This window comes from Vicia villosa, linkage group LG3 (assembly GCF_029867415.1).
Source record: "Vicia villosa cultivar HV-30 ecotype Madison, WI linkage group LG3, Vvil1.0, whole genome shotgun sequence".
NCBI lineage: Eukaryota > Viridiplantae > Streptophyta > Magnoliopsida > Fabales > Fabaceae > Vicia > Vicia villosa.
The window spans coordinates 134,019,117-134,163,295 of NC_081182.1; the positions used below are offsets into that span (position 1 = coordinate 134,019,117).

General features: G+C 36.7%; 2 protein-coding genes, 1 long non-coding RNA gene and 1 pseudogene across 4 annotated transcripts; 1 reads left to right on the plus strand and 3 right to left on the minus strand.

Annotated features, from left to right (window-relative positions):
• Positions 1-60,143: 60,143 nt before the first annotated feature.
• LOC131659003 (uncharacterized) lies at positions 60,144-61,859 on the minus strand. Its single transcript, XM_058928249.1, has 2 exons — positions 61,633-61,859; positions 60,144-61,518 (listed from the first exon to the last, which is right to left on the minus strand). The coding sequence occupies exons 1-2, from the start codon at positions 61,857-61,859 to the stop codon at positions 60,144-60,146; spliced, it is 1,602 nt and encodes a 533-aa protein (XP_058784232.1).
• Positions 61,860-86,618: 24,759 nt separating this feature from the next.
• Positions 86,619-87,682, plus strand: LOC131656692 (glycolate oxidase 2-like; annotated as a pseudogene).
• A 6,176-nt stretch (positions 87,683-93,858) lies between these two features.
• Positions 93,859-95,811, minus strand: LOC131659004 (protein MAIN-LIKE 2-like). Its single transcript, XM_058928250.1, has 2 exons — positions 94,138-95,811; positions 93,859-93,942 (listed from the first exon to the last, which is right to left on the minus strand). The coding sequence occupies exons 1-2, from the start codon at positions 95,809-95,811 to the stop codon at positions 93,859-93,861; spliced, it is 1,758 nt and encodes a 585-aa protein (XP_058784233.1).
• Positions 95,812-98,511: 2,700 nt separating this feature from the next.
• On the minus strand, positions 98,512-101,529 carry LOC131656693 (uncharacterized). 2 transcript variants are annotated; one of them, XR_009300249.1, is made up of 3 exons: positions 101,197-101,529; positions 99,715-100,817; positions 98,512-99,058 (listed from the first exon to the last, which is right to left on the minus strand). It is a non-coding gene; the product is annotated as an uncharacterized LOC131656693 (long non-coding RNA). The 2 variants fall into 2 exon arrangements; XR_009300250.1 differs by lacking the exon at positions 98,512-99,058 and having other exon boundaries at positions 99,471-100,012; positions 100,217-100,817.
• Between the last annotated feature and the right edge of the window lie 42,650 nt (positions 101,530-144,179).

Consider the following 144,179-nt stretch of genomic DNA (forward strand, 5'->3'; position numbering starts at 1 on the left):
CAATGGTTTTCCACTTAGTTCGCGACTAAGTCTTCTAGAGTATCCTGATCACAACCTGATCACTCCAGGAACAAATGCTTAGACCCAAGCTAAGACTTTCTTAGAGTATCCTGACCACCACGTGATCACTCTAATTACAACTGCTTAGACACAAGCTAAGACTTCCTAGAGTATCCTGATCAACACTTGATCACTCTAGTTACTTACAAATTAATGTAATCAATTCTAAGAGTATTACAAATGCTTCTGAAAAGCTATAATCACAACAATGATATTTCTCTTAAAGTTTAAGCTTAATCTCACTAATATATTACAGCAGCAATGTAGTGAGCTTTGATGAAGATGAAGTTTCTGAGCTTTGAGTTTGAACAGCGTTTCAGCAAGTTAATTGTTAGCAAATATATATAGGCGTTTGAGAAGATGACCGTTGGGCGCATTTAATGCTTTGCGTATTCCGTACAGCATTGCATTTAATGTTTCACGCTTTTGTCAACTACCTCGAGCCTTGTTCACGCTGTGTCTACTGACGTTGCCTTTAATAGCTTCCAACGTTCCTTTTGTCAGTCAGCGTAGCCTGCCACTTGTACTTTCTTCTAATATGATGTTTGTGAATAAAATATTTGAATATCATCAGAGTCAAACAGCTTGGTGCATAGCATCTTCTTGTCTTCTGACCTTGAAGTGCTTCTGAGCGTGATACCATGAGAACTTCAGTGCTTCTGCTTCTGATCTCAAGTTCTTCTGATGCTTCCATAGACCCATGTTCTGATTCTGCCTTGACCATCTTCCGATGTCTTGCCAGACCATGTTTTGATGTTGCATGCTGAACCTTCTGAGATAAAGCTTCTGAGCGCTGATTTGTGCATACTCTTTATATATTTCCTGAAATGGAAATTGCAATGTATTAGAGTACCACATTATTTCACACAAAATTCATATCCTTGTTATCATCAAAACTAAGAATATTGATTAGAACAAATCTTGTTCTAACAATCTCCCCCTTTTTGATGATGACAAAAACATATATAAATGATATGAATTTGCGATCAGAAAGAGCAGACGGCTAAAGACAAATTACACAGCTATAGCATAAGCATGTGAATATGTCTCCCCCTGAGATTAACAATCTCCCCCTGAGATTAACAATCTCCCCCTGAGATGAATAATCTCCCCCTGAAATAAATACTCGAAGAACTTTAATAATAAAAGACTTCCCTGATTATTTCAGTAGAGACGATCACATAAGCTTCTGTCTTCTGATAATTCATAGCTTCTAAAGACAAATTACACAGCTATAGCATAAGCATGTGAATATGTCTCCCCCTGAGATTAACAATCTCCCCCTGAGATTAACAATCTCCCCCTGAGATGAATAATCTCCCCCTGAAATAAATACTCGAAGAACTTTAATAATAAAAGACTTCCCTGATTATTTCGGTAGAGACGATCACATAAGCTTCCGTCTTCTGATAATTCATAGCTTCTGAATTCTGCTTCCATTGGACAGCTTCAGAACTTGAATTTCTTTAGATCCCTAGAACACTCACAGCTTCTGATTCCTGCTTCCATTTAGGACAGCTTCAGAACTTGAATTTCTTTGATCTTCAGAACATTCACAGCTTCTGATTCATGCTTCCATTTAGGACAGCTTCAGAACTTGAATTTCTTTGATCTTCAGAACATTCACAGCTTCTGATTCATGCTTCCATTTAGGACAGCTTCAGAACTTGAGTTTTCTGGATCTTTTAGAACATTCACAGCTTCTGATTTCTGCTTCCCTCGGATAGCTTCAGAGCTTTGAATTTCTTCTTACATTACTTCATGCTAGATTGTATCAGAACATTGTTGAATGTACCAGAGCATCATCAGAGCATCTCTACATCCTGAAATGTTACAGAACAAAACTAAACGACAAAAGTCAGCACGAATGAGTTAGAACATAAAATGTGTATCAGAACACAAAATATGTATCAGAGCCATATAAGCCATATAGAATATATCAGATCCAATAGACAATGTATCAGAGCAAATAGACAATGATTTGGATCATATTCTATTATCAGAATTTCTGATCATTCTTCCTTCTTGCTTCTGATTCTGAAGCTTCCTAGCACTCAGCTTGCTTCAAGAATCCAAGAGCTATTTCTGATCATTCTTCCTTCTTGCTTCTGATTCTGAAGCTTCCTAGCACTCAGCTTGCTTCAAGAATCCAAGAGCTATTTCTGATCATTTTGTTGCTTCTTATGTTGATCTTGAATCTTTGATTCCTGCAACAACACAACTTAAAAACATAGAACTTTGCAAGTTCTGTTAGTAAATGTGGAGCCTTTTTACTCGGTAACTGATAATATTAATCAGATCATTTATCATATATTTTCTCCCCCTTTTTGTCATAACATCAAAAAGCATAAAAGATTCAGATGTAAAGCAAGAGACAAAAGGAAAGAAACATAAATAACTTTTCATTGATTTCAACAAGAAGGATTACAAAAGGTGTATGCAGAAAACAGATGCAACAAGGAAAGAAAACTACAAAGACCAAAGGACTAAGACCCTAGCCTACGCAAAATCCGCGCCAGAACATCATGAATCCCGTCAGTGCTTGTAGCTTGCCTTGTCATGAAAGAGCGAAACTCAGCATTGGCTGCTTCTTGCGCGTCCAAACGAGAAGCCAGCATAGCTTGATTCTGATGAAGAGCTTCCAAGGTCTCCATCAGAGCTGAGGTTTCACTAGAAGAAGAGGGTCATAGTAGATTTTAACTCTTTTTGGTTTGATTTCTGGTTCATCAGTTGCCTTTCTCTTTTGTTTTCGATCAGTTTCTTGATTTCCAGAGCTTGACGATGGATTCATGATGAAGTTGCAGATATTGAAAACTGCTAGGGTTTATGATATGAATGCAAAGAGAGAGAACGAAAAAGAAACTGAATGCAAGGTGAGAGAAATATAAGAGGGAAAAGAAACGTTTGAAGAGTATAAAAAGAAAACTGAAAAAGAGTAAATGATGGATAGCATTTAATGTTACGTGACGTGAGGAGAGATAATAATGACAAAAGACGAGATTTGCACAGATACCTAAGTAGACGTCCCCTCAACTGCACGCACGCTTGTCCAGAAATAGTGAACACGTGTTTACCATCTGGATAGCCAGTTACAGCTGTTTTGCTTTTAAAGAGATTCTGAATCAACTTAGACAATGAAACGTTAGTAATAACTGAATCACAATTTCTAATTGATTTCAATCAGAACTTCTTAAAAAAATCCAATTTCATTTCAGAAGATACTCATACATAAGATCTTCTCATCTTCTCATCCTGGGCATAAATCCATACTGATATTCTTCAGAATGAACTTAAACCTATCTTCAGCAAGGGGTTTTGTAAAGATATCAGCCCATTGATGGTCTGTATCCACAAAGTTTAAAGATATAACACCCTTCTGAACATAGTCCCTTATGAAATGATGTTTAATCTCAATATGTTTAGCTTTTGAATGTAAAATAGGATTCTTAGATAAACATATAGCAGAAGTATTATCACAGAAAATAGGAATGTTACACTCATATATCTGATAATCTTCCAGCTGACTTCTCATCCAGAGCATTTGTGTGCTACAACCAGCAGCAGCAACATATTCTGCTTCTGTTGTTGAGAGGGTAATAGTAGCTTGCTTCTTGCTGTACCATGAGATCAGATGACTTCCAAGAAATTGACATCTTCCAGAAGTGCTCTTTCTTTCTATTCTATCTCCAGCATAGTCAGCATCACAGAATCCTACTAAGTTGTAGTCTTTAGATCTTCTGTAAACTAAACCAACATTAGTAGTACCTTTCAGATACCTTAGAATTCTTTTAACCACTGTTAAATGAGATTCTCTTTGATCTGATTGGAATCGAGCATACAAACAAACACTAAAGAGAATGTCAGGTCTAGAAGCAGTTAGATATAGAAGAGATCCAATCATACCTCTGTACAACTTCTGATCTACCTTCTTACTTACCTCATCCTTACCCAGTACACATGTTGGATGCATAGGAGTTTTGGCTTCTTTGCTTTCAGAAAGATTAAACTTCTTCAGAAGTTCTTTCACATACTTCGTTTGATGAACATAGGTTCCATCGGAAGTTTGGTTGATTTGAATCCCAAGGAAATACTTGAGTTCTCCCATCATGCTCATTTCAAATTCAGCCTGCATAGACTCAGCAAACTCCTTTCCAAGTGTAGCATTAGATGTTCCAAAGATAATATCATCAACATATATTTGACAAATTAAAATATCCCTTTTAAATGTTTTACAAAAGAGAGTAGTGTCCACTTTTCCTCTAGTGAAATCATTTTCCAGAAGGAAAGAACTCAAACGTTCATACCAAGCTCTGGGAGCTTGTTTCAATCCGTATAATGATTTCTTTAATTTGAAAACATGATTGGGAGACATGGAGTCTTCAAAACCAGGAGGTTGGTGAACAAAAACTTCTTCATCTATATAACCATTTAAGAAGGCACTCTTGACATCCATCTGATAAAGAGTGATGTTGTGTTGAGTGGCAAAAGAAATTAATAGACGAATAGATTCTAACTTGGCCACTGGTGCAAAGGTTTCTGTATAATCAATCCCTTCTTGCTGACTATAACCCTGAGCAACCAGTCTGGCTTTGTTTCTTACCACTTCACCTTTCTCACTTAGCTTGTTTCTAAAAACCCACTTAGTACCGATGATGTTAAATCCTTTTGGTCTAGGAACCAAGTCCCATACATCATTCCTTGTAAACTGATTTAGTTCTTCTTGCATGGCAATTATCCAGTCTGGATCTTCTAGAGCTTGATCAACAGAAGTTGGCTCGATCAAAGAAACAAGACCTAATTGACATTCTGCATTGTTCTTAAGGAATGCCCTTGTTCTGATGGGATCATCTTTCTTTCCAAGGATCACATCTTCTGAATGAGCTGAGGCAAGTCTAGGTGATCTTCTGATAGTTGGTTCTTCAGAAATCCTAAGATTCTCTAAAGATGCAGCAACTTGATCTTCTGATCCATTGCTTCTGAGACTGCCAGCTTCTGCAGCTTTGCTTCTTGATTCTTCAACTTCTGATATATCAATATCAAAATCTGCAAAATTCTCAAACTGCTTTGGTTTTTCAAGACCAAGCTTATCATCAAACCTGATATTGATTGATTCTTCTACAATCAATGTTTCAGTATTGTATACTCTGTAGCCTTTAGAGCGTTCAGAATATCCAAGAAGGAAACATTTTTGTGCTTTGGAATCAAACTTACCAAGATGATCTTTAGTATTCAGAATAAAACATACACATCCAAAAGGATGGAAATATGAAATGTTGGGCTTTCTGTTCTTCCACAATTCATGAGGAGTCTTATTTAGAATAGGTCTTATAGAGATTCTATTCTGAATATAACACGCAGTGTTTATTGCTTCTGCCCAGAAATGCTTAGCCATATTGGTTTCATTGATCATGGTTCTGGCCATTTCTTGCAGAGTCCTATTCTTTCGCTCTACAACTCCATTTTGTTGTGGAGTTCTAGGACAAGAGAAATCATGGGCAATACCATTTTCTTTGAAGAACTCCTCAAAGAATTTGTTCTCAAATTCACCACCATGATCACTTCTGACCTTTATGATTTTGCACTCCTTCTCAGATTGGATCTGAGTGCAGAATTCAAAGAACACTGAATGAGACTCATCCTTGTGTTTCAAGAACTTTACCCATGTCCAGCGGCTATAATCATCAACAATGACTAATCCATATTTCTTCCCTCTGACAGATGCTGTTTTGACTGGGCCAAACAGATCAATGTGCAAGAGTTCTAACGGCCTTGAGGTAGAAACAACATTCTTAGACTTGAATGCAGGTCTGGAGAACTTGCCCTTCTGACACGCTTCACAAAGAGCATCTGATTTGTATTTCAGATTTGGGAGTCCTCTGACCAGATTTAGTTTGTTAATCTGAGAAATCTTTCTCAAACTAGCATGTCCTAATCTTCTGTGCCAGACCCATTGCTCCTCAGAAACAGACATAAGACAAGTCACCTTCTGCTTCTCAAGATCAGAAAGATCAATCTTATAAATGTTGTTCTTCCTCTTGCCTGTAAATAGGATTGAGCCATCCTTCTGACTTACAGCCTTGCAAGACTTTTGATTAAAGGTTATGTCATAACCATTGTCACTCAATTGACTTATGGACAATGAGCTAATCCATCTACTAGAAGAACATTAGAAATAGAAGGAGTTACCAGACTTTATAGATCCTGAGCCAATAATTTTGCCCTTCTGATCTCCTCCGAATTTCACTTCTCCAGCAGATTTAAGCACCAGGTCTTGGAACATAGACCTTCTTCCTGTCATGTGTCGCGAGCATCCAGAGTCCAGGTACCATGACATGTTGTGCTTTTCCTTCTTTGCAGCCAAGGATATCTACAACAGAAATTATCTTCTCCTTAGGTACCCACAATTTCTTGGGTCCTTTCTTGTTAGTTCTCCTCAAGTTCTGATTGAACTTGGGTTTAGCAAAATATTTAACAGGAGGAACAACATGATATTCTTTAGGTTTGTCAGCATGATATTTCTTAGGATGTGTCACAAGCTTCTTGGTGTGAACAGTGTTAAACTTCTGTGCATGTGAAGTGAGCCTAATATCATGTGCATGGCCATATTTGAACTGATCATACAATGGCTTATATGTGATCTTCATATCATCAATAGGTTCAAATTTATGTGAGGATCACCCTCATAGCCAAAACCAAACCTTTTGTTTCCAGAAACACCATATATCATAGAAGCAAGATGACTTCTGCCAATACTTCTAGATAAGAACTTTCTGAAGCTCGAGTCATATTCTTTCAGAATATGATTTATGCTAGGAATGGATTTTTCTGTTTCAGAAGGAGATCCACTATCTTTGGATAGATTTAAAACTTTTTCCTTCAGTTCAGAATTTTCCAGTTCCAGCTTCTTAGTTTCAAATTCAAACTGCTTTTTCAGCTTTTTGTATTTGATACTGAGATGAGCCTTGAGTTCCAGAAGTTCTGTTAAACTGGAAACTAACTCTTCTCTAGATAGTTCAGAAAATACCTCTTCAGAATCTGATTCTGATGTAGATTTTGATCCATCATCTTCTGTAACCATCAGCGCAAAGTTGGCTTGCTCTCCTTCAGAGTCTGATTCTGATTCTGATTCAGAATCATCCCATGTTGCCATAAGACCTTTCTTCTTATGAAACTTCTTCTTGGGATTCTCCTTCTGAAGTTTTGGACACTCGTTCTTGTAATGTCCAGGCTCATTGCACTCATAGCAGACAGCCTTCTTCTTGTCAGATCTTCTGTCACCAGAAGATTCTCCTCGTTCAAATCTCTTTGAACTTCTGAAGCCTCTGAACTTCCTTTGCTTGCTCTTCCAGAGTTGGTTTACCCTTCTGGAGATCATGGACAGTTCATCTTCTTCTTCAGATTCTGATTCTTCAGGATCTTCTTCTCTAGCCTGAAAAGCGTTAGTGCATTTTTTAACATTAGATTTTAATGCAATAGACTTACCTTTCTTCTGAGGCTCGTTTGCGTCCAGCTCTATTTCATGGCTTCTCAAGGCACTGATAAGCTCTTCCAAAGAAACTTCATTCAGATTCTTGGCAATCTTGAATGCTGTTACCATTGGACCCCATCTTCTGGGTAAGCTTCTGATAATCTTCTTTACATGATCAGCCTTGGTGTAGCCTTTATCCAGAACTCTCAATCCAGCAGTTAGAGTTTGAGATCTTGAGAACATCTTCTCAATATCTTCATCATCCTCCATCTTGAAGGCTTCATATTTCTGGATTAGAGCAAGAGCTTTAGTCTCCTTGACTTGAGCATTTCCTTCATGAGTCATTTTCAAGGACTCATATATGTCATGGGCCGTTTCCCTGTTAGATATCTTCTCATACTCAGCATGAGAGATAGCATTCAGCAAAACAGTCCTGCATTTGTGATGATTTTTGAAATCTTTCTTTTGATCATCAGTCATTTCGCTTCTCGTGAGCCTTACACCAGTAGCTTTAACAGGATGTTTGTAACCATCCAACAGAAGATCCCATAGATCAGCATCCAGACCAAGAAAGTAACTTTCTAATTTATCTTTCCAATACTCAAAGTTTTCACCATCGAATATTGGTGGTCTAGTATAACCATTGTTACCGTTGTATTGCTCAGCAGAGCCAGATGTAGATGCAGTTGGATTTGTATGAACTTCACCAGCCATCTTTTACTGAAGCGTTTTTCTCTTCCTGAATCTTTTCTAAACACGGTTAAGTGCTTGCACCTTAGAACCGGCGCTCTGATGCCAATTGAAGGATAGAAAAACACTTAGAAAGGGGGGTTTGAATAAGTGTAGTCTAAAAACTTGAACGATAAAAACAATATGCACAGTTATTTTTATCCTGGTTCGTTGTTAACTAAACTACTCCAGTCCACCCCCACGGAGTGATTTACCTCACCTGAGGATTTAATCCACTAATCGCAACAGATTACAATGGTTTTCCACTTAGTCCGCGACTAAGTCTTCTAGAGTATCCTGATCACAACCTGATCACTCCAGGAACAAATGCTTAGACACAAGCTAAGACTTTCTTAGAGTATCCTGACCACCACGTGATCACTCTAATTACAACTGCTTAGACACAAGCTAAGACTTCCTAGAGTATCCTGATCAACACTTGATCACTCTAGTTACTTACAAATTAATGTAATCAATTCTAAGAGTATTACAAATGCTTCTGAAAAGCTATAATCACAACAGTGATATTTCTCTTAAAGTTTAAGCTTAATCTCACTAATATATTACAGCAGCAATGTAGTGAGCTTTGATGAAGATGAAGTTTCTGAGCTTTGAGTTTGAACAGCGTTTCAGCAAGTTAATTCTTAGCAAATCGTCAACCTTGCTTCTCATCAGAACTTCATATATATAGGCGTTTGAGAAGATGACCGTTGGGCGCATTTAATGCTTTGTGTATTCCGTACAGCATTGCATTTAATGTTTCACGCTTTTGTCAACTACCTCGAGCCTTGTTCACGCTGTGTCTACTGACGTTGCCTTTAATAGCTTCCAACGTTCCTTTTGTCAGTCAGCGTAGCCTGCCACTTGTACTTTCTTCTGATATGATGTTTGTGAATAAAATATTTGAATATCATCAGAGTCAAACAGCTTGGTGCATAGCATCTTCTTGTCTTCTGACCTTGAAGTGCTTCTGAGCGTGATACCATGAGAACTTCAGTGCTTCTGCTTCTGATCTCAAGTTCTTCTGATGCTTCCATAGACCCATGTTCTGATTCTGCCTTGACCATCTTCTGATGTCTTGCCAGACCATGTTCTGATGTTGCATGCTGAACCTTCTGAGACAAAGCTTCTGAGCGCTGATTTGTGCATACTCTTTATATATTTCCTGAAATGGAAATTGCAATGTATTAGAGTACCACATTATTTCACACAAAATTCATATCCTTGTTATCATCAAAACTAAGAATATTGATCAGAACAAATCTTGTTCTAACATCAACATCTCCATCGGTCTTCATGACTCATTTTTATCTCGTTGTCAACCTCGGTTTTCCAGAGCGTATAGCATCAAGCCACGGATTTAAGCCTCCTCCATAATCATCCACCTCAACCCGGATCTTCATCATCATCACATCGTGGCAAGGAGGAGCATAGCTTTGTAGAACTCTCTTCTGGAATCAAGAATTGAACAAGTAAGTGGTTCTATAAACTTCTCAGCATTAGCCACCATGGGATAGGTCATGAAGCATTTGTGTTGCATATTTACACATTCTTTTCATGCTTGGTAATTGGATCTGTTTTGCTCGAATAACTTGCTGTTTGAACGTTAAGATCTCTCGGTTGAGCTTCGTGAATGATTTGAATCACGTTGTTGTGTTTAGTTTGGTTTTTAATGGGAGTTCTTCAAGTTAGGGCTTTAGGAATCCACTTAGTTAGAATGATAGAGGAAGTATCACAGAAAACCAAGGTCATATTTGGTTTCTCCATGCGAAACCGAGTCAGGCGGTGGTTAATTCGTTAATTTCTGGGAGTTTAGAGTTTTTCCGGTGGTGGTGGTGCCGAGGAAGATGACCGGAGCTCAGCTCCGGCGTCTGCATTCCAGTCTCACAAATCTTATTCCATTTGCTGAGGTGTCGCGTGACCATTGGTTTGTTCCCCAAGGATTTGGCCTATTTTGTTTTTATCTCCATCATTAGCTACTGACGTGGCATGCTTTAATTGGTTCAGGTTTTGTTTTGTTTGTTAGTCATTTAAGTGAGCTTGCCCAATTGATGCCATAGTTCACTCAATGTCACGTTACATTTAAATTCATATGTTGAAATAATAAAAACAAGTGAGATAAATGTTGAGTATTGGAAATGAGATGAAAAATAAAATGGTTTGTGGACGATGGGGCCTTTGCGCGCTTTGGGCCTTGATAACTTTCTGAAATCGCACCCTTGTTTCACTAAAGCACCACCACATGCTTGGACTGGGCCTTAGCGCCCTTGCTATTCCCACACTCATGTTTTGGGTCCGGTTTTGCTTGTAACTAATTCCTGTTCATAGTAAAACTGCTGATTGCACCCTGTGCTGGTAATAAAAATAAATAAAAATAGTTTTCTTTTATACTCTTTTGCTTGTTAATTGATGGTTTTTTGCCTAAATAATAAAATGATAAAAAATACAAAAGTGTTTGTGAATATTCTCTTTTTTAGTTTAGATTTTATTTTCTTATATTTTGTGAATATTTTCATATTTTGAGAAATGTCTAAAATACTCCTAGTTGTTAAAGTTGACTTTAGTCAACTTAAACAACCTTCCTCGTAGTTAATTCCCTTTAGATTTTAGTTTGGATTTTAAATAGGAATTAGAGTAACAATTAGGCTAGAAAGTAGGTTAGTCCCCCTTGTTCATTCTTTTTCCTTCTCAACATTAAAACATTAACAAATAAAGATGTGAATCACATTAAGAAAGTGATAGAGAAATGAGTGGGATTCATTCCCTAATTTGTTTCTCAATCATTTAGTGGCATAGAAATGAGTGGGATTTATTCCCTAATCTATTTCTCGGTCACTACTTAATGGGAGAGAAATGAGTGGGATTCACTCCCTAATCTGTTTCTCGAACATTAATTAATGGGATAGAAATGAGTGCGATTCATTCCCTAATCTGTTTCTTGAATATTATATAATGGGATAGAAGTGAGTGGGATTCATTCCCTAATCTGCTCCTCGATCATTATACATTTTTATGTGATTCTAATCGCAAAGTAAATTCCCTTAAAAAACACTCAACCAAAAATACTTAAAACGCTTAATAAAGGCTCGAATTAAAACAAAGTGACGAAGTGGTGCGAAACCTTGTATTGGGTTTTGTTCATCATGTAGTTACATAAAAAACACAAACCCAAGTTCATTCTGCTGCTTAAGAACATGTTAAGTCCTTTCCAAAATTAGGCGTATTAGTCTCCAAAGGTCGAGCATCGTGGATTGTGACCTTAACCGCTGTTCAACTAAAAAACACAAAAACAAATGGAAATTATGGAGCCGAACTACGGTCGCTCTGATTCCTGAAAAGGATACGTAGGCATTGGGTCGCGGGGCCTAAGCGAGCACACTTGTAAATAATTCCTTCTTTTCCCCGTATTTCTTTTGCATTCATTCACATCTAGGTTTAGACATAGATACACCCTTTAGATAGAAACAAACATAGGTGGATACCATCGAGTACGATGGGCGTGAGGGGTGCTAGCAACTTCCCATTGCGTAACCGACTCCCGTACCTTGATTCTCTGGTCGCAAGACCTTGTCCTTATTCGAGTTAGGTTTTCTGATATTCCTTTCCCTTGATGGGATAAATATATTAGTGGCGACTCTGATCCATTTTTCGCGGTAGCGACAGCTGGCGACTCTGCTGGGGATGTTGCTAGACCTGTGCTGGTCCATTCTTAGCGAGTCGATCCTAGCCTTTGTTTGTTTGTTTATTGGGTGTTTCTTTGTTTGCTTATGTGCTTACATCCTGTATATATGTGTTTGCATATCATGTTTATTTCTTGCTTGCATATCATGTTTACTTTCCACATGCATCTGGACTATATTATGGGTCCCCGTGGGGACCACATATTTTCTTTGTTTGCAGGTTGGGTGGGATGTTTTATGAGGTAAAAGGCCCAATACCCAGGCCAGAGTTGACACATAGGATACCTAGGATAGAGTGGATAGTCATGACGCCAACAGAATGTCAGGTTCTGTTGATTGCGATCATGAGACCCGCGACCAGCCGAGGTTCAAATGAGATACCATTGTTGGCATGTATTTGCAACAATGATGGTATTTCGGGAGAACTGTTAACGCTGGAGACCTTTTGACCTACCCTGACCTAGATTCACCTGTGAGTGGGGAGGGATATACATGACAGGTACCGTTGGTGACTATTCTGTTCTGATGGTGACTATTGTTCTTATGGTTATGTGGTACCTATGTCGGACCTTTGATCTCATGACATCTGACCTATATCAGTTATTCAGAGGATTGTACAGTGGTTACTCGGATTATATGGACCTTGGTCCCATGCTTTTGCATTTCATAACATCATCACTTTATCCACTTCATTTGTGGGGGATTCTAAAGTCTATTTCCAAAAAAAAAAAAGTAGAAAAATAGAAAATATGGAAAAGAAAAAAGAAAAAAGATACTATATGCAAAAATAAAATAAAATAAAAGAGAAACAAAAGTTGATGAAAAGACTTTAGGATCCCTTAGAAATGAAACATGCATTCATACTATCATGCATTTCATAGTTCTCTCAGAAGCCTATGGGGGCCCTTTCTATTCAGATTCTGACTTCAACAACAAATTGATTTCTCACCGCTATGTGCTCGAAAGTTAATGATAGAAAAACACCGTGAGGACATGAATAAGATGAGGACATAAATGGGGACTAATGTGAATCAGTGTATGGAGGCTATTCAAGCTTTTTCTCTTTGACAAGAAGAATTGAGACAAGTTCCTTAGAGGCCAAATGACAATGTTAATCTCACCCATGAGAAGGTCTTACGAGGTAGAATGTTTGAAGTACTGTTGAGATTCCTATTAATGTTAAAGAGGGATCCCATCATGAGAACAATTTGGAAATTGAAGTCTTCAAGTTTCCGATCATTGAAATAACAAAAAGATTCTACCTCTTGAAGACAAGGTTGAAAGCCATAAAAGATTGTGACTCCGTTGATTTAGACATTGTTGAACTGTGCCTAGTGCTTGATGTCAAAAGCTGCAAAGGTCATTTATTCTCTCTCTGGATAGTTTGGACATGCAAGCCAAAGTGGTAATCATCTCTTGTACATATGTGGAAGTTGCTTGGGGCTCCCGACCGAGGGATAAGCAAGACGTATTCTGGTCTTGAGCACTGCACCATTTGCATTGCTCGAATCCCTAAAGCACTACAAATTCTTGTGCAACTTCATCAGAATATGTTGCCATGTGGTAATCAAGAGTGTTCTGCAGATGCATTTCTCGTTCTCAAGTCACTGCTTCATATCATGGGTCATCTCTTCCCGGAATTTCTTCTCAGTAGCCTTTGCTCAACAACAGTGAAAGAAAGAATATGAGAAACAAACTGATGTAATTCTAATGCCTTGTGCCCGATTACTTCCCTGGTGGTTAGAATCTCAGTTGGTTAAGATTTGTGTTTTGGGTCTTTCTTACCACATATAGTTCTACTGATTTTGATGATCATACTAGCTTCTTCCATTTATGATGGTGATTACAGTTCTAGCATCTATATTTGGGGCTCCCGACCGAGGGATAAGCAAGACATTGTCTATCTTGAGTATTGCATCATTTGCATTGCTCGAATCCCTAAAGTAAGGCAAAAATGCACCACTCTTGTACGCCTTTGTTGGAATATTCTTCTGGGAAGTAATCTAAAGGGTGTGGAAGGAACATATGATAATTCTAAGTGGCTACCATGCTGGGGTACCTAGCCATTCAACTGAAGGTGGTAGGACATTCAAAGGCAGAATTCAAGTCCTCGTTGATTTCAGAACGATCATATTCACTCCAAGAGGTTTATGCTTATATTGAAGTCTCAATGGGGTATCAAAACTGCAAAAGGCATTCGAGAGCAATAAGTCCATACGGAGTCAAGTCTCCTCAAAAATGGCATTCATTTAAGATCTTTATTGCATTCTCATTGGTAACATTTCATTGCTTGTTTAAGCATTGCTAGCATGTAAAAACTTGTTAATTTTCGAATGAAAATCATAATACATTGTTTATGTTTGTCTTGAAGTAATCCATTCGTTTTCACTCAAAAAAAAAGGTTTTTGGCATTACGATACCAACTTTATTAATCTCTTGCTTAGGCAATGAGCGGAGGGAGAATGATGACAAAAAAACGCAAAATCCCTAATTGTGTGTTTTTGAATAAAACCCTACTGAGGATGTACAGGCATTGTTTCAAATACCCAAACACCGGAGATATAAGGGAGATAGTCCCTCGTTAACCCCTTTGAGCCTTGAAGTAGGAGTTTCTTTTCTGATCAGAAAAAACCCTTATTTTTAACCCTGGGGCAGGGTAGTGTTCATTTAACTTGATCAAGTGTTCAAAACTCACCAAATGATATACATTTAAGGATACAACAATGGTTATCCTTCAAAAGGTTGAGGAAAGTCAAAACCGTGATGGTTATCCTTCACCTACCAAAAGGACAAAAGATGAAGATGCCACAATGGTAATCCTTCATCAATCATAGAATGAGGCAGTCGCAATCACTTCCAACGAATCAAAGACAATGCAAGTTCACACGACTTGTTCAAAAAAAAAAGAGAGCAAAAAAAAAGTAAAAAAATGAAAAAAAAGAAGAAAAAATATATAGCAATAAAAAGAAAATGATGGTGAAAGTAAAGCAAGAACAAGGTCGTGTGACAATGAATCAGAAGAATAAAAGGTGAGCGACTGCCATGTCCGAAAAACCTCATTGATTCCTCAACCGTTTCAAAATTCCTTGTGAGGGATGGACACTCATGTTGAGTTAACTGAACTTAGGAGCGGAGAACATCATGAAGGGGGTGGGAACCAAATAATTTTGAGCCTAAAATCCTTTGTTTCTGAAACATAAACCTGGCCAAGTTACAACCCTTAAAAGTCCTAATTGAAATAGGGTTTATTTTGGAGACGCACTCCATTGAGATAGCGTTTAACTGACTCCCAATGAGGCGTAACACATATCTATGTTGGTATTGTATGCCCGCTTTACATTTCATTCACAAGAGGTGGCCACCTCATTGCATAAAAAGTTTTTAAACTTCAAGACTAGCATAGGCTTTGCATTAGAATTATCATTCTCATAATTAACATTCTCTTGCATACAAAACATTTGCTTAAACATCAAGGAAGTTTCCGTGATGAGAATCAGCAAAGAGATTAATCATGTCAAAGTAAAGAGACTTGAGAACTTCGTAGAGTAAAAAGCAATCACTTCAGAGACTGATATCAAGGGGCATGTTGCCTGAAGACTCCATTGAGCATAATCAGTTGATACCTTCTTTGATTGGTTACCCTGAGGGGAGAAGTCTGAATACTCTGTTGAGTAGATGCATTTTGATTAAGTACCCTAAGGGGAAGAGTTTGAAGACTCCATTGGGCGCGATAAAGTTGCTTCCATAGTTTGGTTGACCTCAAAGGAAGTAAACTTGAGGATTCTGATAAGATGTACATAATCAGGGGCATTCATGACGAGGAATCTCTCTCGTGAGTTCAACCAATCTGGGGCAATCAAATCGAGGTTTGACATCTCAAATTCAATCAATTTGGGTCAATCAAGTCGAGGAATCTCTCTCTTGATTCCGACCAATCTGAAGTAGTGATGTCGAGCCACATCTCTCAAAGCTTAGTCAATCTGAGGCCGTTACGTCGAGATTCGACAAATCTCTTCAAGGATCTGTTGATCAAGAGAAAGAGTATTTCAAATAATTGAATATGCTGGGGCAGAATTTTCTCAAATAATTGTGGTGTAAGGATTCTTTCGAGGCAAATGTCTTCGTAAATCAGATATCTTCACAAGTCGGGCAGCCTAGGGCATACTCTTTTGGTTTGTATTAAAGAAACTGTCATTCACCTGTAAGGCGCGGTTAGCCATCACATAGTGGAGAAGTGTCACAATGCTTTTCCCCAGCAAGTTACTCTCTCCCCAAGCATAGGAGTTTATTTCTTCTGGGAGTTAGTTCCATTCTTCAAGCATAGGAGTTTATTTCTCCTAGAAAAGTTTCTCCCCGAGCATAGGAGTTTATTTCTCCTGAGAATTCTTTCTCTCCCCAAATAGGAGTTTATTTCTCCTCGGAGTTGTTCCACTCATCCCATAAAGAGTTCCTTATCCAGGTTCTCATCCCCAACATGGTGAGTCGAGGGAATCTCCTCAAGCTGGAAACTCTCCAAGCAATGGCACATGGTGAGAAGTCAGAAGTATTCTTCAATTCAACGAAGAAGTGTATCTTGCAAGTTAAAGTCCAATGTTCATTGGCATCTCCACAGAGTTCTTAACACTAAGGGGATTCTCCCTGGTGTTTACCTCTCCCGAGGTCAGAGACGAATCCCAATCGACAAGCCAACGAGATATTCTCTAAAGGGCCCTCGTTATCTCTGCATATAGTAATCATTGCATTCACATTGCATCTACAAAAACGCGTAGCATTTCCATAAATATGGAGCATTACGCCATGAAAAAATCAAACAGCCATCAATGCATAAGCCAAGTTTGTATGTACTCCAAGGGCACAAAGTAATATATCCCTAGAAGAAGTCTCACTTTCTCTCTCCAAGTGGATTGGATACAAAGTCTTTCTTCGTCAAGATCATTGTCTCTATGGTTATTTCCCTTTTGCTGAGTTCAATCGTTTGGATAACCCATACTTTGTGTGTGGCAATTCGAATGGTTGTCACTCTTGTAGAATTACACCCCGCCTTTTGGCCTGAGGGAACCATGTAGTTCTTATGTTCCGTAAATAACAAAACCTCTTCCAAAGACCAGTGTTTACTGGAATCATCTAATAGAGTCTGGTCGTCACCAGTCCTCTCTTTGTATTCACTTTTTGTGAGTCCCCTTACTGCCCTTTGAATAAGGGATATCTCTTGCTTCTTGCAAGTTTGCCTTGGTTATTTTCCCGTATGCTACGTGCAAATTAGAATGCGAATGAGGGTGGGGCATTCAGCCCATCTCATTTTTCAATCATTTGGGTAATCATACTTGGTGTGTGGCAACTCGAATGAATGCCACTCTTGAAGAGTACACCCCGACTTTTGGCCCGAGGGATCCATGTAACTTTTATGCTTCGCAAGCATCAACATCTCCGTGAATGTTCAGTGGTTACTGTCATCCGCGTGTCGAGTCTAGTCGTTACTAGTCTTGTTTTGGTTATTTTCCCGCATGCCGCGTGCATAATAGAGTGCGAATGAGGATGGGCATTCAACCCATCTCATTTTTCAATCATTTGAAATCTATACTATGTGTGTGGCAATTCGAATGATTGCCACCCTTGAAGGGTTACACCCCGCCTTTGGTCTGAGGGATCCATGTAATTCTCATGCTTCGCAAGCATCAATACCTTCTTGAAGGCCCAATGTTTACTGGCATCCCCTGATTGATTCTAGTTGTCACTAGCCTTTCTTTCAGTCAAGCCCAATGGTTATTGGCATCGCTTTCAAAGCCCAATGTTTATTGGCATCGCTTTCAAATTCAGTGTTCATAAACATCCTCATAGTGTCTAGTCATTACTAGTCCTCCTCAATAAAGTCCAATGATTATTGGCATACCTTTTCAGATCTGGAGCCACGCTACGGTTGTGTCTCTTTTTCAAAGTCTAACTAAGGTTAGCAATCTTGTTCAAAGTCTAACTAAGGTTAGCAATCTTTTCCAAAGTCTAACTAAGGTTAGCAATCTTTTTCAAAGTCTAACTAAGGTTAGCAATCTTTTTCAAAGTCTAACTAAGGTTAGCAATCTTTTCCAAAGTCTAACTAAGGTTAGCAATCTTTTTCAAAGTCTAACTAAGGTTAGCAATCTTTTTCAAAGTCTAACTAAGGTTAGCAATCTTTTTCAAAGTCTAACTAAGGTTAGCAATCTTTTTCAAAGTCTAACTAAGGTTAGCAATCTTTTCAAAGTCTAACTAAGGTTAGCAATTTGGTAGAGTCGTCTACGGATGGTTTCTTCCTTGTGGAGCCACGCTACGGTTGTGTCTTCATTTTCAAAGTCTAACTAAGGTTAGCAATTTGGTAGAGTCGTCTACGGATGGTTTCTTCCTTGTGGAGCCACGCTACGGTTGTGTCTTCTTTTTCAAAGTCTAACTAAGGTTAGCAATTTGGTAGAGTCGTCTACGGATGGTTTCTTCCTTGTGGAGTCACGCTACGCTTGTGTCTTCATTTTCAAAGTCTAACTAAGGTTAGCAATTTGGTAGAGTCGTCTACGGATGGTTTCTTCCTTGTGGAGTCACGCTACGGTTGTGTCTTCTTTTTCAAAGTTTAACTAAGGTTAGCAGTTTGGTAGAGTCGTCTACGGATGGTTTCTTCCTTGTGGAGCCACGCTACGGTTGTGTCTTCATTTTCAAAGTCTAACTAAGGTTAGCAGTTTGGTAGAGTCGTCTACGGATGGTTTCTTCCTTGTGGAGTCACGCTACGGTTGTGTCTTCTTTTTCAAAGTCTAACTAAGGTTAGAGATCTATTTAAGATCCACCTTCAGCTGGTATCTCTTGATAACATTCAACATTCTTTGCTGTACCACAGAATGCAAATTTTGATGGTACTTTTGGGTATTCAATCCACTTACACCTCTCATGTCCAGAACTTGTGTCGTTCGTACATTCATGTCCAAGAAGATTGAATAGGGGCAGATGTTACACCCCAAAATTTGCCCATTTATTTATACCCAATTGGCTTTCATACCATATTCTTATGCATACCTCATATAGGCCATTCACTTAATACATCCATCCATATCATTGGTATCGTTCGAGAAAATTGATAAAAAGGAGCTAAGGCTGAGAAAAATCTTGATTAAGAAGGATCAGATCTGAGAGTTTTTATAAAGGATCATCTTCATTGACATACTCTTAAAATCAGGGTTTCATCATCTCCAAGTCAAAGCTTTGATTAAAAGATACAATCCTCAAGTTCATCAGGCTTTCCAAGTTAGGGTTTTGACTAAAGTCAACCCTGTTGACTTTTCGGTCAACATTTAATCAGAAGATGACTTTTGAGTATGAAAATATAAGTGCTTGGAGGAAATGCTTACTAGATTTTATCAGTTGAAGATTGATTGGAAATTGGATCGGAAAATGATTAATCGGGAGAATTCGTGTGAATTGGAAAAATCAGAAAAAAGGATTTTTTGGTCAAAGTCAACTGTCAAATGTTGACTTTTGGTGGAAAAATCGGTCAAAGAAAAGTCAACAAAATAAAATAAAATCAAGAAATTGTCAAAGTTGCCATTTTTGGAAGCTATGCTAAAAAAGGAAAGTTCTCACACTTAGAAAATATTTTTGACATTTTTTGGCATGATGATCAGTCAACTTCAAGCATACTTTTCACCTAGATCCAGGATTCAATTTAAAACAAGATCAACAACAAAGTTGTTTATTTCATATGAATCTACAACTTTGTAGTTGGAGGTTTTCTCGTTTGAATTCTAGATAAAGAGATATGGATGAGAGAAGTTGGGTGTTCATAGTTGTTGAAACCAAGGTTGCATGGCAGATTTCCAGGTCATGACCAGGCATTGTATCAAACATGTGGCGTTCCAAATTCCAGCTTGATTTTAGAGATATACACATGTGTTATGGATGGAATCTTGGTATGTATCCCTTCCTCTCCATGTGCTCTTTCAATTGGAGTCAAAATCATGGAAATTGAGCAAGTATTGAACAAATTAGAGAGATTCAAAGTCATGTCTTGACAAAGCCATGCGTTGACATAGGTGTGAGTCAAAATTCTGGGCACGCATGAGGCATTTCATCGAACATGTTGTCGCTACCGCGAAAATTAACAGAGTCGCCACTAACATATTTATCCTGAAAAGGAAGGGAATGCCAGCAAACCACAAAACAAAACAACGGTCTCACGACCAGAGAAGAGGGTAAGGGAGTCGGTTACGCGAGGGGAAGGTATTAGCACCCCTCGCGCCCATCGTACTCGATGGTATCCACGCTTGTGTCTAAATCTATGGGTGTGTAAGCAAACTACGCTAATCTGGACTAAAATGAATGCAAAATGTAGGGAAAAGAAAGGATTGTGCTCGCACGGGCCCTACCCCGCTGCCTACGTATCTGTTTTGCAGAATCAGAGCTACCGTAGCTCGGCTAACTAATTTCTGTTTGTTTTGTGTTTTTTAGGTGAACGAGTTACATTCACACTCCGCTGCTCGACCTTTGGAGACTTGTGCTTGGGAATGGAGCGGAAATAACAAGTTCTTAAGAAAAGAAAATCAAAGAGTGTGGTTTGTGTTTTAAAAGATGCATGAGGAAAACCTAAGCTAAGGGGGAAAGCTTGCTACCTAATGTTATCATACAAAGGGTATCAGTCTAAACTAAACTAATCAACCTACGAGGGAAAAGGGAAGCAAACAATGAGCACACAAACGAGCATCCGCTCGTAAAGCAAACAAACCAACGGTACTGACCGAGTGGTAGAAAAGCGGTCCCGCCATAGCCAAGGGGAGCAGCTCAACCCAAGTCAACCAAGCATTAGACCTCGCGAAAATGATCGGGCCATAGACAAGAGGGCGGACCCCTCTCAGCAACCAAGCCGTCACGGATCGTAAAGGAAAACGGTGCGTGCGTACACCGAGCATCAACGTCGAGCAACGCGAGCTATAAGAAAGGCGGGGGTCCGGCTGCATGAACCCTTTTCCTGACATACTCGATAACAAGATCTTGTGCTGGTTCGGAAGCGAGCAACGCGAGGCGTGCGCATACCAAACGGACTCGATGAGACTAGGCGGGGGTTGATTACGAACCCTTGACCGCATGCCTTCCATGAGGACTTAACGGAGTGCCATATAGGACTTATTACACCGTGACTCCCTGCCGCAAAGCACAAATGTAAACACACCAACAAAAACAGAGCCTCTTTCGAGGGCTTGGCCAGATGCATGTCTAAGTCCTACTTCTCATGTTATAGGATGATGCGAGAAAGCGATAGAGTGCAAGAGAAATAAAATGAAACGGGAGACAATACCGAACGGATAGCAAATCCGCAATGAGCTAGCAAGCGTAAGCAGAGAAGCTGTTGCACCCCAAAATTTGCCCATCTAATTATTCTTAGTTGGCTTACATATCTCATTCATTTGCATTTTTAGGTCATCAATAAAATCACGCATTCGTAAATAATTTGAAGTGAGATTGAGGATCTTGGGTGTAAGGACTCCTTTACGGCTCTTAATAATTATTCACATGCGGAACAAGATATGTTGAGTCATTCTCCGACTCTATTTTTCTAATTCTATCTCTCACCAATTCAAGGGGTTCCTACAACCGATTGAGGTACAAGAAATGATTCATGGTTTGTGCAGTAAAACGATAATGAATTCATTTATTTTGGGTGTAGCAAACCAATGTCTTATGCATATCAAGTTTGTTTCAAGTACAAGGTATTATGAATATTATGAATTTGAGATTCAATTAGGACACGAGTGTTAAACTTGGATTAAATTAATATGGAATACAAGTTTGATTCAAAGGACTTCATTCAAGATTCATACGGATGAAATTTGTGATACAAGAAGGAATACCATCACTCCTTACAAATTAAAGCATACAAGGGCATTACATGAAAATGGAGGATTTACAAGGAAATATACAAAAACATTAACTGTTGACCATGGCAGACCTATCCCATTTCAGCCTCATTGTTGTTATTCATTCAATGGAAAATTCCAATTTGACTTCAGGATAATTGTCTAGTGCACCGTTGCAGCCTTGCATTCGAAATACCATACACAATCCAGACAGCCCTGCAAAGAAAAAGCTTCACAAATCAAAACCAATTCAAAATCAATAAGCAGCAGCCTTGCATATTAAATAGTCCCAACCAATACAACACACTATTTTCCCTGCTAACAATCAGCTCTAACTAAGCCTAACCAGCATCCTACTAACATATTCTCACAGTGAACTAACTTTGAGAAATCCCTAACCATGACCTAACTACTTCCTCTAACAGTTAACAACCACTGATAGTTATATAACCATCAACCAGTCATAACCGTTTTACTAAACTTACTAACAGTTTCCAACTAAAATAGCCACTAGTTACCTTGCAGCCACTTTGAACCGAGAGAAGTTTAACTAACTTATAACCTTATAACAGAAAACTAACTTTGAGACATCTCTAACTACCCCTAACTAACATCAAACAGAATTGTAACAACCCCTAACCGATTCAGTTATGAATAACTACCTGAACCAATTCATAACTACCTAACAGAATTATCTAACAGATTGATAACAGAAAAATCAGTGAGGGACTAACCGTGAGTACCTCTATATAAGACCATCTTCTTCATTCTTCAAAGGTCTTCACCATTTTCCACACCTCTTCACTTCATCACCATCTTCACTTCACTCCATCATCTTCACAACCTTCACACACTCTTCAATTCTCACTCTCTCTGGATTCATTCATCAGCACCATCTTTAGTTCACAATTCCTCAATCTCTCTTCACTTTCACTCATCATCATTCACCACTCCACCATTTTAAATATCTCCTCAATCTCTCTTCACGCTCTCCCCCACCACTTTATCAGCTTCAGATTCCTCAGAACCATTCATCATTTTCTTCACTTCACCTTCACTTCATCCATTCATCCTCAACAAATTCACACCTTCATCACTCTCAGCTCTAACCTTCTTCCTCCACCTTCATTGATCCATCACCATAGAAAAGCATAACCGAATTCAACTCCCCACTCTGCAAATCTTCATCATCATCACTCCTCCACTACTTCATTCATCTTCATTCAATCTCCACACTCACACTTCAATTCTATCGCTCAGCTTCGTCTTTATACCACCAATCGCGATCAACATACTCAGGAGAATTCTCCCTCTATTCAGATTAAAGATACATATCAGAATCGGCAAGAACTCTCATCCATAACCATTTCAGCAAGAAAATTGCACAAGACAACTCACCTGGAAACTATCGATTCTCCCTGCAAGATTCTTCGTATCTCCATCATCTTCAATAAGCTTCTGCATAGGCACGCGTCATTTTCGTGTTTCTGATCCGTTTTCAACCATAACAAGCATCGATTCACAACAGCAACACGCATCAGAATCGTATCTTCATAGCCAGTTCATCTTCGATTTAGCTTCACGACAGAGCTTTAACCTGAAGCGCAACAACATTCCTCATCATCATCGCGAATCGTGAACGAAGAGAAGAAGAAGAACGCGAAGACGCGAGAAGCGGAGAGGTCGAGAAGGAAGAAATTTGTCGCGGACGGAGAAGATATGAGGGTGAAAGCTAATCGGAGACTTGAGTTTAGAAATGAGAAGTGAGGCCGCTCCGGTTTGGTTCACGTCGGCGAGCAAATAGCCTTCGTCGGAGAAAGACCGCCGTCGCCGCTGAAGGAGGAGAAGGAGATCTCATTCAAAGAATCCGAAAGGTCGCAATTACGAAACCCTAATCCCCAATCTTTCCTTTTTCTTTTTATTTTAATTAATTTGTTTTATTAAATTCTGATAACAATAATAATGGATCAAATAATACTTCCTGGGCCTGTACTGAATTGCTAGGTCACACCCCCTCATTAGGCCCGTAATACCGTTTTTTGGCTAAGTAAATCTGACAAAAAATACCCACTTTGGGCCTGTACCAGTAGGCCTGCGCCTTGCTTGCTCTTCACACCATATATTTCAGTTTACACCCCCTGTTTCCATTAATATTTTTAGGTTCTATTAGTTTTTTTGCCATTTCTTTTTAGTGAATAAAAGCTAATTTTTTCCTATGAATTTTGAGCCTTTAATATAATTTTTGACATATAAAAATAATCACAAAAACATTAGTTTTAGGCTATTTGCTTTTAGTCTTTTACTTGTAATTCAATTTCTCCCATAAAAATCAATATAAAAAATAGTAGTATTTTATTTCATTTTGTACTATATTTTTGACTTGCTACTTCATGCTTGTGTATAATTTTGTGCCAATGTATCCTTACTCAATCTTATGACTTATAATCGTGACTTTACTTTCATGTTCCTTTATCCTAACCTTAGGTAGAAACCATGATAACATTAGGTAGAAATTCCCTTCATACTTAGGCTAGTTTTCATTTTAGGCTAGTTTTCCTTTTCCTTTTCAACTTTAAAACATTAATAAAGGACGACGCGAATCATGCTAATGCCTTTTTTTAGTGTGAAAGAAATGATTGGGGCGTAGGCCCCGATGTATGTTCTTTCCCACTTAGCGGAAGAGAAATGATTGAGGCGTAGGCCTCGGTGTATTTCTCAACCGTTATTTAGAGAAACGATTGTGGCGTAGGCCTCGATGTGCATTCTCTAATTATTCAAAAACTGTATTTCATTTAGAGAAACGATTGTGGCGTAGGCCTCGATGTGCATTCTCTAAATATTCAAAAACTCTCTTTTATGGCATGATTCAAGTCACAAATTAATTTCCCTTAAAAGACACCTAACCAAAAACACTTCAAAATATCTAATAAAGGCTCAGAGCTAAGCAAAGTGAGGAAGTGATGCGATGCCTTGTAGTAGGTTTTCGTCCATCATGGAATCACAAATAAAAGACACAAACCAATCTCTTTTTCTCTCTTGCCTCCGAGGCACTTCTTTCTCTCGCCTACATGGCATTCTTTCTCCTAATAGGATACGTTACTTCCGCTCCTTTCCCAGCTTAAGACTCCAGAGGTCGAGCAGCGGAGTGCGAATGTAACTGTTCAACTAAAAAACACAAAAACAAACAAAAATTAAAGAGCCGAACTACGGCGCTCTGATTCCTGAAAAGGATACGTAGGCATTGGGTCGCGGGGCCTAAGCGAGCACAACTATTTAAAAACCTTTTTTCCCCGTGTTTTCTTTTTTTCATTTGCATGTTTTCCCTTAGTAATTAAGCTTTAGATTTATACACCCTTAGAATAGAACAAACATAGGTGGATACCATCGAGTACGATGGGCGTGAGGGGTGTTAGTACCTTCCCCTTGCGTAACCGACTCCCGTACCCTATCTCTGGTCGAAAGACCTCTTTCTTATCCTTTCTTTATTCCAGGTTTTCTGATATTCCTTTCCCGCTTTGGGATAAATATATTGGTGGCGACTCTGTTCATTTTCGCGAGCGTGCGACAGCTGGCGACTCTGCTGGGGAAAAAATGAACAGAGTCGCCAGCTGTCGCACGCTCGCGAAATGTGAACAGAGTCGCCACCAATATATTTATCCCAAAGAGGGAAGGAATATCGAAAGACCTTTTCTTATCCTTTCTTTATTCTAGGTTTTCCGATATTCCTTCCCTCTTTGGGATAAATATATTGGTGGCGACTCTGTTCACATTTCGCGAGCGTGCGACAGAAGAAACTTCACGTAATCTAACATCCATCAAAGCCAGGAGTCCAGCATAAGCATCAAAGCGATGCGGTGTGAAAATAAATCACAACCGCTATGTGGTGCGTATCAAACACAACCACATAAGCAACCTGCAAGAGAACACAAGCCAGACAATACAGGAATATACATCTCAATGAATGAGAGACCAGATGAATCGCATCGAAATAGTTCGTGTCCCACAAATAAAGTGGAACACAACACAAGTCAAGTCGCACCGGAAGCGAGTTCGTGTCCCATAAATAAAGTGGAACACGAAGCAATCGTAGGCCCTCTCGAAGTACCTCGCACATCTCAACAATCAAATTAGTAATAACAAGGAAGCATGCATCGACCATAGAAAATAAGAGAAATTAAATTCTAAGTAAATCCTAAACAAAAATCTAGCAAGATTAAATTGTTTTTATGACATTTTTATCTAAGAATTAGAATAAAACTATGTAACAAAGCATCAAATTCTAACAAGAAAATATTACATGTTTTTTATTACTTAGAACAAGTATAGAAAACAAAAATCTAATTCTAACTAGAAAAGAATACATATTTTTATTCATTTCTTTATCATGCAAAAGTCTAACAAATGTCAATGGTTTATCATACTAAAAGAGATAGAAAATAAACTAGTAAAAAAACTAAGTCTAAAGAATATAAAATCATGTACATAGGGAGGTTTAAATGCTGGAAATATGGTGTAAACAGAAAATAGGGCGCAGGGCCCAGGCTAGTGGCCCAAACAGTTTTTTGTTCAAGGTTTTCTGCAAAAAAAACATGGTGTTGGGCTCATGAGGGGGTGCAGCGATGGATTTCATGTGGGAGGCCCATGGAGATTCATCAGATTTTGACATCAGATTTTATTAATTTCAATTAGTGCTAATTAGTGCTAATCAATCTATTACACGTTCAGATTCTCAATTAACTATCCATTAGACAACAATTATATTCAATTAAGATAAAGGATTAATACAAAAGAGAATTAGGGTTAACATTTGGGGCTAATCACCTTCTCACGTGAAGCTCAGATTTCCTTCTCCTTCCTCACTCGCGAAATCACGCAAACGGCGGTGATCTTCTCCTCCGATCAACCTTCCTCCGCCTCCATGAACCAGCGGCGCCGGACATCTCTCTTTCTCTTACCGTTCTCTCGTCTCGTCTTCGATTTGCTCTTCGCGTTTCGATGTTCGCGATGACGTCGTCTCGCTCATCCTGCGACAGATGCACGGTGAAGATGCTGAGATTATTACATTGATGATGAAGATCGTAGGTTGAAGATTTTCGTGGTTCTGTTCTAATGTCGCGGATGTTGCTGAATCGATAAGAATTGGAATCGCAAGGTTATGGTGTTGATGCTGAATCTTGAAGCGGTGTCGCGGCTAAAGTCGAATGGAGAATGATTCAATGAGGATGCGAAGTCGAAGATCTTCAGTGGAGGCTTGATGCGTGGAGATGCGGTTTTGGTTGTGGATGAAGGTTTGTTACCGATTTCTCCGTTCTTCGGTTTTCTGTTATAGATTTTCTGTTATAGTTTTCTTATAGAGGTTTGAAGATTGAACCGTGAAGGAGAGAAAGAAGATGCGATGTTGTTGAAGATGTTGATTCAAAGACGATGATGAACGTGCCGCATGATTCAGAATCTGGTGAAGATTGATTGATGAAGGTGAGTTATCAGTGAATTGGTGAAAGCTTTTCTCAGTTGTTGTGAAGGTTTTTTGAATTGTTTTCTTTGTGTATGAATTGCAGGGAGAGTGAGAAATTGAATCGAGAGTATGGTGATGAAGATGATGAAGAACTGTGATGAAGAACTGTGATGAAGATTTCGGTGGTTGATGAGAAATGGATTAAGAGTTTTTTTGTTATGAGGTGGTTGGGATTGAAGAGAGGAATATGAACATTCCCTGAGAGTGATGAATCGGGAGTGAGTTCAAGATTGCTTCCAAAAGTTTGCTCCCGTTAATTTTCAAGGTGAGCTCTCTTCTCTTTTCAATTCTCTTTTTCTATTATCGATTCTGTTGTGTGTTTCTTGTTGCGAGTCTTCTCTCTTGAAATTCTGTTATGCCGTTAAAGTTTTTGTGAACCGGTCTTTTTTATTGCGTTTCAGTTTGGATGCTAATCGTTTCACTCGGTTTTCCTTGCACCGATTATTACTTCGGTTTATTTTCTATGCAGGATTTTTGTGCCGATTTGATTTAACCATTCCTCCTTGTTTTTGCGTGGCTGCAGGCTTGAGTGTTAACGTTGAATCTGGTAATGAAACAAGCTCGTGGAATTCAGCATAGAAGCATTGCATTGATGAAATTCTAGACTTTCAGAAGTAGGAGCCCCCTGTATTTTTTTGTATGATTTTTTTTTATTGATTTGTAATGGGCTGGGCCTTGTAGACATGTAATGTATTGGACTTGAACTTATAATTTCCTTTGAATGAATGAATGGACTTTGAATTGAAATATGGATCTAACGTTGTGAGCCTTGTAGCAAACCTTATGAACAACTCAATAATTTTGCAACTTTAAAAACTTTATACAATCTTGAACAAAATTCGAAGTTATGGAAACACCCGAATCAACTTCAAATTCAATTGTCTTGCATTCTTAATGAGCTCCTAACTCAATCTCAAATTAACTCACATTATAAGCAACAAGTCATAAGCAACGGAGGGACCATACAATTGTCTTGATCGCCACTTTATTTCTTTATGCCATGATCCGCATTCAAACTCTAATCCGACATAACAATAACATCTTAAGGAATTCTTGAAGAAGATAGGCATTGAAGCACAAAAGAATATCTTGACATGGAATCCAATGAATCTCAGTTGAATTAGCGATTGCGCACACCATGTACAATGGAACTCTTTATTATTTTTCTTGATTTTCGAACGACGAAATAAACGCCATCCATAACTTATAGCACAGACAAAGAGGGCAAATTTTGGGGTGCAACAGCTGCCCCTATTCAAACTTCTTGAACCTGACGAGTGAGAAACGAAAGTTTCGAACCGTTGAGGTGGAAGGAGATTGAATATCAGAATGAACTCGAAAATTTGCGCTCTTGATCAATAGAAGATTCCAACTTGCAGTAAGAAGGAATGTACCACCCCGCAAGCAGGGAGAAAAAACTTCAATTGACCTGGATAATTAAATATGCTCCAACTGTGCGATAAGAAGGAACGGGCACCCACAGGCAGGGGAAACACTTCAAATGATCTGGGCATCAAGAGAAGGAACATCTCGAATGATCTGAGTATCAGACGTAGCAGATGTCTCCGAACATGCATCGGGATAGATGTCTTAAGTCGATCTGGGAATCGAGGGAGATACATCGGTTGAATCAGACATCAACGGGTAATAGGTATCTCTGATCTGGGAATCATGATCTGGGAATCAGGGCAGACATCTCTTCTGATGCAATTAAATCATCAGGTAGATATTCCTACTAATCTGGGAATTAGTGGCTAGCTCCTTCGTAAGACCACGGGGATCCGGAGGCGGTTCCTTCAACTGAACTGGTAATCAGGATAGGAACAATATCTCTTCCGAACTGTGTACGCCGGGAAAAGAATGCCTTTAAACTGATCTGGACATGATGCCAGAAAATAAGTAGGACAATCTTCATCTGAATGAAAAAGTCAATCAGGCAAACATCTCCATCTGATCTGATGATATCAGTGGCTTGCTCCTTCGGAAGATCTTGGGAGATCCGGAGGCGGTTCCTTCAACTAATCTGAATCTGAATATTAGGATAGGAACAGATGTTTCTTCCGAACTGTGTACGCCGGGTAAAGAAAACGTCCTCAACTGATAGTAAGGTATCAGGACTGGGCAAACGAGTTTCTTCTTCTGAACGAACTAAATCGTCAGGGAGTAGATATTTCCAACTGATCTGATGTATCAGAGGGCTTGCTCCTTCGGAAGATCTTGGGAGATCCGGAGGCGGTTCCTTCAACTGAAAGTCTGATTTATCAGGAATAGGAACAAATATCTTCCACCGATCTGGGGGCATCGGGAATAGGAATGTCTTTGAACTGATCTGAGCTGTGCCAGAAAATAAGTAGAACAATCCTCTTCTGATTCAAAACATCAGGATGACCGCCTGTAATGACTAGGTGAATATTGCTCTCTAGGGAGCATTTGAATCTGGATAACTTTCCTGCAGAAAGAAACAACAGATATGATATGATTTATGCATGATGCATGTATGGATATGTATGGAATAACGCTCCCGAGAAGGAAGACACTATACGCTTCTGAGAATACAATGCAAATGATGCATGATTCGGACGCTGCTTAGGGAAACAACGGGAGAGCACTGAATTGTTGAAGAAGTCCTGGAGAGAATATGGAACTCTGCGGGAAGGACAAGATGAGTGACCAGGAGTCACAAACTGCGAGCTGGCAAAGATGGATCAGAACTCTGTTGGAGATGATCAACTCTAGACGCGAGCTCTAACTGGGGAATAAATCCTGCTTGGGGATAAGAAAATCCCGACTGACTGCTTGGGGAATACCCTGGAAACTTCATAGGAGAAGCAAATTCTCGACACTCTGGGGATGAGGAGATAAGAGCAAGTCGTGAAGACAACTCAGATGGGGAGTGACCAACTTGCTGATGTAGGACGCATTCCGCTGGGGAAATCCTTGAAGGACACAGATTCTGTTGAGGATGCACGTGAATCTTTGCTGAGGAAAGAATTCAGTGGGGAAGATGAATACTTCTACATAGCGATCCACTGGGGAGATGAGAGATCCGCTGGGGATAAGGGACTTGGCATAAGAACCTCTTGTTAAGACAACTCCACTGGGGAATGAGATAAATCTCCTGGGGAAAACAGGTCAATCTGTTGGGGAGAGAAAACCTCTACTGGGGAGAACCAGTAATTCGGGCAAGAAACCTCATTAAGAGCTTGCTGGGGAATCAGATACCATTCAATCATGATTCAATTGGGGAGAAGACATTCCACCGGGAATAAGGCTTCTGAAGCACGAAAATCTCGTTGAAATGTGCTTTGCTGAGGATATGAGAATCTTGGAACAAAGAAAGTCTCATCCAGATATACCCAGCTGGGGAATGAGAGTCTTCCATTAGAATGCACTCAGCTGGGGAGAGAGAAACTCTCATGGTTAGGTCCGCCAATATGTTGATACGAAGCGCTTGCGATGACGTACCTGCGAACAAACAAATGAATATGCCCCAGGATATAGCATGATATCTTTCATAGGACCTCCTCACATGGCAGAGAACGGTAATGCTCACCCAGAATGGGCAAATGCAAGAGCAAACAGATTGTCAGACAACTGAGCTTTGAAACTTTCCAAACAAGCAATGGATTCAATGAGCTGATAGGCAAGCAATGATTAGAACACCAAACAAGTATCGGCCGGAGCATCAAACAGGCATTAGTTCTTCAAGGGAACGCCACCAAGAAGTGGGATTAATGGGTCAAGCAAGTGTTGACTTCAAAGGGACCAAACAGACATTGGCTTTCATAGTGTTCTGCATATTCGTATTGATTGTAATGATGCCAATCAAGCATTGGACTTTCAGCTTCTGACTGCTGAGGATGACGACCCTGACGGTTCTCAAGCTCATAACTTGTTTAGCTCACACCCGAACTTTAAACTGAACACCTCCTGATGAGGAAAGAATGCCACTGCATAGTGCTTTGCCCCGGCCTGTAAGGACTTTGAAGAGATTCGTCTCGTAAGGACTTTCTAATATCTGTTCATATCAAACTGACTTGCCCCAATATCAAGAATTTTGGCACCATGCCCCTGCCTGACCTGTATTGTAGGTAGCTTCAGCTACACTTGGGTGAAAGCCCCTGATTGCTTAGCATTTTGAGAGATTCTTCGAATCTTGACCTGATTGCCTCAGATTGATTGAGAACTTGCTCGACAAAGTATTCAAACGCCTTTGTGCCCCTGAGGGTGATGGAACTTTGAATTATGACTGCCTCTGCTCAACGGAGTTCTGAAGACAACTTGTCCTTCAGGAGGATAAAACTGTTCATCTGAAGTTCATGATAGAAACTTTCTTGATGTTAAGAACTTGTTCATATGCAAAGAATGTTTATTATGAGAAATATAATTCTAATGCAAAGAGTATGTTTGTCTTGAAGTTTAAAGAAACTTTTTGAAAGGATGTCGTAACATCGATTTTTTATGAAAGAAAGATGGTGTGATACCAACTCAAGCGCTTAGCGGATCTTCTAGGAGTCAGCTTACCGTATTCTCATGTATAGCTTGCTTTCGAATTAACCCTGCTTCAATTAGGACTTTTCAGGGTTGTAACGTGGCTAGGTTCGCGGTTTTTAGAAAAAAAAGATTTTAGGCTCAAATTATTTGGTGCCCACCCCCTTCGTGATGTTCTCCAGTCCTAAGTTCAATTAACTTGACACGAGCATTCATCTTTCAAGAGGAAATTGGGATGGTTGAGGAGTCAAAGAGGTCTTCTGGACACAGCAATCACTTCACCTTTCTTGATCCCCTGATTTAACATCACACGACTTCGTTCTTTTGATGAGGATCTTTTTTTTTTGTAATCCTTGTTTTGCTTTCACTTTTTTTTTGTTTTGTTTCCCTAACTTTTGCCTGGACAAATTCTTTCGAATTTTGATTTGGATGTCCAGCGGGATGCCCTAATTTTTGCCTAAGTCACATGCTTTCAACTTGTTGACTTAGCGGGCTTTTCCTTTTTTTTTCTCTTCATTCCTTTTTCTCTTTTTTTTTGAACAAGTCGTGTGATCCGGAATCTCTGATTTGTTAGAAGTGATTGTGACTGCCTGAGTCTTTGATTGATGAAGAATTACCATTGTGGTATCGTCATATTTTGACCTCATGGTGTGAGGGATAAACACAGCGGTTTGGATGTTGGTCTCGACCTCCTGATGTGAGGGATAAATTTGATGTCTCGACCTCCTGGGGTGAGGGATAACCGTTGTGGATTTGACTTTCCTCAACCTTTTGAAAGATAGCCATTGTCGTATCTTTAGATGGGTGTTCCTGATGAATTTTGAATGCTCAATCAGGTCAACTGAATACTACCCTGTCCCTAGGTTAAAATAAGGGTTTTTTTGTATAGAAAAGAAACTCCTACTTCGAAGGCTCAGAGGGGTTATCGAGGGTTTCACTCCCTTATATCTCCAGTGTTTGGGAATTTGAAACAATGCCTGTACATCATCAACAGGGTTCTACTCGAAAGCATACCATTTGAGTTTCTTGGTATTATGTTCATCATCCTCCCTTCGGAGTTATCATGCTTTGTGTAGCTAGAGTTAAGTATCACAAAAAGCATAAAACAACATATAAGAGCAAAAGCGAATGGATTTTTCAAGACAAACATATCCAATGCATTATGATTATAGTTCAAAAACAAATAAGTTTTGCATGCAACAGTAATGAACAAAACAAGAAAGCTTAAACATGAACATGCATGATGAATTCATAATTGCCAACGTTGAGGAGATCCTCTCCGTATGGACTTATTGCTTCAGAATATCCGCTAAGTCAAATGAGAACTTTAATTCTGGCCTTCAGGTGCGAATGTGATAGCATTTGCATCAATCAGGTCTTGAACCTTGTCTTTGAATGACTTACAGTCTTCAATCAGATAACCAACTTCCCCAGAGTGGAAAACACACCAGGCGTTGCATATGTTCCAACAGAACACTTCAGATTACTTCCTGGAAGAAGATTATGGCGAGGCCATACAGAAGTTGCAAGTGTCCAGCTTTAGGGATTTGAGTTGTGCCAGTGGTGCACAAACTCAAGATACAAGGTGTCTTGCTTATCCCTCGGTTGGGAGCCCCAAATATAGCGACTAGAGTTTGTGAATGCTTTAGGGATTTGAGCTGCCAATGATGCAAACTCAAGAACACGGAGTCTTGCTTATCCCTCGGTCGGGAGCCCTAAATATAGCTGCTGAAACAGAAAACACCATCATGAATGGAGGAAACTTGTATTATTATCAGTGAACAAAAACAACCTCTGACGCCTGGTCATCAAATTCACTACTTGGAATACACAACAGTTGTTGGGAAGGAAGCCTCTGGCAATACCAATCACAAGTGATTCTCATGAGTTACTCCTCGAGGAAGAACAAACATTCTACTTGCAGCAGATGAAATGGGATTGACCGGGGGAAACCATTATGAATAACTCAACCATCTCTTCATCAAGCAGTTCTGGATTCCTTGTACCTCAACACCTTGTAAGACTTGACATTATGATCAGGTGCCCCCAAATGGAAAACACCGAGTATTGTCATCGGAATCAAGAGAGCTATCTGTGGTGAGAAACACCCAAAGAATGAATCTTAACCAACTGAAATTCCAACAAGCAAGGAAGTAACTCGAATTCAAGGCATTGAGATCACAACAGCTTGTTTCTCATATTCTTTATGTCTCTGTTGACAAGCAAATGATACTGACAAGCAAACTCCAAGAGAGGAGGAGGTGACTCGGGATATGAAGCAGAACCTTGAGAATGAGAGGCGTCTTTGCAGAACACTTTTGATTATTGCTTGGCAGAAGATTCTGACGACGTCACACGGAATTTGTCAGTGCTTTAGGGATTCGAGCAATGCAAATGGTGCAATGCTCAAGATAGACAATGTCTTGCTTATCCCTCGTGCGGGAGCCCCAAGCAACTTAAAAGACTTGTAGATACTAACATCACGACCAGGTGCCCCAAGATAGAATTTACACCTAGTGTCATTGTCATCAAGCAAAGAATTCATAGACATCCACACAGTATAGAGCTTAACCAGTTGCAAATAAAGCAAGCATGGAAGCAAATGAGCATAAGACACGTCTTCAAAAAGAACCTCAACTGAGTTTTCCTCTTGATCACCCCACAAAGTTGTTTCATGACTGATCTTTGAGCACACAGTAAGAAAGTCAAGTCTCTGAGTATGGTGAGAGTACCAAGTCTGGATAAGAGATCCTCGGTCTTGAATACCTGTTATGCATGGAATATATGAGATGCATGATATGAATGCAATGCCATGTTCATTCGATTTCCAAGGAATCCTCATGTTTTTATTTTTGATAAGCAAGTAAAAGATGGAAGAGCTCGATACGAGGCTTAAAGATATGATTCCTTGGAAATGGAAGGAACACGTATGCTAGTACGCTAGTTATTTTTGTACATCATTTTTTTGTAAAGTAGATATGCAATGATGCAAGGTGGTGGGACTTGTTGCCGCCCACCAGGCATTCTGCACTGCCGGTAACACACATAGTACAAAGCCAAAGGTTCGGCCCCAAATGATATACCACACGGAACATAGAATGTCAATCCACGGAACCAAAGCCCATAGTCAATAACACACTGTAATAGAACACAGATTACCACCCGAACAAGAACCATAGTACCCCACGAACAGGAACCAATAGTAACCCACGAACAAGAACAGCGGTAACCCACGAACGAGAACAGCGGTAACCCACGAACAAGAACAGCGGTCACCAACAATATACCTGTTATATAATCATTGATTCCCGCCCCACTCACGGGTAAAATCTAGGCCAAGGTAAGGTCATGAAACGCAGTATACGGTCCGCCCGAAGGTAAGCATCATCACAGCGCGTAAGCGGGTGACGATAATACCTCCGTTTGAAACCACTACTCTGCTCGTGGTCACATAATCTATCCCGAGACGTACACCTCGAGACAAACCATGCTCCCACTCTATCCTAGGGTTCCTATGGTTCACACATAGCCTGGGTATTGGGCCTTTTACCTCTTGAAACACCCACCCAACAGACAGAGATCCAGCCAGTCCAGAATATGATGCAGAAAAGTAAAAGCGCACATAGAATGCAATGCAAACAGATAAATATGCAAAGCAGTAAAAACACCCAATGATAAACACACAAGCGCTAGGATCGACTCGCTGAGTCCGGACCAGCAACAGGTCGAGACGTCCCCAGCAGAGTCGCCAGCTGTCGCTACCGCGAAAATTAACAGAGTCGCCACTAACATATTTATCCTGAAAAGGAAGGGAATGCCAGCAAACCACAAAACAAAACAACGGTCTCACGACCAGAGAAGAGGGTAAGGGAATCGGTTACGCGAGGGGAAGGTATTAGCACCCCTCGCGCCCATCGTACTCGATGGTATCCACGCTTGTGTCTAAATCTATGGGTGTGTAAGCAAACTACGCTAATCTGGACTAAAATGAATGCAAAATGTAGGGAAAAGAAAGGATTGTGCTCGCACGGGCCCTACCCCGCTGCCTACGTATCTGTTTTGCAGAATCAGAGCTACCGTAGCTCGGCTAACTAATTTCTGTTTGTTTTGTGTTTTTTAGGTGAACGAGTTACATTCACACTCCGCTGCTCGACCTTTGGAGACTTGTGCTTGGGAATGGAGCGGAAATAACAAGTTCTTAAGAAAAGAAAATCAAAGAGTGTGGTTTGTGTTTTAAAAGATGCATGAGGAAAACCTAAGCTAAGGGGGAAAGCTTGCTACCTAATGTTATCATACAAAGGGTATCAGTCTAAACTAAACTAATCAACCTACGAGGGAAAAGGGAAGCAAACAATGAGCACACAAACGAGCATCCGCTCGTAAAGCAAACAAACCAACGGTACTGACCGAGTGGTAGAAAAGCGGTCCCGCCATAGCCAAGGGGAGCAGCTCAACCCAAGTCAACCAAGCATTAGACCTCGCGAAAATGATCGGGCCATAGACAAGAGGGCGGACCCCTCTCAGCAACCAAGCCGTCACGGATCGTAAAGGAAAACGGTGCGTGCGTACACCGAGCATCAACGTCGAGCAACGCGAGCTATAAGAAAGGCGGGGGTCCGGCTGCATGAACCCTTTTCCTGACATACTCGATAACAAGATCTTGTGCTGGTTCGGAAGCGAGCAACGCGAGGCGTGCGCATACCAAACGGACTCGATGAGACTAGGCGGGGGTTGATTACGAACCCTTGACCGCATGCCTTCCATGAGGACTTAACGGAGTGCCATATAGGACTTATTACACCGTGACTCCCTGCCGCAAAGCACAAATGTAAACACACCAACAAAAACAGAGCCTCTTTCGAGGGCTTGGCCAGATGCATGTCTAAGTCCTACTTCTCATGTTATAGGATGATGCGAGAAAGCGATAGAGTGCAAGAGAAATAAAATGAAACGGGAGACAATACCGAACGGATAGCAAATCCGCAATGAGCTAGCAAGCGTAAGCAGAGAAGAAACTTCACGTAATCTAACATCCATCAAAGCCAGGAGTCCAGCATAAGCATCAAAGCGATGCGGTGTGAAAATAAATCACAACCGCTATGTGGTGCGTATCAAACACAACCACATAAGCAACCTGCAAGAGAACACAAGCCAGACAATACAGGAATATACATCTCAATGAATGAGAGACCAGATGAATCGCATCGAAATAGTTCGTGTCCCACAAATAAAGTGGAACACAACACAAGTCAAGTCGCACCGGAAGCGAGTTCGTGTCCCATAAATAAAGTGGAACACGAAGCAATCGAAGGCCCTCTCGAAGTACCTCGCACATCTCAACAATCAAATTAGTAATAACAAGGAAGCATGCATCGACCATAGAAAATAAGAGAAATTAAATTCTAAGTAAATCCTAAACAAAAATCTAGCAAGATTAAATTGTTTTTATGACATTTTTATCTAAGAATTAGAATAAAACTATGTAACAAAGCATCAAATTCTAACAAGAAAATATTACATGTTTTTTATTACTTAGAACAAGTATAGAAAACAAAAATCTAATTCTAACTAGAAAAGAATACATATTTTTATTCATTTCTTTATCATGCAAAAGTCTAACAAATGTCAATGGTTTATCATACTAAAAGAGATAGAAAATAAACTAGTAAAAAAACTAAGTCTAAAAAATATAAAATCATGTACATAGGGAGGTTTAAATGCTGGAAATATGGTGTAAACAGAAAATAGGGCGCAGGGCCCAGGCTAGTGGCCCAAACAATTTTTTGTTCAAGGTTTTCTGCAAAAAAAAACATGGTGTTGGGCTCATGAGGGGGTGCAGCGATGGATTTCATGTGGGAGGCCCATGGAGATTCATCAGATTTTGACATCAGATTTTATTAATTTCAATTAGTGCTAATTAGTGCTAATCAATCTATTACACGTTCAGATTCTCAATTAACTATCCATTAGACAACAATTATATTCAATTAAGATAAAGGATTAATACAAAAGAGAATTAGGGTTAACATTTGGGGCTAATCACCTTCTCACGTGAAGCTCAGATTTCCTTCTCCTTCCTCACTCGCGAAATCACGCAAACGGCGGTGATCTTCTCCTCCGATCAACCTTCCTCCGCCTCCATGAACCAGCGGCGCCGGACATCTCTCTTTCTCTTACCGTTCTCTCGTCTCGTCTTCGATTTGCTCTTCGCGTTTCGATGTTCGCGATGACGTCGTCTCGCTCATCCTGCGACAGATGCACGGTGAAGATGCTGAGATTATTACATTGATGATGAAGATCGTAGGTTGAAGATTTTCGTGGTTCTGTTCTAATGTCGCGGATGTTGCCGAATCGATAAGAATTGGAATCGCAAGGTTATGGTGTTGATGCTGAATCTTGAAGCGGTGTCGCGGCTAAAGTCGAATGGAGAATGATTCAATGAGGATGCGAAGTCGAAGATCTTCAGTGGAGGCTTGATGCGTGGAGATGCGGTTTTGGTTGTGGATGAAGGTTTGTTACCGATTTCTCCGTTCTTCGGTTTTCTGTTATAGATTTTCTGTTATAGTTTTCTTATAGAGGTTTGAAGATTGAACCGTGAAGGAGAGAAAGAAGATGCGATGTTGTTGAAGATGTTGATTCAAAGACGATGATGAACATGCAGCATGATTCAGAATCTGGTGAAGATTGATTGATGAAGGTGAGTTATCAGTGAATTGGTGAAAGCTTTTCTCAGTTGTTGTGAAGGTTTTTTGAATTGTTTTCTTTGTGTATGAATTGCAGGGAGAGTGAGAAATTGAATCGAGAGTATGGTGATGAAGATGATGAAGAACTGTGATGAAGATTTCGGTGGTTGATGAGAAATGGATTAAGAGTTTTTTTGTTATGAGGTGGTTGGGATTGAAGAGAGGAATATGAACATTCCCTGAGAGTGATGAATCGGGAGTGAGTTCAAGATTGCTTCCAAAAGTTTGCTCCCGTTTATTTTCAAGGTGAGCTCTCTTCTCTTTTCAATTCTCTTTTTCTATTATCGATTCTGTTGTGTGTTTCTTGTTGCGAGTCTTCTCTCTTGAAATTCTGTTATGCCGTTAAAGTTTTTGTGAACCGGTCTTTTTTATTGCGTTTCAGTTTGGATGCTAATCGTTTCACTCGGTTTTCCTTGCACCGATTATTACTTCGGTTTATTTTCTATGCAGGATTTTTGTGCCGATTTGATTTAACCATTCCTCCTTGTTTTTGCGTGGCTGCAGGCTTGAGTGTTAACGTTGAATCTGGTAATGAAACAAGCTCGTGGAATTCAGCATAGAAGCATTGCATTGATGAAATTCTAGACTTTCAGAAGTAGGAGCCCCCTGTATTTTTTTGTATGATTTTTTTTTATTGATTTGTAATGGGCTGGGCCTTGTAGACATGTAATGTATTGGACTTGAACTTATAATTTCCTTTGAATGAATGAATGGACTTTGAATTGAAATATGGATCTAACGTTGTGAGCCTTGTAGCAAACCTTATGAACAACTCAATAATTTTGCAACTTTAAAAACTTTATACAATCTTGAACAAAATTCGAAGTTATGGAAACACCCGAATCAACTTCAAATTCAATTGTCTTGCATTCTTAATGAGCTCCTAACTCAATCTCAAATTAACTCACATTATAAGCAACAAGTCATAAGCAACGGAGGGACCATACAATTGTCTTGATCGCCACTTTATTTCTTTATGCCATGATCCGCATTCAAACTCTAATCCGACATAACAATAACATCTTAAGGAATTCTTGAAGAAGATAGGCATTGAAGCACAAAAGAATATCTTGACATGGAATCCAATGAATCTCAGTTGAATTAGCGATTGCGCACACCATGTACAATGGAACTCTTTATTATTTTTCTTGATTTTCGAACGACGAAATAAACGCCATCCATAACTTATAGCACAGACAAAGAGGGCAAATTTTGGGGTGCAACACATGTAACGTGCTATTTTCAAGGCCAATTATAGAGGAGTGTGTGCCTATAATTGAATCAAATCCAGTGTCAACCATTTCTACTCCATCCCTTCTTTTGTTTGATACTAGTCTCATGACCTTTCATCAAGTATGGAGGGAGATATGATGCATCAAAGTGAGGCGTTTGGAAACGGACTTAGCCATAGCATCAGTGGGTAAATCCGTGCGAGGGCCAGGCAGTGGTGGTATGCAATGTTTCCAAATGATTTTAATCAACTTGCAGTCATAGTTTCAAGATTTCCCAAACATCAAACCTCTTCTATCCCATACCACCTTCAAAATGAGCATGAAGTTGAGTCAATTGGAACACCATGGCCGAAGATGTGAACAAGCAAAGTTAACACATTGGATATTTTTATTCTTGGCATAAGGAAAGAGATAATTCGTGCAGCTGGGCATAGGTGTAGTAAAGAGTATCAATTACAAGTCCCACTCCACACTCACACCATAAACACACCTTACACCATCACTATATAATCCAAAAACCCTTCACAAAGTGAGGACACACGATTCATTTCCTTCACACTCATTCCCTGCACTCTCTGTTTTCTCTCATCTTCATCACTCCTTCATCTATCAACTTCCATAACTACCTAACAAACTTTCATAACAAACTCTTACAACTTCCAAAACTCCATAACAGATCCTCCACGCTTTCATTCTCCCACTCCATTTTCTCAGTTTTCAACTCACCACACTCTCCCTTCATTCTCTCCTCTCACTCACCTTCTCCACTCTCTATCTTCTTCTTCTCACTCTCCAACATCCATAACAGAATGTAACAAACTCCTAACAACTAATAACCACCTTCATCAACCTCTAACTAACCACCATAACAACTTTCTCCGATCAAACCACCATCACACTCAACAAGACTCTATCTTCAACCACCACTAACCACCGTCCGCAACTACTCTATCTTCCATAATCACTATCAACCTTCATCAAGCTTCAACAATCACCACGCCATCAACATCTCCATCGGTCTTCATGACTCATTTTTATCTCGTTGTCAACCTCGGTTTTCCAGAGCGTATAGCATCAAGCCACGGATTTAAGCCTCCTCCATAATCATCCACCTCAACCCGGATCTTCATCATCATCACATCGTGGCAAGGAGGAGCATAGCTTTGTAGAACTCTCTTCTGGAATCAAGAATTGAACAAGTAAGTGGTTCTATAAACTTCTCAGCATTAGCCACCATGGGATAGGTCATGAAGCATTTGTGTTGCATATTTACACATTCTTTTCATGCTTGGTAATTGGATCAGTTTTGCTCGAATAACTTGCTGTTTGAACGTTAAGATCGCTCGGTTGAGCTTCGTGAATGATTTGAATCACGTTGTTGTGTTTAGTTTGGTTTTTAATGGGAGTTCTTCAAGTTAGGGCTTTAGGAATCCACTTAGTTAGAATGATAGAGGAAGTATCACTGAAAACCAAGGTCATATTTGGTTTCTCCATGCGAAACCGAGTTAGGCGGTGGTTAAGTCGTTAATTTCTTGGAGTTTAGAGTTTTTCCGGTGGTGGTGATGCCGAGGAAGATGACCGGAGCTCAGCTCCGGCGTCTGCATTCCAGTCTCACAAATCTTATTCCATTTGCTGAGGTGTCGCGTGACCATTGGTTTGTTCCCCAAGGATTTGGCCTATTTTATTTTTATCTCCATCATTAGCTACTGACGTGGCATGCTTTAATTGGTTCAGGTTTTGTTTTGTTTGTTAGTCATTTAAGTGAGCTTGCCCAATTGATGCCATAGTTCACTCAATGTCACGTTACATTTAAATTCATATTTTGAAATAATAAAAACAAGTGAGATAAATGTTGAGTATTGGAAATGAGATGAAAAATAAAATGGTTTGTGGACGATGGGGCCTTTGCGCGCTTTGGGCCTTGATAACTTTCTGAAATCGCACCCTTGTTTCACTAAAGCACCACCACATGCTTGGACTGGGCCTTAGCGCCCTTTCTATTCCCACACTCATGTTTTGGGTCCGGTTTTTCTTGTAACTAATTCCTGTTCATAGTAAAACTGCTGATTGCACCCTGTGCTGGTAATAAAAATAAATAAAAATAGTTTTCTCTTATACTCTTTTGCTTGTTAATTGATTTTTTTTGCCTAAATAATAAAATGATAAAAAATACAAAAGTGTTTGTGAATATTCTCTTTTTTAGTTTAGATTTTATTTTCTTATATTTTGTGAATATTTTCATATTTTGAGAAATGTCTAAAATACCCCTAGTTGTTAAATTTGACTTTAGTCAACTTAAACAACCTTCCTCGTAGTTAATTCCCTTTAGATTTTAGTTTGGATTTTAAATAGGAATTAGAGTAACAATTAGGCTAGAAATTAGGTTAGTCCCCCTTGTTCATTCTTTTTACTTCTCAACATTAAAACATTAACAAATAAAGATGCGAATCACATTAAGAAAGTGATAGAGAAATGAGTGGGATTCATTCCCTAATCTGTTTCTCAATCACTTAGTGGCATAGAAATGAGTGGGATTTATTCCCTAATCTGTTTCTCGGTCACTACTTAATGGGAGATAAATGAGTGGGATTCATTCCCTAATCTGTTTCTCGAACATTAATTAATGGGATAGAAATGAGTTGGATTCATTCCCTAATCTATTTCTTGAACATTATATAATGGGATAGAAGTGAGTGGGATTCATTCCCTAATCTGCTCCTCGATCATTATATATTTTTATGTGATTCTAATCGCAAAGTAAATTCCCTTAAAAAACACTCAACCAAAAATACTTAAAACACTTAATAAAGGCTCGAATTAAAACAAAGTGACGAAGTGGTGCGAAACCTTGTATTGGGTTTTGTTCATCATGTAGTTACATAAAAAACACAAACCCAAGTTCATTCTGCTGCTTAAGAACATGTTAAGTCCTTTCCAAAATTAGGCGTATAAGTCTCCAAAGGTCGAGCATCGTGGATTGTGACCTTAACCGCTGTTCAACTAAAAAACACAAAAAAAAATGGAAATTATGGAGCCGAACTACGGTCGCTCTGATTCCTGAAAAGGATACGTAGGCATTGAGTCGCGGGGCCTAAGCAAGCACACTTATAAATAATTCCTTCTTTTCCCCGTATTTCTTTTGCATTCATTCGCATCTAGGTTTATACATAGATACACCCTTTAGATAGAAACAAACATAGGTGGATACCATCGAGTACGATGGGCGTGAGGGGTGCTAGCACCTTCCCCTTGCGTAACCGACTCCCGTACCTTGATTCTCTGGTCGCAAGACCTTGTCCTTATTCGAGTTAGGTTTTCTGATATTCCTTTCCCTTGATGGGATAAATATATTAGTGGCGACTCTGATCCATTTTTCGCGGTAGCGACACACAACATTAGCTTCATTCTTTCCATGATATGGCTTCTTCATAGTACCAGAGGAGGTACCCACCTGAATCTTCCCGCTTCGAATACCACTCTCAACATGTTCTCCAGTCAGTATGAGTTCGGTGAAACCAGATGATGAACTACCCAGCAGGTGACTATAGAATAGACCAGACAGCGTACCTATGAACATATCAACCAATTCTCTGTCAGCCAAAGGGGGCTAAACTTTGCCAGCCAAGTCTCTCCATTTCTGAGCGTACTCCTTGAAACTTCCTTTCGGCCCCATAGTCATGCTTTGCAATTGTGTGCGAGTCGGTGCAAGATCAACATTGTATTGGTATTGCTTGTAGAAAGCAACAGCCAAGTCTTCCCATGTATGAATGTTGGCACCCTCCAATTGATAGTACCACTCAAGTTGGATTACAGATAAGCTCTCTTGGAAGAAATGGATCCACAGCTTCTTGTCAACAGTATGAGGCTGAATCTTCCTCACATAGGATTTCAAGTGCAGTTTAGGACAAGAGACTCCGTCATACTTAGCAAAGGTTGGAGTCTTGAACTTCGGAGGGATAACAACTCCAGAGATGAGTCCTTGTTTCTCAAAATCCAACCCAGGTACCTTCTGGATCTCCATAGCCTTCATACGTTCCACCAGTTGCTTATACTTCTCTTCAGGATATTCCTCCTCATAGTAATAGTCCTCTTCTTCCTCATCTTGCTTAGCAGAACCTATATTTCTCTTTGCATCAGTCTTGATGCTAGAATCATCCTCCTGTTCATTGTCTTCGAGGATTTTAACTTCTTTGGCCTTTTTGAGAGGGCCACTGAATCTTCTTCCCATGTTGAAGACACCTACCGGCTTCTTGGTCTTCTTCTCCTTCTTAGTTAGAAGGGATTTCAGCTCCTCTTGCCCCTTGGACAGGTTCAGGATCAAAGCTTGAAACTCAGCATTCTGGACCTGAAGGTTCTTGACTGATTGCTCGAGATCAATTTCTTTGCTGAAATAAACAGCGGAAAGATGAGAGACCTGTTTATAGAAGCCTGTCATGCAATGTTTATGAATGATATGCGAGTGCAGATGCAATGTTTTCAAGGAACTAAAAGGGATTTTAACACATATTGAAACAAAAGAAAAAAAATCATAAGTAATCAAATCGCGAAATCATAAGGTCATAATTCATTAGTTACATCAAAGTAAAAATGTGAAAAAAAGTAAATAAAAATCTAAATTCTGAGGCCTTTGTCTTCTTGACGGCGCTTCCTCTTCAGAACTCTGACTTCTTCCTTATGTGTCTTGATCATTTCTTCTCGTTCCTGAACAAGCCTGGAAATATCTTGTTCCCATGAGTTGATCTGATCTGGGGAAACAAAATCTTCAATCTTCCATTTACAGGAAAAATAGTCAAGTAGAACCTCTCGCTTTTTAGCATCTGCGACCAACACTTCTTTTTCAGCTTCAACTTCTTGTAAGCGTCTCTCAAAGTCATCCCTTTCTCTCTTCAATTGGTTGACAGTTGCAACAAGGTCTTCATTTGGAGAAGGAACATACGGTTCAAACACAACAAAAACAGCAGGAGGGGTGACTCTTGGGACTGTGGGCGTATCTGATCGGTCACCATTTCTACTTAATTTTGTCATAAATTCGGCATAAGATCGTCATACTTAGTAACACTTTGTAGTTATTTTTAAGTGTTTTTCTTTGAATCATCTAGTTCTAGTTATTTTGTGTGCATTTTGTTTTTGTGCCATTTATCTTTGTCTATTAGGTGCTTTTGATCTCTCTACTTGGTGGTTGTAGGTTAATTCTGGATCAAATGGAAATTGCACAAGTGTTGGTGTAAAAGAAGCTGAAAATCGTGACAAGCGTGTAGTATTTTGATCATAACTGGAGCTTCGTAACTCGGAATGACGCGGTTCCGGTGGCACAATTTTGCTAACGAAAAGGGCTACAACTTTGATGTTGAAGTCAAATCCAAATTATAAAGTCAGAGGCCGACACGGTCAGACCGTGTCAGATGACACGGCCGTGTCCAACCTGCTGAAGAATTCTCCCCAAAAGTGGCAAAAGCTAACACGGCCGTGTCAGCCTGTGCGGACAGAAATTCTGTATTTTTTTATGTTGTGATACTTTTAAAGTCCCGGGGGCATTTTTGGTATTCTGGCTGGGATCTGAAAACCTAGAGAAGTTAAAAGTGATTTGAGAGACAAGGGGAAGGCACTTTTTGGGCATCATACGATAGAAAACACCAGAGGAGAGAAGATAGCTTCATCAAGGGTTCCGGAGACGGAGAGATTCAACGGTGGATACCATTGAAGATCAAAGTTCCCAACTATCTTTGTAATGTCTAAATTCTTTACTATGTCTTTCTTGAATATTATGAGAGGCTAAACCCCCCAATGCTAGGGGGTGGTCCTGATTTGGTTTTTGTAATAACGATGAATTTGTGATTTCGTCAATACATTGGTTTATGTTATTCAGTTAAATTATGCAATGTTCTTAATATTTTCTTTATCGGCCAAATAAGGATTAATCTACGGCTAACAATACAAGACTGTAGTTGTTAGGGTTTGTGCATAATTTGATTATAGTAGATATCACCTAGGACTAGGGATACCCTATAATTACCACATAATCTTGATTATATAAAAGCTTGGTTTCAATTTAGGTTCCTAAGGACTTAGGATTTAGGTTGGAAGACCAAAGGTTCTCTCACTAAGGACTTAGGAGAAAATACCCTAAAGATGTGGTAACTGAATGTTATGAACTTGTTGAAGAGATCTTAATTCTGAGTGTTGCATGCCAAATCAACCACTCACCCTAGCATCTCATATATTTGATAACAAAAATCAATTTATTTTCTCATTAATTTTTCTGTGCAAGGATTTAATCCACCAAAACCAAAACATTAGTTTTTGTTCAATTGAATTATACTTTAGAAATCTGTATTTCCTACGCAGTCCTTGAGATCGACATTCGGGGAATTTCCCCTATTATTACTACAGAGGCAAAAATAGTACACTTGCTATTTTACCGATCAAGTTTTTGGCGCCGTTGCCGGGGACTGCCAAAATACAGATTTTTAACTTAAGTTCAATTGAAATTTTGTTGCTCTGCGACTAAAATTTTATTTTCTGCACTTTTTATTTTATTTTTTCTTTCTAATTATTATATTTGTCTAATCTATGTATGCGAGGTAAGGCCTCAACTGAATTAATTTTTGACGCAGAAATTGAAAGAACTTTGCACGCAAGGTGTAGACAAGCTCGGTCGGCTAAGCGGGAATCTGAAGAAGAAATTGTTACAGTTCATTCAGGTTTAGGTTCTGAAAGTGAAGAAGAAGTCATGGGTGAAAATCCTCCTCCTCCTGAGAGGCTCCTTGGTGACTACGGTGTTGCAAATACACCGGGGGGAAGACAAACAATTGTAAACCAACCGGTAAATGCTGCCAACTTTCAACTGCACCCAAGCACCATTAATCAGCTTGAAAGAAAACCTTTCACCGGAAAGGTTAACGAAGACGCAAACAAGCATCTGCAGAGATTTTTGACCATGAGAACCACAGAAGAAGCAAAGAGGCTTAGGATGTTTCCTTTCACTCTAGCGGAAGAGGCAGAAGAGTGGTTCTATTCTCTACCAGCGGATAGTATCAAATCGTGGGAAGAGATGGAAAAGGCTTTCCTGAATGAATATTTTCCAGCGTCAGTCTTTTTACGAAAAAGGTATGAAATTCTGAACTTCAAGCAAAAGGAGGGTGAGTCTTTGGGCGATGCCTATAAAAGGTTCAAGAGGACTCTAGTGGCATGTCCAACACACAATATGGACAAAACTGAACAGATGCAAATGTTTGTCAACGGGCTCAGAATCAAGACAAAGTAGTTTATCGATACAGCAGCTGGAGGCTCAACAAATTTCACAACAGCCTCTGGTATCATCAAGATCATTGAAGCAATAGCTGCAAATGAGCATTTGGATTTGTATGACAGGTATGCGAGCAAACCTAAAGGAGTCATTGATCTGAAGTTAGACACCAACAAAATTTGGGTTGAAGATGATATAGCTGCAGAGGTAGAAAAGAGATTAAAGGCTATGAATATAGGTACTCAACAGGTTGCTCAAGTCCAACACGCTCAACCTGTAATCTGTGAAATTTGTAATGGCCCTCACCAAACTGTGTATTGTGTTGCTACTCCCAAGCAAATTGAAGAAATCAAGTTCTTAAGGCAAAACAATCTGTATTCTAACACCTATAATCCAGGGTGGAAGAATCATCCCAACTTCTCTTGGAAAGATCAACAACAAAATCCTCAAAAGGCAGAGTGGGAAGTAGCTATTGAGAGATTGGCTGGACAATGCTCTCAATTTCAAGAGGAAACCAGAAACAACCACAGGAACACCACAGCTTCGATCAAAAATCTGGAAGTTCAAGTGGGTCAAATAGCACAACATCTCACTCTACAGGCACAAGGTACCTTTCCGAGTTCAACTGTGAAAAATCCAAAAGACGAACAGAAGATTAATGTTGTTACTACAAGGAGTAAGAAAGTGGCAGAATCAGAAAAAGAAAAAGAGGAAATGGATGATCCCTTGGTGATTGAGGTAGATTTGGAGATAAGAGAGAATGTGAAAGAGCCCGAAATTGTGATACCACCGGTTAAGCAACTTGAAGAGAAAAATAATAAAAATGTTAAACCGGCAATCAAGCTACCTTTTCCTTCTAGAGTGACAAAGAAGAATTCAACAGAAGAGGATTTTGAGAAGTTTGCAGCTTTGTTTAAAAAGTTAGAAGTCAATCTCCCCTTCTTTGAAGCACTTGAGCACATGTCATTGTATAAGAAATTTATGAAGGAGGTGATTGCTAAAAAGAGACCCGTGGGAGGAGAACCAGAAATTGCAACTGAAAAATATGGTGTAGTCTCGCCAGCAAGGAAGATCCCCATCAAGAAGAAAGATCCTGGAGCAGTGGCGATACCATGCACAATCAAGAACAGAATGTTTAAAAAAGGTACTCATTGATTCTGGTTCTAGTGTGAGTTTAATGCCACTATCTATCTTCAAAAAGCTTGAATTGGGAAAGATAAGCGAAAGTGAGACAAAATTAAAGTTCGCTGATCACACCATCAAGAAATCATATGGGGTAGCTGAAGATGTACTGGTGGAGATTGATAAGTTTGTATTACCTGTTGACTTCCACATCATGGACATTCCTGAAGATGAAGAAACTCCTATCCTTCTTGGGAGACCCTTTTTGTTAACAAGTCGTTGCAACTTTGACATTGAGAAAGGGACACTAACGGTGAAATCATTTGATGAAAAAATAACCTTGATGATGTTAGAAGTCAAGAAACAAAGTGCAGGTGTACATGATCAAGCTTCTGTTGGTATGATCGAAAGTGAGGGAGAAGACAAAAGTCCTAAACATCTCCAAGAAAAAGTTTCAAGCATAGCCTCTAGGGTGGAACCAAATTATGTAACTATCAAAAGTCCTAAGAAGGCTAAGGAAGTCAAGAAGAAGGTGGAAGAGAAAGAGCAAGGCGAGAAGAAGAATGTGGGAAGTGAATTGAAGAGAAAAGTTGTCCATGCTTTTCATCTTCATGAGTTCGTGGTTGCGGAAGTGGCAAGCAACAAGGTTTGGAAAAGGAAATACCCTCCATAATAAAGGGTAATGGACCGTCGAGCCATGCGACGTTAAACGAAGCGCTCCGTGGGAGGCAACCCACGGTTTTAATAATTAATTTCTCTATTTGTTTTTTATTTTCAAGAAATAAAAGAGGGCATCTCTAGTGAAAGCTCGGAAGTGATCATTGGAGTGCAATACCCTCTGTAAGTAACCTCTCCAAGGCTTGTTTTAAAACATTGAGGCCAATGTTTAGTTCAAGTGTGGGAGGGGTTTGTTGCATTTGCTTTTAGTTGTTTTCCATTTTTGTTTTTGTTTGTGTGTTGTGTTGACATTGTGTTATAAATTTAGTGATGGATGCCGAATGAATGATGAATGGTAGTTAGTGGATGAAAGGTGCAACCTGAACTTAATCTCTCGAGGTACTTTGGAAGTGGACATATCTGAAAGTGTCGGACGCAACTTGAAGAACTGGACTGAGAAGGTAAGTGGTGAAATCGAGCCGGAAAGGAAAGTCACATGACATAAAGGGTGTGTTGAAGTTGCAAACTTAGCCTACATGGTGAGGAACATAAAAAGCCAAACACATGTAAAGATCATCATGAGAGTGAAATCAGGTATGACTTTATCTCTCTAATTTTGCGTTTCTCCTACCGACACAGTACAAATATGAAATCACACACTGAGGCACTTGTTTGTTCGCCCCAGAGCCTTTCCGTCCTTCATTTTTTTTTAGCCCTCGTTAAACCCGTTGAGCTATTCCCCCTTGTTTGTTTCAACCCACGCAGGTCATACTTAACCATAATTCTATCATCTTTGTTTGGCACTTGTGTAATTCGTGTTTCTTTTGAATTTGTGTGAAATTGTAAGTTTGGGGTGGTGATTAAGAAAATAAAGGGCAAGTGTGATATGAAAAAAAAAGAAAAGAAAAGTGTGTAAAGCACAAGAAAACAAAAAGAAAAAAAAATAGTTTGAAACACTTGCCTAAAAAGATTTGAAAGACTCGAACGATGTTGATTACCCGGTAATTAGGTAAAAAGGAGAGTCTAAGAAGAAACCCCCTCACACAAAACCGAACACAAAGACAAGAAAAATAACATAAGTGCTAGTTCATAAACCATTTGCATATCAATCTCTTGTTTATCCTTCCTTCTACCTCAGACCCGTTACAACCTAAAAAGTCCTCAAAAGTGTGTGAATTCTTTTTGTGTAGTGAAAGTAGGATGTATGCAAAGTCAAGGGTTGATATTGCATATCGTGATGTTGAGCAAAAAGCACTCTAACCCCGAGAGACAATGTGAGAAGTGTTAAAAGTTTGCAGGTGAAATACACTCTGTTGTGAAGTGTGATGGACAACAAGGTTCGATAAACCCAAAAACTTAATCAAAAAAGAGAAGTAAGTTGCGAAAGACATCGACTATGTTGTGGAAAAGAAAAGTTAAGGAGACCTCGGTTTGATCTCTTGCATCACTTGAGGACAAGCAATGAGATAAGTTTGGGGTTGTGATTGGTCACCATTTCTACTTAATTTCGTCATAAATTCGGCATAAGATTGTCATACTTGGTAACACTTTGTGATTGTTTTTAAGTGTTTTTCTTTGATTCATCTAGTTCTAGTTATTTTGTGTGCATTTTGTTTTTGTGCCATTTATCTTTGTCTATTAGGTGCTTTTGATCTCTCTACTTGGTGGTTGTAGGTTAATTCTGGATCAAATGGAAATTGCACAAGTGTTGGTGTAAAAGAAGCTGAAAATCGTGACAAGCGTGTAGTATTTTGATCATAACTGGAGCTTCGTAACTCGGAATGACGCGGTTCCGGTGGCAAAATTTTGCTAACGAAAAGGGCTACAACTTTGATGTTGAAGTCAAATCCAAATTATGAAGTCAGAGGCCGACACGGTGAGACCGTGTCAGATGACACGGCCGTGTCCAACCTGCTGAAGAATTCTCCCCAAAAGTGGCAGAAGCTGACACGGTCAGCCCGTGTCAGGTGACACGGTCGTGTCAGCCTGTGCGGACAGAAATTCTGTATTTTTTTATGTTGTGATACTTTTAAAGTCCCGGGGGCATTGTTGGTATTCTGGCTGGGATCTGAATACCTAGAGAAGTTAAAAGTGATTTGAGAGACAAGGGGAAGGCACTTTTTGGGCATCATACGATAGAAAACACCAGAGGAGAGAAGATAGCTTCATCAAGGGTTTTGGAGACGGAGAGATTCAATGGTGGACACCATTGAAGATCAAAGTTCCCAATTATCTTTGTAATGTCTAAATTCTTTACTATGTATTTCTTGAATATTATGAGAGGCTAAACCCCCAATGCTAGGGGGTGGTCCTGATTTGGTTTTTGTAATAACGATGAATTTGTGATTTCATCAATACATTGGTTTATGTTATTCAGTTAAATTATGCAATGTTCTTAATATTTTCTTTATCGGTCAAATAAGGATTAATCTACGGCTAACAATACAAGACTGTAGTTGTTAGGGTTTGTGCATAATTTGATTATAGTAGATATCACCTAGGACTAGGGATACCCTATAATTACCACATAATCTTGATTATATAAAAGCTTGGTTTCAATTTAGGTTCCTAAGGACTTAGGATTTAGGTTGGAAGACCAAAGGTTTTCTCACTAAGGACTTAGGAGAAAACACCCTAAAGATGTGGTAACTGAATGTTATGAACTTGTTGAAGAGATCTTAATTCTGAGTGTTGCATGCCAAATCAACCACTCACCCTAGCATCTCATATATTTGATAACAAAAATCAATTTATTTTCTCATTAATTTTTCTGTGCAAGGATTTAATCCACCAAAACCAAAACATTAGTTTTTGTTCAATTGAATTATACTTTAGAAATCTGTATTTCCTACGCAGTCCTTGAGATCGACATTCGGGGAATTTCCCCTATTATTACTACAGAGGCAAAAATGGTACACTTGCTTTTTATCGATCAGTATCAGATGGGTATGGTATCCCAAACTCAACAACTCGATCATCAGTCCATTGGAAATATGGGTCCAACAGAATGTAGTTTCTCCTTCCTAGGTCTTTTGCACCAACTTTCTTTACTTCTAACCAGGATTTAATGAAGAGATTCTTCTTCTTACTCTTATCCAAATTATAGTCAAAGTGTTCGGCACTGAGATATATGGAGGTGGCTTGTCCTTCAAGGCGAAACCAAACTGATGTCGGGCCAGAACGGGCTTGTAAGTTACTCCCCCACGAGTGCGAAGAAGAGGTACATTTGGAAATTCTTCTCAATGATCAAACAACAAAGTGCTCTCAAACTTCTTTTGGCACAAAATGATGTCGTCAAAGGAAAGCTTCATGATTCTCTGAGACCAAGTTAGAACCTCTTCATTCCTTATTACTGATCGAGGTAAGTGCGAAATAAACCACTTATGCAGAAGAAGGGCACATCCAAGAACACACCCTTGTCTCTTTGATACACGAAGATGTATAGAATGGACCAAATCACCGAGTAAGGTGGGAATAGGATTTTTGCTCAAGAAGATCTTAATGGCGACTACATTGACAATCTTGTCACAGCGATGAAACAACACTAATCCATAAATTAGTAAGATGAGAACACTCTCCAAAGAATCCATACTTAAGGACTTAGCCAAGATCTCGGCCTTCGCGTATAGAAAGTCAACAGGTAATCCCGAATACTCTCCCTTACTAATCCAAACCTTCTTAATCTCTACTCTTGGTAGATGTAGGGCAGCAGCAATGTCTTCCAACTTAGTGTGGTGTCGTTTTTTTACCTCCCTGTTTCAGTTGGTAGGACGGCACGCTAAACCCTTCACGCGAAATTTGGAAGGAGGGAAGCGCCCTTGTGGGATGAATTTTATTTCAGTTCTTCCTACGATTGCACACAAACTTTTTAATTATCCTACGAGGAGGAAGGGGAAAAAGATCTCAAATAAACCCTAGGAGTTTGCTAAGTGTGGGGATTCACCTAGACTAGAAATTCTGGAGTCCGGGAGGTCGGCTATACATAGGGAAGGTTTTAAACACCCTACATATTCGTAGTACTCTACGGAAACCTTCTCTGTGTCTATGTGTTTGTGTTTGTTGCTTGATTGGGAAAGTTTCTCCTTTGTGTTAGGAGAGAGAATTGAATTGAATTGAAAGACAGGCTGTTTTTGGTTTTTTAATTAGCTCGCTGAGATTCCTTGTGAATCTCATGCCTACATATCCCTAATGGAAGTTAGAGCTTTTTGTAGTTCGGGGAACTAATTAGGGAAATTAATTGTTTTTGGTGCCTTGCTTGAAGCTCAAGGTTGAAGCTTGAATTAAATATCTGTTTACAATAAAGAGACATGAAGTCATCTTTATAGAGAGGTATTTCTACTATTCCACCACAAACATCTAAAGTGACAGAAAAGCTGAACTTGTTTCATTAAGAGAGGGACCTTACTTGGATGTACAAGTATACCAGTCACATGTCTCTTAAATGAAAGAAAGACTCTCAACCAAATTAGGGAAAGTTACACAAGCCTGGGGTTACGCCAGAGCATGTCTTTCAAAATCCTAAATGGGAGAATGTTTAAAATTAAAATGTAAATGTTTGTTTGTTTGTTTGAATATGGTGAGATACGAGAAATATCTCTCTATACAGATAAACTATGTCTATCTACCGTATGAAAGATTTGATTTTTAGTTGGCTTGTATGAGGCCCAATCCTGAGGCTATTTAAAGGTTTTTTATTGACTCTGGGAGATGACTCCACTGGGAATTGACTTTGAACTGAATGATTTGTGTTATGTATGAAGCTCAGAATTGAGGCTGACTCTAGCTGGAGAGTGTTTATTTTGTTTTTGATTGAAAGGTTTATTTAGTGTTCTGTACAAAGCCCAGAATTGAGGCTGACTCTACCTAGGATGACTCTATTTTATGTGCCTTGTACAAAGCCCAAGGTTGTGGCTGACTGTCTAGGGAAAAGATCCTGAAGGTTAGGAATCTTTTGACACAGGAAATGATGTTTATCTGCCTTGTACAAAGCCCAAGGTTGTGGCTACTTGATGGGGAAAGACTCACTGGGGGGACTCTATTATCTTCCTTGTACAAAGCCCAAGGTTGTGGCTGACTTTGGATAGGGAAATACCTATGAGTAGGGTTTTGACTCTAAAGGGAGTATCTGCCTTGTACAAAGCCCAATGTTGAGGCTGACTCTTAAATGGGGAAAGATCTACCAATGTGGGATCTTTTGACTCAGAGGGGACTACTCTATTGAGGATTACTCTATTATTTAGAGACTAAAGGTTGACCCTTCTGGGGATTGTGCTTTTGTTAAACAGAAAATGATAAACGAAAGACTCAGGTTTGAAGATTGACTCTACTGGGGAATTTGTTTGAGTGATTGACCTAGACTCTATTGGAGAGTTTTGAAGTTTTGAAAAATGATTTTGGAAGCTAACCCTTTCCAGAAATTTGGATTTGAAGGAATGACTTTGGAGGCTAACCCTTTCCAGGGGGTTTTGTTAAAATGGAGGAATGATGTGGAAGCTAACCCTTTCCAGGGATTTTGGATTTTAAAAGGAGTGTTTTTGGAGGCTAACCCTTTCCAGGGAATTTGGATTTTAAAAGGAGTGTTTTTGGAGGCTAACCCTTTCTAGGGAATTTGGATTTTAAAAGGAGTGGTTTTGGAGGCTAACCCTTTCTAGGGATTTTGGATTTTAAAAGGAGTGTTTTTGGAGGCTAACCCTTTCCAGGGATTTTGGATTTAATGAATGATTGGGTAGCACTCCATTGATATGAAAGGATGAAAGGATTGATTGAGACTTCTTGTTTAAAGCCCAAGATTAAGGCTGACTCTGATTGAGGATAGACAGATAGAACCTAGACTCTGCTAAGGAGGAAAATTATTGAAGATTGAGAATAAAGGTGACAGAGACTGTCCATGTCTCTGATTCCAAAAGGTGAACTTAACATTGAGGTTAAGACATTCTTAGCTTGTTTAAAGTCTAGTTTGAAGAATAGAGGAAACTCACCAGGGTAGGCTAAAAGGTGACTAAAGACTTGTTCCTGTAACGCCCCAGACTGCTTTCGGAATGATTGACTGACCCCACAAACCAACACGGGTCTTTTCAGCATGCTTTGACCTTACTCACACGCTTTCCAGGAAACTTCCCAGAAGGTCACCCATCCCTAAATTGCTCCAAGTCAAGCACACTTATCTATGGAGTTCTTATGGGACGGACTACCGAAAAGAAGATGCATCTTCTTCCATTCATTGCAAATTAGGCAACGGCAAAAAGATCAAGTTCTGGTTGTTCAAATGCTTAAGGACTACTCCATTATGTTTTCAATTCCCAACCCTGTTCAAAGCTGCATAAAAAAAAAAGGGTGTTTGTTTTTGAGTTGGGTGAGTGGCGCGGTCTCCTCTGGTGGTGGGAATTATTGGTTCCTGATCCAGAGGTCTCTGGGGAAGTTTCAATATAGTTGGCTGAATTATCATCCATTTTGCGTTGTGTTAATCCGATCCGAGATTCTGCAGACTATTTTGTGTGGTGGCCTGCAAGCAATGTTTTTTCGGTTAAATTTAACTATATGATTCTTATGGACTGGACTTGCGTTGTCTTGATTACCCAATCGAAGCTCACAGGTTGAGGAGCATTCAAAAGATTTGGAAGACGAATTTACCGAGCAGAGTGAAAGCCTTTTGTTGGAAGCTTCTCCACAACCAAATACCTACAAAACAACAGTTAGCAAAGCGTGACATTATTCGCAGTATTCACAATCTTGTTTGCCCCTTTTGTTGTAGAAACCCTATTTCTTAGTTTTGATAGGAAAACTTCCTATCAATTGGTGCTTCCATTTTCGATCTCACTTTCGCTTAAACTTCATGACGATATTGTTGTTTGATGGTGAAGAAGATGCATATTGGTGGATTGTATGTTTGGAGAAATTTTTCAAGGAGCATAAAACACCTAAGTCATTGAAGGTTTTAAAAGCTGTTGGAGCATTGAGAGGCTCTGCTTTCACATGGTGGATATGGTGGTCTCGTGTTCATCGCAGGTATAGTTGGGATACATTTACAACAGCATTGTTATGGCGTTTTAAACCTGAATGGAGAGAAATTTTACCAATTTCGGATGAGGAAGAGGACCTGATTGAAGAGTCATCATCCTTAATGGAGAAAAGTGCTACGGTAGATGTAGATTGCTCAATAGAAGAGGATGAAAATCCAAATCTGGAATCTATGAAATACACCATGAAAAGTTCAATTCTTGAAGATTTTATTGTTGAACAAGTCTCTCCTATTTCTGCTGACCTAAAGGTTACGAAGATTCCATCCACTCTGAAGTTCAAACAGATTGATGTTTCACACTATGCTGAAATCATTAATCCTATCTCTGTTACAATTCCCATGGCGTAACCTTTTTCCAACAATTTGGATACTCACGATGTTGCAGATTTCATGATTCCACCAAACTCTCTCGATCCTACTTTTGAGACGCACACTTTCATCATGTCTCCATCATCAGCAGTATTAGAGAGTCAAGAATCACAAGATCAACATCCGGCGCCGGTGCCATTTTCACCGCCTAAACCACCAGATTTGCAGCCACCGACGATACATCATCTTCTTCTATTTTTACGACATACTTCAAAGTCACATGATGCTGGTCTATCGACGAAAGAACCACCACTACAAGGTACCTCTGACAGTGATGAACACCTTTTTTCCGAGATTTTTTTTTGCATCCTGGTTTTCGATCCCGGCGGTAACGAACACCTCTTTTCCGTCGTCTACTTCACTTCATCACTTCATATCCTCTTCTGCACTTTCTATAAATACTATGTCAACAAAATGAATTGAGCTCATGAAAATGGAAATGGAAATTATATGATTTTAGAGAAGAAGAAAACAAAAGGAAAAAGAATGGAGAAAAAAATCATGAAAATAGAAAAGAAGAAAGAAAAAAATAAAAGAGGAAAGGAAAAATATTTTGATGGATCAGGACCATATCACACGCAAGATAATTGTGTGTCATTGATTTCATTAGCATCTTTTGTGGAGAGAATATCCACCATTGGATTATCATGCAAGAAGCACAATCCATGTCTTGTTTAATTATCCAATTACATACCGACACATGGGTCCATTTATTCCAAAAGTAACGGCCACTAGTCTGCCAAGTTCTTTGGATCTATCTACAGCCACTACTCCCTTTCAATTTTCATGCTCATGGTTTTTTCAATATCATATGACAATTTTTTTAAACAAAAAGTTGTTGCCACGTGCTTCTGTGTATTGCCATCACTTTTTTCCTTTTTTTTTTTTCTTTCTCACAAAACTCCAAAATTCTCCAACTCTTCATCTCAACCACTCATTCATTTGTGAGGACTTCTTTGGTTTTTTTTTTTTCAAAAAAGAAAAAAGATTTGATCATTCCTCCCAACAATTATTTTTTTACAACCTTGAGGACAGGGTTATTCTTTAAGGGGTGAGTAATGATAGGAGGTGCAATTAGATATTTTAATTAGTATTATAATTATGTTAGTTGTATTTTATTTTGAATGTTGTTGAATTGGGCTTTTAGTAGTGTTTGAGCCTTTAAGTTTATTATCATTAGAAGCACTATATATTGTAGTCTCTTTGAGACATTAGGTATCAAGAATCAAATGAAAATGTCTTTTATTTTCCTTTATTTTACTTAGTCAATTTTAATGTTCTTCCCCTTTTAGTGTAGAAACCCTAATTCTTAGTTTTGATAGGAAAACTTCCTATCAGTAAGACCAGCTCTGATATTTGGAGTCAAGAGAGCTCTTGGCTTGGTTTTGTCTGTGTGGGTTTGGTCCAGATTCGGTTTGCAATCACTTATTATTGTTTTGCGACATGGCTAAACCAATTTTAGCTGAGAAGATTGCAGTCTGTTTCTAGGGTCTTGTTTGTTGGGTGCTTCGCCTGAGTTAGAAATTTGATTTTATTTAAAGGGAGTGTTTTAGCAAACTTGAAGATTCTCGTTATTATTAAAAGAATCGGGTGGTAGTAGGGGTGTTCAAAAATATGGTTAACTGAATTGTATACTGGAATTGAATTGTATTGGACCATAAAAAAACTGAACCACTTAAATGGTTAATGAACTGAACCATTTAATTTAAACAATTCAAATTCAGTTTAAAATTGGTTCAGAACCAGTTTCTTTTTATAAACTGGTTTAAATATATAAATTAGATTTTCATAAAATAATTAAAAAATTCTAAAAAATAAAAAATACTAATTTTGTAAAAATAATTAAAAAATAATTTTAAATACAAAAAATAATTTCGCTGAAAGCAAAAATAAAAATTTTAGGAAAAAATATATTCTAAAAATATTTATTTTTTATATAAAATTTTAAATTTCATATGAAATTAAAAAAATTAATTTTAAAAGAGTTCAAATTAAAAACTTGATTTAAACTATTCTAAACGCTTTTAATCAAAATCATATTTTTCAAAATTTCAACAAAATCATAAAAATAAATAAATAGAATTTTTCAATCTTTTTTAATTAATTTATAAATCCAGTATATAACTTTTTGAATTTCGTTATACCACATTTTAAGCTACAGTAGCAAGGTCATTTAAGGAGAGAATACTAGAATTTTCTAGTCAAATACAATTTGATAGGATTTCAATCAAATAAAAAGTTACACCTCAATATATAAGCTAAATATATAAGCAATTGAAATTACATTTCTTCACCCAAGAGAAAAAAAAGTGAGTATTCAACATTTTGTAAGTTCGAAAGTCGTCAATTCTTAATAGTTTCTCTTCTGTTTAGTTTTTTCTTTGTGACATTAATTCGGTATTATATATATATATATATATATATATATATATATATATATATATATATATATATATATATATATATATATATATATATATATATATATATATATATATATATATATATATATATATATATATATATATATATATATATATATATATATATATATAATATAAAATCAAATTCTGAAAATGTCATTTTAAAATAAATCAGTTTTAAAATTGGTTTATAAATACACTTGGTTCTAAAATCATTTGATATAATAAAACCCTTTTATAAAAGTAAATTGGTTCTGAACCGGTTATAAGTTGAATTGAAATTGGTTTAATAATTAACTGATTTTTTATTGAAATGGTTTTTGAAAACTGAACCAAACCATTATTGTGGTTCAGTGCGGTTGTTCATGAACCATGAACACCCCTAAGTGGTATCAAGTTAAACTCAAAAGGTCCTTAAATCACTCATGGTCATGGCGGAGTGAGATTCAAAATAGGATTGTTGCTTTTAGTTTTCTATTAGTTCTTATGCATTGCTTGCAGAGCTTTTGCTTTGTCCTCTTTGTATTCGGATTGATCCCTTATATTCCTTCTTAATGCAATTTTGCTTATAAAAAAATAAACTTTATATATTCTTATTACTTATTGAAATTTAACTTTTATTTTAAGAGAAAAAATGATATGCTCTGTCAACCAATTACAACCATGTATTCAATTAAAACACAATTTAAATTTTAAAAAACTAAAATGACATGACAATTGTAAGAATTTTAATTGAATGTATGTGTAAAGTTTATTTACAAGGTCGGTGCACTACCTTTACACTCTTATTTTAATTATTTATAAAATAATATTTATGAATGGTTGTGATGCATTGACTGTGTAAAGAATTTTACACTGACAGTGCATAATAATTAATCTCTTATTTATATAATGGAAAGTTTTAATGACTTAGATTCCACGTTAAAAGTTTAGCATCCTTAATATTTAAATTGGTTATCTATTTAAATTACACAGTTTTAAAAAAAAAAAAAAACATATTATTCCGCTTTTAAAGAGATAATTTATTTGATTATTTCCAACAGAAAAAAAAAAAGAAGCTTCCACCATAAGATTTATCACATTTGATTAGAACAGGAAAAAAAAAACTCAGGTGGAACCATAATATTCCAGCTTAAGAGATTTATTCTTCCTAGCAAACTTTGCAAGGTTTACTTTAAAGGGAAGATGATTAAAGAAAGCACCGTGTAATAAGACTTGCATCTTCTCTGAATTTTTAAACCTGGAAAAACGAACAAAGCCTGAGCTTTTGCTTCGATTTATCAAGTTTAGATGGAACAAAAACATCTTCGACACATCCACACCTGTTGAAAATTTTCCGTAGAATCATTCAGCACCTTCATACAATTACTACTAAATGAAAACAACTTTCACATTCACAGTTTGCATCATACAAAGTGGATAAGCAATAAACTGTTGTAAACTACTATTACACAAAATTAGGAAAAACAAGTTGGTTCTATATTCCAGCAAAAAAGTATTGTATTTTTGTTACAGCCCAATCAATGAGTACTATGGCCTACGGCCAAATCTTGCTTCTTTAAGCTCACATATCACTTTTTCAAGCTTTTCAATCCTCTTTTCAAGATCAAATTCTATATCTAATGTAATAGGATTAACACATTCCTCTTTTTCACCATTTCTATCACAATATTGACTGTTAATTTCACTCACATTTGATGATGTAAAGGCACCAAATTCTTGACTAGATAAAGCCTTTCCATTTTCAACTACTTCATCATAAGAACTTAATAGTTCATAAACTAACAAATGATCTTCTTCATCAGAACTTGATATTTCATAAACTAACAAATCATCCTCTTTATCAAAACCTTCCCTTTCATGTTTCTCAACCTTCACTCTCTTGTTATCTCTTTCCTTATTTGATTTCGATTGCTTCCACCAATCATAGTATCTAGAAGTAACACCAGGCTTGCTAGAGCACAATTGAATGATCAAATCAATATCCACCAATGCTATTGGCTGGCTATAACTCACCCAAGGATCTTTATTACAAAAAGCAACAATATCGGGAATGTCTTGATCCATACCAAACTGCATAGCGACCCGATGTGGTAAGTACTTCTCACTACATCCCATACCAACCAACTCACAGGCCCTCAAACACATCCCAAACGAATGTAGCTCTTCTTCTAAATAAGGATTATAACATTTCCACATATCTTTTTCATTATAAACTTTAACACATGGTGAATTCTCGTATGGTTGCCACAAAAAACCATTTCCAAATCCTGCACAATCCAATTCCTTTTTCAAGTTTTTATTTTTAAATACTTTAACACCACCCCATCTAGCCACCTCTGGTAAACCATGGCCTATTGTATAACGGCGTGGTTTAAGAGCTAAAAACCTCTCTAAAGCCCATACTTGAACCAATTGAAAAGGAGAACAAATAGTTACTCTTAAACTCTTCATAGTTGTTGTGGTATTTTTTGTAATGACGCTATTAAGTAAACTCAAATCTCTATAAATACTAGCTAAAACAGCAGGTGCAAGGGCTATTCTATTTCCATGAGCTAATTGTATTGCAATAGGAACAACACTTTTCAAAATAGTATCATATGAATCTGCAGGAAAAACAAACCTTGATAACCAATAAACCAAAAAAGCTGCATGCTCCACTTTGCTTTCACTCTCCATGAAATACATCATCCATGCCCTCTGATATACTTTTTTAGATTTAGACTTATTAAACATTCTTCTTGCTTCCATTAACTCCTCTTCTGCTTTTACTTGCTCACTGTTCATAATAGGGTTAGAAACAGAAGAGCCCAAAAGAGAGTAACCAAAACAAACCTTTGTGTCTTCCAATGTTATGGTTGATTCTCCCCATGGGAAAACAAATGTATTAGTCTTGGAGCACCATCTATTGACAAGTTCAAGAATCAACTGATCATCCCTTTTGATTTCATATGTAGAAGCTTTGATTGCATGTTATATTCCAGTTTGTATCCATAAATATTCGAACTTTGGTTGTAACTTTATGACCCATTTTTTCCATTCTTCTGTGGGGGGTCTCCATCCATTATATCTTATTTCTAGTGGCAGCTTTGTGCTAGTTTCAGAAGAAATAGAAATATTGGGTGGAAGAACACGAGATTCTTGGATGGAAGGTTTCAGAAAATATCCAACTCTAAGAGTTTTGTTTCTACTGGATGATGGTGAAACGATGAGTTCTTCTCTGGCTTCTATCATGTTGTCATCCATTTTTTGTTCTTCTCTGGCTTCTCTGGCTTTAAAAGGACCCAAGAAATGATGTTTTGCTTTTGCCTATTTTTTTTTTTAAATGAAGCTTATATTGAAAGAAAGAAAATTGTTACAAAACGATAGGGGGGACATAAACCGAAACCCTATCAAGAGGAAACGAACCTAAAGAATGGCAAACCAAGCCGATTAGCGGAAGTTGAAGAGTCGAGGTTTAAATATATCCATATCTATAGAATAATCTATTAAAATAGCACTGAATATGACTTTGGCAATACACCATTTTTCATTTAATAACTTTTTTTATTATTTCAAAAAGTTAATATTATTAGTACATTTTTTTTCTAAATTATCATTTATTCAATTTTTAATTATTCATTTATTAATTTTTAATTATTAATCACTATGTTTTTGAATTATTAATTTAAATACTTAATGTATTAGATTTTAATCTACAAGGAAGACTACTCATTTCTACTAAAAGTACAAGCTACTAAGAAATGGCAATTTAAATCAACACAAAACAAGGTAAGTAGTTTCATTTTTTGTTGTTAATTATTATTATTATTATTATTATTATTATTATTATTATTATTATTATTATTATTATTATTATTATTATTATTTATAAAATATAGATATTTAATTATTGGTTACAAAGAAAAGACAATTAAACAAAAAATAATTTAATTAATAATTTAAATATTTAATGTATAAAATTTTAATGTATAAAAAGACTAGGGGTGGCAATGAATCGAACCAACTTGAAAATAGTTTGGAACTCGGTTCGACAATTGAATCGTTGAATTAGGTTTATTAACTAAATGAGCTGAATATGTACTAAAAACTAAGTTCGTTAACTAAATGAGCTGCACTTGAATTATACATAGTTCGATTCGTTAGGTTCAAGAGTTAACTCGATTATATATGAGATATACTATATTATTTCAATAGTAGATTTAATGATTTGCTCCAAATCTTAGACCTATATATTTTTTTAGTCTAACGATTTTATTTGATAATTTATATTCTCAAGTGAGAAAAGTATTTCAAAAAAAAATTATACAAATAAAATGAATATTGTATAAATTCCAATCTTATAACTTCTATTTTATTTTTATTTTTTTATTTTAAAAAATTTAAATTTAAAATGTCAAATATATAAAAATAATAGATTTTAAAAAATAACTTTTAAGTTCGTGAAACTAACGAGTTGAACCTAACGAGCTAAACTGGGTTGTTCTTGAAATTCTAACGAGTCGAGTTTGAGTTGAAAACAAAATTCGCGATGAACTCAAATCGATATTTGAGTTGAACTAACTCTTAACGAGTCGAGTCGAGCTGAAGCGAGTTCGACTCGACTCATTTTCAACCCTAAGGAAGACTGTTAATTTCTAAAAAAAATAAAAGTAAAAAGTGGCAATTTAAGTTGACACAACAAAACGTAAGTTGTTTCATTTATTTTTGTTAATTGTTAATTATTATTATTAGGATTAAATATGTTTTTGGTCCTCATATATATTCTAAAATTTATTTTTAATCCTTCAAAAAAATTTCTTTCAAAATCTACCCCAAAATTTTCCATCCATGATCTCTGACGTTAAGAGATAATAACGGAGTCTGATGTGGTAGTCCACATGGATAAAATATATATAGTTTTAATTTTAATTTGATTAAAAAATAAAAATTTTACTGTGGCTTTTCAAATGTGTTATATAATTTCAAAATTCACTTTATCAACTCTATTTTTTTTAGAAAACTCTCGAATGTCTACTAATGATCATCGTCTCTCTCGCTTGCACTCCATTGAAGACGTTTAAAGCTCCGTTGAAGACGTTGAATAAGTCATTGATTTTGGTGTGCGAAAGTATCACGTTTTTGGGTTTCGTACAAAGATTACATTGTATGAAATTTGTAGTCCCAAGATTAAGATAAGTTAGTAAATGTTTATTCCTTTTTGTGTTTTTTCAAATTGTTTATGGTACCCTTTGTTTATGTTTCTTCCATTTTTATCTGACATAGTTATAGGGTTTTGCAGTAAGTGTAGACCACCGTTAAAATTGACGTGTTGACTGTAATTTACTAGGGTTTTGCATTGTCTGTGATCCATTTCTTAGTTGTAATGCCAAATTTACCCTGTTTCATATCTTTAATGTACAAGACAGGGTTATTTAAGGTTATATTTTACACAAAGGGCTCTTATGTAAAAGAACCAAAATTAAGGTATGAAGGTGGGGATTTTTATGCATTCAGTGGACAAGACATTAATTTCTGGTGATTCTTTGAAGATCGTGATCTAATTAAGGGGATGAACTCTATGTTTACTCTTGATGAATTGAAAATATGGTGGAAACATGAAGAGGGTTGTTTGGAAAAAGATCTGAAACCATTTAGAAATGGTGTGGATGCATCATTGTTAGTCGATTTTGTTGAGAACAATAATTGTGAAGTTAAGATTATATCGATCCCAAATCATCTATAGGGGAGTTTACTTATATGGAGAGGTTTAGAGAGAAACAAAAGGGACATGAAAGTGGTGAGGACAGTGAATCAAGTGAAGACTCTATGAATGGCATACACTTTAAAGACGGTGAAGAAGAGAGAATGCATGTGTTAGGTCCATGATTTTATGATTGACAAAATTTTGCTAAAACATGGTGCTTGAAAGATGTTAAGCAAGATGTCATAACATCTTAAACTTATGATATAGCTGAGGACGAGCTTCTATTAAAAATCAGATGTCTTGACAAATGTCGTGACATTCTGTACCAGAACATTAGTATAGGCTGGTTTAAATCTTGACAGATTTGATTTGATTTTTTAATATCTCTTTTGGGTGTATCTAAATGATTTACACAAGTCAATAAGATTTAATCTGGAAAAAGTGAATCAAATCTCCATCAAAATTAAAGTTTCTAAAATTGGATGATTGAGACAATTTAGGAAACTTGAAGATTTGTTCCAAGATTCAACAAGATTATTCTGCAGATTTGTTGCAACTCTCAGTGTGTGGATCAAGTAACGTTTTTCGAAGCCCATTGACTCCTGAAGAATATTTAAAGAGAACCATAGACTGATAAGTGCAAAATCGTAGTTATTTCTGTATATAGTTTTACGGCACTTATCGTCTCTTTTTCCTCAACTTATGCGTGAACGCGTACATTTTTATTATATTTGTATATATTACATATTATTTGCGTTTTTTATTCATCTATGTACTGTTTGATAGTTTTCTATTCATTTTGTAGGTATTGATGCATTGGAGCATGAGTAATAAAGTGTCGAAGACACCGCTAGCGCGTAATTTCGAGTGATTCATCAGTGGATAAGGCTCAAAATAAGGATGATAAAAATCATCAATTTGGTTGTCATTTATTCATTGTTAGACAGAGCATGGGATATGTTTTCCAACGCTTCGAATCGGGTGCAAATTGGAGTTACGGTTCTCAAGTTATTACCAAAATAAGATTTCATTTTTCTGTTGAGCGCGCTAAGAGGGCTTGACCGCGCTAAGCATAGTCAGGGAGAATTTCAGACAAGTTTGGCAGAAGAGGGCCCGCTTAACGCGGATTTTGGCACTAAGCGCAGTCTGGGCGATTTGGAAAGTCATTAAATAGGAAAAATCACATTTTTAGGTTATGCTTTGGGGGTTTTTTATTCTCAATTCATCACCAACCATTTTTTTGATAGATTAGCTTAGAAAACAACTATGGAGTTTGCATTTGGTTGATTGGAGGTGGATTGATCATCGATCAGAGCTAACAAACCGGGAGATTTTTGGTTCATTTCTAATCTTCTTTGTGTATTCTCTATTTGTTGGGTTTTCTGTATGTATTTACTTTGAACTCATGTATATTTGTCGCCCATGGCGTCATGTAAATCTTGCTTTACAAATCTTTCTTAATTGTTGTCTTAGATTTTTGCACTGTGGTAGGAATTTGGGTTGTTGTAGAGATAAACTTCTTGAATCCTTATCTAGGATGATTATCTGTTAGTTTCTGAAATCTAGAGGTAGATTTAGAGCTAACAATCTATATGGGTGTCGAGGCTTAATACTTTCGTAATGGTTGTGTCGGTTGAGAGATCGTCGATACAATTGATATGGATGTCTGTTGTATTGTTGAGGTTGGCTGAGAGATCATCGCCGAGATGATATAATAGTTCTCTCTACTTTGGGTTAGAAATGACTTAGGGTGTGAGCGATGTTGGGTGACATTGACGAGTATTGTAGGTTGAGTATAACTGATTGATAAGTTTAAGTTTGTGATAAGTAAATTGTATGCAATGCTTGATAAGTCTTATCTTTCCGAAGAATGAATTCTTTTTTGTGTTAATATTTACTTTTCCGTTTTCATATTTCAATTCATTCAAACCAAGCTCGAAACTGTAGAAACCGTTGAACGGCATTCTAACGACCATCTTTGTGGAAACGATAATTCCCGGATAAATATTTCCAAAATTTTTGTTGCTTGCCCTATACCGCTTCAACATAGACCTAATGTAAACGAACTTTCACATAATTGTAAAATTAGGGGAAGGTTAGAAGTCTTACATTTTGAGATTCTCTTGTGTTGTAAGTCACCCACATATCTTTTGATATTGTGTGGTAGACTAATTGTTACTTGACTGTTTGACAAGTTGTTGTTCTCACTCTTTAAGCTTTTAAGCATAGAGTTAAGTATTATTCTTGATTGGAGCTTTCAAGCAAGATTAAGTATTGTTCTTAGTTGAAACTGTGAAGCAAGACTAAGTATTTTTCTCTTGAAGTGTGATCTTCTTTTATCACGGGTTTGTGATTAGTTTTGTCACTATGTTTGTGACTTGTTTTGAAACAGTAACTGAGATTGGGACTGTTTGTTTATCATTGTGGTGATTGGAAGTGAGATGCCGATTTCTCATATCAAGATGTTGATTTCATGGTAGAAGTTGCACTGGGTAGTGATTATGAGAGAAGTTGTAAACTGAGACTAATTAAGCTTTGAACTAGTACTGTTAATAGTGGATTTCCTTCTTGGCTTGGTAGCTCCTATATTAGGTATTGTTGCACTTAATTGGGTTAACAATTCTCTATGTTATTTACCATTAATCTATGTCTACATAATTACAGGCAAGTGTATTTTATCCTATTCTGTCATGTCTGTTCACATATGTTGTCACATTTGTCTTGACATCAAGTTCTGATGTTGGGACATCAGTAGTGACATATATTGCATGTGCCAGAAATTTTAACATGATTATGATGAAGACCTTGATGAAGGGTTTAACTTAGGAGGGGTGAAGGTGAGTTTAGAAGGGAGGATGTTGATAGTGTTGATGATTATGTATCATGATAACTTGTCATAATTTATGAACTCTGTTATGTATAATATATTTTGAAGGATTTTCACCTTATGTACTTTGTTATGTATTATCATAAAATCAAATTGATGTACTATTTTGTGTACCTTGTTTGGATATATGAAAACATCTATGTTTCGTTTAATTGTTATTTGGTTTTAGTATCATGAAAGGTTCCAAATTAAGCCAAACTAAGGAAATACAAAGTAGTTTATAAAGACTACTACTATGCCAAAATTTTGGACAGGCCCAAAATGTTACTATGCCAAATTTCCAAAAATCCATATGTTACTATGCCAAAATGTTGATCATTGTTTAACAGAATACCGACATTTCATTAACACAACAAAACCAATACATAGGTTTTCATAAAACTACATTTCATCAACAATTACATTTCAAAACTAAATACACATTAAACATCAGGGAAACTAAAAAAAAACATTTTCAATTTTCCAGAAAATTCTTCTGCTTTCAGTTTGGTCTTCAGATTCTTGCTCTTCTTTTAGGTATCCTCATACATTTATTTCAAATATCCCATAGTTTCCATAACTTCCAAATCTAAGTTTAAAATGCTCCCATCTTCATTCTCAATTTTTTATCCAATGTCTCATCACTCTTCCAAAAGGGACATCTCCAAAAACAACCTTCCTTTATTTGGTTCCTTCTTGCATTGGTACAAAACCATACGACTATGGCATTCACATAAATGTCTAGTTCGAGATTTTATTGAAGAAGATGAAATACCTTTTAAAAGGAGCCATTGAAACGATTTGGGTTTAGCGCTGTTGAAAAGACATGGATTTCTGCAAAAACGGTGAAGGAAATAAGAAAATGTTATGTTAGGGTAAAATTGGGGAAATACAACATATTTATCCACTTATTTTAAAAACCACAGTAAAAATATCATTTTTTAAAATTAGATTCAAATAAAAAACAATTAATATTTTATCCATATGGATTGCCACATCAGACTCATTAGTCTAACTTAACGTGAGAGACAAATCATATGGATGTAAAATTTTTGGGAGACAATTCATTGAAAGAATTTTTTTGAGACACTAAATATAAACTTTGAAATATTTATGAGAACCCTAAACACATTTAACTCTTATTATTATTATAAATATTATTATTATTATTATTATTATTATTATTATTTTTATTAATTTATAAATATATTAAATTAAAAATAATGATTTCGCAAAAGGAAAAAGAACTAAATAAAATAAGAGAAAAAGGGATATTCACTGACATTGTAAAATATGTCAACCAATCACAACCATGTATCTAATTAAAACACAATTTTAATTTAAAAAAACTAATATGATATGACAAATGTAAGAATTTTGATTGGTTGTATGTGTAAAGTTAATTTACAGTGTCAGTGCATTACCTTTAAACACATAAAATAATTTAAATATTTAATGTATAAACTTTTTTTTGGTCGCTGATATTAAAAATAGGTTGGACATCAGGAAGTTTCAACAATAATAATGTTTATAATAAAATTGGATTAAATATGTTAGGGGTCCCTATAAATATGTGACTCTGGATTTTTAGTCCTTTTAAAAAAAAAAATCAATGAATGATCCTCACAAACTTTTCAGTCTTCTTCAATGAATGGTCCTTAAAATATATGACCTTGAAGACTGACGCGGCACACCATGTGAAAGACAGTTAGACAAAAATCTAAAAATATTTAAAATTGCAGAAATTTTAAACCTCCTCTAAGCTAATAAAAAGACCAAAAATCTTGATTATGAACTTTTGTTAAACACCTTGCAAATGTTCAATATTTTTCGATTCAATGTTGCAACAAACTCTGACAATAATTTCACAAAGAACATGACCCAAAAACATCACCCTCGCCCTCAACTCAGGGCAAATCCACCCCTAGAATTCAACTCTGATTTTACTCCTATTCTCTCAAATCATTGAAACTCTCGTGAACCCTAAATCTAAAAAAACAAAATTAAATGATGAGGAAGACGAATTAGAGGGGACAAACATAGGGGTTTTACTCAGCAGGGCTCAAAGATGTTAGAACAAGATTTGTTCTGATCAATATTCTTAGTTTTGATGATAACAAGCATATGAATTTTGTATGAGATAATGTGGTACTCTAATACTATGCAATTTCCATTTCAGGAATTATATAAAGAGTATGCACAAAATCAGCGCAAGAAGCACTGACTCAGAAGGTTCAGCATGCAACATCAGAACATGGTCTGGCAAGACATCAGAAGATGGTCAAGCAGAATCAGAACATGGGTCTATGGAAGCATCAGAAGAACTTGAGATCAGAAGCAGAAGCACTGAAGTTCTCATGGTATCACGCTCAGAAGCACTCCAAGGTCAGAAGACAAGAAGATGCTCTGCACCAAGCTGTTTGACTCTGATGACATTCAAACGTTGTTTACACAAACATCAGATCAAAAGCAAGTACTAGACTGGCAGGCTACGCTGACTGACAAAATGAACGTTAGAAGCTATTAAAGGCAACGTCAGTAGACACAGCGAAAACAAGGCTCGAGGTAGTTGACAAAAGAGTGAAACATTAAATGCAATGCTTTACGGAATACGCAAAACATTAAATGCTCCCAACGGTCATCTTTTCAAGTGCCTATAAATATGAAGTTCTGATGAGAAGCTAAATACAACACTTGCGCATTATACAGAAACGCTGTCGAATTCAAAAGCTCTCAAACTTCATCATCAAGCTCACTACATTGCTGTTGTAATATCTTAGTGAGATTTAAGCTTAAACTTAAGAGAAAATCACAGTTGTGATAATAGCTTTGTGAGAAGCATTGTAACTCTTAAAAGAATTTGTTTACATTAAGTTGTAAGAACTAGAGTGATCAGGTTGTTGATCAGTATACTCTAGCAAGTCTTAGAAGTTGTCTAAGCAGTTTGTTCCTAGAGTGATCAGGTTGTGATCAGGATACTCTAGAAGACTTAGCAGTTGTCTAAGTGGAAAACCATTGTAATCAAGTGTGATTAGTGGATTAAATCCTCAGGTGAGGTAAATCACTCCAAGGGGGTGGACTGGAGTAGTTTAGTTAACAACGAACCAGGATAAAAATCATTGTGCAAATTGTTTTTATCTTACAAGTTTTAAAGCTACACTTATTCAAACCCCCCCCCCCCCTTTCTAAGTGTTTTTCTATCCTTCAAAAGATTCATTGAAACCTTCTGTTTTTTCAATTTCCTTGGTTTTTTCATGTGTGTCGTTGCCGTATCGAAGAGCCTCCCCGCCTTATGTAGAATAGGAACGAGAGGATCGCATCGTCAACACCAACATCAAAAGATAAGTGATTTTAATGCTTTGCAATAATTGATCAGAGTTTTATTTCAAAATGTTCTTAAAATAAAATATGATTTGATACATTTTTGTCTACAAAGTAATTAGGACTGGTGTTTGGAAAAATGGAATTTGAAATTGATTTATTGTACTTGAATGTTCACTCTCATTATGTTATGTACTTCTATTTCATGGCTGCAATTTCATTAATATGGAGTTAGTTCTGTTTTAAAGCTTTTAAGGGAAAGAAGTCGTGAAGATATAGAGTTTGATCAATGAAAGTGTTAAAATTAATGTGTTGTAACCACCACTATTACTGAGCATTATGAAAGAAGTGTAACCATCACATTATAATGATTGTCTTTATGTTAGAATTGTATCATTAAGATTGAGAGAACCAAAGAGTCCTCATCTTAATTATCATCTTATTATCTTCTAAAGTCAGTTTTGATTCAAGCCTATATAAAGGCTTTGTAATGTTAAGAAATATATAGCAGTTGGTGGTGAATTCAATAAAATAGCAGATTTAAAGCATATCTTCTACCAGTGGAAGTATAGTGAAAAAAGTGTCAAAAACCAGTTTTCCTCTGCAGAATTCTGCAACAATATAATTTATAACATACCACCTCTAGAATACCACCAACAGAGTGGTATCAGAGCTGCAGATCCTTGCAGCCCCAACAAAAACAACAAAAGTTATGTCTTTTACAAACAACCCTTCCGCAACTTACAGCAATGTCAAAGTTCCTCTATTTGAAGGAGAGAACTATGATTTTTGGGCAGTTAAAATGGAGACTCTATTCACATCTTTGGATGTTCTAGAGTACGTCAAAACCGGATATGAAGAACCGGCACCAACGGAGGCTGAAAAATCAAAAGAAAAAGCTGAAGAATCAAGCCAACGGCTTGAAGAGTTGAAGAAGAAGAAGATCACAGATGCTGGAGTTCTCGGAATGATTCAAAGAGGAGTCTCTCTATCCATTTTCCCAAGGATTATGAGAGCTAAAACATCGAAAGAAGCCTGGAGTATCCTACAACAAGAGTTCGAAGGAGACTCAAAGGTGCGAACGGTGAAGCTTCAATCTCTCAAGAGAGATTATGAAAATGAAAGAATGAAGGAGAACGAGAGCCTGAATGAGTACTTCAACAGAATCTCGGAGTTGGTGAATCAGATGAAGTCACATGGTGATATGATAGATGATCGCAGAATTGTTGACAAAATTCTGATCAGTTTGACAGCAAGATTTGACCCAATGGTGGGTGTGATAGAAGAAACCAAGGATCTATCAACCTTAACTGTTCAAGGGTTGATGGGGTCTTTGAGATCCTACGAGCAAAGGATGTTACGACATTCTGAAAAATCAATTGAGAGTGCCTTTCAATCTAAACTCAACATTCAGTCCAACAATGGTGAAAATAAGCCCCAAATACAAACTAGAGGTGAGTCTTCTAGAGGTGGCAGATTTGGAAGAGGCAGAGGCAGAGGTCGAAACTCACGTGGCAGATCTGGAAGAGGCGCAAATGGCGGAAGATGGAATGAAGCATCAAACAAATGGTGCAAAATTTGTAACAGCGGCACTCATGACGAGAAGGAGTGTTGGAACAAAGGCAAACCGCAATGTCACAATTGCAAGAGATTCGGGCACCTTCAAAAGGATTGTCGTCTTGCAAATCAGCAACATGCTTCGTACGCAGAAGGAGAATCTGATGAAGGAAATTTGTTTTTTGCTTGTCAAAAAGCATTGCATGAAGAAGGTAAAAATGTTTGGTATTTGGACAGCAGCTGTAGCAACCATATGACCGGACAGAAGGAAGCATTTATAAATATTGATTCTTCATTTGCCTCAAAAGTTAAATTGGGCAATGGAGAACATGTCGAAGTGAAAGGGAAAGGAAGCATTGGAGTCACCACAAAGCAAGGAAGCAAAGTCATACATGTAGCGGTAAAAATGTGACTCGACGCGTTTTCACGCATTCGAAGTACAACAGAGTCGCCACCGAACTTTATTTATTCCAAGAAGGAAAGGGGAAATATCGATAAAACCCACAGATTAAAAGAAAACGGATAAGATGGTCATCGCAACCAAATTTGGGTTCGGGAGTCGGTTAAGCAAGGGGAAGGTATTAGCACCCCTCACCTCCATCGTACTCGATGGGACCCATTTAGTTAATCTTGTGATTAATTGTTAGCTTATACCTACTTGCGTTATTTATTAGGTTGGAAAGAAGGAAGAAACAAAAAAAAAGATTTTTTATTATTGTGCTCGCCAAGACATTTGTATCTTGTGCCTACGTATTCCCTAGTGCAATGGGAAAGTCAGAGCAATCGTAGTTCGGGGTAAGAACCACGAAATGTGTGTTGGTTGATTTTAGCGAGAGGTACTTGATCGCTTTCAAATGGAAATACTACGCGCACATGGATGTGATATCACTACAAGAATGGATGACTAAATCAAGATAAAGACATGATTTTGGCCATCACCGCATTCGAGTGGAAGATGTTCGATCTTCACATGTGGAAGTATGTTCGTATTGAAAATTGGATAAGTGTCTCGTTTTATGAAAAAAAGTTTTAAAATTAAAAGGTTTGAATAAATTTGAAGTTTGTTTGTTAAGAGAAATCAAACATTTAAACAAAGGCTTAACGGCCATCGCCTAAATGCTTGAAAGAGAAAATTGTACAAGTACGTACAACCTCCTCGTAGGTGATGAAGATGATTTGATGAGTTGAAAGACATTTAATTGGATCCAAGTATTTAAACAAAAGCTTAACGGCCATCGCTTAAGATACTTGAAAGAGTGTTTGTTAAATTGATTTTTATAAAGTCTTTAATGGAGTTTAAACATTCGAACAATGGCTTAACGGCCATCGCCTAAATGTTTAAAGAACAAATTGTACAAGTACGTACAAACTCTTCTTTCCATTATAGATAAAATGATTTGAATGTTAAAAGAAAAGCGTTTTTTTGTAAAAAAGGGTGAATTAAATCGAGTTTGAAAGAGTCTTTAATGGAGTTAAAACATCCAAACAAAGGCTTAACGGCCATCGCCTAAATGTTTAAGAACAATTTGTATAGGTACGTACAAACCCTTCTTCTCCAATTAAAACTCAAAACTCGATTCGATTAAAAAAGCTATTTTTGTACCATTTTGAATATTTTGGAAGAAATTTTATATGTACAAAAGAAAATATATTTTTGTCTTTTAGTAAATATAGTAAATAAAATAAATAAATAAATATATTTTTTCGTGATTTTTATATAAAAAGAAGTCTAATAATAAAATGCTAATTGTTAGTTATGTATCTGATGATAAAAAAAAAAGATAATAAAAATAAAGAAATGGTTCATGGGGGAATGTGTGAAACCCGGACAAAGGGGTGAAGCCCAAGCAAAACCAAAAAAACTGAATAGAAACAAAATAAAATAAAAAAGATAAAAAGGCTGGACCGGGCCGGGTTAGTGTAACCCGGATCCACCCTTTAATTCTATCAACACAAAAAAAAACCTAAAACAACCATGAGGCAACAGCGCCTCTTTTAGCAAATCGTGAAAAAAAAATTTCTCTTCTCTCATGAAATCTCTCGCCTACCTCTCAGCTTCCTCTCGTTCACTCACGGTCTCTCATCGCTCTCGATCTCGCTCGACTTTCGCAACAACGACAACAAAACTCAAGCATGAAAACAAGCTCACTCCCGTCGAAATCCCTAAAGCCCCATTCTCATTGGTTCGATTCAGTTTCAGATTTCAACAATTCAAACAATGAAAGAAAATACGAAAACAAGCATAAACAACAATGGAATCGAAGAGACTAAAGGCTACCACGAAGAAATTTGATTCAAAACCAGGTATGCTACTGTGTTCCTCTTTGATTCTGCTTCTTCTCCTTCTTTTTCGTTCTGTTGCTTCGTTTGTGTGCTGATGTGTTACAATGTATGTTTCAGGGAGGTGAAGTTCCGTGTGTTTGTTGGTGAGGCTGTAGGTTTGAGTTTATGTTAGTTGAACGTGAAGGCTTGTGGGTAATGGCCGTTTGTCAAGGTCTGTGAAGGTTTTGGTAAAAGTTTAATGGCCTGAAGGTTATGAGTTGTGTATGAGGGATTTGAAGAGAGGTTTTGAAGGTGTTTGAAGTGCAGAGGTTTTTGTGGCCGATTTTTGTGATATTTTGTTTTTTTGGGCAGAAGTGTGATGTCGCCTCTAGGGTTTTTTTCGGCCTCATGTTTTCTTGTGCTATCAATCTCTGTTTATATAAGCTGATATTAGGGTTTTCAATCAGAATTGGGGGGGGAAATTTGGAGAGTTTTGAACAAATGAGGTAACTTGTTTTGTGCTTTTTGATGCAGGTTATTTGTATGGTTGAATTGGTGAAAAAATTGGCTGTATTTGCAGGTTTGTCTTGGAGCAAAAAGTGGATGCAGAGCATTTGGAGTGTAGTTTGGATAATGATAGAGCAAAAAAACATGGCATGAGGTGTGGCAGAGAGAAAATGCAGCGTGGGAGAGAGAATGAAGAAGAGCATTTTTGTTTGACTTTTCTGTACTATTTTTTTTTGTGTAAAGTGGGCTTCTAACCAAATGGGCCTAGACTAATAAAAAAACTCTCTTTTTTGTTATATACTCTTTGATTATTAAATAAAAATCTAAACCTAAAATAAAATAATAACAAAAATTAATCTACAATTATCTAAACAAATTTATATTTTATTTAAAATGATGATGATAAAAAAACTAAAATCTATGGAATCTAAAATAAAAATTCGAAAAATAATAACTCGAATAAAAATATGCAAAGATGTGGAAATGCGGGCTATTTTTATCGACTTTATCAAAAGTCTGTTTTTTTCAGAATATGCAACGATGCGATGTTTAAATGATGAATATACATGAAATAAAATGGGACAAGCCAATGATGAATGAAATATGCGGGTCAAAAATTGGGGTGCGACAGATGCCCCTATTTAAGTTTCTTCTATCGAAGATGTGAAGAGACTTAAATACAAAGTACACAATTTTTGTCCTAAGATCGCCGCGACAATGCTTATGACATTAATGCAATGGACACTTTTTGAATGCAATATGATATGAGACACTCTGAATTCTGTGGGGAATAAAATTTGAAACATGCAATCACATCAAAGGTAATCAGGAGTAAAACTTGAATGAAATAGGAGAGGAAAGCCAAGCAACATTGACGATTAGGGTAAAGCGTGATTGAACTTCGAGAGGAGGATAAAATCATGATCGAGACTGTATTAAATGATAATCAAGGTAAAACATGATTGGAGAATATCAAAGGACAATCAAGGTAAAACATGATCGAAGAATACCGAAGGACAATCAAGGTAAAACATGATCGAAGAACACCAAAGGACAATCAATTAAAAACATGATCGAAGAATACCGAAGGACAATCAAGGTAAAACATGATTGAAGAACATCAAAGGACAATCAAGGTAAAACATGATCAGGCTTTTGGGAAGGAAATATTAGTGACATTCAAGATAAAGCATGGATGAGACAACATCGAAGAATATCAAGATAAAACATGACTGAAGAACATCAAGATAAAACATGACTGAAGAGCATCAAGATAAAACATGACTGAAGAACTAAAAGATAAACAGGACTGAAGAACATCAAGATAAAACATGACTGAAGACAACCAAGATAAAACATGACTGACCCAAGTATTAGGTGGAAATCAAGATAAAACATGATCGAAGACAACCAAGATAAAACATGACTGACTTAAGTATTAGGTGGGAATCAAGATAAAACATGACTGAAGACAACCAAGATAAAACATGACTGAATCAAATATTGAAGGAGAATCAAGATAAAACATGATCGAACCAACGAAGGCAATCGAGATAAAACATGATAAAAAAAATATCAAGATAAAACATGATTGAAGAATATCAAGATAAAACATGATTGAAGCAACAAAGGCAATCGGGGTAAAACATGATTGGACTTTGAAAAGAAAATATTAGAGACATTCAAGATAAAACATGATTGAAACAACACCAAAGACAAACAAGATAAAACAGGATTGGACTTCGAGAAGAAAATATCAGGGACACTCAAGGTAAAAAATGAATGAAGAGAAGTTTGACAAATGCCAAGTAAGTTAGATTTAGACCACAAGGTAAGATGTTAAAAAATAACAAGACGTGAGATAGTTCGCATGAATATGTATGATAATGATTCTTTCAATGCATGATATATGAATGCAATGCAAAGCAATTGGTTATGATAACCGAGGTAGACTCTTTTGTGAGGGTAGATTGGAATTCTGAATCCTCAACACAAGAACATTGCCAATTCTGTTATGTCACATTGATGATCCTTTTGAGAAGGACTGATTAAACTGCTTGGGGATTGTTGAAGAAGAATGCCCCTGACTGACTGATTGTTAACTGATCCCTGCTTCAGTTCTTGGAATGAGTATCGGGAACACATGCCCCAGTATAAATCTTGAACGACAGGATCTTGAAGTAACGTGCCCCTGATAGGATCACTGATCAAGTTTCTAGACTGTTTGAACTTCCCAAAAGATGAGTACTTGCAAATAAAATATTCATTCAAAATGGTAATTTTAATGCAACGCTCAAAGCATATTTTGAAATCAAAGTCATTTAGGAATGATATTATTGATGTAAAGCAAATGAATTCTAGAAATTTAAAGTGATGGATAAAGCAAAAGGTATGGTAAAACAAACGAATTGCAAAGATCTTTAGGAGTCAGGTTAACGCAACCTTGTAGTAGTATGCTTTCAAAGTAAACCTGGCTTCAATTAGGTCTTTTGAAGGTTGTAACGTGGCTTGGTTCACGGTTTTAGAAACAAAGGATATAGGCTCAAAATTATTTGTACCCACCCCATTCTTCGTGATGATCTTCAATCCTACGCTCAATTAATTCAAATTATGCATTCAGGTTCCAAGAGGCTTTTGGAATTGCACCTATGATGACTCGGAAGTCAAGGGAATCTTTGAAATGGCAGTCACTTCTTCCTTTTGATAGTCACAACTCTTTATTGTTTTTTAGGATTTTATTGACTTTTTTTTTTGATATCCCTAACTTTTGCCTGAACTGTTTTCATTTGAAATTACGGTCAGCAGGATGCCCCAATTTTGCCTAAGTCTCCTTTGTAGGTTTTGACTTAGCGGGCTTTTTCTTTGACATTTTTGTTTATATATTGGAAAAATAGTTACTGCCTTGATAATGATTAACGATAACCATCTTGGTCACTTTTGATTGAAACCCTTATTGGAAGGTGTACTTAATGATTCTTTTGAAATTGAATGCACAAATAAGCTAATTGAGAACTACCCTGCCCCAGGTTAAAATTGCGGGTTTTTTCGTTTAAAAAGAAACTCCAACTTCGAAGGCTCAGAGGGGTTGACAAGGGATTAACTTCCTTATTTCTCCAGTGTTTAGAGATTGAAACAATGCCTGTACATCATCAGCAAAGTCTTATTTGAAAGCATACAAATCAACAACTTTGGTATTTTGTTGTCATCATCCTCCCTCCAATCTTTGCATAAAACACAAGTTTTGATAAAGAGAGTGAACAAGAGATATATATTTTGATTTGTTTTTTTTTTCTTTTGAAAGATAAAGCGTAAAGAAGCACACAATGGATTGAATCAAAAACACGCAATGCTCATTTCACTAAAATTAACAATTAAGAACAAACAGAATTCAAATGCAGTACACAAGATAAAACAAGGAAATTGCAAACAGAAGGAAACTAGGCCTAGTGACTAATCAGTGACGAGGAGGAGCTATCCTGTCTGAAACACTCGACTTTAGGGGAAGCAACTTGTCATTCTCAGTCTTCAGCCACTTTTGTCATGTTCGGGCAAAGGATTGTTGACAACATTGGGATTGATGTCTTTGAAAGTGAGCATCTTCGTTCGAACCAACTCTTGAACTCTTTCTTTCAGAGGGAAACATCTTTCCAGATCATGGCCTGCCGCACCTTGATGAAAAGGGCAATGAAGATCAGATCTGAAACCTTCAGGGAGAGGATTTCGAGGCGGCGGCATAGATCTTGTTGTAATCAACCCTTTGTGGACCAAAGCGGGATACAACTCAGTATAAGTCATGGGAATAGGATCAAATTCAATCCTATTACGAGTCTGATTCGGGTTAACAGCTTGAGGTCGAGGAACTTGAACTTGTGGAGCCTTGGTCACAGGAGCAACTGTAACTACAATTGGTTGATCATAGTTATTAGTCCTTTGACGAGGTCTTCTTCCTTCATCACTCACAGCATTTGTTTCTCCTTCTTTTTTCTTGTAGAAGTTTCCAAAAGACTTCCTTGCCCCATTAGAAGATTCAGCAGCATTGGCAATTTTGCCATTCTTAATTCCTTCTTCTAGCCTTTGACCAATAGTCACCAAGTCAGTAAAGTTTGAGGACATACTTCCAATCATCTTCTCCCAATAGAAGGGTGAAAGAGTATCCATGAACATTCCAGTTAATTCCTTTTCAACCAAAGGAGGTTCCACTTGAGAAGCTAGCTCTCTCCAACGTTGAGCATACTCCTTGAAGGACTCTCTTTCTTTTTGAGACATGTGTTGCAATTGACGGCGATCAGGAGCCATGTCTAGATTATACTTGTACTGTTTCATGAAAGCATCAGTCAGATCTTGAAAGCAATGGATACGACTCTTCTCCAGTCCCATATACCATTTCAAGGAAGCACCAGTCAAGCTATCCTGAAAGCAGTGAATCAGCAATTTGTCGTTCTTGGTATAAGCAGCCATCTTACGGTAGTACATGGTCAAATGACTTCTTGGACAAGTGTACCCTTTGTACTTTTCAAACTCAGGAGTTTTGAACTTGGCAGGTATGACCAGGTCGGAAACCAAACACATGTTCTCAGCAGCAACCCCAAAGTAATCAGCGCCTTCCATAGCTCTTAGCCTTTTCTCCAGGATTTGATATTGTTCTTTGACTTCATCAATATCACCAGCTTCTTTTTGGCTTTCACTTTGATGGTCTCCAGGCTGGTATTCAAAGAGAGGATTCCCATAAGCGGTCTGGGCAGCAGTGTGCACAATTGGCTGAGACTCAGTCATGATCGGAGCTTGGAACATTGGTCGTGAAGTTTGACCCAACATAGCAGCAGTAGCGTGAGGCGGAGAATAATTTGGAGGTAAACCAAACTCAGGCCAAGTAGTGGCGGGCCTCTGAACAGGAATAGGGTCTTCAACATCATCGGTGATTTCTTGAATGACAGTCCTTTGAGGTGGTTCTCCTCTAGCAATCAGAACTTGCAACATTTCAGTGAGCTTAGTCATTCCTGACTTCAAATCTTCAATCTCCATTCTGACTTCAGCATTGTGTTGCTCTTGATCTGCCATTCTTCTTCTAACGTTGGCTCTAGTCTCGTAATCGTGTGGAGGAACCAGCTTGACGGTTAACAGAAGACTGTTGAAGATGAATACAGACGGTATGAGTTGACAACTCGAATGAATATGGATGCATGTATGTCATGAATGATTAATATGTAATGGATTTCAAATCATATGGAACAGAAATATTCTGATTTCTTAGCACAAAGTGGCACACAATAGGATAGTTCTAAGGTTTTTTCGACAAGGTTCTAGACACAGTTCTTAGAGTTACAGGCTACTTTTGAAAACATGATCATCTAGCAAATAACTTCCCATCCAACCTCGTTTTCAAAAGAAGCCTATTCTGAGTGCGGTTTTCGCACTTACCCACAGTAATAGTTACGTTACGCAAGATGGGTGCGAAACCACCATTTCCTAAAAAGTCATGGTTTAAGGGTTTTTCTAAAGGTCCCTAGAGTTAGCGATTCAAATTGAAAACATCATCGCTCAAGTAAATAACTTACTTAACCAAAGACATCTTCTAAAAGGACCTACTCTAGGCGGGGTATTAGTATCTCCCACTTGACACTACGTCAAGCAAGTTTAATACTAACCCACCATCTTATCTTATGTGTTTCTTGAGCTCGGGTGTAGAGCTTTGTCCATAAAGTGCCAATAATCAAAATATTCCAACCATACAATAAGAAATCAAATAATAAAGGAAATAAATAAGCAAGTAAATAAAGCTAACAATAATACAAGAAAAACTAAACTAGGGTTGACTCTCTTAGGTAATCCCCAGCAGAGTCGCCACTTTCTGTAGCGGTAAAAATGTGACTCGACGCGTTTTCACGCATTCGAAGTACAACAGAGTCGCCACCGAACTTTATTTATTCCAAGAAGGAAAGGGGAAATATCGATAAAACCCACGGATTAAAAGAAAACGGATAAGATGGTCATCGCAACCAAATTTGGGTTCGGGAGTCGGTTAAGCAAGGGGAAGGTATTAGCACCCCTCACCTCCATCGTACTCGATGAGACCCATTTAGTTAATCTTGTGATTAATTGTTAGCTTATACCTACTTGCGTTATTTATTAGGTTGGAAAGAAGGAAGAAACAAAAAAAAAGATTTTTTATTATTGTGCTCGCCAAAACATTTGTATCTTGTGCCTACGTATTCCCTAGTGCAATGGGAAAGTCAGAGCAATCGTAGTTCGGGGTAAGAACCACGAAATGTGTGTTGGTTGATTTTAGCGAGAGGTACTTGATCGCTTTCAAATGGAAATACTACGCGCACATGGATGTGATATCACTACAAGAATGGATGACTAAATCAAGATAAAGACATGATTTTGGCCATCATCGCATTCGAGTGGAAGATGTTCGATCTTCACATGTGGAAGTATGTTCGTATTGAAAATTGGATAAGTGTCTCGTTTTATGAAAAAAAGTTTTAAAATTAAAAGGTTTGAATAAATTTGAAGTTTGTTTGTTAAGAGAAATCAAACATTTAAACAAAGGCTTAACGGCCATCGCCTAAATGCTTGAAAGAGAAAATTGTACAAGTACGTACAACCTCCTCGTAGGTGATGAAGATGATTTGATGAGTTGAAAGACATTTAATTGGATCCAAGTATTTAAACAAAAGCTTAACGGCCATCGCTTAAGATACTTGAAAGAGTGTTTGTTAAATTGATTTTTATAAAGTCTTTAATGGAGTTTAAACATTCGAACAATGGCTTAACGGCCATCGCCTAAATGTTTAAAGAACAAATTGTACAAGTACGTACAAACTCTTCTTTCCATTATAGATAAAATGATTTGAATGTTAAAAGAAAAGCGTTTTTTTGTAAAAAAGGGTGAATTAAATCGAGTTTGAAAGAGTCTTTAATGGAGTTAAAACATCCAAACAAAGGCTTAACGGCCATCGCCTAAATGTTTAAGAACAATTTGTATAGGTACGTACAAACCCTTCTTCTCCAATTAAAACTCAAAACTCGATTCGATTAAAAAAGCTATTTTTGTACCATTTTGAATATTTTGGAAGAAATTTTATATGTACAAAAGAAAATATATTTTTGTCTTTTAGTAAATATAGTAAATAAAATAAATAAATAAATATATTTTTTCGTGATTTTTATATAAAAAGAAGTCTAATAATAAAATGCTAATTGTTAGTTTTGTATCAGATGATAAAAAAAAAAGATAATAAAAATAAAGAAATGGTTCATGGGGGGATGTGTGAAACCCGGACAAAGGGGTGAAGCCCAAGCAAAACCAAAAAAACTGAATAGAAACAAAATAAAATAAAAAAGATAAAAAGGCTGGACCGGGCCGGGTTAGTGTAACCCGGATCCACCCTTTAATTCTATCAACACAAAAAAAAACCTAAAACAACCATGAGGCAACAGCGCCTCTTTTAGCAAATCGTGAAAAAAAAATTTCTCTTCTCTCATGAAATCTCTCGCCTACCTCTCAGCTTCCTCTCGTTCACTCACGGTCTCTCATCGCTCTCGATCTCGCTCGACTTTCGCAACAACGACAACAAAACTCAAGCATGAAAACAAGCTCACTCCCGTCGAAATCCCTAAAGCCCCATTCTCATTGGTTCGATTCAGTTTCAGATTTCAACAATTCAAACAATGAAAGAAAATACGAAAACAAGCATAAACAACAATGGAATCGAAGAGACTAAAGGCTACCACGAAGAAATTTGATTCAAAACCAGGTATGCTACTGTGTTCCTCTTTGATTCTGCTTCTTCTCCTTCTTTTTCGTTCTGTTGCTTCGTTTGTGTGCTGATGTGTTACAATGTATGTTTCAGGGAGGTGAAGTTCCGTGTGTTTGTTGGTGAGGCTGTAGGTTTGAGTTTATGTTAGTTGAACGTGAAGGCTTGTGGGTAATGGCAGTTTGTCAAGGTCTGTGAAGGTTTTGGTAAAAGTTTAATGGCCTTAAGGTTATGAGTTGTGTATGAGGGATTTGAAGAGAGGTTTTGAAGGTGTTTGAAGTGCAGAGGTTTTTGTGGCCGATTTTTGTGATATTTTGTTTTTTTGGGCAGAAGTGTGATGTCGCCTCTAGGGTTTTTTTCGGCCTCCTGTTTTCTTGTGCTATCAATCTCTGTTTATATAAGCTGATATTAGGGTTTTCAATCAGAATTGGGGGGGGGGGGAAATTTGGAGAGTTTTGAACAAATGAGGTAACTTGTTTTGTGCTTTTTGATGCAGGTTATTTGTATGGTTGAATTGGTGAAAAAATTGGCTGTATTTGCAGGTTTGTCTTGGAGCAAAAAGTGGATGCAGAGCATTTGGAGTGTAGTTTGGATAATGATAGAGCAAAAAAACATGGCATGAGGTGTGGCAGAGAGAAAATGCAGCGTGGGAGAGAGAATGAAGAAGAGCATTTTTGTTTGACTTTTCTGTACTATTTTTTTGTGTGTAAAGTGGGCTTCTAACCAAATGGGCCTAGACTAATAAAAAAACTCTCTTTTTTGTTATATACTCTTTGATTATTAAATAAAAATCTAAACCTAAAATAAAATAATAACAAAAATTAATCTACAATTATCTAAACAAATTTATATTTTATTTAAAATGATGATGATAAAAAAACTAAAATCTATGGAATCTAAAATAAAAATTCGAAAAATAATAACTCGAATAAAAATATGCAAAGATGTGGAAATGCGGGCTATTTTTATCGACTTTATCAAAAGTCTGTTTTTTTCAGAATATGCAACGATGCGATGTTTAAATGATGAATATACATGAAATAAAATGGGACAAGCCAATGATGAATGAAATATGCGGGTCAAAAATTGGGGTGCGACAATACATGACACGCTTTATGTGCCAGAATTAGATGAAAATTTGCTTAGCATTGGACAACTTCTGGAGCACGGCTATTCTCTAAACTTTGAGAATAGAGAGTGCAGAATTTTTGACTCAGAAAGAAGAAGTGTTGCTGTTGTGAAGATGACTAGCAACAGGAGTTTTCCACTATCTTTCAACTATGAGAAAAATGTAAGCATGATGGCCAGAGAAGAGAATGACTCGTGTGTATGGCACAGGAGACTTGGGCATTTGAATTATGAAAGTCTCAAGTTACTTTATCAAAAGAAGATGGTGTATGGGCTACCAAGAATCGAAGAAAAATCTGGTGTGTGTGAAGGATGTGTCCTAGGCAAACACCACCGGCAACCATTTCCAAAAGAAAGTGCATGGAGAGCCAAACAAGTGTTGGAACTTGTACACACAGATGTGTGTGGTCCTATGAATACTTTGTCTCATGGCAAAAATAGGTACTTTATCTTGTTTATTGACGACTTTACCCGCATGACTTGGGTATATTTCATGAGACAAAAATCTGAAGCGTTTGTAATCTTTAAGAAGTTTAAAGCATTAGTTGAAAAACAAAGTGGCCGATTTATAAAAATGCTGAGAAGTGATCGAGGGAAGGAGTACACCTCAAATGAATTTGACAAATTTTGTGAAGATGAAGGTGTTGAAAGACAGCTCACTGTTGGCTATACACCTCAGCAAAATGGTGTATCTGAAAGAAAGAACCAAACTGTGATGGAGATGGCGAAATCTATGCTACTTGAGAAAGGTTTACCTAAAACCTTTTGGCCCGAGGCCGTTAACACTGCTGTGTATTTGATGAACAGGTGTCCAACAAAGGCAGTGTGGAAAAAGACTCCATTTGAAGCTTGGAGTGGAAGAACACCGTCGGTGAACCATCTTAAAATTTTTGGATGTGTTTGTTATGCTCAAATTCCCAAACAAAAGAGGACAAAGCTGGAAGAAACAAGTGAAAGATGTGTTTTTATTGGCTATAGTTCCATGTCAAAGGGCTATAGACTTTACAACTTGAAGACAAACAAGGTGATCATTAGTCGGGATGTTGTATTTGATGAGAATGCTTCTTGGAATTGGGAAGAAGACAAAATGAAGGAGAAAACAGTCCCTGCAATCATATTACAACAACAAAATTCAGCACCTGAGAATGAGCAACCAGCTCCATGTACACCAAGTTCCTCATCCTCTCCAAGTTCACCAAGTTCAAGTTCATCATCTCCCAGCTCAACTCCAATAAAATTGAAGGATTTGAGTGATATTTATGCAAGATGCAATTATTGTGTGGTGGAACCAGAAAATTTTGATGAAGCAATCAAAGAAGATATCGGAGAAAAGCAAGAAGAAAGTCTGTTGCTTCACTGTGACAATAAATCAGCAATAGCCATGGCGAAGAATCCTGTTTTCCACAGTCGAACAAGACATATTAATATAAAGCACCACTTCATTCAAAGTGTGATCGAAGATGGTGATGTGCAGTTAGTGTTCTGCAATTCAGAAGAACAGCTTGCAGACATTTTTACCAAAGCACTACCAAGAGGAAGATTTCAACAACTTAGAGAAGCAATGGGAGTTAAAGAGCAACACATTAAGGGGGAGTGTTAAAATTAATGTGTTGTAACCACCACTATTACTGAGCATTATGAAAGAAGTGTAACCATCACATTATAATGATTGTCTTTATGTTAGAATTGTATCATTAAGATTGAGAGAACCAAAGAGTCCTCGTCTTAATTATCATCTTATTATCTTCTAAAGTCAGTTTTGATTCAAGCCTATATAAAGGCTTTGTAATGTTAAGAAATATATAGCAGTTGGTGGTGAATTCAATAAAATAGCAGATTTAAAGCATATCTTCTACCAGTGGAAGTATAGTGAAAAAAGTGTCAAAAACCAGTTTTCCTCTGCAGAATTCTGCAACACTATAATTTATAACATACCACCTCTAGAATACCACCAACAGAAAGAAATAAAATAAAATAAAATAAATAAGTTATTTTAGTCCAGATTTGAACCCAAATTCTCTCAATCATTTCTTCGCTAATGATACCCATGAACCACTTAGATTCAAAAGAATAGATAATAAACATAACCTGTTATTCAATTGAGTTATTATGAAAGTTGAATTAATGTATTTAATAACCATGAAAAATGGATGAAGGAATACAGGTGGAGGGGAATATTGACTTGTTATTCCAATTTTTTGTGGTTTGCTATTGTTGTAGGACCTGAGTTTGTAAATCAAGGATTTGTTTCCCTGTGTGTTTGGCAGAATGTGGGTAATCATCTCAATTTTAACACTGTTATTGTGAACTTTGTGAATTGGAGTTTTAATGTTTAATAGGACATTTGCTATAATAACATAAACATGCTCATCCATGCTCTCTCTTAAGTTGATTTTGATTCAAATACATTAAGTTTAATTCTAAGATGGGGTATGTGTTACACCAAGGTTTTGCAATTGGTTTGTTGCCTTATCATGTGAAATGGTTGATATAACTATTTCTATCTTTGTAATTCAAGTATGATGCACATAACTAGAAAGGTGGAGAATGAAAAAAGATGGACTATGTGCACATAACTAAAATGGTTGATATAACTATTTCTATCTTTGATATAAATATTTTTGTTTTTTCTTGGGTTAGTTTGGCAGAGGTTTAAAACCCCCGCAATTTCAAAAGTTTTAGATTCTTGCCAAGCTATCTTCCACGTGGCGTGCCACGTCAGCCTCCGTTAGTGGAAACTAACGGGAGGAATGGGGACGGAAAAGTTTATGAGGACCATTCATTGAAGAAAATTTTTAGAGGGATTAAAATTGCAGGTTGCATATTTATAGGGATTAAAAACGTATTTAACCCTACAAAATTTAACATATCTCAACATAGTTTAATCGATAAACCTTATGTTCTGGTACAGATTTACAATGCCGCCACACCTTGTATTGAAAAACTTTGTAGGATTGAATCTTGGAAAGCTGGATAAGATTTGTTTGGAAATCACATTGCTTTTTAAACTACTAATCATCTCACTTTTTCCATTTTGCAGACTAATAATTCCGTCCAGCGTCTTATATTGCTAGTCAAATTGACCGCTCACTCAACTGGAAGGCAACTTGTATCTTTCACAATAGAGTAGCTAAGAGGAGGAAGGGGGTTCCACATAGAGCTCCAATGGGTGGAAGCTTGTTGTAGAATTAAGGTCTTTGTTGTTTGCCTTGAGAAGGTTGTGAAAGCAGCATTAGGAAAAATCCCGTTTTTTCTGGACGGAAGATTCGTAGTGGGACAGATGTTTTTTAAGCACTAGCTCTCGGAGCATCTGGTGTATTTGTAAGTATATGATTCTTTTACAACCATGATAGTAAAATTATAACTTCAGCTAGATATATAAAATTATACATATGGCATTTTTTCTATACTGAAGCATATTCCATCATTTAGATTTTTTACCAAGTTGCACAATGAAACATATGAATTAAGTATAAATCTAGCCCCACATACATTGCTTGTATTTATATATATTTATCCTTGATCTTGTACTATATCAGATTGAAAGACCTGTGGTGTTCTCATTGGCGGCTGATGGCGAAGCTGGTGTAAGGAAAATGCTTCAGATACTTTGTGATGAGTTCGAACTAACTATGGTGCTACGTGGTTGTCGTTCACTCAACGAGATAACCCACAACCATGTTGTCACCGAGCGGGACCTCCCGAGAATAGCTCCTAGGCTATGAAATGACAGAACTATGCAATGAGGTGTCATTGAAATAGTTTAGGATTCTGTTTTAATAAGTTGTGAGAGATTGGGATAGGAAAGAATGTAACAACATTATTTGGAGTGTTTTGGGTTCCTACCAGCTTCTTGTGAGCACTGTTTTGTATTGCAAACCAATATTGGAAGAAAAGTATGTTTCTTGCAACTTCACAAATACACTCTTAGATAGACAGATACTGTAATGTATGCTGAAAAGCACCAAGTGATTTTATCAAACAAGAGAAGCGCCATTTGTATGCTAAGGCCGACTTGTTTTGAGAAGAGAAACTATTCAAATTAACAAAGTGGTGCTATGAATGCTCTTCAAGCATATACAATATGGGAAATAAGAAAATGGTTTTACAAAAATGTATGATCATAGGATATGACAGAACAGAGAAGATAAATCTCAAATTACTCATAAACTAGATGTACTCAATTGGATCTTCCTCAGATTGTGTATGACTTTAAAAATCAACAGCAGTAAAACCAGAAACAATAAGACAGGAAAATGCAGTAGAAAGTAACATCATTGTCATAAGTTCGATAAAGAGAATTTAAAACAAAATAGAGTTTTAAGAAGATGACTGTGGTGGTGCTTGTAGATTCGTTAGAAAACTAGTGAGTAGTTGCCTCAACTTTTCATCTCTCTTCTCCTTCAAAGCCATTAACTGTAACATCTCTTCCTGTTGTCTTGCAAGACGCGCAAGTTTCTTTCGAATCTTCAAGTTTTGCTCTTTTAACGAAACCATAACTTCATCATCTCTTGCTTTTTCTCGGACGATTTCTTTAGCTTCTACACGAGCAGCCATATCAGGCTGAAACTGAAGATGTTGTGCAACAGTTACTTCATTGGATGAAGAGACTTTTTTTCTGATAGAAAAGCTTTGGCTTTGGCTTTGGCTTTCACCTTGTGTCTCATAAGGAACATCAGCATACAAATCTTCAACCTTCCTAGTTTTAGTTTTTGAACCATCATAACAAAACTTTCCAAAAATAAGAGTGTCAACAAGATTGGGAGGAAAACCTGGCGGAACACCCATATCATTACCACTTCTGTTGGATTTTCCTACATGAGTTCTATGTTTTCTTGAACTTACACTTCTCTTCCGCTGCACAATTTTCTTAACAAAATCGTCGTCCCCCAGTACGGACTGCTTCCACCACTTTGCATAACGGGCAGTAACATATGCCTCAAAAAACCTTGAAGGAAAATTCAAATTCTTATCGGATATGGGCCTGTAGTAGTTTTTCCAAGCAATCTCTTTAGTCTCATTGAATCTAGGCACATAACTTGGAACATCTTGATCCATTCCAAATTGCATAGCAACTCTATGTGGAAGATACTGCTCTATGGAGTAAAATCCAACCAGCTCAGAAACTCTCATGCATATCACAAATGAGAGCATTTGCCTATCCACCAAAACTTTCTTAAATGGTACCAAAATTTCATCATTTGGATAAAACATTCCACACTTATCAGCATATTTAACATATGGACGCCAAAGAAAATCATCGATAGCCGAGTCTATTGCCAACCTGATATTGTCTATTTTAGGAGCGTCAACCCTATGCCACCTAAACAATAAAGGCTCTCCGTGATTGATCATCATGGTTTGTGGCTGTGGTTGTAAATTTTTGAATCTCTCCCAAACCCAAATTTGAACCAAGTAAAAGGGTGATTCAAAAGTAATTTCCAAGGGAAATCTATCACTACCAACAGGATGTTTTGACAGATCAACAATTGTTTTCTTATACAAACTTAAATCCTTATATATACTAGCCAAAACAGCGGGAGCCAAAGCAATGGGGTTCCCTCTAGCAAGATGAATAGAAATAGGAAACAAACAACTTCTTACCAACCATCTTTTATGTGGAAAAACAAAAATTGACAACCAAGTAGCAAGGAATGCTTCATGTTCAATTTCACTACCTTTATCAATGAAAATATCCATCCATATTGATGTTCTAGCTATACCTTGTTTAGTCTTGTTAAGCTCCCGTCGTGCAAGGATGAGCTTCTCTTCAACCTCTTTCATTTTTTGGTCTTCAAGTGAAATGAAAACAGGATCGCCAAGAATAGGGTAACCCCCTAAAACCATAACATCCTCCAAAGTGATAGTTGCTTCACCAAAGGGAAACACAAACGTATTTGTCTCACAGCACCATTTTTCAACAAGCCCATAAAGCAAGTTTTGATTTTTGTTTATGCGGCACTTGGTGCTCATTATAGCTTCAAAGATGCCAACTTTTTTCCACAGTGATTCATATTTGAGCTTAAGCTGATCAACCCACCTAAACCATTTCAGTTGTGGATGACGCCACCCGTGAAAATGGATTGTCAAAGGATATTCTAATGGTACAGAAACAGAAGAAGAAGATGATGAAAATGGGTTAAACTTAGAAGGAGGTTGTTCATGAATGGAATTAGAAATGGGTTTGAGAAAATGGGCTATTCTGAAAGTTGGTTTACTATCGGCAGTAGGTGATGATAGCATGAAATCTTGTCTGGCCTCCATGATAGTATCGTCGGATGGTTCTTCATCCATCATGGGTATGTATCAATGGCACTATTCTTCAAATAGTAGCATTTTGTGGAACTTCACAAAAGCAATGTTGTACATGAATGAAGGAAAGAATGGGAAATGCGTGCAGGAAAGCCAAATTACCTTTTGCTGCTCGTAACTGATTTCTGTACCAAAACAAATAAAGGGCAAAATTTGAATTTTTTATGAATGGGTGATGTTGTATTTTGTCGTTTCTATTCACGTCCACTTTGTCAAATTTTAAGGTGAAAACTACAAACTTTTCACATTTATCCTTCAAAATATATACCAAGTTCTTTTTTTAATATTTTCCAATACCCCTATGTTTTAATTAGGCTTAATTGGTCTCGTGGCCCAATAAATGATTTAGAAATTAAAGATAGTACACTGTCGGTGTAAATTAGTTTTACACCATCATCAAATAGAATTATGACAATATGCTATGTCATATCAATTTCTTTAAATTAAAAGTCTGACTTGGTTGAATACACTTCCATGATTGGTTGATAGTGTAAAAATATTTTACACTGTCGGTGCATACTCTTTTTTCTCAATGATTTATTTAGAATAAGATGATGTTCTAAAATAAATGATTTGTTTCAATTTTCAATACTCTTTTTTAATTCTACCATTTAATTAAGCGAGCAATGATGAGCCCACCCTTGCTCATTAACCACTTCAAGTGAGCAATGAATGATATAGTGACGAGCAAAACAGTAAAGTGAGGGAGACTCACCTGAATCGAAGGAAATGTTGCGGGGACTATTTTTTGTGTGACAGGTTTTGTGTAAGGTTAGGCCAAGTGTTTTCAAGAATAATTTTGGCAAGTAATGAAGAAAAATAGGGGAAAGGATACTCTACAATACATGTTTACTTTGGCATAATTAGAATTAAGAGGAAATAGCTACTGAGAAAATAGCTACTTTGACATGTTTACTATAATTACTGCATTGTGACAGGTTGGATTTATATAGTTTTCTTGAACTTTAACCGGTCAACAAATAAAGCTGCAGGGATGAAATCTAAAGATGGCGATGTTGAGTAGGATCTTTCACGGTGGGGATTGAAAATTATGTGAACAAAACATGAAGATTGAAAATTATGCCCGCTGCTATGATTAATTGTAGAATTTGACCAGTTTGGATCGTTAACTATAGATGAATAAGAAATTGTGTCAGTATAAGGACCTCTTCAACTTTTCACAAAACATGAATTGTCGGTATAATTTTTACTATATCTTCATAAACAACTTTATGGCTAGGATATAATGTCTTTAAGTTCATATCTCTTAGATAGTTACATTTAGATTTACAGTTGCTTCACATATTTTGCAGGTTTCTTCAAGGACCAGAAACAGACTAGGCAATTGTCAGTAGGATTAGAGATGCTATCAGAGATCAAAGGAAATCACAATTCAGTTGATCAATTATAAAGTAATCTAACACCCTATGCAAGATCAATTATACCAATTCCGGAATTTGTTTCACTTGCACCCTATGCGTGACCAAAAGGTGATTGTAATTCTCTATTATTCTTCTAGGAAACCATTAATTTGCATCATGAAAAATTAACAATTTTGTGTGTAGTGTGAACTTCAATACTTCATTGGTGTTCAACTAGATTGGTTGCAGGACTGGCGTAATTAGGCTGCTTTTATGATTCTTATTTCTTAGTTTAAGGAGGTTAGGATCAGGAGTTTGTCTGAAAGCCTCGATGGTATTCCTGCTTCCCTAAAATGTGATTGAAGAGCTAGATGAGAAAAAGAAAGAGGCTTAAGCCTAAATAGTTCCTGCATTAAGGGACATTATTCACTGGCCATCATCTGGCAGTTTAAAATTTTAGACAATTGGTTCTTAACAATGTCATTCATGGATTATTCTATTTTTATCTCAAAACCTGATGAGCTAATTTATGAATGTTCAAATGCTGTGATTCAAAGATGCTTAAAAGATTACACAAATTATTCATTTTTAAATTATTCTTTGAGACAATATATGGAAAACATTTTTTTGTGTGATATCCTAATTATGCTGGTTGTTATGAATATATTTGTTATGAGTTGCAATTCTTAACAGTATTAATCCATCTCTCTATTTTATTTCAGGACTACCTACTTTTATGCTTCAAAAGGTTGCTGCTAAGTCTAGAGATTTGAGGTCAGTTATGGAAAATTGAGATGTGTGACTTCTGAAATAAATTGTTTGAATCAAATTTGGGTCGATAAGATAATATGAGTGTTGCTACAAATTTGAATAATGTTGCTACAAATTTTAGTTGTGGGGAGGTTGTTTCTGAGTGTTTCCTAATAAAGTTCTCTGAGTATTTTATATTAACTTTGATTTCATGAGTATTTTATTAAAATGTGTACTACTACTGCTTCTATTACATTTTGCAGTGCTGAGGAATCATATTTTTCATATTTTGATATGTTGCTTTTGTCTAAGATCCCCGAGAGGAAGCCCTTCAAGCATGGTATATGGATGATAGCAAGTACTTCTTGAATTGATGGTTTTTTACTCTCTACATATTACTTCTCGAATTGGATGGTTTTTTACTCTCTACATAGTTGTACTGCTGTGGGGGCATTCTGTGTGCCTTAGTTTAATTCATTGTAGTGGTAATTAAGAGTCTGAATGCATAAATGTAATGGTAAAAATATGTAGTTGAAATATGGTCCGAATGTATTCTTCTCATCGAACAAAAACAAATAAAAAATTCTCAATCTTAATTTCATTACAAATAAAATAAATCATTCAGTATTACTAACTACACAATTAAGAGTTGAAATATGTTCTTTTAGAAATCATAACCAATAATATTACACAAATTTTTTTTTACGGTGTGTTTATACGATAGAGATATTATTATATATTAATAAATTTTTATTTTTATGAAATTATTTATCTGTTTATTTTAAGGTTAAATAAGTTTTTGCACGGGTTTTTAAGAGAATTGCCTTCGCACGGGTTTTTAAAAACTTATACACGGTCCACACCAGTAACCGTGCACACACACGAGTAACACACTAGATTCGCGTGAACGCACCCAGGTGACAAATGTGCGTATCATACCCGTACCCGTGCAAAAACACGGGTAATACATCAATACCGTGTGAACGCACGGGTAACACACCGGTATCATAAAAAACGCACGGGTTACCATGTTAAGATCTGTGTAAACACAAGGTAACACACCAGTATTGTGTGAACACACGGGTAATCTGGCTAAAATCCTTTTGAATGCACGGGTTAATATATTATTTTTTACAATTAATGAAAATTAAAATAAACATTTTAAAAATAATGTATGAATCCAAACACGTTAAAAATATTTTGTTTTTTAATTACTTATGTATCTATTTTTTTCAATTATTTTTAATTAAATGCGATACAATACTTTTAACATTATATATGATTACTTGAAATATATATTATTGATGTCTTTCTTTTTTAAATCACTGTCTTTCAACAACGATTTAGTTTTGCTTTTCAACATTAAAATATATATATGCTTTTAATTTTACATGTAATATTTTTCCATTTAAAATTAAATATAAAATATATCTGCTGTACCCTATCCAGCCGAAACCAATACCCGTGCGAACGCACGGATATCTTACTAGTTTAATTTAATACTTCAATGAAAAATCTTTTACAATCACCACATATATTCAAAAACTCATAAAACTTCAGTCACCATTAATTTACATCAACTTCAAAGAATAGTAATAACTAGTCTTTGATCTCATGAATGAAGGAGTACTTAAATTCTGCTACTTCATTAATTAATAAGAAATTGAAATGCTTTATGATGAACAAATTTTTCATTAATGCAAAACCATAATAAAATATTACTATAATCAACATATCAAGTCTTAATTACATCAAACTCACTAACTTCATTCACTTCCATGTTTCTATAATCTTTCAGCACCTTCATACTGATTACATACTACAAAATGAAAACAACTATCACATTGGCAGCTCGAATAAGCTATAAATTGTTGTAAACCAACCAAACAAGTATTGTTGTTTTGTTACAATCCAACCAAACAGTACTATGCAGTAAATTGCTGTGGACTATTACACAAAATTAGTAACAAGAAGTATTCTTGTTTTGTTACAGACCAACTAAGGAGCATTATACCTTATTTCCAAATCTTGCTTCTTTAAGCTTAGACATCACTCTTTCAAGTTTCTCAATCCTGTTTTCAAGATCAAATTCCTTGTCTATTGTAAAATGATTAACACTTTCCTCTTTTTCACCATTTTTATCACAACATTGACTATTAATTTCAGCCTCATCACCCACAGTTGATGATGTAAAATCACCAAATTCATTACTAGACAAAGCCTTACCATTTTCAACTACTTCACTATCAGAACTTGATAGTTCATAAATCGACACATGATCCTTATCAGAACCTTCTATTCGATGTTTCTCAACCTTTACTCTCTTGTTATCTCTTTCTTCGCTTGATTTCGATTGCTTCCACCAATCATAGTATCTAGAAGTAACACCAGGTTTGCTAGAGCACAACTGAATGATCAAATCGATATCCACCAATGCCACTGGCTGGCTATAACTCACCCAAGAATCCTTCTCACAAAAAGCAACATTCCCGGGAATGTCTTGATCCATACCAAACTGCATAGCGACACGATGAGGAAAGTACTTCTCTTTACATCCCATCCCAACCAACTCACATGCCCTCAAACACCGACCACGCGACACTATTTCTTCTGCTAAACCAGGATTATCACACTTCCACATATCTTTTTCATTACAAACCTCAACAAATGGTGAATTCTCATACGGTTGCCACAGAAAACCATTTCCAAATCCAGCAATATCCAAGTCCTTTTTCCAGTATTTACTTTTCAATACTTTAACTCCACCCCATCTAGCCACCTTTGGTAAACCATGCCCTATGATATAAGGACGAGGTTTAAGTGCTAAGAATCTCTCTAAAGCCCAAATTTGAACCAATTGAAAAGGAGACCAAATAGTTACTCCCAAACTCTTCATGCTTGTTGTCACATTTTTCGTAACGACGCTATTAAGTAAACTCAAATCTCTATAAACACTAGCTAAAACAGCAGGTGCAAGAGCTATTCTATTTCCATGAGCTAAATGTATTGCAACAGGAACAACACTTTTCAGAATAATCTCATAAGCATCTGCTGGAAAAACAAACCTTGATAACCAATAAACCAGAAAAGCTTCATGTTCCACTTTACTTTCAGTCTCCATAAAATACATCATCCATGCCCTTTGAGTCACTTTTTTAGCTTTAGTACTGTTAAACATTCTTCTTGCTTCCATTAACTCCTCTTCCACTTTTACCTGATCACTGTTCACAAGAGGGTTAGAAACAGAACAACCCAAAAGAGAGTAACCAAAACAAACCTTTGTGTCTTCCAATGTTATAGTTGATTCTCCCCATGGAAAAACAAATGTACTTGTCTCGGAACACCATCTATTGACAAGCTCAAGAATCAAGTCATCATCCCTTTTGATTTCATATGTAGAAGCTTTGATTGCTTGGTATATTCCAGCTTGAATCCATAAATATTCGAACTTCGGTTGTAACTTCTTGACCCATTTTTTCCATTCTTCTGTGGGTGGTCTCCATCCATTGTACCTTATTTCTAGCGGCAACTTTGTGGTAGTTTCAGAGGAAATAGAAACTTTGGGTGGAAGGAAATGAGAGTGTTGGATGGAAGGTTTGAGAAAATATGCAGTTCTTAGAGTTTGGTTTACATTGGATGAAGGCGAAAGCATGAGTTCTTCTCTAGCTTCTATGATTGTGTCATCCATTTTTGAAGTGTAGAGGAGACAACAATTGAAGTTTTTCTGATGAATGAAGTGAAAGATGAAGAGACGGAATATAAATATATCATTTATTTAGTTCATGCAATACTTTTTGATTTTTAATCATCTTGTAAGAATTAGTATATATGTTCTTTTATATTTGGTCTTTGGTCAATTATTTTTTGGTAATTATTTAAATACATTTAAATGTTAAAATTTATTATTCTAATCTATAAGATATTTTATTTAAACAAACATTTTAAGAATTAGTTTTAACAAATAAATTTACCAAAATTTACATCTATCTATTTATATCTGTAAATTTTATATATATTTATATAATGTATTAAAACAAGGATAGGTTTTTGAATTTGCTATTAATTATAATTTTATAAATTATATTTTATTTAATGTTTACTTATTTATTTTGTTAATTATTAATTATTAAATACTTTATTTTTTTTAATTGTTAAATTTTTATTCAACGTATAAAATTTTAATGTAAAAGGAAGACTATCCATTTCTACGTAAAAAACAAAAAGAAGAAGACTTGTTAAAACAGGGCAATTTAAATTGGACGAAACAAGAAAAGAATATTATTTTTTTTAATGATTCATTATTATTATTATTATTATTATCATTATTTTACTAATCTATTGAATATATTAAAACAAGGATAATTGTTTGGCATGAGAAAAATACAATCAAACAAAAAATATTTATTTATAGTAAGACTTTATTATTATTATTATCTCTTTAATTTTAAAATAAAATACTTTTAAATTAATATATTTTTAAACAAAATTGGATAAAGGTAACTTGTAATAAAAAAGATTTACAAAAAAAAAAGGTGGGGGACAAAATATATTTAAAAATTAAAATATACTATAGATCAAAAAATTTAAAAACATGACAAATAATTAGTTGATTTCAAATTTTATATTGAAAATGGACAGAATATTCAGTTTGCACATGTATTGGTTTTTATAAAAAAAAAAAAAACTGAAGCGGGGATGTTTGTGCCTCTTCAAATGAATTAATTAAAAGTTCAAGAGTCATGGTTTGAATATGTAATTTATTTCATGTAATATATTTTAATAACCTTATAATAAAATTATTTTAAACTTGGTCTTTTGCTGAACTTTCTTTTGGTAATTCTTTAAATATTTATAGGTTAGAATTTATAATTGTAATATACTTCTATAAGATATTTGATTTAAATAAATTTTATAAAATTTAAGTTTAATAAATACCTTATTATACTATTTCTTTATCAAATGAGTGACTTTTCTTAAGTGTACACCATTGAGGCTTATCGGAAGAAAAAAAGTGTACCATTGATCTTTGTGCACCGCAAGGGTTATATAGTAACTTACTTAAGTTAATCCTTATCTCCTTAACTAGCGAGATACCCGTGCGTACGCACGGGTACTGGTATGGAACGCGCATTTGTTTCCGATGTATATTCTTTAATAGAAAAATGTCTGGTTATCCGTGAAAAAATAATTATTGAATATATAATTAATAAAACAATATTTTGATCAATAACTTCATGTTCTCGTATACAAATATTATTTTTTTTAGGTATCGTTATAAAAAATATCTGAATCAATAGTAAATTTTCGTATATAAAAATATTTAGATCAATAATATATTTTTTTCCCGTATACCATTTGATAAAAAATATTTAGATCATAAATACCATTTTTTATATAAAGAAATTTGTTCAATATTGTATTTTTTTACATAAAAAAGAAATTTGTGTAATTGTTGTTAAGATGCATTTCATTCACTAAATATACATATTAAAATTAAAAATGAAAATTATAAAGAATAAAATATATATCTAGTAGTTGTAAAATTATAAGCGTTCGCAAAATTATTATATTTTATTATTCTAAATATTAATTTAATATTTAAAATAATATAAATATATATATTTTTTATTATATGTGTTAAGCTATATAATTTGGATTCAACAATAGAATTCATCTGCAACTCTATGCACTCAAAGAAGAAAGAAATAGTCACTACCCATCAAGTATGTTTTGTTTGGCTGCATAACAAAATAAGAAACTGACATGCAAAACTAATAATCCACAAAGATCTACAAAACAATATAAAATGATGAGACTACTACAGAATGTAACTTTAGGATTGTGTGTGACCTTGTGAATAAAAAAGTTCATTTTCCTTTTCAACACTGCTCTTATTATTTATTTTAATCGCTTATGAATGAACTTTAACAAACAGATAAAGCATGTCTTGGTAAAACTGAAAGCTATTAGTAATTCACAAAGTAAGAATCAAGGTACAAAATGAAAATAAACCATGAAAACAAAAACTCAAGTAAAACCTAAAACCAGTAAAAATGTTAAAAAATAGAAGACATAGAATTTAAGAACCAAGACAAACTTCTTAGTGTTATGTTGATATGAAAGTCTAGTATCAAGGCACATAACTTATGCTTAAAATCGACTATCAAAGGAACATACTCTTTCAACATGTGATATGTGACCTCCTGTCGACACAACTTCAACTGAGTCCATATTGACATCATGATATTTTAAGAGGGTGCTTTCACATATCTACTAAAGTCAGTCTCATTTCAGATTCTAAGGTCAGCTCAAGCTGCTGTGTGCTAAGCTGGAAAAGCTCTCTTTTCATATTTTCTATTTGATCGTCTCAGAAGCTTATCTCAGAATGGAGACAGCTAACTGTAATAAGCACTTATGCAATAAGCACGTAATTGAATTGAATAAAATGCATACCATTGTAGTGACAAATATAGATATTACATCAAACACATATCTTTGCTATTAGTAGGAGGAGCCCTTGGAACCGGCATGCTTGTGATAGCCATTCATTTTGAACAGAATAAAAGCAAATCATGGGAAAGATCTGGCAATATTCTGCGACCTTAAAAATACCCTCAAAGGCTGTAACAACGTATCCGTCAAAAGATCCGGCAAAGAATAAATGCAATATATCGATGTCATTTCAGTTATCCCACTTCATAACATAGATGATGATGAAGAACATGAAAGACTTTCTATAGAAGCAGCTTCAGTTTCTGAAACATTGCATATTGACAAAACTTTTGAACAGCAAAACTCAGCTAACAAATTTTGAGCAATACTTAAGAATCTTGAATTCTTAAGAATAGTAGCATAACCACTGAAAAGGCCAAGTTGCAACTTGCAACTTGCTTGGTACGTAACCTGCATCACCGGCAGGGCATGTGGTACATAACCTGCATCATATAATCAACAAAATTCAGCACCAGTATTAGACAGGTTCCAAGATTATTTTAACCCAGACGTTGCAGCTATACATACAACGCAACATAGTCAAGAAAATCCAACCAAAGAGGGGCCATCTACATCAGCTCAGCGGTTCATACAATACAAGATATTTATCATACATTCAGCTCAAGAAAAACATCACGAAATAGTGCACAAAACAACCCAGCGCTAGTTAGTTTAACATGATTGAGCAAAGAAGGAATTTCAGAACATTCAAACTAATATTGCTAATCTAGCATCCCCTTGTTTCAATTCCAATACCATCAACATTTAACACCACAAATTCAAACCTAACGGTTCAAAACAATCTTTCAGCCATGATACATTCAAAACGTAATCAAAGCTTGATGTGCACATGATTTGCTTATAAAACCTGCAGAGTTCATTAAAGAACATAAATATAAGAGGGTATAAAATATGTAATAGTATATACATAACCTTGTATCAAGAACCACACAGTCTATTCTAACATAAATATCATAAATCATGTAGTCTATTCTGACATAAATATCAAAGTAGCCAATAGTTCAGATATTTGATTAGACAATATATATAGTCAAATCTTGTAGGGATATATCAATATTCAACAATATTATAGGTGTACCAAAACTTTATAGCCTCTTGAAGGGAACTCCTTGAAAAGAGCTGAAACCATTTTGCTTCTCTTTAACCATAGATATATATGGCTTCCACAATCTTCATTAGATATAAGCAAAATCCAATTAAACCGGGTAAGATCATATCATGTTTACAACTTGATCCTTGAGGCTTTTCAGTCACAATGTTGGCATGATGAAAGGAAAGATGTTCTTGAAAGCTATTAAAGAATACTTGAAAGTTTGGCCTTTACAGTACTATCAAGAATTGAATATGTACTTTATGCAGATTGCCAAACAGTAAGTCTATCACAAGAAAGAAGAAGTAGTGTAAGAAAGCTTGTCACAAGCAGTATCAATTAAGAAATAAAATATTAGCAGTTTCACCCTTCCATGTAACAAAAAGTATAGTATTTCAAAAAGTGCAATTCAAGTAAAAGTTTTTTTATTGGTACAGGCTGTGAAAGTAATGGAGTTTCTAATGTTCAGTTTGCTAACAATCATACATACATAGATAAGAATTCTGCTAAGATTTGTATTGGAGGAAGACTTGCAGATAACCAATGCCAGAAAGAATTAGTAGCAACAGTCAGGGAGGCAGCTAATAAATGTGATCAAACAACTGGACCACCTGTTGAGTTATTTGCTTGTAATCAAGAACTGCCTGCAGGAAGTACAAACAATATGGTTGTAGACGATTTTCAGGATAATCAATCAGAAAAGTCCTTCTTGTGCATGAAAAACTTCCTTATATTTCTAACAAATCAAACCCTTTATATGAATAGATGACTACTACAATATATACAGTTTTGATGTATGAAGAAACCCAAACTCGAGATTTTACAAACCTGGAGAATCTCAATCAGAATTAGAGTCGTATTCAAAATACTCACTTTCAGCTTCAGAACATTAATATTATTAGCCTTAATGCTTTTAGCAATAATCTTTGTGCTGTGAAGAATATCAGTGGTGATCTCAAATAGCACCCAAGCCCATTTCTCACTATTGGCATTATCTGATATATAGTGAATGTCCTTTTTTTGAAATCTTGAGGCTTTCATCTCTCAATTCCTCTACCACCACCTGTTGCTGCATAACCGCTTATTTTCACCTGCCTAGCATATTCACTAATTAGAATTTCATTAAATTACCAAATGGACAAAACATGTACAGTAGAGCTAATTCAACGTGTTTGTGTATTTCGTAGCGAATAACAAAAACACAAAAACACATTCATGTAATTGATCAAAAGGGAAAGCAAAAAAGAATAAACAAAGAGAAAAGAGAGGCAACTCAGTTACACAGTGATGCATGCATAGCCTAGCGAAATTTGAACAAACCGCTACTGTCCGCTACTTGAATTTTTAAGTGCATCCTGATATTTTATAAAATCGACAGTTTCTTGCCAGAGAAAGAGTGTTTATGCCAAAAACGAAGCCATTTGTATCGTTTATTGGTAGAAGAAATCTAACAGCAGAGCCTGAAATTACTTGGATCAGTAAATCTTCGGACAGAGGCCCAAATAGTCAGGCATTGAGAACCTTGAGCTCATACTTTCCAGTAGCTTTCAACCACTTGTCATGGTGATGCTTAGATCTCAAACACTTTATAGCCCCGCCCCTGAAATCTATTATTCCTTAAAAACACCATTCCAACAGCGAGACATTAGTTAAATAAGCCCTTTTGAGGGCAATAACACAGTTAATCATCGACAAATCTATCATTCTCTTCAAGTTATCTACAACCATCTCAATATTAAAAATGATGAAAAGGAAATAATACAAACTAATGTTCAAATTAAATCTTCTATGAATTGACTATTCTAAATAATTGTTTACTCAGAAAGATGTATAGTAATATTTAAAAATAAACCACCAAATTCAAAAACATAAAACAAGGAAATGAATGCCTACCAGCCAAAGAAACAGAAACATCATGAAGGTGTTGTCCGTCGCTTAAACCTTCATATTCCTTGATATATTGTTCGATAGACATAATGACATGGAATTTGTGTGGATATGGGTTTCTCCCTTCTGCTTTATCAGTTGCAAAATGCTTTTGCCTATTCTTCCGGTATTACTGCAGCGAAACAAAACCCAAGTAAACAAAAAATGTTCATCAACCATACTATAGCTGAAATAACATCTCTGAAACATTACAGTAAGAAAAGATAAGAGTAATACAGTTGGATTCATATCTTCATCGTCAGCAGCTGCAGGTTTGTTCTCTATGACACTTAGTGTTTCAAGACCTGTAGAGACATTAACATTCATATTTCATATAAAAGTATAAATTTTCAGAAACTGAAACCAATAAAAGAATAAAATCACACAAAACTCCACTAAAATATACATAAACTAAACTATAGAAATTAAATATACAAATTTCACCACCAATCAAGGGTAACTAACAGTGCCAATTGTTTACACTATATATAAAATATAACAGCAGAGTTACCCCTATGTGCTATGATACAACCAGAATTAGAACATTGAAACATCAGAGTTACCCCTATGTGCTATGATACAACCAGAATTAGAAAAAAATAGACTTTAAAAAAAACAGACTGCATAATAACAACAACATCCTACAAATATAATAGATACAGTAGAAACAAAAACTCTATCGCTATCACCTCCTAACTGAAAACACGCACTCACCAAGATCAGAACAAACATAACGCCGACTGCACTAAGATCAGAGCAACCTGTTATCGCACATACTGGAACAAAAAATCCAGACTTCAAATCCAATTCGCAGCTACGCCGAAAAACAGATACAGCACTCCATACATACCATGACTCATCCTATTTTAAATTCATGTGTAACATGAAAAAATTATTATATTCAAAATGGTCTCCCTTGTGCAACCATTAAAAGAAATGATGAAGCTTGCAGTAAGATAAATCTAAAATATCCTATTTTTTATAATCGGGCAATGCACTATCAATTAGAAAATGGATACTGTACACAACCAACTCCACCAAAAAATGCAGAAAAAATGCACAAGGGAGAGTATAATTACCCGATTATAGTTTTCAATCCAGCTCTCTTCCTCACATGGTGACATCCATTTCAAGATTAGCGACCTATTCTCCATAAACTCCTTACAGGTCTTATCTATAGTCAATGCAGCATTTGAATTTTTCTCAATAATAACTTTGTCAGCCACATCAAAAGTCAATAAGGAGTAACCCAACATCGTTCTATCCAATTAGCATTCTTAACATTATTAAGAGCATCATGCAACTACAACTTAAAGTATCAACAACTGAAATTGATGTCATAGCTAGAGTAAATAAAAAGTTGTTAATCTAAACTTGTGAAGAAAATTACCTCAGCATCAGCATATGTTGATTGTCTCCTGATACTACATCGAGAGTATTTAACAGCTGATTTGGAACCATACCACTTAAGCTTCAACTGTTTCCATAATTTCTATAATATGAGTAAGATTCATAAGAGCAGTATAAATATGAGAAGTTAAGAAGCATAAGTGGTGAATTGGGGAAAAAATACCTCAACTCTATCAAACATGTCATCAAGTATCAAAGGCTATCCTCTGTAATATGTATCTCTTGCCTATTACCAAACACCACCATGTTAAAAACACCATGAACAACTTCAAAAATCAGAAGCAGAGTTATAGAAAAAGTGAAGACTGAAATTACCCCAGAATAAAGAGCTTCAAGGGTTTCTTTGCCAACATATTCATCCCAATTTTGGACCTTGTTTCTTTCTTTCTGGTCATTTAAAGGAGCATAAAGACTTTCACTGATTTCCCTGTCAGCATCTTCACATTCACATGCTTTGTATGTGTATGTGCATAACAGAAGTAACGTTGCTCCTGGAAAAGATAGAACATATAAAGTTTCCTCAAGAGACAGTTCACCGCTCTCGATTGAATCAGACACAAATAACGCACATAATAGACCATAAACAAAGAATGTGAGAACAAAAAACATCCACAACCATGCTCTGCAGAGTTGTTTTACCTGAAGGGTTACAATTAAACTTACTGAAAACCATGTGAATCCATGAAAGAATTATAGCAACAATCTGTAAGTTTGAATATCTTACTTGACTCCAAAAGGGGTTCGGCAGCAGAATTTGAATGAGATATTATTTTCTGCTATTTGCCATTGACAATATTGAACAAACACAGTGCATATTCCAAGGCTCGGTGACTCTACAATTCCTTACCAAACTTGTACTCCAAAAAATTTCACATCTCAACTTATGAAAGCTAAAGACCAACTTATAAGCATAAAGACCAACTTATGAAAGCTAACATAACTGTTGCATCTAAAGTCACATATTAGTATTGTGATTATCACAAAATTATCGCATTAAACACAAAAACCCTAATCACAAACTGAAAACCCTAAATTTAAACAGATAACCAATTATAAACCTTTATAAACCTTTCAAACAGTGATTTCCCCCGTCCATTTCACTTCACCATAAAGCTTTTCACATTTATCTGCTAGATAACCTGAAAGTTTAAATAGGAAATCTCAGTAAGATTCACTAATATTACAGAAGTAGTCAAAAGAAGTTGGTCCGTGCATACGCACCACACTCGTCGACGGAAACCGCCAACTACAATCATACCGTTGCTATCCCGTTTCAACCACCACCATCACAACCGTCTCAAGCCCGTTTCCACGGTAAGAACACACCTAAAACCATGGTCGCCACACATATGTTTGCTTTCGACCGTCGAAACACACCTGAAACCAAAAATCGCACCCACACAAATCAAATATCACAGATTTGTAACCGAAAAAATATTGGGATTAGGGTATATCAAATATCACATATTTGAAACTGAAAATTGTTGGTATTAGGGCAAAAATCATACGTTAGAGAAGGATGACAAACAGAAAGAGAAAGAGAAGGAATAGAGAGAAGAGAAATGAATGAGAGATAAGAGGATGGTGGTGAGATACAGAAAGAGAAAGAAGACAGTACTGAAGAGGAAGAAACACGTGAAAAAGGACCATAGAGAGTGATGATTTCAGAGAAATATGAATTAAAGTAGCTACATTAGTTTGTATGTAACCAAACAACGCAAAATGACATCATCAATTTACTCCAAGTTAATTATCAAAGACAAAAAGCAACAACTATATAATTGGAAGTCAATTATATGACATCATTAGTTGAAAAAAGTAAATTTATGACCAAAATTGCCCCCATTTTGGAGAGGTGGCAAAATTAGAAGGAAGGGTATTTGGGTGTTTTCCAGAACATATTCCTTTCTTATATTATAGATTTATCTATAAACTCTTACTTTAATATGAAATATTATATTTCAATCGTCTTTCATTTGGTGAATAAATTATCAAATTGATAGAATTATTTTTGAGAGTTTGATCAAATTCATCTAAAGTTGAGGTGTATCCCTCTATGTATTATTTTTATTTTTATTTTTAAGTAATGTGACATTTGAGTTTTTTTATGCATTCTCTCTTATTATGAAATATCAAATTTGATGTGTATATATAAATAATGTGTGACCTAAATTATTGATAAGTAGGACTTGCTTTTTTAATGCACTCTCTTACCTCTAACATTATTGGTTTTATGTCCATATCCTTGTTTAATTGCATATATATAAATAATGATGGATTACTAAATAAATAAATAACATAAAAAACTTCAGAGTGAACTATGAAATTCTTGTATTCAAGTATGGTGCTTTAGTGTTTTTCTTTCTTCGAGGTGGGTAGTGTGGAGCTTGCAAGTGCTTAGTTGATGATGTTGTGATCCTTTGAGTGATCATAATGATTTTGATAATGAATTCGACGTTCGGTGGAATCATGATGATTGATTCTTTGCTAGATCATGTTGATCCCTGGTGACAATTTTACAGTTGTTTCTGATGATGTTTTTCATCCTAAAGTTATCTTAAGTCTCGTCATGAAGAAGATTTAAAATTTCATTAAAATTCTAAACTCAAAGATAGTGTAACAAGGATCTTGACGCTTCAATGTTCTATAAGAGAGAAAGTTTGAAAACTCGTCTGGTTGGTTATGCGCTTAGCGTAGTGTCTAAGTGACCAGAATATTGTAAAAATGTTAGACTAACTCATAAGTTACTAAGGCAAATCTCACACACTTACAAAATATTTTTAAAGATTTTTTCTTTTTGATAAAATTATCATAAAATATTTTTGGCATATAGCTAGTTGGATACAAGTCCAAATAATCCATTATGAGTGAAAATTACAGTGAATAATCAATTATCTATTAGGCCTAGTCAATTATCTCATTTGTAATATCGCATAATTGATTATTATGGTTAATAATCTATTAATAACAGTGTAATTTGTAAACTTTCCATTTTTATACTAAATAATCAATTATACCTATGATACAATCGATTATAAGCTTTAAAAAGCTCATAAATTATTTTCTTTTTTGAGCTACATTTTTCCATATATAAGGAAGAGGCTTTATAAAGCTCATAAATTATTTTCTTTTTTGAACTACATTTTCTCATATATAAGGAGTGTTAGAACAAGATTGAGAATCTATGTTCAGAATCTAGTTTTGATGATAACAAGCATATATTTTGTTAGTAACAATTTTATTACTAATGGTTTCATTAAGTGTGCAGAAAACATTCAGATTCGAATGATCAGAAGTTCTGTACAAGAAGAAAAGAATTCAACAATCAGCAAATAGAAGATCAAGTCATCACGCAAAATAATAAGCACTGTCAGAAGCAAGAAAAGCAACAATCAGAGACAAGACCACTCAGAAGAACAAGCAATATCAATGCTTACATACAACAAGCACATAATCAGAAAGTACATCAGAAGCCTCAAGGAAAATGAACAAGAAAGACCAGCTGCAAGAAGCTTTGCAACATCAGAAGATCACGCACACATAAAGATCAGAAGATCTTAAGTTACAAGTTCTGAAGCTACAACGCAGTGACATACAAAATGCAAACAACAACAGAGTCACTTGTGAACCAATGAAGAATCTACAGCTCAGTATACCGAATAAATAAAATACAAAGAGCTTAAAATCAAAGGGAGAGCCGTTAGAAACATCATCACGTGCAAAACGGTTACAACATTTAAAAGGAACAACTACCAAGGTTAAAAGAAGAAGCAAGCTACAAGCAACACATTGAAGAAATAAAAACCAGAGTAACACGCCACAAACTGACATCAGGATAAGGTTCTGCCATGGACGCATGCAGCCAATCAATACGAACCGTTCAAATCCATACTCAACCAGATTGTAACGGCAACATTCCAACGGTAACCACTCATCAAGCTATAAATTGAACCAATCTTCAAACTTGATGTGTATGGAGTGACCACAGTATATGGAATCCATCCTGCACAGAGTGAAAAATCAATCTATCCATAATGAAGAGTGAGTGATCATCCATCCCTTGAATGGATCCGGAGAGAAAAAAGATAATATCCAGTAAGGATCATCCATGGAGATAAGAAGAAATTGTGCAACAAAAGATAAAACTTAAGAGACAATCTGTAGAGAGAAATTGGGCATGAAAGTATGAATGAAGAAATGTGAAATCACGCATCAGAAGTTACACAGAGGCAACACATACTCAGTATGTGATGAATTAATCCATAGTGTTGCTATACACAAATCATCAGCCTAAAAGAAGAAGACATCTGAAGAAGAAGAAGAAGAAGAAGAAGAAGTTGATTCTGCTGTTAAGCAGCATGCTCCAATGGAGATTATGAAATATACTTATACTTGATCAATGCCTATATTATTCATGTTGAATAATAGAAGTAACTGAAAGCACTGAGTTGTTGCTCGATAGTGATTCATGTATACTGATGTTCATCAACATGCCATCAAGCTGTAACAAGCTTTATGATCAGTATTGAAGAAGGAGGAGCTGAAGATAAATATGAAGAAGCACATAAAACAGAACTGTTGTTCTGAATCTGCTTAAGGAAGAAGAAGCACAAGAAGCAATTCAAATAAGAGTTGTTGCTCTTTATCTGCTTACAGAAGATAAAAGAGATCAAGCAAGAAGCATCCAGCACAAGAGCTGAGTCTCTAAATTTGCTTACTAGAAGAAGGAGAAGATCTCAATCAGAAGATAAAAGAATAAGACTACAAGTTCTGTTATAACCTGTAATATAATGAAAAACACATAGAGTTGTTGCTCATGGTGTATAATATCTTAGGAACTTCTGATAAATAGTTTAGGCACCAGAAGTGACTTCCAGTCAGAGTGCCGTAAACATATGTGCTTAAGATATGAGAGAATTTGCTTGTATAAGAAGCACTCTTGGAATCTCCAATAGACTGATGAATGTTATATCCTGTTGGGATCCCTGAATGGTTCATCATCTAAGGTCAGTCACAGTGGTTGTTGTGCAAGGTTAGTCACAGCAGGTAGCTGTGTAGGGAGTTAGTCACAATGCATTGTTGTGTAGGGTTCATGAGTCAATGAATGTTATATCTCGTGGAGATCACTGAACGGGTCATTGTCCAGATGGTTAGTCACAGCAGTTGGCTGTGCAGGTTGTCAGTCACGATGGAGATTCATGCAGATGTAATCATGAATTGGTTATAGTGGATTAAGATCTATGTTGAGAGGCAAATCACCTGAAGAAGGTGGACTGGAGGTAGCCTTATTCAGAAGGTGAACCAGGATAAAAATAAACGTGTCTTTTACACTTAGAACATTCACGCAAAAGTTCTTCAGAACTGTACTGAGACCAGTCAGAAGTTTTGATGACACTCAACAGTTAAAATGAACATCTCATTGGTTATGTAGTTTTACTTCCATATGCTTCTGCAACATCAAAAGCATAATCCAATAGATGATAAACATAAGAAAGAAAAGACGTTAAAAAGAAAGGGAAATTTTAAAGTGATAAAGAACACAATTCAATCTCCCCTTTCTTGTGTTTTTCTCCACCTTCAAGGAGGATGCCTCCTCACTATTTCACACGGCAAAATTCAATCTTAAATTATTTTTCTCTCATTTTGACCCCTTTTTTTATTATTATTTAATTGAGAAATTGAACTTAATCTAATTGTTTCTAGTTGTAATTTTAGCAAAATAAAATAAAATAAAAATCTATATTTTTTAATAATTTTTTATCTTATTTTTCTTTGGAATTAACATTTTTTCTTAATTTATAGTTTTTAATTTTGTATCAATTATATGCTAATAAACTACTAGCATCAACTATGAATTGTTAAATAACTTATCATCTATTAATCATTTTTAGAAAACGAAGCAATTATCATAGTTGATAGAGTATTGGTCAAGCTAACTATTTGAAAAAGCCACTTTCTTTCTATAATGAGTATGGTTTAATTGGTCCAGTTAATTGAAATATATTGACATTAATAATCAATGGTCTTCTATATTTATTAGTATATACTTGCAAGTACAAAAAATTAACTATGCATCATATTTTTTCTTTAATATAGTTTGATGTTAATAATTCAGTTTCCCTACTAAAAGAACATAGTAGATGGTTGGTTGGTAATGGGATGACATTGATTAGTGGAATGACAAAAGGAACATTCCTAATAGCTTATCCATTTTGCATCCTCAAATTATCAAATACATTTTGAAGATTAATTTGTCATTTGATTATACTATTGTTGATGCAGTCATTTGAACTGGATGTATAAATGGTGATATATCTTTGAATGATGCGTATAACTATATCATGAGGGATCACATTGAGCCTTATTGGACAAAATTTATTTGGAATTTCTACGTAATTTTTGTTAAGTCTTTAGTGACTTGGAAGCTAATGCATAATATTATTGCTGCAAAAGACAACCTGATTTGAAGGGGAATGTAACATCCCAATTTTTGTTAATTATTTTAGTGATTATTTTATTTGGTGTTTTATTAATTATTTATTTAGTTATTATGTGATATAATAATTATTTTAGTATTTAATTATATGTGTATTTGTGCTATTTAGATTAATAAGTTATTAAGAAGGTATGACTAATTGGTAGAAATATAATAATAAGTGGAATTGGTGGGTTAAACCCAACTAACTTAAGGGAAGATAGTAAGGGAATTAGGTTTTTAGAGTCATAATTCATTTTGGGGAAAAGAGGAAGAGAAGAGGAGAGTAGAGAAAGAAGAGAAGAGAAGAGGATTTGGAGAAATTCTTGAAGATAGGAGTTTTGAATCAAGTAAGGGGGAGAATCTCCATTATCTTGATTATATACTTATGCAATATGTAGTATTATGATATGTGTTCATCCCTTTCTTCATAATCCATTACTTCATATAATAATAATAATAATAATAATAATAATAATAATAATAATAATAATAATAATAATAATAATAATAATAATATTCTCTTATTCGGCCTAAACTTCATACACCTTACTTTTACTACATACCACCATTAAATACCCATATGAATAATAATAGTATTATTCTAAATCTATTATCCACAACTTAATATAATTTCTACAAATACTCAACAATTAACAACACAACAACTTATATCTCAATCATTCACAACTTTGCCAATTCAAATCGACATACAACAATTCCAACAATTAATTCACAACATCAATAATTAATCAGAAAATATTTAATTAAATAATTATTTAAATACCGGGCGTTAAACTCTCCCCCACTTAGAATATTGTCGTCCTCAGATGTTGTTGGCAACCTTGGATGTTCATGAGAAGAGAATTCCTAGAGGATTTAAGTGATTTGCCTTAGAATATTTGCGGAGGCATTTAAGTGGAAACCTTAGAATATTTGCGGAGGCATTTCCTGAGGATGTAAGTGATTTACCGCCGGAGCATGAAGTTGAGTTTTCAATTGATTTAATTCCTAGAACTAGTCCTGTATCGATGGCTCCGTGTCGGATGACAGCTTCTGAGTTGAAAGGGTTGAATAGTCAACTTGAGGATTTACTTGAGAAGAAATTTATTCTTCCAAGTGTGTCGCCGTGTGGTGCACCTGTTTTGTTGGTGAAGAAGAGGGAAGGTTCTATGAGGCTTTGTGTTGATTATAAACAATTGAACAAAGTGACGATTAAGAACAAGTATCCACTTCCGAGAATTGTTGTGTATTGTGATGCTTCTTTGATGGGTTTGGGAGGTGTTTTGATGCAAAAAGGGAAAGTGGTAGCTTATGCTTCAAGGCAACTTAAAGTTCATGAGAGGAATTATGCGACGCATGATTTAGAGTTGACCGCCGTTGTATTTGTTTTGAAACTTTTGAGGCATTATTTGTTTGGGTAGAGATTTGAAGTGTATAGTGATCACAAGAGTTTGAAGTATTTGTTTGATCAGAAAGAATTGAATATGAGGCAAAGAAGATGGTTGGAATTCTTGAAAGATTATGATTTTGGTTTGAACTACCATCCTGGAAAGGCGAATGTTGTAGTCGATGCATTGAGTAGGAAATCATTGCATATGTCTATGTTGATAATGCAAGAGATGTAATTGTTGGAACAATTTCGAGATTTGAGTTTGGTTTGTGAAGCGACGACTTCGTGTGTTAAGCTTGGTATGTTGAGGCTTACTTGTGGTATTCTTGATAAGATCAGAGAAGGTCAGAAATCAGATTTGAAATTGATTGACATAATGTCATTGATTAATCAAGAAAAATATGGTGACTTTTGGATTAATGAGAATGGTGTTATGAGATGTTGTGATAGAGTTTGTATTCCTGATGTTGTGGATTTGAGAAAAAGGATTTTGGATGAAGGGCATCGAAATGGTTGGAGTATTCATCCTAGTGCTACTGAGATGTATCAAGAATTGAAGAAATTATTCTGGTGACAAGGTATGAAGAAGGATATAGCAGAATATGTTTATTCATGTTTGACTTGTCAGAAGTCAAAGATTGAACATCAAAAACCGTCTGGTTTGATGCAACCGTTGTCTATTCCCGAGTGAAAGTGGGATAGCATTTCTATGGATTTTGTTTCCGGTTTGCTGAGAACGTCGAGTAATTGTGAAGCGATTTGGGTAATTGTGGACATATTGACAAAATCTGCTCATTTTATTCCGATGAGGATGGATTATTCGATGGAGAGACGAGCGAAGCTATACATCGAGAGGATTGTTTGTTTGCATGGTGTTCCATCGAGTATTGTTTTGGATAGAGATCTAAGGTTTACTTCTAGATTTTTGGAAGGTTTGCAAAGTGCTTTGGGTACTAAGTTGCGTTTGAGTTCGGCATATCATCCACAAACTGATGGTCAAACGGAGAGTACGATTCATTCGCTTGAAGATCTTTTGAGGTCTTGTGTTTTATGTAACACCCTTCTAAACCCCGCGGAAATTAATAAAATAATTCAGAGTAAAACATGAACACAAGGGTGCCACAATTCCAATTATAACAAATTTATCATAACTTCATTGTCATGCTTTCACTAAGGAACAATTCATCATAATACATAAACATCTCATGTTAACACAGTGGAAAATTCATCATACGGATAAGCATAACATCATCTATGCAATATCCCACAGAATTAATACAATAACAAAACGATAGAGTATCATCATAAACTCTAAACTAGCGTTCCCCAGTGTTACAATATCAGAGCATGACACCTGACGCTACACTAATACACTGACTTATGAGCTAATCCTCACCAAGTCGAAAGCAGCTATCCTCAATCTGAAAATATCAACAGTAAGGGTGAGTCTCATCACAGTTAACAAATGTTATTGCATCTCAAATAACAACACATCATAGTTATATTATTCACCCAATTTCATCATATTCAGATTATCAGGAACATCCATCATTTACACAAACGTCAACAAAACACATCTTTCAAACAGACAATCATACTCAACATTAATTCAACAAAACACACAACCAACACGTCATCAATATTTATACTCTAACTATCTCTGCTGCTTCATATTAAGCCCCTTTCTGACCAAAGAGGTACTTCAACTCTTATGATCACTAAACACTTCGAATCCTGAACCATACAACTAACCTGCAAGACCAAGACCACATTCATAACTCGTGGTTTTAATCCAAATTCCATGACATCCTTCACGTCCAAATATCATTCCACTCGGAATCTCAATGAAGTCTTCCTCACATCAATAGGTGTCAGAAATCCTCTAAAATTCTTCTTTTATACTTATCGTTACTTTGCCACCACAAATACGATTCCAAGAGTTCTAAGGTTTATTCCATCTTTACTATTAATTCACTTCTCATTAAAATCCATCGGTACTCAAGTCATCTTTATCACCGAACATCTTGTCAACTTATTCATCGACAACATATTCTACTCGATTTTTGTTTCAACAATCGTGGTAGTAGGCATTCTTATTCGACAAGTTTCACGCTTCCTTAACCGACTTCAGATTATCTCCTCAAAGGATCAACCTACTGTATTTATAACCCTCCCATAAGGTATAACATAATCTCTCCTCTTCGTAGGTTCAAACGGCACATTAATCCGACACTCGGAACTCATGGTATGAATTTTCCAGTCATTGCCCGAAAAATGCAACACCGACATCATGCAGCGACGCTCTATACGATATATCCAAAACTTCTCAATTGGTAAATTCAATTCTTAAAATTACTCCTCAACAAACCTTCTAATTATTCTTTCAATCCATTCAACACTGACACTGACATCCCGTGCAGTACTAATAAAGAAGTCTAGTTATAAGAACAAGAGTAACCGCAACTTCACCTCTTTCCAACGTCATCTGGTCACAATTAACTATGTTACAGCTTCTGCAACTATTTTTATAACAAAGTTCATCTCGTTAGCTTTCCGACGCATCAAACGGAACTCAATTCGGATGTCCAGAACTCCAGTTATGAATTTTTCGAAGTTCCGCAGCTATTCAGCAATTTTCCTGCGTTTTGCTTACGAAAATCTCTCTCCAAAACTCATTCTCTTCAACTCTATCACATTCCAAACAGCCCCTTATCGTATCTCTTCACTTCCAAACATTCTTATGACTTGAGCAACACATCCTATCGCCGAAGTGCGATTTCTGGAACATTACGACAGCAATCCTCTTTGCAAACTTGCAGCTGAATCTCTTCCGAGACGTAAGGCTACTCAACTGACATCTTCGCAGTACACCAGTAGAGCTGACACATCGCAACTTTCCAATTTCCTTCTCTTACAATAGCTGTCAATTACCTCTAATCATCTTCCTTCAAGATGTTCCAACTCAATTCCCAGTGAAGTCTTAATTCCAAGTCACCTTCAATTCGGGAAACAACAAACTCCAACAACGCTCGCACTGTTGCCAACAACAGCCTACTGAATCAATCTTCTTACAACTGAAACATAACCGAGAAGCGAAGCTTCTCCCCCACTTGTTTCAATCCAACACCTGCAACAAATAACCAAGTACCGACAGTGATTCACTCACATGTCGCGTACCAAGGAATAAAATACCGACAATATACAACTGTCGCGCAACTCAACTGACTCAACAATTGGCCGGACGGACCGACCTGCTCTGATACCACTATTGTAACACCCTTCTAAACCCCGCGGAAATTAATAAAATAATTCAGAGTAAAACATGAACACAAGGGTGCCACAATTCCAATTATAACAAATTTATCATAAATTCATTGTCATGCTTTCACTAAGGAACAATTCATCATAATACATAAACATCTCATGTTAACACAGCGGAAAATTCATCATACGGATAAGCATAACATCATCTATGCAATATCCCACAGAATTAATACAATAACAACACGATAGAGTATAATCATAAACTCTAAACTAGCGTTCCCCCAGTGTTACAATATCAGAGCATGACACCTGACGCTACACTAATACACTGACTTATGAGCTAATCCTCACCAAGTCGAAAGCAGCTATCCTCAATCTGAAAATATCAACAGTAAGGGTGAGTCTCATCACAGTTAACAAATGTTATTGCATCTCAAATAACAACACATCATAGTTATATTATTCACCCAATTTCATCATATTCAGATTATCAGGAACATCCATCATTTACACAAACGTCAACAAAACACATCTTTCAAACAGACAATCATACTCAACATTAATTCAACAAAACACACAACCAACATGTCATCAATATTTATAACACTGGAATACTTCCAATCATGTTATAAAAGTATGCATATGTATGAACTGACACTATGCATGTGGTACCAACCTCATCAAATGGGAATAACCCATGACCGATCCAACATCATCAAGATACGGCCCTGCCAGCACAGATTCCACACAATGGGAATCATGCCCTTTACTGATCCAACACACCCTTATGGATACAGTATCATCAATGAATATGAATGAATGCAACATATACAACATACTTATACCATCGTCAAGTCTAATGAGTAACATCATCAAATACCCATTTCATCATCATCATCATCATCAAAGTATGTTTATATACATTAGCATCATTCAAATTCAATCAATCATTATCATCATCATCATTAAAGAACATACATGTGTCCACATCAATCATCATCATCAATAATAAGAACACACATGTATCCACATCATTCCAAAACAAATCAATCATCATCATACAACTCTCAACAAATCATCACATCATAATGTTTTTCAAAACAAAATCTTATTTTGTCACATTTCATCATATATGTCAACAATATATCATCCAATTAAACAAATCGTCACATGATTAATATTTCAACGTAGCATGTATTTAACACATCTCATCACATATATGTACAATACATCATTCACCAAGAAATAAAATCATATTTAAAAATAATTGGATTCACACCTCATTCCATCATTTAAACACGTAGGCTACCTCATAAGATTCATCGTGCTCGAAACAGCACTAAAAACGGACCTACGGTTCGAAAGTTACACACCATTTAACTCTTCTAAGAAAACAACTAACGCTACAGCACGCGGCGCAATCAAGGTTCGCGGCGCGACCTGAACCACACAAACGCGTTCGCGGAGCCAACCTATGCACACGGCGCGATACGAGAAAACAAGTACGCCTTCGCGGCGCCAACACGGGGACGCGGCACGAACTGGCGATTTCACAGATTTTCGGGTCTGCGCTAGATCCTGCGATCTGACTCAATCTGAGTCCAAAACTGACTCTAAACGTCATATACAGGCAGTTAATCATCAATTGCATCATTATTCATCATCACACATCAAAACAACACATAATCAATCAATAATCCATGCAATTTTCATCAATTCATAACCTCCCTAAACCCGACATATAATCCAATTGACTCAACAACATCCCTAATCAATATTATTATCCAAGAATACGATAATAGATGATAACTGGAGAGTCCCCCCTTACCTTAGCCAAAGATTCTTGATTGGTCTCTCCCTCCATTGCTCCTCTTCACGTACCAGCTTTCCAATCCCTCATCTCCTCTGTTCTGCTTTTCACGTTCCTTTTTCCTTTCTCCCCATTTTCCTTATTTTTATGAAAAATAACATTTTAATTAGTAAAGGGCTTTACTAACATAGCACCCCCTCTTTACTAATACCACACTTGGCCCAACACTATAAACCATCTTTCTTCCAATTAAATCCCACAAACCACCAATAATTCTAATTATAAATTAAATTTCCATTTAAATTAAAAATTAAAATATACGGGTGTTACAACTCTCCCCCACTAAAAGAGTTTTCGTCCTCGAAAACATACCTCAAGTAACCAGCTCGTATAAGAGTCCTCCACCTGACTCTCCAGCTCCCAATTAACATTACCATCGGTCAATCCTCAAAATCCATCTGACATAACCAACAGGAAACATGTTTCATACATTCAAATCCCAGTTCTTACGTCGCATTTGACTATCCAAAAGTATACCACTCGCTATAGCTCCAAAAAGGTTAACAACAACAGAACATTGAGGTACAACCTATACAATACGCTCAACAGCCGAGTAATACAATTACACAATTTATAGTATGATCACACTGATCAACACTGCAGTAATGCATACCATCTACCAACATACCAACCTTAGACATACTCTTCCATCTGAGCGATAAAATAATACTTACACTTTTCACCAACCGCTTCCTTCAAGAAACTCAATACTCATATTCCTATACCATTGAATTCCAATTATCTGACTCCTCTTAAGTCAAGCCATCGATTATCCAACACTTTACATTCCGTTTTTTCCGCACTACTCTGATTACTCATCACAATCATCTATACCAAATAGATTTCTGAGTTTCACCCGATTCCGACTCTCTTTACTCATTCGTCCAAGAATCATCCTTCATCATTCATGGTACCAATTTACCACTCAGTAATACTTACTCGCACTCAAAAACAAATTCTTGAGTTACTACATCTATTAAACATTCCGGCCATCGGAACGAGTGCACACAAGTAATTATAATCACGCTCACCAGCCTCAATACGCCATTTCTTACAAAACAACTCAAATTGAGTTTCGCTCTTTTCTAAGAATTAAATCAATTCCTCCCTTCATAGAGTATAATTCCTCATTATATCTAGAATCTACAATAACCCCTTAACAACAACACAAAATTATTACAACGTCATATAGCATCAACTCTTTGTTTTAATTTCACCGAATACATACTCGTTAACTACGTACAACCGTAATAACATATTCATCATCTCGGCAATTATTCAAAAGAGTTATAATTCTTCGACACGACATCCTTACATCCACTGGATTCTAAATCCAACATATAGATCAACACATATTTTCTATGTAGGCTTCCGACATATTAATTCCTTTACTGCCCGCGAGTAGTACTCATAACACTACTCCGCATCACACTTTCGCTGCGCGACTCTGATTACCCGTCTTAAGTCATCATCCACCATGTTGCACTCTTTCATATTCACTTCTTCATAAGTTCACACAACATAGTGAGTGATTATTCTCACGGCTTAGTATTCATCACATCTTAAACCATTAAGGTAACAAAACAAGCTTATCTCTTCTATATGATTCCATCTACTACCAACAAGAGATTTAGGGTGATCAAGTCCTAAATTTGTCAATAGATAGTTGAAAATCATATTTAAGCATAAACCTTCGTTACTACATAATAGTGTCCATTTCCGAGTTTGCACCCAAACTCATTAACATCGTCATAGTTCAATAATCCACTACGGTGTCCTTCTTCTAGAATATTCTTCCGAAGCTCAAAACATCAGAAACACAAATCCAATCACTCAACCTCATTATATTATTCTCGTCGATTCTGAATTCACCGCCTTTACCTTGGTAATTCAAAGTCAACCTATCGATCAACTCAACATCATCTTTCTGACCTTCTCTAATCTCGTCAAGAATACCACTAGTCAGCCTTAGCATACCCAAACTAACACTATTAGAATCACCTTCACATACCAACTCAAGTCTCTAAATTGTCCAATTAAATCCAACTCCTTCACCATTAGTACCGACATATTTAAAGACTTCCTACGCAACACAATAGCTCAACATTTTTCTTACCAGGATGGTAATTCAAACCAAAATCTTAATCCTAAAAAAAAAATATACTCTAACTATCTCTGCTGCTTCATATTAAGCCCCTTTCTGACCAAAGAGGTACTTCAACTCTTATGATCACTAAACACTTCGAATCCTGAACCATACAACTAACCTGCAAGACCAAGACCACATTCATAACTCGTGGTTTTAATCCAAATTCCATGACATCCTTCACGTCCAAATATCATTCCACTCGGAATCTCAATGAAGTCTTCCTCACATCAATAGGTGTCAGAAATCCTCTAAAATTCTTCTTTTATACTTATCGTTACTTTGCCACCACAAATACGATTCCAAGAGTTCTAAGGTTTATTCCATCTTTACTATTAATTCACTTCTCATTAAAATCCATCGGTACTCAAGTCATCTTTATCACCGAACATCTCGTCAACTTATTCATCGACAACATATTCTACTCGATTTTTGTTTCAACAATCGCGGTAGTAGGCATTCTTATTCGACAAGTTTCACGCTTCCTTAACTGACTTTAGACTATCTCCTCAAAGGATCAACCTACTGTATTTATAACCCTCCCATAAGGTATAACATAATCTCTCCTCTTCGTAGGTTCAAACGGCACATTAATCCGACACTCGGAACTCATGGTATGAATTTTCCAGTCATTGCCCGAAAAATGCAACACCGACATCATGCAGCGATGCTCTATACGATATATCCAAAACTTCTCAATTGGTAAATTCAATTCTTAAAATTACTCCTCAACAAACCTTCTAATTAATCTTTCAATCCATTCAACACTGACACTGACATCCCGTGCAGTACTAATAAACAAGTCTAGTTATAAGAACAAGAGTAACCGCAACTTCACCTCTTTCCAACATCATCTGGTCACAATTAACTATGTTACAGCTTCTGCAACTATTTTTATAACAAAGTTCATCTCGTTAGCTTTCGGACGCTTCAAACGGAACTCAATTCGGATGTCCAGAACTCCAGTTATGAATTTTTCGAAGTTCCGCAGCTATTCAGCAATTTTCCTGCGTTTTGCTTACGAAAATCTCTCTCCAAAACTCTTTCTCTTCAACTCTATCACATTCCAAACAGCCCCTTATCGTATCTCTTCACTTCTAAACATTCTTATGACTTGAGCAACACATCCTATCGCCGAAGTGCGATTTCTGGAACATTACAACAGCAATCCTCTTTGCAAACTTGCAGCTGAATCTCTTCCGAGACGTAAGGCTACTCAACTGACATCTTCGCAGTACACCAGTAGAGCTGACACATCGCAACTTTCTAATTTCCTTCTCTTACAATAGCTGTCAATTACCTCTAATCATCTTCCTTCAAGATGTTCCAACTCAATTCCCAGTGAAGTCTTAATTCCAAGTCACCTTCAATTCGGGAAACAACAAACTCCAACAACGCTCGCACTGTTGCCAACAACAGCCTACTGAATCAATCTTCTTACAACTGAAACATAACCAAGAAGCGAAGCTTCTCCCCCACTTGTTTCAATCCAACACCTGCAACAAACAACCAAGTACCGACAGTGATTCACTCACATGTCGCGTACCAAGGAATAAAATGCCGACAATATACAACTGTCGCGCAACTCAACTAACTCAACAATTGGCCGGACGGACCGACCTGCTCAAATACCACCATTGTAACACCCTTCTAAACCCCGCGGAAATTAATAAAATAATTCAGAGTAAAACATGAACACAAGGGTGCCACAATTCCAATTATAACAAATTTATCATAACTTCATTGTCATGCTTTCACTAAGGAACAATTCATCATAATACATAAACATCTCATGTTAACACAGCGGAAAATTCATCATACGGATAAGCATAACATCATCTATGCAATATCCCACAGAATTAATACAATAACAACACGATAGAGTATAATCATAAACTCTAAACTAGCGTTCCCCCAGTGTTACAATATCAGAGCATGACACCTGACGCTACACTAATACACTGACTTATGAGCTAATCCTCACCAAGTCGAAAGCAGCTATCCTCAATCTGAAAATATCAACAGTAAGGGTTAGTCTCATCACAGTTAACAAATGTTATTGCATCTCAAATAACAAGACATCATAGTTATATTATTCACCCAATTTCATCATATTCAGATTATCAGGAACATCCATCATTTACACAAACGTCAACAAAACACATCTTTCAAACAGACAATCATACTCAACATTAATTCAACAAAACACACAACCAACACGTCATCAATATTTATAACACTGGAATACTTCCAATCATGTTATAAAAGTATGCATATGTATGAACTGACACTATGCATGTGGTACCAACCTCATCAAATGGGAATAACCCATGACCGATCCAACATCATCAAGATACGGCCCTGCCAGCACAGATTCCACACAATGGGAATCATGCCCTTTACTGATCCAACACACCCTTATGGATACAGTATCATCAATGAATATGAATGAATGCAACATATACAACATACTTATACCATCGTCAAGTCTAATGAGTAACATCATCAAATACCCATTTCATCATCATCATCATCATCAAAGTATGTTTATATACATTAGCATCATTCAAATTCAATCAATCATTATCATCATCATCATTAAAGAACATACATGTGTCCACATCAATCATCATCATCAATAATAAGAACACACATGTATCCACATCATTCCAAAACAAATCAGTCATCATCATACAACTCTCAACAAATCATCACATCATAATGTTTTTCAAAACAACATCTTATTTTGTCACATTTCATCATATATGTCAACAATATATCATCCAATTAAACAAATCGTCACATGATTAATATTTCAACGTAGCATGTATTTAACACATCTCATCACATATATGTACAATACATCATTCACCAAGAAATAAAATCATATTTAAAAATAATTGGATTCACACCTCATTCCATCATTTAAACACGTAGGCTACCTCATAAGATTCATCGTGCTCAAAATTGCACTAAAAACGGACCTACGGTTCGAAAGTTACACATCATTTAACTCTTCTAAGAAAACAACTAACACTACAGCACGCGGCGCAATCAAGGTTCGCGGCGCGACCTGAACCACACAAACGCGTTCGTGGCGCCAACCTATGCATGCGGCGCGATACGAGAAAACAAGTACGCCTTCGCGGCGCCAACACGGGGACGCGGCGCGAACTGCCGATTTCACAGATTTTCGGGTCTGCGTCAGATCCTGCGATCTGACTCAATCTGAGTCCAAAACTGACTCTAAACGTCATATACAGGCAGTTAATCATCAATTGCATCATTATTCATCATCACACATCAAAACAACACATAATCAATCAATAATCCATGCAATTTTCATCAATTCATAACCTCCCTAAACCCGACATATAATCCAATTGACTCAACAACATCCCTAATCAATATTATTATCCAAGAATACGAGAATAGATGATAACTGGAGAGTCCCCCCTTACCTTAGCCAAAGATTCTTGATTGGTCTCTCCCTCCATTGCTCCTCTTCACGTACCAGCTTTCCAATCCCTCATCTCCTCTGTTCTGCTTTTCACATTCCTTTTTCCTTTCTCCCCATTTTCCTTATTTTTATGAAAAATAACATTTTAATTAGTAAAGGGCTTTACTAACATAGCACCCCCTCTTTACTAATACCACACTTGGCCCAACACTATAAACCATCTTTCTTCCAATTAAATCCCACAAACCACCAATAATTCTAATTATAAATTAAATTTCCATTTAAATTAAAAATTAAAATATACGGGTGTTACATTTTAAGATATGGATGAGCTTAGGATAGTTTCTTGCCTTTGATCGAGTTTACCTATAACAACAGTTTCCATTTGAGTATTGGAATGACACCTTTTGAAGCTTTATATGGTAGAAGGTGTAGAACTCCTTTATGTTGGTATGAATCTGGAGAGAGTGTTGTGGTTGGACCCGAGTTAGTTCAACATACTACATATAAGATTAAGGTGATTCAAGAGAATATAAAGGCTTCTCAAAGTCGTCAAAAGGGTTACCATGATAAGTGGAGGAAAGCACTTGAGTTTGAGAAGGATGAGCATGTGTTTCTTTGAGTTACGCCGGTAACGCGTGTTGGTAGGGCTTTGAAATTGCGTAAGTTGACGCCGCGTTTTATTGGTCCTTATGAAATTTCTAAATAGATAGGTGAAGTGGCTTGTCGGATTGCATTGCCGCTGTCGCTTTCTAATTTGCATGATGTTACTACTGCTAATGCAGTCATTTGAACTGAATGTGTAAATGGTCATATATCTTTAAAAGATGTGTATAACTATATCATGAGGGATCACATCGAGCCTTCTTGGACAAAACTTATTTGGAATTTCTATGTAATTTGTTAAGTCTTTAGTGACCTGGAAGCTAATGCATAATATTATTGCAGCAAAAAACAACCTGATTAGAAGGGGAATGTAACATCCCAATTTTTATTAAATATTTTAGTAATTATTTTATTTGGTGTTTTATTAATTATTCATTTAGTTATTATGTGATATAATAATTATTTGAGTATTTGATTATATATGTATTTGTGCTATTTAGATTAATTAAGTTATTAAGAAGGTATGACTAATTGGTAGAAATATAATAATAAGTGGAATTGGTTGGTTAAGCCCAACTAACTTAAGGAAAGATATTGAGGGAATTAGGTTTTTAGAGTCATATTTCATTTTGGGGAAAAGAGGAAGAAGAGAGGAGAGTAGGAAAAGAAGAGAATAGAAGAGGATTTGGAGAAATTCTCGAAGATAGAAGGAGTTTTGAATCAAGTAAGGGGGAGAATCTTCATTATCTTGATTATATACTTATGCAATGTGTAGTATTATGATATGTGCTCATCCCTTTCTTTCTCATAACTTTCTATGTTAGGGTTTGTATATGAACCATGAAATTGAGTGATAATCCATGAAATCTAATGCTTAAACATGTTATGATATAAATTGTTGGTAGTATGTGATAAATACTGGTTGTATGTACCATTACTCTTTGTATGCAAGTGGTTTAGAGGGGCATAGGCACCCATTTGCAGAAATGATTGCTCTGCAATTTTTCTGCAAAATCGTGATTCCGCTAAGTGAGCTCAGGCCGCTAAGCGAAGTCTGGGAGTGAAATGCATAAATCACGAACCTGCTAAGTGAGCTCAGGTTGCTAAGAGAGATTTTAGAAACCAAACTTTATGTTTTATGTTTCAGGTAGCGCGTTGGGAGCCTGCTAAGCGAACCCTAATATGCAGAATTTTGTGAAACCTCTAAATGTTATAACTTTTGATCTGTAACTCCTTTTATGTGTCATTCGAAGTGTTAGGGAGCTAATTTGATTATCTATATAATAGGAATGGAACGGTTAGCACTTGATGAATTAATTATGTTGTTGTTGTGTGAATAACATGTAATTATGTATATGTGAGTTATGAATCGATAAATTGTGGATGATATTTGTTGATATGTATGTGATGTGATATTCATGAAATTGTATGAATGAACATATGTTATTTAGATGCATTCGTTGTGAATGATTAGTTGATGTGTTTTGTACAATTGATGGATAATTCAATGTGTGAATTATTGTGGTATGTGGTATGTTAAGTTTGTATGGATAATCTTAATTGCATATATCTTGTGATAATTGTACATGCATTCATGGTGGCTTTGATCCTTGTATGGAAACATAAGCGGGTGGCTTTGATCCTTGTGTGGAAACATAGGCGTGACTTTGTTCCTTTGTGGTTCAGAAGCGGTGAACTAAAGGTTCATAATTTTGAGGGCTTTGATCTTGTCAGGATCGAAAGCGTGGCTCTAGTTTATAATCGGGAACGGTGAGCTTGATACTTACTGCTAGAACAAGATTGAGAATCTATGTTCAGAATCTGGTTTTGATGATAACGAACATATATTTTGTGAGTAACAATTTTATTACTAATGGTTTCACTCAGTGTGTAGAGCCTTATACAAGATTCATCAGAAACAGGCTCAGATATAAAAGAAGAATCAAACATCTAGAAGATTGAAGAAGCTAAAATTCATCAGATGTTCTGATTAAGAACATGTAAAACAAGCCTACTAAAAAGAACAACAACAACATCAGAAAGAAACTCAGACAAGCTTCAAGGAATTAAGAAGAAATATCAATATACATGAAGATTCATTATAGCAAGAAGATCATATGTGAAAAAGATCAAAAGTTCTGATAGAGTAACACAGTGACATACAAAAGCTACAACAACAAAGTCACACGTGAACGAGTAAAGGAAAATACAACTTCTGCCTACAAAAATAGATAAAATACAAAGGTTCAAAATCAAAAGAAAAACCGTTACAAACATCATCATTAGCAAAACGGTTGAAACAATTAAATGGAACAACTACCAAGGTTTATTAAAGAAGCAACCCACATGCAGCTCATTGGAGAAAACAAAAGTAAAAAGCAACACGCAAGCATTTAATGCGCCCTCCAAAGATCAAGATAACAAATACAATCTTAAGGCAACAAATAGAAGAAAGATTCATCATGGAATGTGTGGTTCAAACAAAAATGTAGTTCTCTAAACTGCAAAAATCACTAAGTGATTAAAGCTTAAACAAAAGAAATCTGAAACACCATCTTTAAGATACTGTCAAACGATATTCTTAATCTGCTTGAAGAAAAGAATAGAAGGTCAAGACAAGAAGCATCCTTGAATAAGAACTGTTGTTCTTAATCTGCTTGAAGGAAAGAATAGAAGGTCAAGACAAGAAGCATCCTTGAATAAGAACTGTTATTCTTAATCTGCTTGAAGGAAAGAATAGAAGGTCAAGACAAGAAGCATCCTTGAATAAGAACTGTTGTTTGTAGATGTTGTTGATTGGCTGTAATTTTTGGTAAAACTAATTGTGGTTCTATCATGTCAAAAACAGTGTCATGACATGCTTTCTGTTGTTGTGAAGTCCTTCATTATGCAGGCCTTTACCTGATGTCAGGGCCGATGTCATGACATTCGCAGCTGTTCGTTATTTTCTATTACTACTTATGATTGTATGATCTGATAAGATCTTATGCGCTATATTTGGTAATAATGGATTCTGATCTGTTTCAAGGACGTCTTGGATGATTGCTATTATGATTTCCTTGTGTAATGGAGATTTGTTTTAATTAGGGCAAAAACTATTTTGTGGATCCAAGGCCCAGTTGCTGTATTGTTTGAAGGCTATTTAATCCGTGCAGGTGCTGCTGTTGCCGTCAGGGGTTTTTGGTTGAGAAACTGTTAGAGCTCTTTTTGATTTAGTTTTCTTGTAAGCCAAACAATCATCATGATGATTGTCTTGGTCTAGGCGTTTTTGTTTTGAGTTGTAAGAAGTACTCAAAGCTTTTAAGCAAGAGTACTATTGTACTTGATCAAAGCTTTTAAGCAAGATCAAGTTGTGTTTTTGAAGAGTGTCTTCTTTTGTTATTCGTCTGTTAATTCTTCATCACTGCTGTGATTGAGGGGGAGTGAGTAGGATCTCTGGTCTAAGTTGTTTAGATTGAAGTTGCATTGGGTAGATATTAAGTGAAAGGCGTAATATTGAGTTGTATTACCTTGAATTGATATTACTTATAGTGGACTTCCTCCTGGCTTGGTAGCCCCCAGATGTAGGTGTGTTTGCACCGAACTGAGTTAACAATTTTCCTGTGTTGTTTTCTGTTTACACTTTGTTCATCTGTTTAAAAACATTCAGATAGTGATGTCGTGACATCCTGTAAGACATCGCCTGTCTGAGTCCAGAATTTCAATTGGCATCAGAGCAGGCACCCTGCCTGTTTTTACTGGGTGAGATCTAGGGAAAGTATTTTCTGGTTCGATGGACAAAGAAGGTGGTGGATTTATAATGAGACCACCCATTCTGGATGGCTCTAATTATGATTATTGGAAACCTCTCATGGTGGCTTTTCTGAAATCCGTGAACAGCAAAGCATGGAGAGCTGTGAACAAAGGATGGGAACATCCTGTTATTACTGATAAAGATGGCAACAAAACTCTTAAACCAGAGGAAGATTGGGACAAAGATGAAGAGGCATTGGCGCTTGGCAACTCTAAAGCTCTAAATGCTTTATTCAATGGAATTCACAAAAATATATTCAGACTGGTTCACCAGTGTGAACTAGCCAAAGATGTCTGGGATATCCTAAAGACTACTCATGAGGGCACCCCCAAAGTGAAGATGTCAAGACTTCAACTGCTAACTACAAAATTTGAAAATCTAAGGATGAGGGATGATGAAAGTATTAAGGATTTTCATATGAATTTACTCGATATTGCTAATACCTCAGGAGCTTTGGGAGAAAAAATGTCTGATGAAAAGTTGGTGAGGAAAATCCTTAGATCCCTACCTAAGAGATTTGATATGAAAGTTACAGCTATAGAAGAGGCACAGGACATCAGCAAAATGAAGGTAGAAGAGTTAATTGGATCTCTTCAAACCTTTGAGATGGGAATCAGTGAAAATTCTGAAAAGAAGAACAAGAGCATAGCCTTTGTGTCCAACTCTCAAGAGGAAGTAGAGGAAAGTAGAGAAGAGAATCTATCTGAATCTATAGCTATGCTTGGCAAACAATTCAACAAAATTATAAGAAGAATGGATCAGAAGCCAAGACCTAATGTCAAGAACATCTCATCTGACATCAGTAGATCTTATGACTCTGGCAGAAGAGATAAACCAGAAGAAAAATACAATCACAGTAAAGGGATTCAATGTCATGGATGTGAAGGGTATGGACATATTAGAGCTGAATGCCCTACTTATCTCAAGAAACAAAAGAAAGGATTGTCAGTCTCCTGGTCTGATGAAGATTCTGAGAGTGATTTTGAAGAAGAATCAGCCAAACATGTCACAGCCCTTACTGGAGTTTGCAATTCTGATGAAGATGCTAGTGAAGATGAGCTAACCTTTGAAGAACTGGCAATGTCCTACAGAAAGCTGTGTATCAGAAGTGCTGAAGTATGTCAACAAGGTGAAAAGCAGAAGAAATACATAGCCCAGTTGGAAGCTAATAACAAAGAGCTTAATGAAACTATATCTGAACTGAATGGTGAAATTATCCTGCTACAATCCAAACTTGATCAGATGTCAAAATCAGTAAAAATGTTGAACAGTGGCACGGATATGTTGGAGGAGATCTTGCAGGTCGGAAAAAATTCAAGAGATATGTCTGGTATAGGATTTGTTGGTGCAAAGAAATATGTCCAAGATAGTAGCAGAACTAAACCTGAAGCTGAGATGTCGAAGCCGATGTCAAAACATGTGACTCAACATCACGAGAAAGGTGAAATGAAGAGAAAGTTTCAAAGATGGAGATGTCATTACTGTGGAAGATTTGGACACATTAAGCCTTTCTGCTTCAGACTATATGGATATCCAGTTCAAGCTCCTTCTTACAAACCTAAGCAGATCATGCCCATCCAGAAGCAACAATGGAAACCTAAAAGTATGGCTTTAATAGACCATACATCTCTTAGAGTTTCAGCCAAAGAAGACTGGTATTTTGATAGTGGATGTTCCAGACACATGACTGGAATCAAAAATCTGCTTGTTGATATCAAGAGTCATTCTACTAGTTATGTAACCTTTGGTGATGGAGCTAAAGGAGAAATCAAAGGAGTTGGAAAATTAGATTGTTCAGGAGTGCCAAATTTAGAAGGTGTTTTGTTGGTCAAAGGCCTGACTGCCAATCTCATAAGCATCAGTCAACTCTGTGACCAAGGATACCAAGTCAACTTCACCAAAGCTGAGTGTGTGGTTATTAATGAAGAAAAGGAAGTTGTAATGAGGGGTGTCAGATCCAAAGATAACTGCTACTTGTGGGTCTCTCATGAATCCAGCTATTCTACTGTTTGCTCTAAAGAAGAAGAAGCAAAGCTATGGCACCAAAAACTTGGTCACCTTTATCTAAGAGACTGGGCAGGCAGTGGTGATGACAGAAAAAGTACTTCAGGAGGATGTTCCTTCTTGGGAAGTAGCTGTTCTCAACTTGTTTGGATGAAACAAATGTTAACAAAATACAATGTCACACAAGATGTCATGACATTATATTGTGACAACTTAAGTGTCATCAACATTTCAAAGAATCCCATTCAGCACAGCAGGACCAAGCATATTGATATTAGACACCACTACATTAGAGATCTTGTTGAGGACAAAATAATTGGCTTGGAACATGTTGCTACAGACCTTCAACCTACTGACATTTTTACAAAAGCCTTAGATACAAATCAATTTGAAAATCTAAGAAAAAAATTAGGCATTTGTCTTTGTGAAGGATTATAGCAATTAATTGGGGGTGGGGCCAGCATTATTTCTCTCTCCAAATCTTGGATATCATTACACATTAAAGTGCATTTTCCCCCCCTTTTGCAAGTTACCCAAACGGTTTCCATTCCTCCAAAACCTCTCTTCCACACTCACGCTATCTCTCTGTGTCTCTGCATTCATCACTCTTTACCCAGCCTCTCATTTTCTCTCACCATGTCTCAGAGTTCTTCCTCAAAGAAATCTTCTCCTATCTCTGAAACAGCATCAGGTTCTAGGGCACCAAATGTTGTGAGCGATCAAGATGTTGTGCTGGATGTTGTGCCTTTGAACTTTGTTCCTGCCTCCGATTCTGTTCGCAGTCAACCAAGAAAGATGCATGCAAGAAAATCAACCGGAGGATCTGTTCCAGAAACTTTTTTTGTCCAGGGTAGAGAGGGCTCTTCCTATGTTCATAATGCGATTGCAAATATGGTCACCAGAATCTTGAATGAAGGGCACAAAGTTGAAGGAATTTCTGTTCCTCTAGCCCAAATGCATGCTTCCAATGATGATCAAGGTGTGCAAGATGATGAGACCCCTGTTGCTAAAGATGTTGAGACAACTGTTGATAATGATGAGACATCTGCTGAGAAAAATGATGAGACTCCTGTTACTAAAGATGTTGAGACATCTGTTAATGAGACCCCTGTTGCCAAAGATGTTGAAACATCTGAAGCTATCAATGTTGAAGCATCTGATTCCAAAGATGATGAGACTCTTGCTCCTGAGAAAGATGAAGAGGTTCCTGCTGTTCCTGCTAAGAAAGATGAAAACCCTAATGTGCATGATGTGGTGGATCTAGATGAACTTGATGATCCTATTGATATTGCTGATGATGACCTCATCTCCAGCATCTCCAACAGGGTCAAGGCTCGTAAGGGAAAACAAGTCTGTGAGAAACATTCTCTCAAGCCACAGGTTACTCCTCTGAAGACTGTTACTAAAGAAAAGATGAAGAAAGTTCCTACTGGACCCTCAAAATCTGGAAGCAAAGTTAGTGTGAAGAAGAGGAAGGAAAGAAGCATTTCTGACTCTGAAGCTGATGTCCCAAGTGATGTCCCTGACATCCCCTCCAAGAAGAAGATTGTTGTTACTAAATCTGCTACAAAGGTTCGTGATGTTCCTTTGGATAACATATATCTACACTATGCCTCTAATGCAATCCAGTGGAAATTTGTGTATCAAAGAAGGCTGGCCCTAGAAAGAGAATTAGCAAATGATGCTCTGGAAAATCAAGAGGTTATGCAGCTCATCAAGTCTGCAAGTTTGATTAAGACTGTTTCTCAATTCTCTAAATGTTATGAAATGCTTGTGAAGGAGTTTATTGTTAATTTGTCTCAAGACTGTGCTGATGGTAGAACAGATGATTTTCATAAAGTTTATGTTAGAAGAAAATGCATAGAATTCTCCCCTACTGCTATAAATCATTATCTAGGTAGAAGTGCTGAAGCTCAACCTGAGCTTGAAGTAACTGATAATGAGGTTTGCAACACCATCACTGGGGGTAAGGTTAAAAAGTGGCCCATCAAAAGCAAACTGTCTGCTAGTCTCTTGACTGTCAAGTATGCTCTGCTGCATAAAATTGGTTCTGCCAATTGGGTGCCCACAAATCACACCTCTACCATTGCTGTTTGTTTAGGTAGATTCATTTATGCTATAGGGACCAAGACTGTGTTTGACTATGGGACCTATATTTTTGACCAGACTATGAGACATGCAGGTACCTCTGCTACTAAGCTTCCTATTGCCTTTCCATCCCTAATATGTGGAATCATCCTAAAGCAATACCCTGGCATCTTGAAAGCTAAAGATTCTGTCTGCAAAAGGGAAAGTGCTTTGACTTTTCACTACAAGCTGCTTCAAAGGACTGATGCCTCAACATCTGCTGGAACATCTCAAACTAGCAAGTCTGTGACCAAAGCCTCTCCTATAGCTGAGCTGAAGGAGACCTGCAAAGAGCTGGAAAATAGGAAGATGAAGCTTGAACAGCTTATACAAAGTCTTGAGCAGTCTGCTGATAGTGATGATGATCATGCTGCTGGTGGTGATGGTGAGAAGATGGATGCTGATATGGATGCTGATAGTGAGGATGAATATAAGTCTAGTAGCTCCAGTGATGAAGAGATGAGTGAGGAGGATGATGATGATACTGCTGGCTCTGAAGATTAAATCTTCATCTGATGTTTGGCTCCTTTTGTGGCTAAAAAGGGGGAGTAATGTGTGTTTGTTGTTTTGATGCTGTAGGATCTGGGTTGATTGTAATGGTTGTATTGATTGTCTTGTTGTTCTGATGATCTGTTGGTTTTTTCTTGGACATGTTTTTTTTTGGTTCCCTTTATTTGGGTGTTCTCTGGTTCTCCCTGACAATGACAAGTGGTTTCTGTAACAATTGATTAAGTAGTTGGTTTTTGGTGATTAATCAAGTTGAATCAAGTTGCTGCTGTTTTTTTTACAGAATTTATTTTTCTGTTGTTGGCTGTTGTATGCTCTGATATCTGTTTTGCATCTATTAGTGTTTTAGCCAAAAATTTGCCAAAGGGGGAGTTTGTAGATGTTGTTGATTGGCTGTAATTTTTGGTAAAACTAATTGTGGTTCTATCATGTCAAAAACAGTGTCATGACATGCTTTCTGTTGTTGTGAAGTCCTTCATTATGCAGGCCTTTACCTGATGTCAGGGCCGATGTCATGACATTCGCAGCTGTTCGTTATTTTCTATTACTACTTATGATTGTATGATCTGATAAGACCTTATGCGCTATATTTGGTAATAATGGATTCTGATCTGTTTCAAGGACGTCTTGGATGATTGCTATTATGATTTCCTTGTGTAATGGAGATTTGTTTTAATTAGGGCGAAAACTATTTTGTGGATCCAAGGCCCAGTTGCTGTATTGTCTGAAGGCTATTTAATCCGTGCAGGTGCTGCTGTTGCCGTCAGGGGTTTTTGGTTGAGAAACTGTTAGAGCTCTTTTTGATTTAGTTTTCTTGTAAGCCAAACAATCATCATGATGATTGTCTTGGTCTAGGCGTTTTTGTTTTGAGTTGTAAGAAGTACTCAAAGCTTTTAAGCAAGAGTACTATTGTACTTGATCAAAGCTTTTAAGCAAGATCAAGTTGTGTTTTTGAAGAGTGTCTTCTTTTGTTATTCGTCTGTTAATTCTTCATCACTGCTGTGATTGAGGGGGAGTGAGTAGGATCTCTGGTCTAAGTTGTTTAGATTGAAGTTGCATTGGGTAGATATTAAGTGAAAGGCGTAATATTGAGTTGTATTACCTTGAATTGATATTACTTATAGTGGACTTCCTCCCTGGCTTGGTAGCCCCCAGATGTAGGTGTGTTTGCACCGAACTGGGTTAACAATTTTCCTGTGTTGTTTTCTGTTTACACTTTGTTCATCTGTTTAAAAACATTCAGATAGTGATGTCGTGACATCCTGTAAGACATCGCGTGTCTGAGTCCAGAATTTCATTGTTCTTAATCTGCTTGAAGAAAAGAATAGAAGATCAAGATAAGAAACAACTCCGAATATATACTATGTTCATGATCTGCCTTAAAGAAGAATTAAAGATGAAGATCAACTTGAAGAAGCTCTCTACAACTAAAGCTAATGTTGTTACTCTGCCTACTCATACCTAGCAAAGATCTCGTCAGAAGATGCAGATAAGAAGACTCCAACGACTATTCACTTGAATGTGATTACTTGTCATTGTATCATATAGTTTGTACTTAGAATATCTGCTTATTAAGAAGCATTGGGTAACACCCTTCTAAACCCCGCGGTAATTTTAAATAATTATATCAGAGTAAAACATAAACACAAGGGTGCCACAATTATTTAAAATTAATAAACCAATCATGGTCGAAGTCATGCTTCATTAGGAAACAGTTCACCAAAACATAATCATGTTTATCACAGCGGAATACGAAACATCATCAAATACAACCAAATAGAAATATAATCCAGCACCAAATAAAATGGAATAATCTCATAAAACTTTAAAACTATCGTTCCCCAGGGTTACAGATCAGAGCATGACCGACACGACCCAATATAAACGGATAAACTATACGAGTCATCCTCACCAAGCACTAATGACGCTACTCCTCAATCTGAAAATGACAACATGTAAGGGTGAGTCTCATTCTCAATTAGTAAATATTATGCAATTCATAAATAACAAGCATCATAATATACCGTTCACCCAATTATACATATTCAGATTCACACAATAATAGATTACAATACAACACAGAAATTCATACAATCATGTTATGACGAAATGCAACGACACAACCGACACAATGCATGTGGTACCAATAAACCATGGAATCAATCCACCTAACCGATCTACGCCTCATCGAGATACGGCCCACCGACACAAGTTCCGCACAATGGGAAATATGTCCACCAACGATCCAAACATCACCAGGATCCAACATCAAATGCATATGAATGAATGAAACACACTTAACATACTTAAAAACATCACCGAATCACGATGAACAATTCACCTCAACACCACATCACCAAATAAGTATGTACATGTTTTCAACATCATTCAAATAGTCATGAATTCATCACAATCATAATAATAATCACAACCAATTCATCATCACATCAAACACATTGTCACACCTATCTCATATGCACACAATGTTCAATTCTCATCAAGTAATTAAATCGAGTTTTAAAGAAATAAAGTCGGCCACCGCCCATATTCATCATTCGTCATATAAAACATTTAATTACTTGCACAACGCTCAAAACGGCACTAAGAAATGATACACGGATCAAAAGATACGTTATTTTAAAGTTATAGAAATATTCACACACAACAAGGTTCGCTTAGCGAAGCAAGACAGAAGCGAATCCTTCAGACCTCCGCTCAGCGGACCACTAGCGACGTCCAACAGAAGCGAACTACGTTGGGACCTCTGCTCAGCGGACCCCCCTCCGCTCAGCGGACCTGCGATTTCAGCAAACCCCAAGTCTGCGACAGACCCTGCGATTTCACACCCTTTTCACCCAAAAACGATTCCAGACATTACATACAGGCATACAATCATCATATATTCAATTATACACCACAAAACATCATTTAGACGCATTATTAACCAAATAGTTCACACAAATCATCATCAATTCAATCGAAATTAGAACACCCTAACCTAACAACCCCAATGTCTAATTGAATCAAACCATACATCAATCTACCTATTACTTAAGACCACATAAGAGATACTAAAAGGAAGAGTCCCCCCTTACCTCGATGAATCTCTTGAATGTTCTCCTTCCGGTTCCACGTTCTTGCCTCTTTTTCTTCTCTTGCCCTTTTCACGTGTTCTTCCTTTTTCCCCAAATGGTTCCTTTTTCTTATTTTATGAAAAATAAAATAAAATAAATTAACCACAACTTAGTAAAAGTCCTAACTAATTAGCACCCCTCTTTTACTAACATCACACCATAAGCCCAAAAGCTTTACTCCATCATTTTCCAATTAAATCCGATTAAATACTAAAATTCCAATTATTCAATTTAAATCCAAATTAAATTAATAAACTGAAATTATGGGATGTTACAACTCTCCCCCACTAAAAGAGTTTTCGTCCTCGAAAACATACCTTAGACGAAAAGTTCCGGGTAGGATTCCTTCATCTGGCTCTCTAACTCCCAAGTAACATTTCCACTGGCTGGTCCTCCCCAAACCACTTTCACCGTTTCTATATCTTTACCTCGCAACTGCTTCACTTTACGATCCTCAATCCTCATAGGTAATGTCTCTACGGTCAGATTATCTCGCACTTGTACATCATCTACCTGAATCTCATGAGACGGATCCGCAATGTATTTCCTCAACTGAGATACATGGAACACATCATGCAAATTAGCTTCTTCGACTTCAAGGCTCTTCCAATGCCAGTCATCGGAGTAACTCGCATGAACACATGATCTCCCTCCTTAAATTCAATATCCTTCCTTCTTTTGTCATGGTAACTTTTCTTACAACTCTAAGAAGCTCTCATCTTCTCCTGAATCATTTTGATCTTTTCTGTAGTTTGTTGCACAATCTCTGGTCCAACCACCGCATTCTCTCCAGATTCGTACCAACACAACGGCGTTCTACATCTCCTACCATACAATGCTTCAAACGGAGCCATACCAATACTCGAATGATAACTATTGTTGTAGGTAAACTCAATCAAAGGTAAGTAACTATCCCAAGCACCACCTTTTTCCAATACACATGCTCGCAACAAATCCTCTAACGATTGAATCGTTCTCTCCGTCTGACCATCTGTCTGCGGATGATAAGCAGAACTCAACCTCAACTTAGTACCTAAGGCTTCTTGCAATCCGGTCCAGAACTTAGAAGTAAACCTCAGGTCTCTATCTGACACAATACTAGCCGGAACACCATGCAAATTCACTATCTTCTCAACATACAACTGAGCCAACTTCTCCATCGGATAATCCATTCTTATTGGAATAAAGTGAGCAGATTTCGTCAACATGTCTACAATAACCCAGATAGAATCACAATTCTTGCTCGTTCTAGGTAAACCAGATACAAAGTCCATAGAAATTCCATCCCACTTCCAATCCGGAACAAACAACGATTCCATTAATCCAGACGGTTTCTGATGCTCAATTTTCGACTTCTGTCAAATTAAGCAAGCATAAACAAACTCAGCAATTTCCTTCTTCATTCCAGGCCACTAAAACAACTTCTTCAAGTCATGATACATCTTGGTAGCACCAGGATGAATACTCAATCCACTTCGGTGTCCTTCTTCCAGAATACTCTTTCTGATCTCAGCAACATCGGGTAAACACACTCGGTCTCCAAACCTTATAACACCATTCTCGTCAATTCGGAATTCACCTCCTTGACCTTGGTTAATCAATGTCAACTTATCCACCAAGCTAACGTCATATTTCTGCCCGTTTCTAATCTCCTCAAGGATAGTATTAGTCAACTTCAACATTCCCAACTTAACACTATTAGAAGTACTTTCGCATACTAAGCTCAAATCTCGAAATTGCTCGATTAAATCCAATTCTCGCACCATTAACATAGACATATGCAATGACTTCCTGCTTAATGCATCAGCAACCACATTTGCTTTACCAGGATGGTAATTCAAACCGAAATCATAATCTTTCAGAAATTCTAACCATCTCCTCTGCCTCATATTAAGTTCCTTATGATCGAAGAGATACTTCAAACTTTTATGATCGCTGAATACTTCAAATCGAGAACCATAAAGATAATGTCTCCACAATTTCAACACAAACACCACAGCCGCCAATTCCAAATCATGAGTCGGATAATTCCTTTCATGAATTTTCAACTGTCTTGAAGCATAAGCTACTACCTGCTTATCTTGCATCAAAACACCACCTAAACCCATCAGTGAAGCATCACAGTACACATTGAAAGACTTCGCTGGGTTAGGAAAAATTAAGATCGGAGCACTTGTCAATCTTTTCTTCAATTCTTGAAAACCTTTCTCACATTCTGAATCCCATACAAATACTTGTCCTTTCCTTGTTAACTTAGTCATTGGTAATGCCAACTTCGAAAATCCTTCAATGAACTTTCTATAGTAACCTACCAGACCAAGAAAACTACGAATCTCTGAAGCATTCTTCGGCGCCTCCCACTGAGATACTGCTTCCACTTTCATAGGGTCCACCGCGATACCATTCTTCAAAATTACATGGCCAAGGAAACTTACTTCCTTCAACCAGAATTCACATTTAGACAATTTCGCATACAGCTTCTTCTCCTTCAATAGCTCCAATACCACTCTCAAATGCTCTGTATGATCTTCATCACTCTTCGAGTAAATTAGAATGTCATCAATGAACACTACCACGAACTTGTCAAGATACGGGTGAAATATCCTGTTCATATACTCCATGAAAACACCAGGTGCATTAGTAACACCAAATGGCATAACAGAATATTCATAGTGTCCATACCTCGTTCGGAATTCCGTTTTCTAAATATCTTCCGCCTTCACACGAATTTGGTGATATCCAGACCTCAGATCAATTTTGCTAAACACACAAGCTCCAACCAGCTGATCCATCAAATCATCAATCCTCGGCAACGGGTATCGATTCTTGATTGTCACCTTGTTCAGTTGTCTATAATCAACACATAGTCTCATTGAACCTTCTTTCTTCTTAACCAACAGTACTGGCGCACCCCACGGTGACACACTAGGACGAATAAACTTATTTTCCAACAATTCCTCTAATTGTTTCTTCAGTTCAGCCAATTCCGATGCCGACATGCGATACGGTGCCATCGACACAGGACTAGTTCCAGGAATCAATTCTATAGCGAACTCCACTTCTCTTTCAGGTGGCAACTCACTAACATCTTCTGGAAATACTTCCGGATACTCATTTACTACTCGTAGCTCACCAGTATTATCGCCCCCTTTCACTTCCATTGAAGAGCACAACATAAATACCACCGCTCCATCATTGACAGCTAAATTCATCTGTTTGACTGACACAATCAAATCCTCAACACTAACCTCTTCAGGAAAGATAACCTTCTTCATAAAACAATTGATATGAAATCGATTAAATTGCAACCAGTTCATCCCCAAAATAATGTCAAGTTGTTCAAGAGGAAGGCACACTAAGTCCATTCCAAACTTCCTACCAAACATGTCAATAGGACAGTTCAGACAAGCAGAAGAAGTAGTTACTGAACCCGACGCAGGAGTGTCAATAACCATACTTCCATGAATAACATATATTTCTAATCCCAATCGTTTAGCATAATCCAATGAAATGAACGAATGAGTCGCTCCATTATCAATAATGGCAATTAAAGGTGTGTCATGGATAAAACACGTACCTTTAATCAGACGATCTTCCGGAGTAGTTGTTGCACCCCAAAATTTGCCCTCTTTATTTGAGCTATAAGTTATTAAAGACGTTTATTTCGTCATTCGAAAATTGAAGAAAAATAATAAAGAGTTTTCATGGGTTTAAGAAGATAAGGTGTGAAGAATGGTTCAAATGGTGGAAATACGAGAAAATTCACAAGTCATATTTGGAAGGTGATATGAGCTAAGTTCCCACGCGGCCTTGACTGTTTCGACGATATCTACAACTTTCGTATTTGGCTCGGAAGCCAATTCTTTGAGGAAGGTCACCAGATTTGCAAATTATTTGAGATCTCGCAGTGAAAAACGGTGTTGAATGTAGGGTTTCGGACCTCGGAAAATTCATATCTCCTAATCCGCTCGTCGGATTCGCTTTAAAATTTAACTGGAGCTCCGTACCATCATTACCAAGATTTAATATGTTTGGACCGAAGGCCAATTATGCACAGTAAAAAGTGTGTTTTCGAGTATGTCGCGCCGAGTTCGAAAATTCATAACTCCTTCGATTTTTATCGTATGAAGTCCATTCCGGCGGCATTTTCTTGGAAATTTCGTTAGCTTCGATTCTTCGTCACACATGCCTATTCAGATTCTGAGCCGAAGATAGGGTTTTATCGAGTTCTTTGAGCGGTACTCACAAAATTCTGCACAGTCGCACCAGATGAATCGACGTTTCTCGTCATTCAAACGCGCGTAATTTCTTCATCGCTTATCGGATTGAGACGATTCTCACGGTGACGAGTCAAGAATTTGGTCATCTTCACAATGGTATTGGTTTCGTTCCGGAATTTAGAGCCGAACCGGGTTTCCTTAAAAACGAGCCAAAATAAGACGCATTGAGGGCAATTTGGACATTTCGCGTTGACAATATATAAACATTTTGCTCTTCACAAATCAAAAGGGGAACTCTCATAATTTCAATTCACCAAAAAGATCAAAAACACTATCTCTCAATTCTCTCTCAATTTTCTTGAATCAAAACCACAAATTACATAAAACTTTCATCAAAAACTCATCAATCTTCATCAAGATCAAGAACATGGATTGAAGAGTTAAGATTTGAAGTTTGATTTTCTTCTCTCTCTCCTCAAATCTCGCGCGCCTCTACCTCTCTCTCACTTTGTATTTCGCTTTCGAGTTGTGTTCGCGTTCGTGTCGTGTTCGCGTTCATATCGAGTTTGTGTTCGCATTTCGGTTAGATCTTCATCCGGTAAGCTTTCGGATCTTGAATTAAGTGCTTAATTGTTGATTATTGTGTGAATTCGAATCTAGATCTACCTCTTGTTCTTGATTGATGATTGATCGGTGAATTTGTTCATTTTTGCTTGAATTGATAATGATCATGTGATTTGTGTTTAGATTTAATGTTCATTGCATGTAATTGATATCTGTTGTTGATGAATTGTGATGCTCGTGTTTGAATTCGTGATTCGTTGATGATTTTGTGTGCATAATTATTGAGGTTCATTTGTGTTGTTTGCGACGTACTCAATGTGTTTGTATAAATGCATGTGTTACACTTTCGATTGATATTTGCCTTGCTCGACGCGTCGCACTTAGCATAATTGTTGATATGTGACTCATTTGATTTGCGGATTTACGTATAGCATGAATATTCAATGTTTGTTCGCTTTGGTTTCGAGTCGGAACGGTTTTGGATTGAGTGCGAATGGCTCCGAGGTCTTAAAAATGCTTAAAAACTGGTTTTGCTACGTCAGGAACCGGGTTGTCCCAGGCGGGAACCGGTTCCCACTCAATCCAAAATTGTTGATTCTCTACATTTTAGTACCAGGAACCGGGTTGTCCCTAGGTGGGAACCGGTTCCTGCGTTGTTTTTGCCCTCTGATTTGTGTGCTAGGAACCGGGTTGTCCCTAGGTGGGAACCGGTTCCCAGTAATCTGAAATATGCTTGCTTCTGTGATTTAGTACCAGGAACCGGGTTGTCCCTAAGTGGGAACCGGTTCCCAGTTTTTTGCCTCTGGTTTTTAGTACTAGGAACCAGGTTGTCCTTTGCAGGAACTGGTTCCTGTGTGTAATTTTTGTGTTTTCTTTTCTAACTTCAAATCTTGCATAACTTTTTACTCGTGTCTCCGATTTGCACGTTCTTTATATCGACGGAAAGCTTATGAGACGTACTATCTTACTAGATGCTTTGTTTTCAATAATTTGTAGATCATCCATGTTTGATTTCTCTTTGATGTTTCATAGTCCATTTCCTATTTACATTACTTGCCCGTTTCTTTTGGTTTATAGTAATAACGCAATTCCGATTGCGATGTTTGTTATCTCTAACTTGTGTGCTAGTGTGCAAGGCTTTTGGATAGTCACCGACCGGCGCTTGCTTGAGTGTTCCGCTTTACTTGCGGAACACGATTTCCTTCATTCGTATTGTGTTCTCATCTTGGAGACACGTCCCTATTACTTTATATCTGCTTGTTTGGTTTGCTTGTTCCTCTTGCAGGTGTATTGTGATTATGCTCGACGCGCATGTCGACCTTTGTGTGCTTACATGGCTAATCGGTGTGCTGACCATTTGCTTTTGCTTTGCTAGCTCGCTCGCGGGATTCTTAGTTTCTTCACTTTGCTTCGCTTTAGTTTACGGATCATCATCCGTTTGGTATTGATCCCGTTTCATTTTACTTTTCTCGCACTTTATCGCTTTCTCGCATCATCCAATAACATGAGAAGTAGGACCTAGACATTCATCTGGCCAAGCCCTTGAAAAAGGCTCTGTTTTTGTTGGTGTGTTTACGTTTGTGCTTTACAGCAGGGAGTCACGGTGTAATAAGTCCTATATGGCACTCCGTTAAGTCCTCATGGAAGGTGTAATACGGTGAACTGACTTTTATAATCGAAAATGTCGCGGTTAAGCATGAGTCGCCACCGACTATTATTTTATCCAAATAAACAGAAAGGCTAAAAGAACAGGAAAAACCTTTTAAATAAAAACAGGGTTCGGGGGGTAATTATGCAAAGGGAAGGTGTAAGGCACCCTTTGCATCCATGGTTTTCCATGGGCTCTTAATTGCTTTGCTCTTTGTTTTCAGAAATGTAGAAGAAAAAGAATATGGACTTTAGCTCGTAAATGAGCGTAGCCATTTTGAAGGTTTATGAGAAAGAATATGAAAAAGGTTTTAGAGCAAGGCAAAGCAATTAGGGGCAATTACCTGGTTAGATGAAAAATGTTCTTTTAGCCTTTCAGGGTGAAAGGGTCTATCCATGCCATAAGAGGGCAGGAAGCCTTTCATTTGGAGGTTGAAGGGTCGTCGCAATGTCGTTCGCCATAAGACTGTCCCATGCCATAGGGAGGCAGATAGTCTAAGGGAAGGACCAGAATAGCCTTTCGTAGGCAGCCAGAGGATACCTCAGCCTTTCGTAGGCAACTTCCGAGGGTCGAGATCATGTTTAGTGTATCGAAGGCAGCATCATTAGGGACCCATGATCTTAATCGAGGCAACATAGCTGAGGCATCCTCGTATTCGAGGGACATGGCTATTCTGCAAAAAAACACAAGGCAATAGGCAACAAGGCAACAGGCAACAAAGAGGTTACCCCAAAAGTGTGCGTGTGTGCACCAATCACGTGATTAGATTCAGAAAATTATCTTGTAATTAATTATTCTATATTCAATTTCAGGGTTATCACTCCCTAGGATTACTAATCACAACAATAATATAAACAGTAATAATAGCAATATGGGGAAGGGGAAAAGAAACCAGCGGATCCCTAATAGGGTTTGGCATAAGTAATAATAACAGATAAATCAGTGTTTTAGGGTTACCGACTATTTGAGCTTTGGCGGTTGGCAAACCCTGAAAATTAGGAAAAAGAAAATAAAATAGGGGTGAGTGCATTATCAGTTCAGAAATCAGGTACGGTTAACCCTAGTCAAAATAAAAAATAAAAATAAAAAGAAAAAGGGTAAAAGAAACTTAGCTTCGATTGATGAAGGTTGATGGGCAGAGGTTGCCTGAAGCATTGACTCTGAACATCTGAGAATTAGCAGCAAAGTAGTAGGAAGCGAGTGTATGAAAGTTCTTTGGCATTGAAAATAAACCTTAATTTAAACTTATAAGGCAAAAATTAAAATAAAAGATAAAACTATTTGAATAATAAAAAAGGGAAGGATCGGAACTTAGCTTTTGGAAGGCGTGGCGCGTAATCGGAGAGTCTTGGCTAACCCTGAAAAATGAAGAAAAGAAAGGTAGAAAACTTTTGGAGGCAAATACAAGGCATGGATAACAAAAGAGGTTCTGAAAAAGATTTTGAAAACATTCAGGGTAAACCCTGATTTTTTAGGGAATAAGGTTTTAGGAGAAAAGATATTAAGTTAATGGATGACATCTACCTAACAGTGATTAGTGATCATGATGAAAAAACTAAAATAAAATCAGGGTTTAAACATGAAAAATGAATAATTTAACATATGGGAGAATTTAAGAAAATCGAAAGTTCGATTAAATAAATTAAAAGAGTTATGAAAATATTTATTAAATAAATAACGTGTTTTAAAAACAATTTTTTAAAATAATTAATAAGAGAAATATAGAAAAGAAAATAAATAACAAGATTTAAAATAAATAAAAAACAAAAAGAAACTTAGCTCTGGATTTTATGTTGCATGCTGGTGCAGGTTCATGGTGGTCCTTCATTATGTTGATCCTTGGATCTGCAGATTTGGCCATCCAATGGTGATGCTGGGTGGTTGCACCGTGAGCTCCATATGGCTGCAAGCGCTGGAGCTAACCTGAAAAACCAATGTAGCAAATGAATTAAAAAACAAAGATGCAGACCAGGGATCGAACCCTGGTTTCACCGATTACCAAAACTCCACTAACCACATGGACTGTGCGTACAACTTGTTAATGTAACCAGCTTTCACTATTAAATAAAATAATGATTTCTAAATGCTAAATTCAACAAATCAGTCAAACTGGGCCCACATATCATGAATAAACCAATTATCAATGGAGAGAGAACATGGACGGATTGACCATCCAATAGAAACTCGATGCTTGGGCCACGTGCGCCGTTTGACTGCCCTAGGAAGACACACCACCGGAACAGTAAGTCCGGTTATCTTCCCCGATAACCCTCACGCGTCCAAACCTGTGGAAACAATTGGAAAACGAAACAACACCACCCAGATCGACTATGAATAACATTGCGAGTTCCATGGATCCGTTTTTAGGTCTTGAAGATGTCTGAGCAGTGAGATCCAGAGCTTCACCGTTTTGAAGCTTCATCAATGGCCGATCGTGTTTTAGCAACGATAAACTCCATGCTATCGTTCCAAATTCATCAAAAGGTCCTCAGGAAAACGTTAGTCATGTTAGTTCCAATGAAAACATCATATAATAAAAAACTTGAATTCAAGAAGAAGTATGGATACGGTGTTCATGCATGGCGTGATTCAGAGTACCTTGACTATAGAAATCGACACACTCTTACTCTATTTTGCCCCAGGAACGTGAATATATCCTTGAAATTGTTTGAAACTGGCTGTAGCATGGAGTTCGATGGTGCAATATGATTTGGAACTTTTGAGATGCAAATCCTAGTTCTTTGTGCTGCAAAACCGCCCCCCTCTCTTGTGTATAGCATATGGTATTTATATTGATCACAATTAGGGTAGAGACTTGATCATAAAATAAGTTGATTGATTGAATAAAATTTAAAAAAAGATTTGACTCAAATTTTGTTCAAATTATTCTATTTTTGTCCCAATCTCTCTTGCCATGATTCTGGAATGATTATGTGGTATTTTGATATTCAATTCTGAGGCCAAATCAAATCTTATATTATTTTTATAATTTTATTTAATTAAATTATGATTTTAATGAATAAAATCTATAAAATAATAAATAAAAACAATAAAAATATAGAAGATATGTTTCATGGTCGTGGATGGGCTTAGGATGATGTTAGAACAAAAAGAAATCAAGCCCATTTAAAAGAAGAATCATTTTGGACCATATTTCTCTTTGTACATACCCTTGAAAATGGGTGAACTTGTGCACCTTGCCATTTCTTCGTATTTCAACATTTTTTTCAAGTTCTTGGACTTTTTAGAAACCTTAGAGAGTCCTCTAACCAGTGTCTTTGGTCTCATATCAAAATAATTTTCCATGCTCCTTATATGTCCTTTTGAAAAAAATGACTTTTGGTTGACTTTTGAAAAGGACCTATAATGTTTTGGTCCATATCTCCCAAATGAAGCATTTTTAGACTTGGCATGTGAGAGACAAATTTGTAGAAAATTCAATTTCCTTAAAAATGTGCTTTGGATGGAAAATTTCTGATGTTCCATGTGAGAGTTATGGCTGGTCAAAGTTCAGTTGACTTTCTCCTATACAAACCCTAATTTAGAAACTTTTTGATTTGTTGATTTTTGATCTTTCCTTGATGAACCATGATCAATACTTGATCAAATGGTGAATGATACTTCAATTTGAGGATCTTGACAAAAAATCAGGAGTTTTGACTGTACTTTGACCACAGTTGACTTTTAGGTCAATTTAGTCGACTGTTGACTTTCTGAACAATTGAGTGACCAATCCTTTAAGCTGAGACTTGATACTTGTCATAGAGATAATGTGAGATATTATAGGACATATAGAGTGCCCTGGAGCCATTGATTCATTGATTTTCCTTCTGAACAACAAAACCCTAGTTCTTTGATCTTTGCTTAGGAGAGATGTCTTTGAGCTTTACACTATGTTTTGAATTT

Coding starts and splice junctions, on each gene's coding strand:
- LOC131659003 (XM_058928249.1), bottom strand. CDS start 61,859: ATGGATGACAACATGATAGAAGCCAGAGAAGAACTCATCGTTTCACCA. Junction 61,519..61,632: donor TGGAAAAAATGGGTCATAAA/GTTACAACCAAA, acceptor ACTTGTCAATAG/ATGGTGCTCCAAGACTAATA.
- LOC131659004 (XM_058928250.1), bottom strand. CDS start 95,811: ATGGATGACACAATCATAGAAGCTAGAGAAGAACTCATGCTTTCGCCT. Junction 93,943..94,137: donor AAGCAAGATTTGGAAATAAG/GTATAATGCTCC, acceptor TTCATTTTGTAG/TATGTAATCAGTATGAAGGT.